Source organism: Sciurus vulgaris (genome assembly GCF_902686455.1).
Source record: "Sciurus vulgaris genome assembly, chromosome: 17".
Taxonomy (NCBI): Eukaryota; Metazoa; Chordata; class Mammalia; order Rodentia; family Sciuridae; genus Sciurus; species Sciurus vulgaris.
This window is the reverse complement of record NC_136478.1, coordinates 74,790,931-74,919,636: the sequence shown is the minus strand read 5'-3', so window position 1 is coordinate 74,919,636 and position 128,706 is coordinate 74,790,931. Positions and strand designations below refer to the sequence as shown.

General features: G+C 50.3%; 5 protein-coding genes, 1 long non-coding RNA gene and 1 pseudogene across 10 annotated transcripts; 4 read left to right on the top strand and 3 right to left on the bottom strand.

Moving 5' to 3' along the window:
• Window positions 1-17,184: 17,184 nt before the first annotated feature.
• On the top strand, window positions 17,185-24,093 carry ZBTB45 (zinc finger and BTB domain containing 45). 3 transcript variants are annotated; one of them, XM_079117541.1, is made up of 3 exons: window positions 17,185-17,787; window positions 20,111-21,374; window positions 23,170-24,093. In XM_079117541.1, the coding sequence occupies exons 2-3, from the start codon at window positions 20,111-20,113 to the stop codon at window positions 23,424-23,426; spliced, it is 1,521 nt and encodes a 506-aa protein (XP_078973667.1). In that variant the 5' UTR covers window positions 17,185-17,787; the 3' UTR covers window positions 23,427-24,093. The 3 variants fall into 3 exon arrangements, with proteins under 3 accessions (XP_078973667.1, XP_078973668.1, XP_078973669.1); XM_079117542.1 differs by having other exon boundaries at window positions 17,613-17,748; XM_079117543.1 differs by lacking the exon at window positions 17,185-17,787 and adding an exon at window positions 17,844-18,011.
• Window positions 24,094-25,194: 1,101 nt separating this feature from the next.
• On the top strand, window positions 25,195-32,721 carry SLC27A5 (solute carrier family 27 member 5). Its single transcript, XM_079117518.1, has 10 exons — window positions 25,195-25,982; window positions 26,327-26,536; window positions 26,910-27,068; window positions 29,245-29,369; window positions 30,533-30,727; window positions 30,819-30,909; window positions 31,533-31,731; window positions 31,916-32,013; window positions 32,189-32,319; window positions 32,410-32,721. Exons 1-10 carry the CDS (start codon window positions 25,295-25,297, stop codon window positions 32,584-32,586), a joined length of 2,073 nt encoding a protein of 690 aa, XP_078973644.1. The 5' UTR covers window positions 25,195-25,294; the 3' UTR covers window positions 32,587-32,721.
• A 4,696-nt stretch (window positions 32,722-37,417) lies between these two features.
• ZNF446 (zinc finger protein 446) lies at window positions 37,418-44,484 on the bottom strand. Of its 2 annotated transcripts, XM_079117548.1 has the most exons (7): window positions 44,153-44,244; window positions 43,402-43,559; window positions 42,829-43,210; window positions 42,561-42,756; window positions 41,948-42,042; window positions 40,276-40,360; window positions 37,418-40,103 (listed from the first exon to the last, which is right to left on the bottom strand). In XM_079117548.1, exons 3-7 carry the CDS (start codon window positions 43,168-43,170, stop codon window positions 39,544-39,546), a joined length of 1,278 nt encoding a protein of 425 aa, XP_078973674.1. In that variant the 5' UTR covers window positions 43,171-43,210; window positions 43,402-43,559; window positions 44,153-44,244; the 3' UTR covers window positions 37,418-39,543. The 2 variants fall into 2 exon arrangements, with proteins under 2 accessions (XP_078973674.1, XP_078973673.1); XM_079117547.1 differs by lacking the exon at window positions 43,402-43,559 and having other exon boundaries at window positions 44,153-44,484.
• A 2,105-nt stretch (window positions 44,485-46,589) lies between these two features.
• Window positions 46,590-53,850, bottom strand: LOC306647922 (uncharacterized protein). The gene is made up of 4 exons (XM_079117537.1): window positions 52,263-53,850; window positions 50,817-50,943; window positions 50,311-50,427; window positions 46,590-49,519 (listed from the first exon to the last, which is right to left on the bottom strand). Exons 1-4 carry the CDS (start codon window positions 52,293-52,295, stop codon window positions 48,108-48,110), a joined length of 1,689 nt encoding a protein of 562 aa, XP_078973663.1. The 5' UTR covers window positions 52,296-53,850; the 3' UTR covers window positions 46,590-48,107.
• A 15,201-nt stretch (window positions 53,851-69,051) lies between these two features.
• LOC306647939 lies at window positions 69,052-75,212 on the top strand. The gene is made up of 3 exons (XR_013760219.1): window positions 69,052-69,466; window positions 71,170-71,295; window positions 71,788-75,212. It is a non-coding gene; the product is annotated as an uncharacterized lncRNA (long non-coding RNA).
• Window positions 75,213-101,748: 26,536 nt separating this feature from the next.
• LOC306648603 (large ribosomal subunit protein eL36-like) lies at window positions 101,749-102,222 on the top strand (annotated as a pseudogene). Its single transcript has one exon. The product of its transcript is annotated as a large ribosomal subunit protein eL36-like (transcript).
• A 206-nt stretch (window positions 102,223-102,428) lies between these two features.
• Window positions 102,429-110,614, bottom strand: ZNF584 (zinc finger protein 584). Its single transcript, XM_079117553.1, has 3 exons — window positions 110,461-110,614; window positions 110,011-110,137; window positions 102,429-104,392 (listed from the first exon to the last, which is right to left on the bottom strand). The coding sequence occupies exons 1-3, from the start codon at window positions 110,476-110,478 to the stop codon at window positions 103,356-103,358; spliced, it is 1,182 nt and encodes a 393-aa protein (XP_078973679.1). The 5' UTR covers window positions 110,479-110,614; the 3' UTR covers window positions 102,429-103,355.
• Window positions 110,615-128,706: the final 18,092 nt, after the last annotated feature.

The window sequence follows — 128,706 nt, the reverse complement described above, 5'->3', positions numbered from 1 at the left end:
ACACGAAACTCGCAGAAGTCAAACGCAGGCCACCAGAAACCACGGAGCAGCCACTTCGTCAAGTCCCGCCCAACCCCCAGGGACTCCCCATGTTTTAACTGGCCAGCTGTCCTTTTTTTTCCAGGTGGGCAAACTGAACCCCTCAAGTGGGGAGAGGGCCGGGCGCGGTGGCGCAGAATGTAATCCCAGCGGCTCGGGAGGCTTAGGCAGGAGGATCGTGGGTTCAAAGCCAGCCTCAACAATTTAGGGCGGCCCTAAGCAACTCAGGAAGACCCTGTCTAAAGAATAAAATGTAAAAAAGGATTGGGGATGTGGCTCAGCCTTAACAGAACCAAAAAAAAAAAAAAAAAAAAAAAGGCGGAGAGAGAATCAGGTTCTGTGTGGAGAATCTGTCTTGAGAGAAAAGGGATCGGGGAGAGGAACCCCTGCAGCGGGAGCAGGGTCTGGGGAGGACTCCGGGCCAAGGCGCGAGCGTGCAGCGAAAGCTATCTGGGGAGAAGCAGGACCCCAGGAGAGGGGACCCCTGCGGGGACGCAGCACGAAAAAAAACGGCTAGCGTGGGCCGCGGCGCTCTGCGTAGCGCTGGGCCGAGGTCTCCCGGCCGGCCGCCCAGCGGGCGTGGCCTTTGTCGCAGCGGGGTTGGGGGCCGCGGGCTTGTCCCCGCCCCTGCCTTTGTTCCGGCCCTCCTGGGCTGCCCGACCGCCCCTGCTGCGTCCTGGCCTGGACCCTGGCTGGCGACTTGGACCCTCCAGACACTCGGGCGGCTGAGGCAGGAGCATCCTAAGTTCCAGGCCAACCTGAGCAACTCAGCCAAACACTGTAGCAAAAAAAAAAAAAAAAGAGGGGGGTGCGGTTGATGGTAGTGGCTGACCTAGGAGCTGGAATGCACAGGCGTTGAGGCGGAATCGCTTATAAGCAACTGGTGAAGTTTAAAGCAGTGAAGTGAGGTGGTAGGAGTTGCCCAGAGTAGGCTGTGCCAGCAGGTCCTAGAGGGAGGTTGGGTTCCCTGGCACCCTATGTTGACCGTATGTTTACAGGCCTTCCACTGAACCCTGGTAGAGCCCCCCATTCCTCTGCTTAGGTCCAAAATCTTCGTCCCCAGTGTGGGGCAACCACATAAGCTGGTGACATACAGCGTCAGTAGCAGGCGTCCCCTCACCACCAGGCACCAGGCTGCTGTCTCCCTATCTTACAGGTGGGAAAAGTGAGGCTTTGAAAGTGCCAGGAGGAAAGGAGAGCAGGCAGACCCAGGAATAGCCCAGGGGATATCCAAACAAGGCTAGACCTTCATGCGGGTTCTCTCTGAGGAGGTAGCCAGTCAGAAGTCCAGAAGCACGTGACGGGACACGAGTATGCCTTGGCTCTGTCCCCAGGGAACCAAGGCCTAGTCCTTCATTACTCCTTGACAACCCTCTAGGACTCACTTCTCCATCCACTAGGAACAACCTGGTAGACAGGACTTGGAGGGGAAAACAGTGTGCAGGGACTGCTCAGACTGCACCCAAGGCAGCTGATGACTGCTCACCACCCCAGCGGGAAACCTGACCACCTCACCCTCTCTTCCTTCCCCTGACGCCACGCCTGTGTCTGGTTCTCCCTCCCACCCTTAGGTGGCACCCTCAAACCCATGCTAAGGAGGTCTTGTGACTGCATCACTGAATGTGTCTTTTACACGGACACTCATCATTGGATTTGGGACTTAAGTGGATAAAGTGACCTCATTGTTGATATGTTTATCTACAAAGATCCTTTCTAAAGAAGTTTACAGTCACAGGCAGGCATATCATCTTGGGGCATATCATTTAACCCACTATGCCCCTATTGTGTGCTTACTTGTAACCCCCCAAAAGATATTTTAAAGTACCTGGGAGTATAAGTTTATTTAGAAATAGGACCATTGCAGTTTAATAGTTATGATGAGGTCATACTGGAGTAAACTAAATTTTTTTTTTTAAGTACCTGGAATTGAACACAGGCACTTAACACAGTGCCACATCCCCAGCCCTTTTTATGTTTTATTTAGAGACAAGGTTTCGCTGAGTTGCTGAAGCTGGCTTTGATTTTGCAATCCTCCTGCCTCAGCCTCCTGAGCGCTGGGATTACAGGTGTGCGCCACTATGCTTGGTGGAATACAGTAAAACTTAATCCAATATGGTTAGTGCCTTTATAAGAAGAGATGTGCAGGCACAGTGGCATAGGACTGTGATCCCAGCAGCTCAGAGGCTCAGGTAGGAGGATGGTGAGTTCAAAGCCAGCCTTGGCAACTTAGCAAGTACCTAAGCAACTCAGTGAGACCCTCTCTCAAAATAAAATACAAATAGGACTGGGGATGTGGCTCAGTGGTTAAGCACCCTGGGTTTAATCCCTGGTGCCAAAAAAAAAAAAAAAAGAAGAGATGTGTACACAGGGAAAACACATATAGAAAGAGAGAGGCAGGGCTTGGGATGTAGCTCAGTTGGTAAACTGCCTGCCTCACAAGCACAGGGTCCTGGGTTCAATCCCCAGCACTGGAAAGAAAAAAAGAAGAAGAGGAGGCAGAATCTTGGGCATGGTGGCCCATGCTTGTAATCATCCCAGCTACTTGGGAGGATGAGGCAGGAGGATGGCAAATTCAAGGCCAGCCTAAGCAATTTAGACCCTGTGTCAAAATAAAAAGGACAGGATGTAGTTCATCCTGGATTGAACCCAGGATGTACAAAAATAACTAATAATAAAGAGCTGGGGAGGGGCTGGGGAGATAGTCAGTAAAGTGCTTGCTTTGTAAGCACAAGGCCATGGGTTCAATCCCCAGCACCAAAAAAAAAAAAGAGCTGGGGATATAGCTCTGGTCGAGCAACCCTGTGTTCAATTCTCAGTACCCAGTACTGAAAAGAAAAGGTGGGAGGATAGAGGTTGGAATTAGGTATTTGTAGACAAAGAATTGCCAAGAGTGACCAGAAACCAGCGGATGGGCGTGGAACACAGTCTCCCTCGTAAATTCCAGAAGAAGCCAACTAACAAAAGCCATAGTTTGGATTTCTGGCCGGTGGAACTCAGAGAATAGATTTCTGTTGTTCTAAAAACTCAGTTTGCAGTACTTTGTTTTGGGAACTCTAGGAAACTCACACTCCTCTCCCGGTCACTGACACCCTTTAATCATCTTTCTGTCTCTGGATTTGCCTATTCTAGAGGTTCCCCTGTGAATTCTTCTCTTTCTTTTTTTCCTTTTCATTTTTTAAGGATTCACTGTTGTTGTTATTGCTGCTGTCCCTTGGTTTTTCTTTTTGTTTGGTTTCAGGTGGGGTTCTTGCTGTTTTGGTGCTAGGGACTGATCCCGGGCCTAGTGCTTTCTAAGCCTGTGCTCCACCTGTTCCTAAGTACCTCAGCCTGTACTTCATCATGCCATCTTCTTTCCTTAATTGCCTGTCCTGTCCCTACTGCCTTCTTTTCCTCATCCTTTCTTTCTGAACTTCTTAGAGTCCTCTAGCAGGACTGATGCCCGGAAACCTCTGAGTGGCCATCACTTAGACTCCCTCCTGCCACCTGCCAGGGAGGTTCCCTCACAGGCCTTCCTGGTGGACTCCTTGCCTGTGATGACCCCAGGCAGCCACTCCCTACACCTGCTTCTGTGATACTGTGACATGCAGCCCTACCCAGACAAGCACACCCTTGCAGGCACCTCTCTGGGTTTATACCTAGAAAGGGAATTTCCTTGTGATGGCTAATTGTATGTGTCAATTCGAGTAGGCCACAGTCCCCCAGTGTTTGGCCAATTATTATTCTAGATGTTTTTGATTTGGGGGTGGGTTTTTGTTTTGTTTGTTTGTTTGTTTGTTTTTTTCGAGGGGGGGTGTTTCTTTGGTGATTTTGTTTGTGCTACCTTGGTTTTGTTTGTTTGTTTCTGGTACTGGGATTGAACCCAAGGCTGCCTACTATTGAGCTATTGAGCCCTTTTTATTTTTTGAGACAGAGTCTTATTGCTGAAAGCTCAGCCTTGTCCCAGATGCCAATCCAGTGACGAGGACATGATTTTGAGAGAAAGGAAAAAGGTTTATTGCTTTGCTAGCAAAGGAGAAACACGGGACTCCTGTCCCAGAGGCTGTGATTCTGCCCATCATCAGGAACAGGGGCTTTTAAAGAGGGGATTCAAAGGCTACATTTCACATGTTCTCTGTCTGGAGTTGTAATTAACTTAATTTGGAAGACAGTCATTTCTGAGATGATCTAGTACCATCCCCAAAGTCTGGATTACTTTATTCCTATGGTGGGAGTGTACTCAGAGACAGATAAATCTGCCTAAAATGGGGAAGAAGGTAACTCTGTTTTCCCTAAAATTAGGGAGGGGGAGAGATTAGGGATTGGGGAAAAGAAAGAAACATGTCCATTTTAAAAATAAGTTGCTGTGGCAGAGCAGCAAAATAAGTACAAAGTGGACCCTGTTGGCCTCACAAAATTGCTGAAGCTGGCCTGAAACTAGCGATTCTCCCATCTCGACCTCTGGAATCACAGGGATTACAGGTATGTGCCACCATACCTAACTCATTTTAGTCATTTTAAAGTCTACATCTAGTATGACCCAGTGGCACATGCCTATAATCCCAGCAGTTCCAGAGGCTGAAGCAGTAGGATCACAAGTTCAAAGTCAGTCTCAACAATTCAGCAAGGTCTTAAGCAATTTAGTGAGATCCTGTCTCAAACAATAATAAGGGGCTGGGATATCGCTCAGTGGTTAAGCGTCCCTGGGTTTGATTCCTGGTACCAAAATAATTAAAGTATACAGCTAGTAGCATTTCATACATTCACAGTGTTGTGCTGGGCATGATGGCACACACCTGTAATCCCAGCAACTTGGGGCTGGAGGATCACAAGTTCAAGGCCAACCTCAGCAATTTAGCAAGGCCCTGTCTTAAAATAAAAAAAAATAAAAAAAAAAAAAAGGGCAGGGGATCTGGCTCAGTGGTTAAGTGCCCCTGAATGGGTTAAAAAATAAATAAATAAATAAATTCACAATATTTAGAGTGGTGCCACCACCAACTCTATCCAGTTTTAAAATAGTTTCATCATCCCAAAGGGAAACCCCAAGGGCTGGCGTTCAGTGGTGGAGCACTTGCCTAGCACAAGTAAATCACTGGGTTTGGTCCTCAGCACCATATAAAAATAAATAAAATAAAGGTATTGTTTCCATGTGAAACTAAAAAAAAAAAAAAAAAAGGAAACCCACATATCTGTCAGCACTTACTCCCCATTCCTCTCTCCCACTTACCCCTGGCAAATACTACTTTGCTCTGTGTCTCTGTTGGACTTTGGGGTCGGGTTGTTTTCTGGTCCTTTTGGAAAGGTTGATTTTGTTTCCTTCTTTGCAGTGCAGTGATCAACCCAGGGCACATGCTGAGCAAATGCTTTGCAGTGCTGGGGATTAAACCCAGGGCCCTGTGCTTGAACTATCTCCCCAGGCCATGCTAAGTAAATTCTGTCACTGAGCTACATTTCCACCCTGGGTCTATGAACTGTTTTCTTTCCTGTATTTATTATTTTTTCTCTGTACTGCAGGTAGGTGGCTTAGCCTTGAGCAGGTGGGGAGGGGAGGGGATGGACAATGAAGGGTGTCAGTACCAGACATACACATCAAAGAGGGTTCACAGGTCACAGGACGGAAATCACAGGGAACTTTATCAAAAAAGACGAACATCTGGAAAATGGGAACTGGTATGCCAAACCTCCCCCAGCAATAGTTAATCACAGCCCTTTAAGGAAACCATTGTTTCTGAGATCATGTCACACCCACCCACCCCTTGTGATCAGGTCCTCACAACCCTCCCGTTGTGACCAGGTCATCTGAACCCTTACAAAGGAAATTTTGCTGAGGGCTATACAAAGGGTAAGAAAAGCCAGCTGTGGTTCTCATGCCTGTAATCCCAACGACTCAGGAGGCTAAGGCGGGAGGATTACAAGTTCAAAATCAGCCTCAGCGACATGAGGCACTGAGCAACTCAGTGAGACCCTGTCTCTAAATAAGATACAAAATAGGGCTGGGGACATGGCTCAGTGGTCGAGTGCCCCTGAGCTCAACCCCCAATGCCCCCTAAAAAGGGTCAGAAAACACTTCGGGAGAGATGTGACACTAACCTAAGAAACCAAAGCCCTTGGAAACCCGGGCTCCGTGAGAAGCACTCCGTTCTCCCGGGAGGCGCTCTGTGCTGTGCCTGCACTGTACCTCGTCCTCATTCTCCCCTTTCTAACAAACCCCTGCCGGCACTGGGTACAGCTCTCCTGAATTCCTCCTGGGACCACAGGAACTGGTGTTTATGGTCCGCGCCCCAACACAGCTGCTTTGGCTCCACCCTCTGCAACAGGACCAGGGATTAGACCCCATGTGCTCTACCACTGAGCTACCTCCCTGGTTTTTGTTTGTTTGTTTGTTTGTTTTTTCCTTTTCTTTTCCTTTTTTTTTTTTTTTTTTCTTTTTCTTTTGGTACCACCAGGGATTGAACCCAGGGCATTTAACCCCTGAGTGCACATCTTTAGCCCTTTTTAATTTTGAGACAGTGTCTCACAGTTGCTTAGGGCCTTGTTAATTGCTGAGGCTGGCTCTGAACTTGTGATCCTCCTGCCTCAGCCTTCTGGGTCACCGGGGTTACAGGTGTGCACCACCAGGCCCGGCCATCACTCTTCTTCTTTTTTAAAGGAAGTTCAGCTTTTTTTTTTTAAACTATATTTTATTTAGTTTTATATGTGGTGCTGAGGATCGAACCCAGTGCCTCATGTATGCTAGGCAAGTGCTCCACCCCTGAGCCACAATCCCAGCCCTCTTCTTTATTTCTTATTTTGAGATAGGGTCTTGCTAAGTTGCCAAGACGGGACTCAAACTTGCAATCCTCAAGCCTCAGCCTTAAGAATTGCTTGGGGGGAGCTGTAGTTCAGTGGGAGAGCACCTGCCTAGCACGTGTGAGGCACTGGGTTCGATCTTTAGCACTGAATAAAAATAAATAAAGACATTCTACAAAAATAGATTTTTTTAAATTAAAAAAAATAAAAATAAATAAAGATTTGCTGGGATTCCAGGCATGGGCCACCACCCCTGGCAACTTTTTAACCTTTTGGTGAAGGTTTATGATGTGTAGAGATATGTACAGTGGGTATCCCAGAAAACTAGCTGATACAAAAACATCACTTGCTCCTGTGAGCCCTCAGGCCCCTGTGGGGGCTGTCATCCTGACTCCACAGAAAAATCTGCCTGCCTATTCATGGAAACATGTGGGGTCTTCACCTTGCTGCCCGGCTTCTATCCCTGAGCCCCCATCCATGTGGCCACACGTGGCCCTAGTTCCTTCCCTGCTCCGGTTGTATATGGTCTCATTATACGAATACCCTACAGTTTACACTTTAATAAAAAAAATAAAAAAAAATTTATAAAAACATTTTTTTAAAACTGTCTCTCAGTGCATTGCCCAGGCTGGCCCTGAACTTTTGAGCTCAAGCAGTCCTCTGGCTTCAGCTTCCCAAATAGCTAGGGCTACAAGCATGCCCCACCTGTACTTCCCTTGACTGTATTTGGGTCTCCTTCCTACTTGTATTGTTTTATAAATGCAGCTACCATGCATGGCTTTTTTTTTTTTTTTTTTTTTTTAATTGTAGATGGACACAATACCTTTATTTTCCTTGTTCATTTTTATGTGGTGCTGAGAATCGAACCCAGTGCCTCACACATGCCAGGTAAGCACTCCACCACTGAGCCACAAACCCAGCCCCCATGCACAGCTTTTGACTGAGTAGTTCTTAAGTTGTAATGAGGAGCTGGAAGGTTTTAGCAGAAGGTGGCATATCTGATCACCATTGCAAGGTTCCAGTTGGGAATGGGTGGGTGGGAGCAAGATGGAAAGCAAAAGATCATTGTCTATACAGGTTGCTGGAGAAGGCATTAGCTCTTTCCACTTGCTCTTTGGATCACTGTGGTTCCTCCACTTGTTTCCTGTGACTTCTCTAACACTACCACAAACTCGGTGGCTTAGAACAAAATATCATTCTCTGACACTCCTGGAAGCCCAAAGAAGTTCTTCCTGTCTCTCCCAGCTTCTGGTAGCTCCAGGCATTCCGGGGCTTGGGGTTGCATCCTCAAGACCAAGGTCTTCAAATCTGTGTCTGACTTGAAGGCATCTCCCTGTGGGTGTCAGAGCTATGGGCTAAATGCATCCTCAGTCATTCATATGGTAAAACCCGAATTCCTGAAGTAATGTTATTTAGAAATGCAGCCTTCGGTGATATTGGGTTAGATGAGGTCAAGAGGGTGGGGGCCCCCATGATGAGAGTAAAGTCTTTATGAGAGGAGACACCTGAAAGTTCTCACCACCCACTCCAATATGGAAAGAGAAGAATCCTCAGAATCAGACCTACCTTGACACCACCTTGGTTTTAGATTCCTCTTCCAGAACTGAGTCTGTTTTCTCAGCCTCATTTCAAGATACTTAATCACAATTACAAAGACCCTTATTTCTAATAAACTAATACTTAAACGTTCCAGGAATTAGGATGTGCACGTCTTTGAGGGCCACTTTCAGTTTAGTGTAGTTGCTTTATCACAGATGGAAAACCTAGTTCTAGAGAGGAAAAGTGGTCGATCAGAGCCCCTTAGCCTGTATGAGTACAACCCACTCCTGGACCAGGGGGTGTCCTCACCTCTTCTGTCTGCTGCTTTCCCAAAGAAGTTATGGCTTCCAGGGCTGGGGAGATAGCTCAGTCGGTAGAGTGCTTCCTTGTAAGCACAAGGCCCTGGGTTCAATCCCCAGCAGCCAAAAAAAAAAAAAAAAAAAAAAAAAAAAAAGAAGTTAAGGCTTCCACAAAGGGCCGGGATGGAAGGGGACAGTAGACACCCAGCGTCTCATACTTTGCCATGCTGAGAGGAAGCAGGGCTCCTGGGAGGAAAAGTGTATTCCAGGACTACCCAGGCAACCTCTGAGGTGAGTCTGAAACACCCTGATAAGCAGCTAAGTAAGATAACAACCAAGTAAGCAAGCCCAAAGAATGGTGAGGACATGTTCAAAGGACACAGAAGCAAAATCTGAGGTGCAATTCGAGCATCAGAAAGAAGTGTGACAGAGCTGGGAGCCATAGGGCACACCTGTAATCTCAGGTGCTTGGAGGCTGAGGCAGGAAAACTTCAAGTTCAAGGCCAGTCTAGGCAATTTAGCGAGACCCTGTCTCAAGATAAAAAATAAAAAGGTCTAGGGATGTGGCAGTGGTGTCTAGCATGTTCACACCCATCGGTTACCATATGACACTGCCTTTTAGCTACCCTCACTCTGAGAACTTGGCGTCACTCTCGCCTTTCCGAGGAGAACTCTATTTCAGGGGAACACATGGCCCGAGTTCTTGCTTACAGAAGAATGCACCCTGATAATTAGATGCTAAAATGTGAAACATCATTTCCCAGGCCAAATTCCCCAGAGTAGGCCTGAATTATCCATTTATGTTTACACCAGGAGGCTCCTGGTGTTCATGTGGCTGCCTGGGGGCACCTGAAGAGGCAGAGCACAGTCAGAAGTAAGGGTCCACAACACAGATCCTACATGGGATGCAGTAGGTCTCAACCAACACCCACTGTGAGGGGTTCTCACCAGCAGAGTTTGGCCTGAAGCCTGGCAGGTATTTAGACCTGATTTCCTATTCACAGACCCTATGGGGAATGTAGGAGGGAAGGAGAGAGAATACCACTAGGTAACCAACATAGCAGCCCAGAAGGGGGGATGCCCTGCAGATCCAGGATTCACTGTCCTTATCAGCCCCTCACAGAAGGGACTGCATATCTCTACAGCCAAGGGCCAGGTCAGTGACTTCTAGGGCTACACTGGAGCAGAAACGGACACAGACCACACACAGGGGAAGTTTTAAAGTGGAAGGAAATGTTCTAGAATTGGATTGTGGTGATGACTGCACAATGCTGAATGTAAATTCACTAAAAATTATTGAAGGTGCTGTGCACAGTGGCACATTCCATAATCCAGCAATTCAGGAGGCTGAGGCAGGAGGATCACAAGTTCAAAGTCAGCCTCAGCAATTTAGCAAGTCACTCATTGAGATCTTGTCTCAAAATAAAATATAAAAAAGGGCTGGGGACGTGGCTCAGTGTTTAAGTGCACCTGGGTTTAATTCCCAGTACCAAAAAAAAAAAAAAAAAAAAAAAAAATATATATATATATATATATATATATATATATATATGGCTGGGGAGATAGCTCAGTCGGTAGAGTGCTTGCCTTGCAAGCACAAAGCCCTGGGTTCGATCCCCAGCACTGCAAAAAAAAAAAAAAAAAAAAAAAATCTATATCTATATATATATATATATATGGGGATACCTATAAATGGGAGTGCTTTATGCTTTATGGTATATAAATTGTAGTTCAGGGGCAGAGGGTATAGTTAAGTGGTAGAACATGTGTTTAGCAAGTGTGAGGTCCTGTGGTTTCATCCCAGCACCCAAAAAAATTTTTTTTTGAAATTTTTAAAATTTTATTTGTTCTAATTAGTTGCGCATGACAGTAGAATGCATTTATACATTTTTGATAGATTATACATAAGTGAAGTGTAATCTCTCATTTTTCTGTTTATACATATTGCCAAAAAAAATTTTTTTTTAAGTTGTGTATAGGACTGGGGTTGTGGCTCAGTGGTAGAGCACTCACCTAGTATCTCTGAGGCACTGGGTTCGATCCTCAGCACCGCATATAAAAAAAATAAAGGTCCATCAACAGATAAAAATTTTTTTTAAGTTTTGTATATATCTCTATATACACATAAGTATATGCTATATACTTCACATATATAGCATATATGTGTGCTTCATATATAGTATATGTACTTCACATATACACACATATATGTATGTATATGCACACACACGCACATACATATATATATATATACATACATACACACACACATCAGTACAACTATTTAAAAAGAAGAGAGGATCCAAAGACAATATACGAATGGCTAGTGCTTGAAAAGATGTTCATCATTAGTTACCAGTGAAATGCAAGTTGAACAAGGAAATACTGTTTCACGTCCACTAGGAAAGCCATAAAAGAACACAGTGGAAGATAAAAATCTTGGTGAGGGTATGAAGAAATTAGAAATCTTACGCATTGCTGGTGGGAATGTGAAAGGTGCGGTCAGCAACAGAGAACAAGTCAGGCAGTTCCTCCATTGGTCCATATCCAAAAGAATTGAAAACAGGTGTTAAATATCCTGGGCTAAGAATGTTCGTACCAGCATGATTCACAGTAGTTAAAAGGTGGGAACAACCCAGATGTCTATGGAAAGATAAATGTGGTCCCTGATGATGCCCAGGGGATGTGTTTCAGGATTCCGAGGAGGTACCTGAAACCGTGGACAGTGTCAGTTTATACATTATATCTTTATTATGTCTTTTCCTATACTATACATACATATGTATAATAAAATTTAATTTATGGATTGGGCAGAAATTAATAAAATAGAACAATTGTAATAATAGTCTATAATAAAACTATCAGCATTACTGTTTTTTTTTTTTCTGTACTGAGAATTGAACCCAGGGGCACTTAACCTCTGAGTCACATCCCCAGCCCTTTATTTTTAATTTTTTACTTATTTTTTGTTTGTTTTAGCTGTAGATGGACACAATTCCCGTATTTTGTTTTATTTATCATTGAACCCAGTGCCTTGCACATGCTAGGCATCCATTCTACACAGAGCTACAACCCCAGCCCCTACTTTTATGTTTTTTCAGACAGAGTCTCACTAAGTTGCTTAGGGCCTCACTAAGTTGCTCAGGCTGGCCTCAAACCTGGAATCCTCCTGCCTTAGTCTCCCAAGATGCTGGGATTACAGGTCTACACTATTGTCCCCAGCATCAGCACCACTGATCTTGGGCAATTTTTACACAAAACAAAATTATGTGAACACAAGTACAGTGATATTGCCACCGATAATTAAAATGGCTATGGGTAACTAAGGGGTGGGATGTGTACATAACTAAATGTCAGACAAAGGGACAATTCATGTCCCAAGCAGGACAGCTGAATATTTCATCTCACTATTCAGAATGACATTCAATTTAAAATTTACAAATTGTTGCAGCTGAGCATGATGGGGGAAGACTGTAATCCCAGGGGCTTGGGAGGCTGATGCAGGAGGATTGTGAGTTCAAAGCCAGCCTCAGCAACTTAGCAAAGTCTTAAGCAACTCAGTGAGACTCTTTCCCAAAATAAAATATAAAAATGTCTGGGGATGTGGCTCAGTGCTTAAGCATCCCTGGGTTCAATTCCTGGCAAATAAATAAATAAATAAATAAATAAATATAAAATGGTACAAGCAATAATAAGCGTTGGCATGATGTGGGGAAAAAGGCACACTTATACATTGCTGGTGGAGTTGCTAACTGCTGCAGCCACTCTGGAAGGCAGTATGGTGATTCCTCAGAAAGCTTGGATTGGACCCACCATTTGACCTAGCTATCCCACTCCTTGGTTTATACCCAAAGGACTTAAAATCAGCATACTGCAGTGATGCAGCCACATCAATGTTCATAGCAGCTCAATTCACAATAGCTAGATTGTGGAACCAACCTAGATGCCCTTCAATTGATGAACGGCTAAAGAAACTGTGGTATATATACACAATGGAATATTACTCAGCCATAAAGAAGTATGAAATTATGGCATTTGCTGGTAAATGGACGAAGTTGGAAAATATCATGCTAAGTGAAATAGGCCAAGCCCAAAAAACCAAAGGCCGAATGTTTTCTCTGGTAAGTGCATGACAATATGTAATGAGGGGGGCGGTGACTGGGGGAAGAGAAGAATAAAGGAACTTTGGATGGTGTAGAGGAAAACGGGGTGGGAGGGGTAGGGGAAGGAAACATAGTAGAATGAAACAGACAGTATTACCCTATGTATATGTGTGATTACACGAATGGTGTGAATCTACATCGTGCACAACCATTGAAATGAAAAGTTGCACCCCATTCGTGTACAATGAATCAAAATGCAGTCTGTAAAAAATAAAAAATATAAAAAAATAAAATAAAAAATAGAAAAGAAGTGGTTCCTTTCCCCAGTCACTCTGGAGGCTGGGGCAGGAGGATCATAAGTTCAAGGCCAGTCTCAGCAATTTAGTGAGATCCTGCTTCAAAATAAAAATACAGGACAGAGAATGTGGTTCAATGGTAGAGCACTTGCCTGCATGCACAAGGTCCTGGGTTCAATACCCACTACTGAAAAAATCAATAAGAACTAGGGTGGTAGGATGCAACTTACTTAAATCCCTAGCACAGCAAAAACAAAAAACAACAACAACACAAAAAAAAAAAAAAAAAAAAAAAAAGGAAGAAGGAAAAAAAAGAAAGGGAGGGAGGGAGGGGGGCAGGGCCCGTGGGTCCACCCGGGGCAAGGACCTAAGCAGCTTAGGAGGGGGCCGGGCAGGGCCCGTGGGTCCACCCGGGGCAAGGACCTAAGCAGCTTGGGAGGGGCCGGCAGGGCCAGCCCCCTGGTGTCAGGGTCCCAGGGGATTGTACCAGGCATGCTAAGCAGTGAAGACATTCCTGAAGGTGGGCCACTAGGAACCTGTCCTTGTTTGTAGCAGATGCTTTCTGGTTGAAAGAGGAGAGTTAACCAACAGCTTCAGCACAATGGGCAAGGAGTAGTCCTCACCAGAGGGAGTGATGAGGTCAGGTGTGGTGCACAGGTGGCTTTCCTGCTGTGCTGGCTGTGGCTGCTCAGCTGCCCACCTTGGCAGCAAACCACTTCTTAGTCCAACGCCCCCTGAATGGCACAGTGTGAGCAGACAGAATCAGCAATGTCTAGGTGGCACAGGAGCCCAAGGAAAGTGACAGAGCCAGCAAGGGCAGGGGTCAGGACTGCATTGTGTGGTTGATGCAACTGCCCAGAACATGCAAAGCGGTAGTGAAGTTATGTTAGTGGGGAACAGGAGTTGGAACAGGGTCTCACAGCAAATGGGTCGAGGGAGCCCACCAGGAGGTTGGAAATGGAGGGCGGTGAGGTTACAACACATGGTAAATTCACCAAGGATGGTTGAATTGTTCATTTGAACTGGGGAAACTGAAACAGCTGTCTAGAGGCAGAAAAGGCAGCTTCTAAGGGTTGTGAAAGTGTGTGAAGGTGCCAGGCCCACATCTAACGGGCAGGGAATTCCCAGGTCCTGGGCATCCAGTGGAGGGGCAGAGGCCAGAGGATAAAATCAAGGAAAGTCTTTCCTGAGTTGCTTCTTTTACATATGAAAGCTCTTTAAACATTTTCTGACTTGCAGACATTCCTTGCCTCCACCCACCTCTGTAGACCCTTAATCTCTGGATGCCTTTACTTTTCTGGTAAATGCTAAAGGCACTAAGCCTGGTCCCACCCATTGCTTTTACCACCTCTGTAGATTTCTCTGGGCCCTAGATTTGGCCCCTTCTCTGGTCTCCTCCCTAAACTACCTGAGGCCATGAAGGACTGTCTACTCCAAGTAAGGAGGCTCTTGGCTCAACCCTCCTCTGCTGCTACTTGCCTTGCCAGAGACCTCTCAGACTACCTGCATCTGCCTCACATGGGGAGAGGTTTCCACGGAGTGTACTTAGCATGGGCACCCTGGGCCAGGCGGAAGCTCCTGGCAGACAGGAGTGTTCCTGAATCCTGGGACCTGCATGCCACATCTGGCTCAGTCCAGGTTCACCAGATGGGACCTCGTTTGTGGACAGAGGCTTGGGTATTAGGCTTTTCTGCTAGATAGTAGCAGCCAGAGAGGTGGCCCTGGATGATGAGCTGGCCTGGAAGTGATGCAGGATGGAAGAGGCGTGAGCAAGCACAGCGAGGGATCTGGGAGATGCCACTGTCCACTGATCCATGCCTCTGCCAGTGAAGAAGCCCAGCCATGCTGGAGCTCAATTTCTTCTACTCCTTTCAGATCTGTCTGTACCTACTGCTCCCATCATGGACCTGGCCTCAGATTTTCAGTGTCTGAAGGCTACACAGCCCTTCCTTGGTTCCTTACGTGGCATCCTCTGCTACACTCACTTATTCCTCACGACACTCCCATGAGCTGGGTTCAATGGCACATGCCTGTGATCCCAGTAACTAGAGAGACTGAGGCACAAGGATCACACTTTTGAGGCCAGCCTCAACGAATTAGTGAGACTCTGTCTCAAAAAAATAAAAAGGACTGGCAATGTGGTTTAGTGGTTGAGCACCCCTAAATCCAATGCCCACTACCTAGCGCAAAGCAAAAAAGCATGACCACTACAATAAGGTCTTTGGAAAAAGAAGCAAGATAAATGTTTTCTTAAGGTTCGTGACCCTGGAGGCCACAGTCTTGATGTCCTTGACCGCCTGAGAGGGCCACGGCTCGTGACCCTGGAGGCCGCAGTCTTGATGCCCTTGACCGCCTGAGAGGGCCATGGCTCGTGACCCTGGAGGCCGCAGTCTTGATGCCCTTGACCGCCTGAGAGGGCCACGGCTCGTGACCCTGGAGGCCGCAGTCTTGATGCCCTTGACTGCCTGAGCGGGTCGCGGTTTGGCTCCTCCCCCACAGACCCATCCTGACTTCCAGGGCCAGAGCCTCCATGTTCACCTCTTCCTCATTCACCAGACCTCTTCCCTCAGGGCCAGAGACCTTTGCTGAAGCCACCTGGGCTCTTTCCTTACCTTGAGTCTATTGGGCTGGGCCTCCTGAGTGTGCCACCCAGTGAGGTCCTTTGTCTTCCCTGAAGCCCCTTTACATGCCAATGGGACACTCCTCTCTCCACACTGCCATTCTGCAACTGCCTGGCCGAGAAAGGGCGACCTCCCTCCGCGCACCTTCCCCACGCCCTTCCCAAACTCAGCAAGGCCTCTTCCAGCCCCTCACTTTTACCCCTGAGGCCCCTGCGTGTAGTGACCCTGCTCTGAGAGAATGAGGTCACAAAGGTGCTGATGACAGTTGGAAAGGCAGAAATGAAGCAAGAGGGAGGGGAGGGTCTGGCTTCATCAGAGAACAAACAGGCATTTATTAGGTTCTCCTGTGGGGGGGCCTGGGTCTCCCCAGGGTGCTTCTTTTCTGTGGCTACTGTTATAGTACCATGAACTCAGGGGCTGAAGACATTGTCCCCTTCAGCTCACTGTTTCTCAGGCGCTCTGCTCTGGGTCTCGCAAGCCTGCAACGGAGGTGTGTGTAAGCTTGGGGGCACGGTTAGTGGCCAAATAGAATCGGACAGAAAGCGGCTGAAGCAAGCTTTATTGGAATTTGGCTCTTGGGAGAAATTCCCAGACCCCGGTGGTACAGATCAAGTAGGGACCCCAAGAAAATCTCGGGTGACCCCGGCTGTCCAGGGTCTTTATAGGCCGGAATGGGAGGGGGTCCTGCTGATGACAGGTGGATGTTCAGGGTCAGTGGAATTTTCCAGCCCGCTTGACCGTCACCGTTTGGCAGGCTGGCCTTTGTCTCTGCTGCTCTGCTCTGCCCCCTACAGTCGCCTGAATTCCGGCCTAACAGTGTGGGCCAGGTCGGCTCTTACTTGGAGGCTCTGGGGAAGAGTCTGCTTACTCCAGCTCATTCAGGTGGTTGGCAGAATCCAGTTCCACGAGGCTGCAGGACTGAGGGCCCTGTTTTCCTGCTGGCTGTTGTCCAGGGCTCTTCTCAGACTCCCCAATCCCACCTTCCTCATCTGGCTCTCTCCACCTTCAAAAGCTCTGCTTTCTTTTCTGACTTTCAGGACCCCTGCAATTACCTTGGAACTACCAAAATAATTAAGGATTCTCTATTTTAAGATCAGCTGATTAATAACCTTAATCACAACTGCAAAGCCCCTTTCACCATGTAGTGCAACTACTCAGATAATATGATCATATTTATAGTTTCTGGGTATTTGGGTACAAATTCTCGGAGAATCCTGCAGGGTCAAGTTCATGAAAGCCAGGACCAGGTGAAGCAGCTGCCTGTTCCTGCATTTCGGCAGCAGGCAGCAAGATGAACGACAGATGATCTTCCGCCCTGGGGAACCCCAGGGACAAAAGATGGGGCTTGGCTTGAAGTCAGGGAGGACTCTGAGGGCGTCTGAGCTGTGTGAGAGCGTGCTGCGGATGCAGGAATGCCTTGAGCCAGCCTCCAGGTGGGCTCCAGCAAGGGGCCCGTGAGGTTGGAGAGCAATGGCCTGAGATGAGGGGGTTTGTCAAGGTAATGGGAAGAGATCGGTGGGCGGGGAGGCCACAGGGGAGGGCTGCGAGTCCGGACCAGGAGACCAGGCCTAGGCCTGTGTGTTCTTGTTCCTGGGGTTGCGTGCAGCTCCTCGAGCGCGGAGCGCGTGGTACCACTGACTGACATCCCCAACGCTTTTTACTTTTATTCTGAGACAGGATCTCGGTACATTGCCCGGGCTGGCCTCGAACTTGCAACCCACGAGGCTGGGGTTACAGGCGTGCACCGAAGCGCTGGGCCCCACCTTCCACTCTCGCGCGCCCTCGCCCGCTCGGCGGACTGCGGGCTGAGTGACAGCTCTGGCCCCGCCCCCGCCCCGTCACCGGGGCGACGCCGGAAGCTTGCACGGGCCCTTAGATTGCTCGCGCCGCAGCCGTCCTGTCTTCTGCGATATTTTTGTTTCTTTCTTTCCAACTCGACGAGAGCCGGAAGTGCGGCCTGGCGGCGGCGGTCAATCTCCATAGAAACTCGGGAAACGTGCTGCGACCTAGCGCTCCGCCTGCGCCGCAGAGGCCGCGGCCTTGGGTTCCGCAGGTGTCCCGGCCCGGAAGTGCGGCCTTCGAGTTGGTGAGCAGGAGGCGGCCACTGCAGGGCCAGAAGTCGGAGGTGGGGTCGGGCGGGCATCCCTCTGCCGCAGGGCCGGCGGGGAGGCCGGGGCGTGCTAGGGGAGGGGCACCTGCCCTGGGCTCGGAGCGCACGCTGCGAACGCGAGAGGGCGCTGCAGGATCGGGGCTCCGCGCGGGCGAGGGTGCAGAGGCGGGAAACCTAGGCTGGCGGGGGCTGCAGCGCGTGCGGTCGCAGCGGGTCAGAGAGGCGGCTTGGCGCGCAGGGTAGGGCGCGAGCAGTGGTGCCGAGTGTGGGACGGGGCGCTCGGAGTAAAGCGTGAGGGCGAAGGCTGGCAGCGAGTGTGCTGCGCCAGTCCCGGGAGGGTGGGCCTTTGTTCGGAGGCATCCAGGACCGCCCTGCTACCTCTGGGCTGAGGAATCGAGCAGGGCGGGGGCGGGTTGGAAGAAGAAAGGGTTCAAGCCCTGCGGGTTGGTGCACAGGTTTGTGCCCCGCCCTCCCTTCCCATACAATGGAGAATGATGCTGCTAACCGAGACAAGCCTTTGTAGATGCAAAGGCTTGGCTCTTTTGAGGAATTAATTCTACGCCATAGAAGCTTCTGAGCTAAGAAGGGTCCAGGTCTGTTAGGTCTGAACAAGCTCCCTCTGGCTGATGCGTTGGGGAATAGACCTGGAGGTGGTGTAGGGGGAACTAGCAATGTTACTTCATCAGTCCAGACCAGCGGTACCTGGTGCATAAGTGGTCTGGGGGTCTGGCTGGAAGATGATTTTTTGCAAATGGGGAGGGAAGGGTTGAGTCTGAGACACCCCCCCCCCAAATAGATCCTTAGGATATAGGATCTGTGATTGTGACCCTGGAGAGACAGGTTGGTGGAATGTAGACGGTCTTAGGGTGTGTCTTGTGTCTCGAGTCTCCTTAGACCAGACATCTGTACATTCTGGGTGCAAGATGAGCAGAGTATATCATCACTGTTCCATGGACAGAAAAACATGTCCAGTGAGCTCTGGTCACCTGCTTGATGGGTGGAGTTTCTCAGAGTCCTCGGGGGGTTCCCCCCCTTCTGGTGCCTGAGGCTGGGAAGTGCCTGGATCATAGGACCACAGGTTCACAAGAAGCATGAGGATTGCTCAGCCGTGCTTCCTGCATGGCTTCACGCAGGCTGTGGCCTGCTGGTGCTTTACCCTCACCCATCCAGTCACACAGTCCATATGTACCCCCTCTCTATGTCACACCTACATCCTGGGCCCCTTAAACCCCATGGAGATGCCATAAAGAGTGAGGGCCTTGGGTTCATGCCATGGACCATGTTCTTGCCTCTCCTGGGGCACCTGCCCAACTACCCTCTGTCCTCTGTGACCAGGCATGCTCCAAATGGCTCTGTCCAGGAGGCAGATGTGCCATTCCATCCCCTGGGAAGACCTGCATACACTGGTTAGTGTAACCCCATCCTGACGAAGCAGTCCTGGGTCAGCATAGGGCATTAGCTGCAGCAAGGTGCAAGGGAAGACCAAAAAGAAAGAAAGAAAGAAAGAGAGAAAGAGAGAGAGAGAGAGAGAGAGAGAGAGAGAGAGAGAGAGAGAGAGAGAGAGAGAGAGAAAGAAAAAAGAAAGAAAGAAAGAAAGAAAAAAGCCAGAGGAGTGAGGGCCACAACCAGCTAAATGAAGACTGGCTTGTGTTTCTGCAGGAAGTCTACTGTGTGAGGCAGGGCAATGGGTCCTGAATGGGGATTCCTGGCTCCTTCTACATAGGATTACACATTGGGAGGAGAGTGGAGGCTACTTAAGAAGATATATATATATATATTTGAACTGAGGATTGAACCACCCAGGGGCACTTAACTACTGAACCACATCCCAACCCTTTTGATGTTTTTGGTTTTTTTTTTTTAGAGACAGGATCTCACTGAGTTGCTTAGGGCATCACTAAGTTGCTGAGGCTGACTTTGAATTCCAGGTCTTCCTGCCTCAGTCTAATCTCAGTGGCCGGGATTATAGATGTGCATCACTGCACCTGGCTACTTAAGGGTATTTGAATTGGGGTGAAGTGGGCCAAGAAGAGAATGTAAGCCCTGCTCCTTCGGGTGGGGAGGGAAGTGAGCAGAGCTGGGAACTCTAACCTTTTCCAGAGATGTGCTGGGGGCCACGGAGGCAGAGGGCATTGCAGAGGACTTAAGGTGGGGCTGTCCTGAGTGTTGTGAACAGGGACTGTGAGGGGCTCCTGGGGAGAGGTGGGGTGGGTAAGACCTGGACTGCAGTGCACCCTTGGTCCTGTCCTGCTGTAAGTTAAGGGCTGAGGAGGCCTGAATGCTGGGGAGAGGAGAGTCCTTGGCTGACCTCCTGTCCTGGTCCTGTTGTCCCACGTAGATGGCGGCTGCGGAGGCAGTGCACCACATCCACCTGCAGAACTTTTCACGCTCACTGCTTGAGACCCTCAATGGGCAGAGGCTGGGTGGGCACTTCTGTGATGTGACTGTGCGCATCCGTGAGGCTTCATTGCGTGCACACCGCTGCGTGCTGGCTGCAGGCTCGCCCTTCTTTCAGGACAAGCTGCTACTCGGCCACTCGGAGATCCGTGTGCCACCAGTGGTGCCTGCACAGACTGTGCGCCAACTGGTCGAGTTCCTCTATAGCGGCTCCCTTGTGGTGGCACAGGGCGAAGCTCTGCAGGTGCTCACAGCCGCATCGGTGCTTCGCATCCAGACAGTCATAGACGAGTGCACGCAGATCATCGCTCGCGCTCGTGCCGCAGGCACCCCTGCACCCACACCCCTGCCAACGCCGGTGCCCCCACCGTTGGCACCTGCGCAGCTGCGCCATCGTCTGCGCCACCTGCTGGCTGCACGGCCCCTGGGGCACCCGGGTGCAGCACACAGCCGCAAGCAGCGCCAGCCCGCGCGTCTGCAGCTGCCCGCACTCCCGGCCAAGGTAGAGGGTCCTGATGCGGACCGGGCACTGCCGGCCCCTGAGGACAGAGGTGAAGATGAGGAGGACACCGAGGGTGAGACCGATGGCGAGGACGGTGAAGGTGGTGGCCCAGGTGAGGGCCAGGCACCCCCTTCTTTCCCTGACTGCGCAACTGGCTTCCTCACTGCGGCGGCTGACGGCGCTCGAGAGGACCCGCCTGCGCCTGCGGGCCTGGCTGACTACGGCGCGGGCAGAGACTTCCTTCGCGGGGCTGCGGTGGCCGAGGACGTGTTTCCAGAAAGCTATGTATCTGCTTGGCACGAGGAGGGCGGCTCTGCCGCAGAAGGCTGTCCTGCTGAGACCCCTACCCCACCCGACTGCGCCCTGGCGGGACCCCGTGTGCCCGGCGTGAAAACCTCAGGGATGCCTGTTGCACTTTTCCCCTTTCACCTGGGCGCCCAGGGGCCACCTCCGCCAACCCCTCCCGCACCCTCGGGGCCAGCTCCTGCACCCCCGCCCACCTTCTACCCCGCACTCCAGCCAGAGGCGGCCCCCAGCGCTCAGCTCGGGGAAGCCCTGGCCCCGGCCGGGGTGCCTGCCACGGCCCCTGCGGGCACCCCTGTGCGCGCTACCGGAGCAGAGCAGCCCGCCTACGAGTGCAGTCACTGCCGTAAGACGTTCAGCTCTCGGAAAAACTACACCAAGCACATGTTCATCCACTCGGGTGAGCTAAGGGGATGGGGAGGACCACCTTTCTGAGCTCCTTGGTCATTGGAAGGTCAAGCCCGAGGTGCAGTTGGCTGGTGTGGTTTTGTCGCTTTTGGTTACCCCAGGGGGGCTGGAAATTGAACCCTCAAAATGTGAGGCATGTGGAGGAGAAGTCTCAAGTGAGCGATAGGTACTCTTGCCTATGTCTCCTCGTGTTTTGGGGGAGAGGGGCTCCTGAGGCTGGATTAGGGAGCAGGCCCCTTGAAGAGTAGATGGTGGAGCCTGGGGGGCAGCATGGATGGAGCAGGGATTGGGGGCTGGGGTGGGGCTCCAGGTAGTCTCCTGCATCTCTCCAGATGTTCGCTAGGTGATTGGGGCTTGAGGTGAAGTAGGGTGGGTTTTCTGACCTAGGAAGAGTGGGGGAAGCTGGCAGAGAGGTGGCTGAATGAGGGCCTGAGGAGCCCTCTGGGCTGGAGTTGTAGGTGGAAGAGTGTGGGGAACCTCACAGGCCCCTCAGAGGGAACAGGGTCCCCAAAACCATGGGGAACTTCTTTCTTATCTTGGTCAGGGAGGTCTCCTCAGGGCCAGGGAGGAGTAGAGTGGAAGGATGGCCTGGGGTGGTGGTGGGTAGGTCCTGGGTAAGTTTGCTCCTTGGGCACTAGGTTCTGACAGGAGTATGAAAAGCAGAAGCTGGCCAGCCGGCAGAGCTGACTGTTAGTAGGAAAACCAAAAGCATCGTTGGAAGGCCACAGCGAGAGTGAAGTCAGGCTCTTCAGGGGCCAGAACTTGGGGTTCGACTGTGAGGGGTGGGAATGCTCTCTGTGTTGTCTGAACTGGGGAGTAACTGAGATGTCACAGTTTAAAATCTCTTTCTGGCTGCCCAGGAGTATAGGGAAGAGCCTGGCACAAGGGGAGCTGGGTGATTGGCATGCAGAAGGCTGCCAGGACCCCAAGGTAGTGCCAACCTTGCAAGACATGCGTAACCTAACTTAAGTGCCCAGCCTGGTTGGTCTGGGGGACCAAACCTACCCCCACCCCAGCAGGCACTGCCTTGCAGTCCCTTGCTGCTTAGAGACTTTGTCACCACATGATGACTGGAGAGGCAGTCTGCCTCCCCTGTAGTCCAGGGTGATGAGGGCAGTCTCTTACTCTGGGGACATTATAGTAGCAAAAGTCAGGAGTTCTAGGCAACTGGGGCTTCCAGCAGGAAGGGGCAGATGTGTCTTGATCTCCCCTTGTTTAGGCATGCTGGGCCTTGCCAGACTGTGTCTAGAATAGTAACTGCAAAGCTGGGTGCAGTGGCACACCCCTTTAATCTCAGCGACTCAGGAGGCTGAGGCAGGAAAATCACAAATTCAAGGCCACTCTGTGCAATCTAGTGAGGCACTATCTCAAATTAAACAGGCTGGAGATGCAGCTCTGCGGTAAAGCACCCCTGGGCTCAATCCCCAATACCAAAAAAAAAAGCAATTGGCTATCAGTGTTCAGAAAACTCTACCTGCATGGGCATATTGGAGGCTGCACCCAGACCCAGTGTCTCCGGTTACCGGGCCCCGTATGAGTTGGGGAGGAAGGTCACTGAAAGTCCTGGGAGTTCCTAGTGGGGAGTCCAGAAAGGCAGTGGTTGTTCCAGATGGGCGGGGTTCCCTGCTGGGGGGTACCTGTTGGATTTGGGGGTCCCTGCCAGACAGTGGCACCCTTGGATGACGGTATGGGTTCTGGGGAGGTTTCCCTGACAGCATCAGGCACGTAGATCTCGGGGGAGGGAGAGGAAAAGGTCTGACGCACATGTGCTGCCCCCTTGTCCGCAGGTGAGAAGCCACACCAGTGCGCAGTGTGTTGGCGATCCTTCTCGCTGCGCGACTACCTGCTCAAGCATATGGTCACACACACTGGTGTGCGCGCCTTCCAGTGTGCAGTTTGCGCCAAGCGCTTCACACAGAAGAGCTCCCTCAATGTGCACATGCGCACTCACCGGCCTGAGCGTGCACCCTGCCCCGCCTGTGGCAAGGTCTTCTCGCACCGAGCGCTGCTGGAGCGCCACCTGGCTGCGCACCCTGCGACCTGACGCGGGATCTGGCTGCATCCACCGTGGGGTCAACCACGCCCCTATGCCGGTTGGCTGCTGCTGCCTTGACCTCCACTCCACTCCTCTCCCAGTCCTGTCCCCTTCTCCAGACTGAACCTGGGGCCAGCCCCTTACTCCTCTCTTCCGCATCCTTGAACCCTCCAGGTGGGTCCAAGGCCCAGACGGGACAGAGATCTGGCCGCTAAGAACTGGACCATTTCCAGGCTGAAGTAGGCTCGCAGGCCCTTGGAACTGGGTCCAGGGTTCATATCTCTGGCATTGATTTGCACCCGCCTCCCATTTGCTGTAGGGTGTGGCTGCGGCTCTGTTTGAGGGTTGGTGGAGTGATGTCTCTGGGCCCCCACCTGGCACTACCCCTCCCTCATCCAGGGCCTGAGGAGGCCCAGATGGACCCATCATGGAATGGGTCATACCTTGGGACTCTCACTTCAAATAAAAGACTCTAGCCAGTGCATACTGCCATCATAGACTGGCTGGGCTAGGAACATCAGGCCTCAGCATCCAATTTCTGGGTAGCACCCTGCCAGCCCCTGGAATTCTGGTCTGGGATCTGGGGTGGGTTGCATATATGACTGAAGGTCAGTTCACGTGGAGCTGTATGCCAGGCCCCCATCTGAAGTCAGGGCACTACAACACTCACCTAGCAGTCACAGTGATTTCAAGCCCCGCACCTCCCAGCCAGAGTCAGGGCCTTTGAAATCTCCCTCCCCTCGCCCCTGTTCTGACTGGCATGTTTGAACACCTTACTTTTGAGGAATCTGGGGGGGTGTCCTTTGGGACCAGGCTGCTGTGAGGCTATGTGAGCCCCAGGACACCTGCCCTTGTTGCTGGGTGCCAAGTACTGGAGTGCACAGCATGAATTAGCTGGCCCTGTGGGGAGGGGGCAACAGCAGCCAGGGACCCTAGGGTTGGGTGGATGGAGATGGATACCCAAGGCAAGATGATGTTACAGGACCTGCATCAGACCTCTGCCGACCTAGAGGGGTCATAATCCCCCTTCTCCCACCTCCGGTGCACTGACAGCTCCTGGACTGGGTAACCTGCTTTAAGGATTTGGATCCAGTGGAGCAGGTTACAGTCAGGAAGGCCATGCCCCAGGCTACCTGGGTGTGTGGCAGCTCCTGTCACTGCCTCCATAGGCAAGGGGCAACCACACATCAGAGGAAGAGTTCAACTTCTCAACTCCAAGCTCAATCCCCATTGACAAGGTGAGACAGAGTCCCTGTGCAGGCCTGTGGTGGACAGCTAGGTTTGAATTCAGGCAGTGCAAGTGTTTAAGTATTTTCTGAGCTGTTGCTGTGCACCTGGCAGGAGGTTAGGGTCCCCTGATCACTGGCAAGTGGCTTAACCCAGCAGAGTCTCATCTCCCCAAGAGTTTAATGAATGCTGCAGGAGGACCACCAGTGAGGTTGGCAGAGCATCTGATGCTTTTCCATTTGACTCGAGTTAAACACTCCCCAGGGCAGGGATTTCTGCCTGTCTCCCAAATGCCTGGAATATAGGTATGGAGGGAAGGGGAGGGAGGCAAGTGCCAGCCCTGGAAAGGGAACTGGGCAAGCAGGTCAAGCAGAAAGGAGGCTGGTGTTCATGCTTAAGGAGAGAGACCTGGGGACCCTGAGGCCTGCAGCACAGGAGAGGCCTGTAAGCAGGCAAGAGGGGCTGGGACTTCCCAGGAGACCAGCAGAGAAAACAAACAGGAGGAAAAGAGCTGAGGGTGGAGCAGTCACTGTCAGTGCCTGGGCCATCACCTGGGAGTGGGGTGGACAGGCTGCTCTGAGGGCGCAAGGCCAAGGGACAGAGGTTAGAGTGCATTCCAAAGCCACTTCTCCCAGGACAGAGCTGGTGCCATGGGTCCTGGGCAGTGGCTAGTCTCTCTGCTGCTCTTGCTGCTACTGCTGCGGGCTCTGGGGCAGCCCATGTTTCTACCTGCTGTGGCCCTGGCCCTGCGCTGGCTCCTGGGAGACCCTACGTGCTTCCTGGTGCTTGGTTTGGTGGTATTGGCACAGCCCTGGATCAGCTCCTGGATGCCCCACTGGCTGAGCCTGGTGGCTGTGTTCCTGACACTGATTCTGTCACCTGCACGGCCACCCCCAGGGCTTCGCTGGCTGCTGGTGGATGTGGCCTACTTGGTCAAGATCCTCTACCTAGGCCTGAACATCAAGCTACAGCTGCGCCGACGGCCTCCTGACACTTTTGTGGATGCCTTTGAGCGACAAGCGGGAGCACAACCTGACCAGGTGTCCTTGGTGTGGACGGGGCCCAGAACCTGCTCAGTCACAGCTGGTGAGCTGGATGCCCGGGCCTGCCAGGCAGCGTGGGCCCTGAAGGCTGAGCTGGGCAGCCCCACAGGCCTGGGTGCCAGGAAGCCAGCTGCCCTCCTGGTGCTGACCTCTCAGGCCATTCCTGCTCTGACTGTGTGGCTGGGGCTGGCCAAGCTGGGCTGTCCGGTGGCTTGGATCAACCCACATGCCCGGGGGGCGCCCCTGGTGCACTCTGTGCTGAGCTCTGGAACACAACTGCTGGTAGTGGACCCAGGTGAGGGCCTCAGGGCCAGTGGAGGAGGGAAGCGGATGGGGTAAGGGTTGGACTGGAGGTTAGTTCTGTTAGGGGCTGGGAAGAGAGCCCTTTGATCCCATCTACTCATGTCACAGATAATTAGGGCCAAAATAGCATAACTGGAAAGTCATCCTGCAGTCAATGGTTATAATTTTTCCAAAATGACTGTTTCAGTCCTTCTTGACTAAAAAGAAATAAAAGTACTATTTATGGCACTGTTTGCCCAAGAATGCTAGCTGCTCGTCTGCCTGTGGGTCTCAGGTACCCCTCCTGGACCTCACAGTTAAGCCTTGCCTCAGTTTTTCCTCTGGCTACTCCTGCAGATCTCCAGGAGAACCTGGAGGAAGTCCTTCCTGAGCTACAGGCTGAGAACATCCGCTGCTTCTACCTCAGTCATGCCTCCCCTACGCCAGGCGTGGGGGCTCTGGGGGCTGCCCTGGAGGCTGCTCCCTCTGACCCAGTGCCAGCTGACCTGCGTGCTGACATCACGTGGCAAAGCCCTGCCCTGTTCATCTACACCTCAGGGACCACTGGTGAGGGTGTCTGGCAGCCCTAGCCCTAACCTCTGAACTCACTGAACAACCCAGCTTTCCTATGCCTGACTCCTGTCTTCTGACACTTGCCTCCCTTCTGGCGCAGACATCTAGTCCTAACTGATTCCCAGTGTGATCTGGTGGTCAGTGCAGAAACCCTGCCTCCGTCCAGTAGATAGAACTGAAACCCCACTATCTTTAATCTGGACCTATTGCTCCCTGTTGGAATTCAGCCTCAGAATGCAGCCCAAATTCCCACACTGCACCCTTCTGAGGCCCTAAGCCCAGTGCCTGCCTGGAGAGCCGCCGCTCTGTGCTGGTCTCCTGTGCTATCCTTTCACCACCCCACCCTTCGCACTCCTGCCTTCCCCAGGGCTCCCGAAGCCAGCCATCCTCTCTCATGAGCGTGTGCTACAGATGACCAAGATGCTGCCCTTGTGTGGGGCCACAGCTGCTGATGTGGTCTACAGCGTCCTGCCTTTATACCATGCGATGGGGCTTGTTGTTGGGGTTCTCAGCTGCTTAGAGCTCGGTAAGCCCTGCTCTGAAAATCCCTCCAATCAGTGGAACCACTGGAGTGGGTGTCAAGGTAGGGTGGCCAAGGTAGCCCCCAGGTTACCCAGTATTGCAGGTTCTCGTGCGTGTGTGTGTGTGTGTGTTACTTGGGATTGAACCCACTGAGTTATACCCCAGCCCTTTTTGGTTTTGAGACAGGTTCTCACTAAGTTTTGCTGAGGCAGGCCTCAAACTCAAAATCCCCCTGACTTAGCCTCCCCAGTTGCTGGGACTATACACATGCTCCCCTGTGCCCAGCTTATATTCAAAACAATGTTATCACAGAAATATATGTATTTTTGAGATGGGGTCTTGCTAAGTCGCCCAGGCTGGTCTTGAACTCCTGGATTCAAGTGAATCTCCTTCCATCTCCTGAGCCGCTGGGACTACAGGTGTGCACCATAGTGCCCAGCTTCTGGTGGAAAATCTCAAACAGATAGTTTGCTGGTGTCTTGTATGCCTTACCCAACCTCATCAGTTGTCAGCATGTTGCCAGTTTTATTTCATGTGTATTCTTTCTGGATTATTTTATTTTGTTTGTTTGGTTTGTGGTACCAGGGCTCAGCAACTTAGCCAGCCTGAGCAACTTAGTGAGGCCTCAAGTAACTGAGACCCTGTCTCTAAATTAAACAAACAAACAAAAAAAAACCCAAACCAGTAACCCTTTAGTACTACCTGATGCCTAGTTCATATTCAATTTCCCCAATTACCTTTTTTTTTAGCTGTCGATGGACACAATGCCTTTACTTATTTTTATGTGGTGCTGAGGATGGAACCCAGTGCCTCATAGGTGCCAGGCAAGCACTCCACCACTGAGCCACAGCCCAGCTCTCCCCAGTTACCTCTTTGCAGTTAAAGTCTCCATGTTATGGTTACTTGCTACGTGTCCATTCCTCTTTCCTTGAACATTTCCTGTTAGATTGAAAGGCCTTCCAGAGGCTCTTTAGATTCCATTTCTGCTTTGTTTTGGCATTTGTTTACAGTGCTGGGTGGGGTTGAGCCCAGGAACTGATATGTAGGCAGATTCTCTACCACTGAGCTACAGTCCCAGCACTCATTTCCATTTCTGGCAGCAATCTTGGTGGGAGGTGCCTTGTGATTCCTCAGTTCACTCTGGCAGCAGCTCATGCCTGTTACCTGTCTTAGGGAGGTTGGGATGCACTGGGACACCTCCCCATCAACCTTCCCCTGTTGCTGCTTTTGCGATTTAGATGTTTCCTTAGGGATTGGAAACAGCTGCTAATTTGAAGAAGCTGGGATGTATTTTCAGAGGGTATTATGTTACTTTCTCCCCTAAAACAGTCTCAGAGAAGACACATTTGTCACCTCACCAGGCACACAAGCAGTCACCCCTTCAGGTGCAGGAATGATGAATGAGATTCCTTGTGTGGATCAGGAGGGAAGGATCACTTTTCTGGAGTGAATACAGTGGCCCCTGAATCTTATTACTGACCCTTGTGTCCATCTGCCAATACTACATTCCCTCCCACCAACCCTCCCATCCAGTTACTCATCTTCCTCCTCACCCATCTGCCCACCTACCCGTCCATTCATTCATCCTCACACCTATCCATCCATCCATTTTTCTTAATATATATTTTTTTAGTTGCAGGTGGACACAATACTTTTTTATTTTTATGTGGTGCTGAGATCGAACCTGGTGCCTCAAGTGTTCTAGGCCAGTGCTCTGCCACTGAGCCACACTCCACGCCCTATCCGTCCATCTTTCTACTCACCTATCTCCCCATGTACCCACCCACTCCTGCCACCACCCACCCATCCATCCACTCATTCCCCATCCAATTCATCTATCCACCAAGTCACCTTTCAACCCACTCACCATACCCATCCTGCCACTCACCCATCTGCTTCACTGGTCATTCATTTATCAAATTTGAGAATAATTAATCCCCAGCCCTTATTTGGCAGTTTTCACCTTGTACCAGGTACTGGGCTTTGCAGACTTCTGAAAACAAGAGTTGAATCCAGGTCTCCCTATACTCTTCTCATGAGAGTAGTCCTGCTGGGCCAGGGACACAGACGTTAGTTTGATATTGTCCTGTGTTCCAACATGCCACAATCAGGTAATCAAAGTAGCTTCTTACAGCTACTTGGAAGCATGATTTGAAACCCACTCCTTCTTTTCCTCCCAGGAGCTACCTGTGTCCTGGCCCCAAAATTTTCTGCTTCCTGCTTCTGGGATGACTGCCGGCAGCATGGTGTGACAGTGATCCTGTATGTAGGCGAGATCCTTCGTTACCTGTGTAATGTCCCCCAGGTGAGGCTCCAAGATTATGCTTCATGTTGAATATTCCAGGGATGAAATCCCAGATAATATCCCAAGTGAAGGTCCTAGATAGAGACTCAGGTACTGGTAGGGGTTGGTGGTGGGAACTGGGGGTGTGGCTCAAAGGTAGGGCAGGGGTGTAGCAGGTGTGATGCCCTGGGTTCAATCTCCGGACCTGAAAAAATTCAAGTGTTATACTCAGCAAAGTCCATCAGGTAAAACACCCAAGGCAAATGCCCAGATAATGAATTCCACACAAAGTTTCCTAAGGGCTCCTTTGTTGATTATCTGTGCTACCTTGGGCAGGTGACTTTACCTTTCTCAGCCTGTGTCCTCATTTGAAATGTAGGGATAAGAATAGCCCCTACCTGAAGGGGGTACTGTGAAAACAAGATGAATTAAGAATATGTAAAGTGCCCAGACAGGATGTAGCTCAAGGGTAAACTCACAGCATCCTTACAGAGCAATGAGATAAGGACCCCATGTAACTTCTCCCAGGTAAGGCCCTCAAGATGAGGCTTTGTCACCTCCCTGGTTATCTTCAGGAAAAGATTCCCAAGTAACCCTTCTAGGTGAGGCCTCTAGGTAACCCCTGCCAGGTCAGAGTTCCAGGTAACTACCCCCAGGTGAGACCCTGCATATTCCCCCCAAGTAAGACCCCAGATAGATGTGGCCTCCTGTCACTCCTAGGTAAGCCTCCAGGTAAGGCCTCAGGTTAACTTTCCCCAGGCAAACATCTCAGGTAACTGCTGCAGGTAATGCTACAGTAACTATTCTTAAGAACCCCAGGCTGGGGAGATAGCTCAGTGGGTAGAGTGCTTGCCTTGCAAGCACAAGACCCTGGGTTTAATCCCCAACACTGCAAAAAAAAAAAAAAAGAAACCCAGGTAGGGCCTGGGGTAGTTGCATAGTGGTCGAGAGCTTGCTTAGCTCTTCTGAGGCACTGGGTTCGATTCTCACCACCACATATAAATAAAATAAAGGTCCATTGATGACTTAAAAATATTTAAAAAAAGAAGAACCTCAAGTAGATCGTGTAGCCATAGGCCATCCCCTGGGTAACTCCCAAGATAACACCCATCCCCTGGGGGGAAAGGTTCCTGGACATGCCCCAAGGGTGTCTCCTCCTCACCCTTCTTGGGATGTCTTTGCAGCGACCAGAGGACCAAACACATACAGTCCGTTTTGCAATGGGCAATGGACTACGGGCAGATGTGTGGGGAACTTTCCAGCAGCGCTTCGGTCCCATCCGGATCTGGGAATTGTACGGCTCCACGGAGGGCAACATGGGCTTTGTGAACTATCCCGGGCACTGTGGGGCTGTGGGCAAGACCAACTGCCTTCTTCGAGTGAGTGAGTGGGTGGGGCACCCAGTCACAGTGGCCTTGATTGAGGCTGACCACACAGGACTGTGCCAACGCTCCCTACCCTCCGCCCCAGGTGCTATCTCCCTTTGAGCTTGTTCAGTTTGACATGGAGACCGCAGAACCTGTAAGGGACAAGCAGGGCTTCTGCATCCCTGTGGGGCCAGGTACGGAGCAGCTTTCTCTAGTGCCGGAGGGGTGGACACCTTAGACTCCTCCTCCTCTGCTGGACAAGCCGCCCAGAGCCAGTTCCCCTGCCTCCATCTCTTGCTCTCACCACGAGTCTTTAGACTCTGTCCGAGCCGTTCTTTTGAGCCTTCTGCCGGGCCCCATCCTCCTGGGCATCGGTTCTCATCCTGCACTTTCCGTCTTCTCCTGGGCCGTAAAGGCCCTGGCCACGTTTCTTCCCACCGCCGTTTTCTTTCTTTCCTTTCTAATATATATTTTAGTTGTAGATGGACACAATACCTTTACTTTACTTATTCATTCTACGCGGTGCTGAGGATGGAACCCAGTGCCCCACATGCGAGGCAAGCGTCTACCACCGAGCACGTCCCGCGCCCCCACCGCCATCTGCCTCTCGTCCTTTCTTTGTCACGCCCTTGCCTCTTCGGTCTGCTGCCCCGTCCCTCAGGTCCTTCCCTCTCCCATCTCTGGATCTCCCTGTTTCTCTCCCTGGTGGCTCTTGGCAGGGTGCTCGGTGGAGAGTCCGCCACCGCTGGAAAGCTGGGGCAGGGGCTGGGCGGGCGGGTTCCTGGTCCCGGTTTAAACCTTAACCTCCTCCCCGCAGGGGAGGCCGGGCTCCTGTTGACCCGGGTTCTAGGTCGCCACCCTTTCCTGGGCTACCGCGGGCACCAGGAGCAGTCGAAGCGGAAGCTGGTGTCGGACGTGCGGCGCGCGGGCGACCTGTATTACAACACCGGCGACGTCCTGGCCCTGGACCGCGCGGGCTTCCTCTACTTCCGCGACCGCCTGGGGGACACCTTCCGGTCCCGGCGGGGAGCGGGCGGAGCGGGGCCTCGGGGCTGGGGGCGGGGCCTCGGGGCTGGGGGCGGGGCCTCGGGGCCGGGAGGCGGGGCACGGGTCGGCCGGACCCAGGGGAGGCGGGGCTTGTGGCGGGCGGGGCTTCCCTCTCCGGGGGCGCGGCCCCAAGCCCTAACTCCGACCCCGCAGATGGAAGGGCGAGAACGTTTCCACCAGGGAGGTGGAGGGCGTGCTGTCGCAGGTGGACTTCCTGCAGGAAGTGAACGTCTATGGCGTGTCTGTGCCAGGTGCGGGGGTTCGCCTATTTTAAACCTCCAACAGCTTTGTGGGTGGAGGGTTGTTATTGCGATTCTGTGTGTGGGAACTGCTGGGACACCGTGGTTTAGTGTCCAGTCTCTCAGCCAACGTGCAGAACTGGGCCAGGTAGGAGGGCCTACCGAGAGTGACAGGTGTGCTTCCCAGGGTGCGAGGGGAAGGTGGGCATGGCTGCTGTGCAGCTGGCTCCCGGCCAGACTTTCGATGGGCAGAAGCTGTACCAGCACGTCCGTGCTTGGCTTCCTGCATACGCTGTCCCTCATTTCATCCGTATCCAGGTGAGCCTGTGTGGGCGGCAGGGAGTAGTGGGTGATCAGGGCCCAGGGTTGAAGAGTTCCACAGTCCAAGTCACGGTCACCGCCCTGTAGGACGTACTGGAGATCACCAGCACGTTCAAGTTGGTGAAGTCCCGCTTGGTGCGTGAGAGCTTTGATCTGAGTGTCGTCGTTGACCCCCTGTTCATACTGGACAACCGGGTCCAGGCCTTCCGGCCCCTGACAGCAGACATATACCAGGCTGTGTGTGAAGGAACCTGGAAGCTCTGACAACCTGGCCAGCCCACGGGACACACGAGGGGGCAGAGACCATTACCCACCCCATCCCTCTGTCATCTCCATCCCGGACCTGCGAAAGGCTGTGGGCACCCAAGCCGGGAAGACAGTGACCTTGGGCTCCCTAGCTTGGCGAGAATAAATTCCACTTGTAACAGTGGTCTGCTTCACCTTTTGAATATAGCTCGGAGGCTTATTTTAAAAGGGACTGTTTTCCTTTGCCTCTTCTTCCCCCGCACCTCCTCCCCAACCTGGGGGCAGGGAACAAGTGTCCTGAACTACCTGCTCCACAGGATCCTCTGCTGAGGATCTAGGAAGTGAGTCTCTCTCAAATTGACAAGTGAATGTTAACACATCAGGGCACCGAGACCCCCTTTCAGGGCACACCTGGAATATGGCCTTTGAAGAGCTCCTTTTAAATCCCCCTGTTCTCCTGATGGGCAGAACCACAGCTTCTGGGACTGGAGTCCCTTGTGATTCTCTTCTGCTAGCAAGGCAATAAAACTTCTTTTTCCCTTTTCTCAAAACCGCGTCCTCGTTATTGAATTGGCATTGGGGACAAAGACCGAGCTTCAGTTACAGAATGTGTACATGGAAGTCTGTGTCCAGCTGGCATAAGAAATAGAGAAGTGCAGGGTCGAGCATCCCCAGGACCTTACTAGAGTCTTCTGCCGGGGACCTCGGATACCCCAGGTGATGGCCAAAGTCGTGAGAAAAGTCGGCCAGCTTAGCCGCTACCCCAGGTGGAGACGAAGCTTCGCCCCGTCTGGGTCTTCCGTGACCTCTGAGGCCTCAGGGCCGGGTCGGGATGGTGTAGTAGATGTGGACGGACCCCCTGTGACCTGTGGTCTGCAGGATGTGGGGGGAAACGTGGATGGGCGATCAGACAAAAAGTGGAGGGCTCTGGCCTGCGGCAAAGACTGGGTCGATCCTGGCGGAAAGCAGCAACACGTGCGAAAACCCGGGAGCTTCGGAGGCGGGGCGGTGGCGGCCGAAGCCTCTAGAAAAAGGGGGAGAGCTTCAGGGCGTTGCGGGTACTGCAGCCGGGCTGGGGCCAAGGCTCCTGGGAAATGGGGTCCGCGCTGTCTAGCGTTGGAGCGGCGCGCCGCCTTTGGCAGGTGCCGGAACCGCAGGAGTCGGTCGGCGCCACGGGCAGGACCAGGAGCTGTCAGGGCCGAAAGCCCCTCCGGCTCGCGGCCACGTGCCTGGCCCTTCGTCGGCGGCGCGCTGTGAGGCCGGGTGAGGCGGCCTTCGGGCTGGCCGTCAGGGGTGAGGTCCGGGCGCACCTCTGGGCGCGGGCGGCGAGAACCACCCGGCAGCACACCGCATCGAGAGGTCCCCGGGCGGTACCCCTGCGGAGCCTTGGCCTCCGGATCCACGGGCCCATGGGAGACTTGACCCGGCCCTTGGAGCGGGCAGCAGAGCCAGTAGTAGGTCCACCAACTTGGGCCTGGTAGAAATGGAAGCTCTGCGGGTCAGCTTGGGGAGAGGAACGACCGTGCCTCTGCGAGCTTCTGGTCGTGTCAGTGCGGTCTGGCTGAGAACCTGCTATCAGTGCCTGCTGCGCATTGTGACTGACTCCCACTGTTGTCGATGGCTGTTTCTCTGCCTTCCCCGGCTAATAGTTACATGTGTTCCCCACAGAACCGCAGCTCCTTTACACAACTGGTCTTGGATCCCTGTCCACTGGGATCCAGCCCTCCTCCCTTGCAGAGTTAGTAGGCCACTGGATTTTTTCACACTCCTGTTTGCTCCAGGCATTGCTCCCTGGCAATGACTGAAGTTATAGTCGTGTGAATATAATAGTAGAGGCCCAGGGTTGTCTCCTGTTGCAAATTAGGTCCTCGAGTTTGATCACATTTCTTTTCCTTTAGGAGAGACTATGGTCAAAGAGGGAGCTAGAAGTTGTATGAACATAGCAGCAGGAGCTGCTTCCCCTTGGTACACAGTAGGTCTGATCTCCTTTGACAGTGGGTGCCTAGCAACAGAGGCTAGGCTGGTCCCTCTGGATGATCCAGCTCTCCTGCCATGAACTCAGTCGATCATTGTTACGTTAAGGTCTTTGTACCCTCTGAAAGCAGAGAGCAGCCCAGAGGGAGACTGGATGCATGCATGAAACAGCAGAGGTTGGTGCTGGCCACCTCCAGTGCAGTCCTGCGCCTGTCATGGCTTGTGACCATCCCTTGAGATCTGATGTGCCCTGCTCTCCAGGCTTTCCTGAGTTCCTGCACAAGTTGCCCTTGATCTGGTGCCAGCCATTGTCCAGGTGTCAGTACTTTGCCTGCACCACAGTGTGATGGGTGTAAGCTTGCACCAGCAACATGAGTCATGAACTGCATTCATCTTTACGCTCCCGTTTCATGACTTTAGGCTTCTGCCTAAACAGTGTCTCTCAAACCCTGGAATTGACTTGGTTAAGGGGCCCCATGTGCTTTTTTTTTGGGGGGGGGGGTTCTGTGAATGGAACCCAGGGCCTCAAGCATGCTAGGCAAGTGTTGAGCTACACCCGCAGTCTGCTCCTATGCATTTCACAACAAATCCTACAGCCCCCAAAAGACTTTTCTGATTGATCAACTGGTTGATTTACAGGATCTTGCCAAGTTGCCCAGGCTGGACTTGAACTTGCAATCCTCTTGCCTCAGCCTCCCAAGTAGCTGGAATTATAAACATGTGCGGGCTGGGGAGATAGCTCATTCGGTAGAGTGCTTGCTGGGGTTCAATCCCCAGCACTGCAAAATAAATAAATAAATAAATAAATAAATAAATAAATAAATAAATAAAATAAACATGTGCCACTGTACCCCCTTGTAAGCAAAAATAACCAACATGGTTTTGGCACCATGATTAAAATACAAATAACTGGGACAGAATTAGACCTCAAAGGGATCAGCAAGCTTTTTAAAAATTCCACAGCGGAGTCAATCAATCAAGCACGGAGGGCTCATTTTCTGGGTACGGAAATGGCCCGCAGGTTACAGGAGCCTTGAATTTCATAGTTTACAATGAGGGTGAATTAATCATTGGAGACTGGCAAGATGCGTTGACTTGGGTAGTCAGTAAAGAATGCTAAGTCCGAAATGCATTGTCACTTCTGGGACCTATTGTTACCTAGAGCTTCATGATTTTCTCCTTCCAGGACTCATCTGCAATGGGAAAGGATAAAAGCCCAGTTTAGTATCTGCCTCCTCCCTTCAGGACCCATTGTGGTTGGGAAGGGGTGAATGTGTGCTTTTGGTGGAGATGATGGGGATCAACCCAGGAAGGGATGAAAGTTTGCTTTTTCCCTTGGGCCCACTGTTACTGGGAAAGAATGTACTGGGAGAGGTTTAAGGTTTGGCTGATTTCCCCTTCTTCCTCCCAAGCTGCACATTGTCGTTCTGTTTTTTCCCTGGGGGCTGTCTTGTAGGAATATTGTTTTCCATAACCCTTCACCTGTCTCTTTTTACAGTCAGGAACCTGGAAAACAGCAAGTAGATTCTACTGCAAGACACAGTCTGAGAATTTTATTATTGGCCTGCTAAGTTAAGCAGAGAACAATTTGCAGAGAAGTATCAGTTCTTTTTTCAGAGTTCTTTTCAGAATATTTGAATTGTTAAATAATTTATTTTTTGTAATTTCTAAATTTATTAGATAATGACTAGAAAGACCATCAGAAGGTTAAAGAGAGTTACTATATGTTTCACTTTTTGGTAAATTTTCCAAAGCACCTGCACCATTTTACATTCCCATGGGTAGTATGATTGTTTGTTTCTCCACATCCTCTCCAACACTTGTTATTGTCTTTTTTATTATACTTACGTTAGTGGTGGATGTGAAGCGATTTGAAGACTTTATATAGGATCCAGACCCATTCCCTCTACCCCACATAGCGGGGATTGAACCTAGCCATGACCCACTTTTCCAATCATAATCCAATAAATTTACAAATAGGAAGATACTAAAAAAGTTAACTATTTGACAAGATATTTTCCTCAAAAGTGCTCTGGGAATAGAGTGAATGATCAAGAGCTGCAGGAGGCAGTCTTTGTAGTAATAAAAGGCTGGAGGTGGCCTGGTTCTTGCTGGAGAACGTGACTGGTTTGTTTGAATAACTGCAGGATGGAGGGAACTGAGTTCTCCTACTCAGGCATAAGCAGGAAATGTGCCATTTACCCAGTTGCTTGCTTAGGCCCTGTCAATGGGAGCACAGTGGGGAAGGAATGTGCCAATTGTCATTGAAGGACTGCCCTTCCCGTCAAGGCAAAACATAATTGTTATGCTTTAGATGTAGTGTCCCCCAAGGGCTCACTTGCAAGACAAGGCAAGGTTTGTAAGAGAAATGACTGGGCTATATCCTTAACCTAATCAGTGAATTGATCCTGGTGGAATTAACTGAGTCAGAACTGAACTGGGTGTGGCTTTGGGGTAGATATTTTGTATCTGGAGAGTGAAGTCTCTTTCTCTGCTTTCTCATCATGTGAGCTGTTCCCCTCTGCCACACTTTTCCGCCATAATGTTCTGCCTCAGCTTCAGTCCCGAGGAATGGAGCCTGCTGTCTATGGACTAAGACCTCTGAAACCAGGAGCCCTCAAATAAACCTTTCCTCCCATAAAATTGTTCTGGTGGGGTCCTTCAGTCACAGCAGCAAAATAGCTAACTAAAACAATTATACTGGGCCTTAATTTTAGCCCTGACACCATAACCACAGATGCTTCCAGAATCAGACAGATCCAGGCCAAATCCCAGACTGGATCAGCTCTGGCAGCAGAGGGTGGTGAGGTATTTCTGGACCCCAACAAGGCTTAACCAGAAGCAGTGGCCCAAGAAGTGAAGGGTCCTGGAGGGAAAAGCTCAAGGACTCATCATGAAGATGAGATGAATCACAGGGGGGCCGGCAGAGAACTAGCAGCCAAGATGGTATGGAAAAACACCTTCCCCACAGGGGCACTCAGGGAACAGAAGAGATGAGTGGGCACCACCTCAGACATAGCCTGGCCTAGTTTCTCATGAGATGAGATAGATTCTGCAATCTACCCTGGAGGCTGGCAGTACTGCTGAGTTGGCTAAGGCCCATGCAGTGGACAAATGATTGAAGAAAGGTAATGAAGACAAGTGGATCAACTGCATGGAAATCAAACTAATAACCAAGTATACAGAGAGACACACAGGGTGGCACATGGGAGTCACTGTGGAAGGCTGGGTCTGACTGTGCTAATTACTTTCTATCCACAGAACTAAAAAGAAGAGGAAAGAATGAGAGTCCACAGTGTTGGTGTGCTGGGAACCCCGGTGGGTGGAAGGCACTGACCCCAAGCAGGTCTCTGGAACACACTTTTTTTTTTTTTTTGAGGAGGAAAAGTTTATTTGAGGGCTCAGAGTTTCAGAGGTCTTAGTCCATAGAAGGCCAGCTCCATTCCTCAGGGTAGAGGTGAGGCAGGACAACATGGAGGAAGAGTGTGGCAGAGGGAAGCAGCTCACCTGGTGATTGAAGCAGAGAGCTGGAACACTCTGATGTACCCATCAAGAATTTAAAGACCCTGGGGCTGGGCTGTAGCTCAGTGATAGAATGCTTACCTAACACGTGTGAGGAACTGGGTTCAATCCTCAGCACCACATAAAAATTAATAAATTAGAGTATTTAAAAAAAATCCCAGCCAGGTGGTGGTGCACAACTGTAATCCCAGCAGCTGGGGAGGCTGAGGCACAAGGATCGCAGGTTCAAAGCCAGTCTCAGCAACTTGATGAGGCCCTAAGCAACCCAGTGAGACCCTGCCTCATGAAAATGGGCTGGGGATGTTGCTCAGTGGTTAAGTGCCCCTGGGTTCAATCCCCAGTACACCCCGCCCCCCCAAAAAAAGAAAAAAAAAAAAACCCATGTTCCATCATATGACCTTGAATTGGGAGATTAAAGTATCTGGGTGAGCCCAAAGTCATCACAAAGGTCCTCCTTATAAGTGGAAGATGGGCACAAGAGTGTCGGTGCTGCAGTGTGAAAAGACTTGACTGGTCATTGCTGGCACCGAGAATGGAGGAGCGGGCCATGACCAAAGGAATTCAGGTGGTCTCTAGAAGCTGGATCCTCTCCTAGATTCTACAGGAGGGACAGCAGCCCTCTTGATACCTTGATTTAGTCCACTGAGGCATGATTCAGAGTTACGACCTTAAAAGCCATAAGGTAAGTCTATGTTGTTTCAAATCTCTTAAGTTCACAGGAGCAGGGGCTGGGAAACTGATGCTGCAAGTCCTGGGTGCCAGACAGATCTCCCTGGCAGCTTTGCCCTTCCGCTGCATGACCCACTAAGCATGTAGGGATGCAGCCCTGGCTTGGGGCTTTGCATGGCCTCAGAGATCACCCTTGTCCATCTATACTTTGAAAAGACGTCCTCTGTCTACCCAAGCTTATTCTCAAGAGCTCAAAGGCTGGTGAGTGACATGGGTGGCCAAGGACGAAAGCAGGCTGGGGGACCTGGGACTGTGACTGTAGGGTTGGCAATTCTGGGATCAGTGCCCTGGCCTTCAGCTGCCAGGCAAATTGTGATTCTCTGACCAGTAGAAGTGAGAAGTCCGGATTCTTATTCAGAAACTTACCCATTAAAAAAGCATAATTTGTGCTGAAGATGTAACGTGCACATGGAGGTCCAAGGGTCTCACATGCAGGACAGAAGCCCACTGCTTTTCTGGGCTTCCTGCCACCTTCCACAGAGACTTCTAGTTCAGCCACTGCAAGGAGGGGCAGCAAGGCAGGTTTTGAGCAAGAGGTTCCTGAAGTAGGGAGTGACCTGAGCTTGCCCATCACAGGTGCAGAGACCCACTCAGGTTGGATTTCAACCCAGGTCTCCTAGAAAAGGCAGGGCAGGAGGGACAGAGCAGCTTCTCCTTACTCCTAGGTGGCCTTGTGGGCCAGAGTTTCGCCAGGGTGCTGTATCCAGGCCTAAAGACCCTCAGGCCCCCCAAGGAGGACAGTCCTCCTGTTCAAGGGGCCTCAGGTCGGTGGCTCTTTCTGTGGATGACCAGCTGGGACTTCCAGTCAAAGCTGCGGCCACAGTCACTACAAAAGTGGCGCCGCTGGCCAGCGTGGCTTTTCCGGTGAATGACCAGCTGGGACTTCCAGCTGAAGCTGCGCCCACACTCCTCGCAGGTGTAACTCCGCGGACCGAGCAGGCGCCGCGGGGGACGTGCAACCGGCTCCCGGGGCGCCTGTGGCGGCCTCTCAGGACAGGGGCCTCCCGTGTGTGAGCGGTGGTGGATGACGAACACGGACTTCCAGTCGAAGCCTCGGCCACACTGCTGGCACACGTAGGGCTTGGGCTGTGCTGGGGCGCACGGCAGTCCTGGTGGCGGCGACGTACAGACCTGGCTGCGCCCAGGTGCAGCAACCTCAGCTCCTACTCCTGGGAGACTCAGGCTGTGCTCACCTGGGCTGCGACTCTCACCAACCTCGGGTCCGGAGTGTGGTGTCCCCAGCTCTGGCTCCAGGCTGGGCTCCGACTTGGATTCAGCCCGCTCTTCAGCCCGTGGGGGTGGCAGCCCTGCTGGGGTGGGCGACGGTCAGGCAGGGGCTCGACTCAAGGTCGGGAAGGGTGCCCCTGGAAGGGGGAAGGCTGCTACCCAGCCCTGGGAGGCTTGTGCTAGAGCCAGCTGGGCCCTGCGTAGGGCGAGGAGCCCGCACCCGAGCCGGAGTGGGAAGGGGCCGGTGGTCCTCACCCAGCGAGACCACCGTCCCGTACTTCTCCAGCATCGCGTCCCAGTACAGCTCCTTCTGCGACGGGTGCAGCAGCCCCCACTCCTCCTGCAGGTGAGGATGCAACCTGTCATCATGGTCACCCTGCCCTGCCAGTGTCACCCTTACCCATCACCCAGGGATGCGAGGTGACCCGAGCTTCATCTACGGGCAGGGCAAGGCACAAGTGACATGGGGCTTGGGATCCTGTCGGTCAGCCTGGCAGCATCCATCCCACTCCGCTGCCCGCACATGGTCTGGCCAGAGATTCGGACTGGCTCACCCTTCCTGCTTCCCAGTACCTCCACAGGGTCCTAAAGGGAGCGAGAGGCCAGGGGGCTGCTGGGGACTAAGTCACCTCCTGCCAAGCCTCTGACACAAGAGCTGCCACAGGCTGAGAGCATGTCAGCACATGGTGACGTGGCTGTGGGAAGCAAGGAGAACCCAAGCTAGGAGGTGCAGCCAGGGACCGTGGGACGTGAACAGGGGAGGCTGGAGCAGCAGCGTAGCAAGTTCAGAGTGCCGGTGCCGGCTGGCTCCTGTGCGCCGCTGCTACTGGCAAGGCCCTGAGAGGGTGAAGCTGGTGGTGTGGCAGGGCCTTACTGAGGAATGCACTCCCTGCCAAAGGATCTGCCTTCCTCCCTGCCCCGAGTCCTACCATCTGGGGCTTTGCTGGGTTGGGGAAAATAATCCTGAAGGACAAGCCAAAGTGAGTCTGGGAGCAGGGAGGTGGCCACTGAGCCTGCAACCTTCCCACTCAGCCTGATTTTTGACTGTGCCATCAGGCTGTGGAAGGAACCCGGAGTCTGAGCCTAGTACATCTCAGCCAGCAATTCTGCTGAGGAAGCTTCCAAGTGGAGGGGCTTAGAAGCAGAAGAACTGGCAGGAAACAAGACCCCCACAGTATATACTTGGGACCCTGGTGCTCAAGATGGCAAGGGCTTTGAATCAAGCTTCTGGGCCCAAACTGACTGCCTTTTGAGAAAAACCCTATAAGAGAAGGGACTTAAGGAATCTCCCAGGAAGAGTGTTTGCTCTGACCTCAGGTGCTAAAGTCCTGCTGGTTTGTCATCTGTTCCCTCCCGACCTGCACAAACAAGTTGAAATCTCCAAATGCTGACCCTGGGCCTCTAGGTGCTGCAACTCTCCCAGTGACTTCTCTGGAGTTGAGGAAGGCAAGCCCACCAGTTCTAGTCACTCCAGACCAGGTTTCCATGGTCTGAGGCTCAAATCCTTTGCAAGAATAGAGACCAACAGTCTGTTCTTCTACCTTTGGGACTTTAGGGCACCCTTGCTACTTTCTCCACTTCTGTGCAGTAAAGAGCACAAGAAATGAGTGTGGCAGCACATGCCTGTAATCCCAACAGCTCAGGAGGCTGAGGGAGGAGGAACATGAGGTCAAAGTGAGACTCAGCCACTTAGTGAGACCCTAAGCAACTCTGAGACCCCGTCTCAAAATAAAATATTTAAAAGGGCTGGGGATTGTAGCTCAGCGGTAAAGCACCCCTGGGTTCAATCCCTGGTATGAAAAATAAAAATAAAAAAACAAAACACAAGAGTCACTAGTCAAGAAACCTGGAAAAAACCACAGTGCAGAAGGCATGCAATAGGGACATTCCTTCCCCACACTTGGGACCTTTACTTCCCACTACTCACCTGAGTCCTGGGTGGGTGGAAGGAAGTGGAGGCTGTTTCCTGGTGTCTAAGATGCCCCTTGGGAGACTGGGTTGGAAGCAGTGGGCTGGGAGGTGCTGAAAAGTGAGGCAGATGGGAAGAGGCATCAGAAGTTACCCGCTTGAGCCAGGCTGGAGGAGGCTCTGGTGTTACTGCCGAAGCCTTGGCCCACCTCTGCCCTATCACATGCTGGATGCCAGTCTTTTGCTTCCCAGATCTCCAGGGCTTCCATCCCAGCCAAGGACATCCACGCTCATTTCAGGAGTTCACGCCCTGGCATAAAAGTCTCCTGGGGAGCCAGGTGTGGGGTACACCTGTAATCCCAGCGGCTCTGGAGGCCAAGGTAGGAGGACAGCAAGTTGAAAGTCAGCCCCAGCAATTTAGTGAGGTCCTAAGCAACTTAGCAAGACCCTGTCTCAAAATATAAAAATTTATAAAAGGGGCTAGGGATGTGGCCCAGTGGTTAAGCACCCCGGGTTCAATCCCCAGTACCAAAAACAAAAGAAAAAAAAAAAAAGCCTCCTGGGACTCCCCTCAGGGATGTGCCCCTCCAGGAGCTCCACAGCCTTGGTGTGGCGCTCTCCCTCACCCATACCCTGCCCATCAGCACTCGGCTCCTCCTTCACACTGCAGCTGAGCAGGGTAGACCCTTCCGTCCTGGCATCATGTGGACCCTCTCCAAGTGCTGCCCCGGAAAACTCCACTGTTCCTGAGGGGTGGGGGGTCACTGAGGACTCCTTTGTCTTCTGGGCTGCAGGAAGCACCTCTGGCTTCAGGATGTGGGCTGTGATCTGAGGAAAAGAGGTAAGTCACAGGGGCTCTATATTTGATCTGTCCTAAGAAGTTAATGCCACCATACTTACCCAGCCCAACAGCTGTCCAGGGTCATGCTGTAGCCCTTCAACCAGAGCTGCAGCTTCCTCAGGGCTGCCTGGCCGCTGCCCCTGCACCCAGGCCTGGATCTCAGCGGGCAGTGTGCCCACAAACTGCTCCAGCACCAGCAGCTCTAGCATCTGCTCCTTAGAACATGACTCAGGCCGTAGCCACTGGCGACACAGCTCTCTCAGGCGGGTCAGGGCCTCTCGGGGCCCTGCCACCTCCTTGTAGCAGAATCCCCGGAATCGCAGCCGTGCAGCCTCAAGCTCCTCAAGGGTGGTCTCAGGGTTACTGAGGGGCTGGTGTGGGGACCCCAGTGGGGATGGCATTCTTGTTTTGGAGGGTCTTTTTGGAACAACCAAGGGGGACCTGCAGAAAAAGAGAAGTCAGAGTGTTATTCAAGAGGGCCTGGCTAGGGAAAGACAAATACCAGGTCCAGCCCAGGAGCCAAGGCCAGGACAGAGAAGACTGAGGCCACGGGTGGGTGAGGGGTGGGGGGTTCCAGAAAAGCTGCATGAAGGGAGAGGGTTACAGAAGCTGAGACCAGGAGGCATAAATGCCTGGATGCAAGGAGTCCAGAGAGCTTCCGAGAAAGTGCAAACAGTTCAATCAAATACAGGTGCGCCAGGAACCGTGGTCCATGCCTGTAATCCCAGCAACTCGGGAGGCTGAGGCAGGACTGCAAGTTGGAGACCAGCCTTGGCGACTTATTGAGATCCTGTCTCAAAACAAACAACACACACTTGGATGTGACAGACAGGAAGTGGCTCCTCCAGCCCAGGAAGGAAGGGTTAACGCAGAGGTGGTCCAGGGGGACTGGGATCCCTGAGGGTGCAAGGCCGGGCTTGGATGGGCTGTCTGTCCTAACGGTCTGGGCCGCTGGCTGAAGAGGGGCTCTGGGGGCCGAGCCTGTCCTCGCCGAGAGGAAGCAGGGCTGCACGACTAGGTGCGCTCCCGGCGCCGAGGCGCTGAGACCTGGGCCTGCCGCCCACTGCGGACTGCGCGGCCTCGTACCGCCTGGGCCGAGCCGGAAAACCCCGCAGCAGACGCCAGGGGAAAGGGCGCCACGCGTCGCGTGCAAACGTGGGCCCACCGGAAGAGATCCTGGAGTGAAGCGCGCCCACCGGGGGGCCGGTCAGGCCCGTCCTACCGAGACCCTCGGACGTCGGGGTCTGTGCCCCATAACGGGAAGGGAAGGAGCAGATCTTTCGGGAGAACCAGGCTCCGGTCTGGGCGGGAACAAAGGCGGCGGGAGCTCCACGGCGCGGGGAGCAGGGCAGGCGCCGCCCGCGCGACCAGAAACGCGCTCACCTCAGCCGCCGCTCCGGGGCCGGAGGTCACTTCCCGGAAGTGGCGGCGCGCGCACCCAGTCCCCGCCGGCGCGTTGCCCTGGCGACGCCGGCCTCAGGCGCCACCTGCTCCCCCAGGACTACGTCTCCCGTGAGCCTCGGAAGCACAGGAGCGCACCTGCAGACTGCTCGCGACTGGCCAGCCCTCCGTGGCTCCCGCGGACGCCGCTCTGCCGCAGCAGAGGACCCCAGCCCTGTCGGCCTCCGCCCCGACCCGGGACGCGGCCACCGCGTCCCCGACTGCCCGTAGGGGCTTTGCGCATGTGCGCGGCGGACCCGGTGCCCATTGGGTGGTGATGGTGGGCTCTCGGCCAATCAGAGACGCTCTCCGCCAGGTCCCCCGCGGGGCCGGCTACGCTCTGGCCATCCCGCGGTGCGGATGGAGCACGTCCACGCACCTCGATTTCTCCCCCGCGACGACCCCAGCTGGCCCCGTTTCCGCGAGAGGTCCGGAGTGCGCTCCGTGGCAACCTACGTGGATTCGCAGGCTCCTCCGCTAACATTTCCCCCTCGCAGAGGATGCTGGAGACCCTCATTCTACCTGTTCAGGGCCCTGCGGACTTTTGGGGGCAACCGGAGCCTCAAGGGGGCGTACGTTTACTGAGAAGGTAACGCGTACCACCCTTAGGTTATCTGACGTCTTCATGTAAACTGCTGCAGATGAAGGATGTCCAAGTTTGTGGGATGTGCTCAACCTTCTGTTTACTTTCCAGAACAGAACTAGACAAAGTGACCCCCCCCCTTTTTTTTTCTCACAATAGGGAATATTATTTAACTGTGGGATAGGGTTCGTTTGGTTCCACATATTAAGTGGCTGAACTGTGACTTACCTCAATATTAACCTTTATCTGCGTGTGTTTGGTTTCTGCAGATACCTGCCAACAACTCAGGATGAAGAGCAGCAGTCCTGAACACTGACTGGAACCTTGGAGCTGTGTGTGGGTACAGACTGTCAACTCTCAGCTCACCAGTGGCTTCATCAGGGTGTGTTTTGTTTTGTTTTTTGGAGGGCTTCAATCTTTTCTGTGGGACTGCAGATTTCTCTGGGAACAGCTTCTCACAGGTGGGGAGCTCTTCTGCAGGCACCTTTACAGGAGGGCACTTCTCCCTTGGATTGCTGGTTACCGAGCCTTCTGCTGTGTTGCAGGGTAGCCTACTTGGACCTTCCCTAATGCCAACTCAGCATCTGGCTTCCGTCAGTAACAGCGCCCACATCTGGCTGCAGAATGCCATTGCTCTCAACACCCTTCCCAATGCTGACACGTGTGGATTTCTTTTCCTCTTTTCTTTTCTCTTTTTCTTTCGGTGCTGAGCATTGAACCCAGGGCTTCAGGCATGCTAAGTGGCACTCTGCCAGTGAGCTGCCGTCAGCCTCCTGGATTTGTGTTTTGAACACTCCCTTCTCTGGGGTCTTAGGGATTTGAGCTGGTTGTGATGCCAGTGTTTGACCCGATCTTTGTCCCAGAAAGTTCAGGTACACTTTCACAGCTGCAGTTTGTCCCAGATGAAAAGGGACCATCCCAGCATGACTACAGAGGTCAGGGAAAGGCAAGACAGAGGGAGGAGGCAGCCCAGGTTGGGGTCCCCAGCCAGTTCTGGGTAGCAGAAGAGGTAGGTTCAAGGAAATTGGAGCTGAGGAACAAGAGTACAAGTCCAAAGGTGAGAAAGGGCTCGAGGAGAGGCTAGTGGGGAGACAGATCGGGACACTGAGTCCAGCCTGAGGGGTCAGGATGGCTTATGACAGGCCACTCCAGGAACTTCTGCCCAAGGCACAGGACAGGTCTCACTTGAGGGGACACCCGCTTGTTCAGCGGATTTCTTTGGTCCTGAATCTCCTGAGTTCCTAGAAGTACCTCTGTGGCAAGCTGAGGTTTGTCTGTATTTCACAGCTTTGCAGTTTGAGTCCATCCAGGAAGGGTGGACAACAGTAAAGGGGCCTATAGATTATCAGGAGGCTTGAAGGGCAGAAGGTGGATGTGGCCCAAGTGGTGGGTAAGCAGGACAGCTATGCCTGTGTTTTCTGAGCAGGGGGATGGCCACAAGGTCTTAGGGTGATGGGACTGGTGTACCTACTGGGCTGGCGTCAGCCTTGCCGGGATGCCACATATCACCACGCCTCCTGTGCCTTAGCAGCAGGAGTACATACCCTGTCTTAGTTTCTCCACCTCTCCCCCTCCCATTGCCTGGATCCCCCAAGGCTCATCTCCCAGGAGAGCTGCTGCTCAGGGGCAGCCCGACCCCACCCAGGTCTCCTGACCTCCTCCACTCAACTGCAACCACTAAGGGACACAGGTGTCCCAGTCCCACACTGGGCTGCAGAAAGGCCACATCTTTACTCTGTACTCTGTCTAAGGGACCCAGGTTGAAGCTCTGTGCTGATGACACCCTGTTGGCACATCTGTGTTATGTCTGTTTAATACCATCTGCATTGCATTAGGGTGAAACAAGCACCAGGCTACTATTGTTCACAATGTTTAAAAAGAAACCTTTACTAGGAAGCCTCTTTAGACTCTTGTTAAAATCCGAACCACTCCCTGGAGCCAAGAGAAGAGGCCGAGGCTGTAGACTTCCACACTCCTGTACACAAAATTACAATTTACATCCATTTCAAGCTGTAAATGCTACTGATTTTTTTTTTTTTTCTCTCTCTCCCCGCTGTTTTTAAATAGACCATGGCCTTCCCTACCAGTGAGGCCCAGGTCAGGAGGTGGCCTGGTTTGCTTAACAACATAGGAGTCAAATGGCCCCACTCCACCCATTTGTCCTCAGCATTCAGGGTTATTACACTGGGAAAGGGGGTTTCAGAAGGGCACCACACAGGCTTAGGTAATAACAAGTCCTTCATATTTAGCTGTCTGTCTACTTTCCAACCAGGTCATGTAGCCACCAAACCCAGAAAAATGAGCAGCCTCATCTTGTTTCCTATGCAGTTCTTACCATTGCTTTGGATATGAAGATTCCTCATTAAAAAAAAAAAAAAAAATCCTCGTAACATTGACTTTGGTAACAGGAGCTGATGACAGAGTGTAGATGAGAACGTGAATGAGTGCTGCAGGGAAGCCAGCATCCTTGATCTGTCTTTCCAGTGCTGACAGTCATATTGCCTCCCTTGGGCTTCCAGTTCCGTCGAGTCTGTTGTGTGGGAAGCCAGGTCAGACCCTCAGTTCTGGCAGACTAGACTGAGGTATGTGAAGCCGAGCCATCCCCCTGGATTCCAGTATCAGCTCCGTCCTAGGCAACTTGCTTTCCTTCTCTGTGTCTCAATTTCTGCATCTTTAAAGTGGGCATACCAGCACAAGGCTCATAGGGCTGACAGGAGGAATTTCCCTGCATCTAGAAGGCTGGCGCTGCACATATATTGGACCTCATCAGGTTCCCACCAGAAGAGGACCCTCTATGGGCCCAAATCTTTTCCCCTTTCTTTTCCCCTTTCTTTTCCCCAGAGAAGGCAGTTGAGGCTCAGAACCCAACCACTTGCCCAAGTACTACACACCCTAACCCCCATTCCCCTATAGATCCTTTTTGCTGGGTTAGACCCCAAGAAGCTTGGATGAACTTAGGCTTGGGGGGCAGAGGGAAACTGGTCACCAGCTGCCAGTTTCTGTGCAGATAGATTTCTCCACACCTGCACTTCCCCTCCTCACCTTAGCATCCAGTCGTGAACAGTGGAAGGGCATCACCATGCAGGGCTGCCTTTTCTGGCCTGGCACCAGCTCCATCCTCTTGGTGTGTCTGTGTGTGACCTCTTTGAGGACACAGGTGTGTGCCAAAGCTGAACTGGCATATCTTGTCACTGTGTACAAATGTAAGTGCAGCCACAGGATCTTCCTATGCCTGGTTCGCTTCTCACAATGTGGTCTGCAGTGGACACAGGCCTTTAGCTGTGAAAGGGATTCACAGAAGGCCAGGAAAGGGCCTTAGGACTCAGCTGGCTTTGGAGCTGTGGGTGAAACTGAGGAAGGAGTGGCCTTGGCTTCCTTCCCCAGTGCTACTTCTGCTGAGGTCTCCAAAGGCCTGGCCTGGGGACGCATGTTAGCCCTGGGTCGCCGCAAGGCCTTCTCGCCAGTGTGGACCCTCTGGTGGTGGAAGAGGGCTGGCCGCTCACGGAAGGCGCGGCCGCACTGTGTGCACACGAAGGGTTTCTCTCCCGTGTGGATGCGCCGGTGGCTAAGCAGCACTGCTCCCTTGGCGAAGGCTTTGCCGCAGTCTCCGCAACGGAAGGGCCGCTCACCTGTGTGCAGCAGCTGATGCTGTGTGAGGTTGGAGCTATGGCTGAAGGCACGGCCACACTGTGCGCAGGTGAAAGGCTTCTCACCTGTGTGCACGCGCTGGTGCTTGAAGAGCGAAGAGCCCTGGCTGAAGGCGGCGCCGCAGAGCGCACAGGCATAGGGCTTCTCGCCCGTGTGCGTGCGCTCGTGCTGGATCAGATGCGAGTTGCGGCAGAATCGGCGGCCGCACTGGGCACAGGCATAGGGCCGCCCGCCTGCATGGATCTTGCGGTGTTGGCTGAGGTTGGATCCGTGGCTGAAGGCCTTGCCACATTCGCTGCAGCGGAAAGACTTCTCTGCCGTGTGGATGCGCTGGTGCCGCACCAGTGAGGAGCTGTGCCGAAAGGCTTTGCCGCAGGCCGGGCATGCATAGGGCGTCTCGCCGCTGTGGATGCGCTGGTGCTGCGTCAGATGCGAAGTCTGACTGAAGGCCTTACCACATTGTGCACACTCATAAGGCCGCTCGCCAGTGTGAGTGCGCAGGTGCTTGAGAAGGTCTGAACTCTTCACGAACACCTTGCTGCATGCTCTGCATTCAAAGGGCTTCTCCCCAGTGAGCAGACCAGGGCCAGCATGCAGGGCCTCTCCCAGCTCTTTCCAGGTTGGGGCCTCCTGGGTACCCAGGAGTCTCTGAGGCTCATGCCAGTTTGTGTTCATTCCACGTTCTGCCCCACTGCAAATGGCTCTGAGGTCCGGGTTGCTTGGGAAGGCTCTTGGGGGTGCTTGCTGCACACGTGGCTTCTGTAGTTCTGCTGGCCGTGGCGACTTCCCTGGAGCCAGGCAGTCCGTAAGGATTTTCTCTCTAGACTGGCTCTCCTCAGAAGTCCTCAGCGGGGGTGTCAGTCGCAGGCTGATGCTGGCTTTCCCACTGCCTGAGCCTAGCAGGAGCCTCTCCCAGTAGATCACCGACACACCTGTGGGTTTTCTCTCCTCAGGCGGGAAGGCACCCCGTTTTCCCTCCAGGCTTGGACTAGTAGGTGTCCCAAGGGAGCTATGCAGGAAGGTCCCTGGTAGTGTCGTTTCTCCAGAAACATCTCTGTCCTCTGCCAGGCAGCAGGAACCTGAAGGCAGAGGAATGATGGCTGCCTAGAGCATCTAGCCAGGAGGTGACCAGAGCAGGCTGCTAGGAAGGCGGGGGAAACCCAGGGGCTGGACGAAGAAGCCTAGGGAGAAAAGCAGAAGCCTATGCTGGCCCTGCAGGAAGGGGACGCAGGAAGCATCTGCCCTGACAGGTGTGGCACTCACTGTATTTGCACCCCCATGGACAAAATGAAAGCCCCCAGACAACCAGACACTGGAGTGTGGAGAACCTAGCAGTTACCAGCTAAGACTCTGCTGGCTGTCCCCACCACAGATCCCTCCCCACAGCTCACTCCCCAACCTGCTTTTTCTCCTGCTCTGGTTTGCTTTTGAGGCTACAGACTATTCATGAACTGTTTACTGACTGTCTCCTCTGGCATCAGCCCCAAAGAGCAGGACAAGGAGTATCCTGGTGAAGGCTGTATCCCCAGGGCCTGGAACAGGCCTGGCCATAGCAGGCACTCAAGCAACACCTGGACACATGAATGAAGAGAGGAAGGATACACAATAGATGTGACAACTAGATGTGGAGGTCTGAAGCCGCACCACCCAGCAAGGAGGGACTCTGAACAGGTCTCACCAGTCAGGTGACTTCCTGTGTGAAAGCAGGTCCTGTGCTGTTAGACCCAGGCCATAGCCTCCAGAAGAGGATGAAGAAAAGGGAAGAAAGGCAGGTAGGAGGCAGGAGAAGAGAATATGTCTATAGATGGGGAGACAGGGGCGTGGCCACAGGTTGGTCCCAAGTTCACCCCCACCTTGAGCCTCAACTCACCAAGGCTGGGCCTTCTGTGGGCATTCCTGCCCAGGGCTGTATCTGTCCACCTGGGAACCCAGGGCTCCTCACCACGCTCCAGCTGGATGACTACATGAGGTCGGGAGGCAGAGAGTCCTATGAAGGAGGGATTCAGGGGAGAAGCCGCCTCAGCTCAGGACAACCCATCCCCCAGAAGATGGCAGGAGTCAGGGCTTCATAGAAATAGTGCCATCTGTGCAACCATGGAAACCAGGGGTCACAACAGGGCAGGGGCTCACAGGGACAGCTCAAGGATCCCTGCAAGCAGCATGTGCTGGGGCACCTCAAGAAGGAGACAGCTTAGGCACAGGAGACTCAGTCAGACAGGGCCATAGAGTAAGGTGGAGCAGGTAGCCTGCACATCTCCAGGGCCTGATCCCGCCTCATATGGCCTCTGCCAGAAGGTTCTGCTCTTAGGAAGGTGAAAAGATAGTCCTGAAAACCCATCCAGGCACCCACTTCCCATGGAGGACCCAGGGCTTTACCCAGCGAGGCCACAAGTGCGTAGTTCCCCAGCATCACATGGCGGTACAGGGCCCTTTGGGCTGTGTCCAGAAGCATCCACTCTTCCCGGGAGAAGTACACGGCTATGTCCTCAAAGGCAATCAGACCCTACAACAGCAAGCAGTCTAAGGTATGGCTGTGCCCAGAATCCAGATCCCTGTCCCAATGGTCACCCTGCTTGGTGCTTTCTGAACACTTACTATGTTCCTGAGGTTCTACTCCAGAGCTCTCTTCAGGTGGCACTTCCTCCACTTATCTGGGCTCCCTTCCCTCCACCCTCCCTGTCCAGGCTACAGAAGCTCTCTCAGTCTCTCTACTGGCTATTCCATGTAAGCAAGCAAGAACAATTCTTAGGGTTCTTGGTTGGCATCCACCCCACCCAGCAAGACCACTTTTGACCCTCCCCAAACATGCCCTTCCTGTGCCTGCAACAAGCAACTGTGTAAGTCCCACCTGTGGACCCACCAGGGTGTGCCCACTCTAGGATCCTCCCCTGCTGTGCCCCTGACATTTCAAGACTGGTCCTTGAAATCAGTTGCCACAGGAGGGTGGCCCCAAGGGCTGTTGGACAACAGGACGTCAATACCCTACTTCTCCTGAGTAGTGTCCCTTCTATTTCTTTTCCAATCTTCTTCCACCCTCCGCTCCTTCAGCTACCTGCCAGACTCTTGCCCTGACAACTCATTACTCCCATTTTTCCTCCCTCTAGAGTCCTAACTGAAACTGACCATCCCTTCCTGAGTCTGTGAGATCACCCCCTCCTCAGTCTAATTCCCAAACTCTGCTTTGGCTCAGGACACCTTCAATGTCAACTTCCCTCTGAGACATGGCAAACTTCTGATCTTTCCTGTGAAAGAAACCTCTTTTCCCTTCAAGTTACCATTTCTGAGTGTCTTCCAGGCACTCGGGCCGAAGAGCTTCTGACTGTGCTGCTCGCACTTGCTCATAACCCACACAGTTGAACGCAGTTCTACTGAACTTCCCCCCGCAGACTTCCCCATCCAGTCCAGGAGCCATCTTCTGCTCACCCTGGCGGTGACAGAAGCCTTCACCCTCCATACGGACACACCCTCCACATCTGTTCTCCATCAGCGAAAGGTGAGACGCTTTCAAGATCCTAACGGGGAGGATGTCCAGTCTCTGTTCAAAACATCCCCTGACTCCCACGTCCGGATAAAGTCCACTCCTCTCCCTGCCATCTCAGTCCCAAGACTCCGTCCCCGTATCGCACAAGCACGCTGAGCCCCAGAACCAAGGCGTCTCGGCTCCCAGGCGCTGCACGTGTGGGGCCTTCCCGTTGGAACTTCGTGCACGCCTCGCCGACCTGGGCTACCGGGTCCCACCCCAGGGCAGCAGGAGGACACAAGTCCTCTAGGTAAAGCCCTTCCCTCGATGGGGCTCGGTCCTTGGAAGGGGTCCCCACTCACCCGCGTCGGGTCTGCAAGCCTCGCCGCCGCCATCGGAACCCGCGGCCCAGGAGGGGCAGGGAGGGTGCACGACAAGGCCCCGCCGATCGCCCGCCGCCTTGCGCGGCCCTCCGGGGCCTCGGTCTCGCGGTCGGCAAAGGACGCCGGAGGCCCGGGAGGCGCTGCGGCGCTGCGGCGCCGGCTGAGGAGCGCGCGGCTCGGGCACCGCCCGACAGCAGCGCCGGGCCGCCCACGCGCCCCGGGAAGCCGCGGCTCGGGGCCAGGCAGCAGCCGCGGCGACGCGCGGGCGGCACGAGGCGGGCCCTCCGCCAGGGCCTTCCTCACTTTCCTCCCCTGGGGACCTCGGGGCTCCCGCAGAGCCAGCCCGGCCTCCCGTGTCCCGGCCCGAGCACCGCAGTGGCCTGACGCGGGCGACCGATGACAGTCCGGAGCGCCGGAAGTCCAGCCCCGCCCTCGGGGCGGTCGCGCGCGGCGGACGCAGGCGCAGAGCCCTCTGGGAGTTGTAGTTCGCACCGCCCGGCCGCGCACGCTCCCGGGCCCGAAGCCCGCGTTGTCGCAAGTGCTTCGCCAGTTTCCGCGGGCGGGGCCGCGGGATGGGCCGCCCCCGCCGAGGGCCCTCGGGTGCCAGAGCGAAGCTAAGCAGCCCCCAAGGCTAAACCCTGGAGGTTCCAAGGTGGAAACTTCCGGGGCTCCTGGGAGCGACACTAGCAAGGAGCGCAAAGGAGAGAACGTAACGCGAAGTGTGCCTTAGGAGTCAGAAGAGCTTCTGCCTGGAGCTCCGGGTTCAAATCCCGGCGCTGACCATTTTCTGTTGTGCGCCGAGGAGGGGTTTGGAATTCTTTGTGCGTGAGTGTGGTAGAGTCGGTATCAGTTTCCCAGTCTCTACACCAAGAATTGTAGATCCCTAGCCTACATTTTTTTAAACTCTGGAATTGTTTCTAGGCGCTTGCCCAAACCATCCATTTTAATTGTAGACCTGGATTTCAAAAGTACTTCGGCTGGGGAGATAGCTTAGTTGGTAGAGTGTTTGCCTCTCATGCACAAGGCCCTGAGTTCAATGCACGGCAAAAAAAAAAAAAAAAAAAAAAAAAAGTTCTCTCCCAGTCTTGTCTGTAGAGGCCCTTTAGTTCTTGCCTTGCCCACACATCACAGTGTTGATTCTTTGTTCCTTTTCTCTCAGGACCAATCTAAGTGCCTCACTGAATACCAAAGGCAGAATACCCTTACCCTATTTCTGGCAGAGCATAAAAAGGTTTGTCTTTTAAAAGAGCTCCACAGGGGGCTGGGGTCGTGACTCAATGGTGGAGCACTTGCCTAGCACCTGTGAGGCACCAGTTCGACCCTCAGCACTACATTAAGGGGGAAAAAAAAGAAAAGAGCTCCACAATCTGGGTATGGTGGCTTATGCCTATAATCCCAATGACTCAGGAGGCTGAGGCAAGGAACCCTAAAGTCCAAGGCCAGCCTCAGCAACTTGGTGAGACTCCATCTCAAGATTGAAAATAAAAAGTGCTGTAGCTGTAGCTCAGTGGCAAAGCACCCATGGGTTCAGTCTTCAATACCAGAAAACAAAACAAAACAGTAGTTGCAAGCCCTGGCACCATGCTGAAAAGACTCTATGTCCTTTATATGTCACATGCCATTACTGTTGGACTGGAAAATGACAAACCCCCAAATAGTGTGACCCATGGAAAGGGAATAAGGGAGAAGGCAATACATTGATCCTTTCCCAGTGGCAAGACAAATCCTGGGGAGGAAATATCCATCTAACCTAGAAAGACAGTCTCCAGGAAGAGGCCAAAGCATTGATCTTTCCCTAAACAAATCCTTTTCCAGATACCAACCACTGATCCCAGGCCCTCCATTGGGCCCAGTAAAGATAAATCCCAGAGACTGACCCCAGACTCCCTTCCATTTCACTCAGTAAAACAGACCCAAATTCCTGAGTGCCCATACTGACACGCTCATTAATTCACTTCTCAGTGTAACTAATATAAGCCCAGTCCCCTCCTTTGTTCAGGGCTCATATTAACCAGGAAAGTGGGTCCATCAGAGGCACGAAACTCTGTTCCTGAATGAACAGATGAGATGATCTGTGAAGTTTGGGTCCGGCCTGGTCCTTTTGTGCTAACAATTACTACACCCATTTTAACACTGGAGAACATGAGCCACATGTCTCAGTATGAGCTGACTATAGGCTTGGGGGACATGTGAACCTACACTGTGGAGAGTCCTTGGTGACTCCTATGAGAACCCTGCAAAGTTGGAGCCATTAACCAGGAATGCCTGGCCTCAGGAACTCACATCAGATATCCGCCGTTCTGGAATGCCTGAGTCCTGTGGTATCCTGTGTTAGCTCACCACTCAGGTTCAAATACAAGTAATGGAGATGGGAGTGACCCTGCTAGAGCCAAATGGCCTGCTTACCTCCGCCTACTATCCTTTTTCCTGAAGAAGCACCTACTGGTTCCCTTTGATCTGTACTGATGTAAATAAAGCAAGCACGGGCTCCTTCCTTTGTTAGAGCCAGACCTTGCGGGACGGTTCAACTCCTAAGATATTTTTGCCTTCTGTCTTTATTTCTGATAAATAAGTTCCATGGCTTTTATTTCACAGCCAGCCCATCCCTCCTATAGGAACCCTTTCCCTTGCCCACGTAGGACATACACAGTGCGTGCCTTTATCCACTTCCCCATCTTCAGGACTTACTTGAAAGTCAGCTTTAAGTAAAATAAAAGGTTATGTGCAAGCTGAGGTGTCAAGGATTTAATAAGCTCTCAATACATCTTAGCTCTCACTTCACTACTGTTCAAGACAGGTATAACTGAAGGGCAAGTAGGGCTTCTTGTGCACTGGCAAGGGAAGGTGTTCCCGGCACAGGGCACTGCACCCACAAGGTCTTGGTGGGCGTACAGCCTGGGTTTTTAAAGTGGGAGGAAGGTTGGGTCTGGTTCACGAATGGAAGGGGAGCCTGGGCAGGTGTGAGGTGCTGGAGTCTGCAGACCCCTTAGGAGTTTGAATTCCATCCTAGGAGAGGGGAAATAAAGCGTGCAGGAGTTGTGAGAAATAGTAAGTTCAGTCTTCTATTTTCAGAATATAGTATTTAGGCCAGGCATGGTGGGGCACACCTGATATCCCAGGGACTTGGGAGGCTGAGGAAGAGGAGCATGAGGTCAAAGCCAACCTCAGCAACATATTGAGGCACTTAGCAACTCAGCAAAAATCTGTCTCTAAGTAAAATATAAGAAAGGGCTGGGTATGGGGCTGGGACTGGGGCTGTAGCTCAGTAGCAGTGTTTGCTAGCATGTATGAGGCACTGCGTTTGATCCCTAGCACTACATAAAAAAATAAAGGCATGATGTCCATCTACAACTAAAAAAATTTTTTTTAAAAGAGAAAGAACTGGAAATGTGGCTCAGTGGTTAATTACCCCTGTCTTTCTAACAATTTTGGCACCCACGGTGGGGATCCTTCATCACCTAGGGAGTTGTAGGGACTCCCTCTTTAGAGGAGATGTGCCCCACTGCCTTGTGGCCTCAGAGTGGGGGAGGAAACCTGAGATCCCTGAGGCCAACAGAGGACCCAGAATTGAAAGTGGATCAGCAACACAGGGAAAGGGCCCTACCAAGCCTCACATCAACCAGGTAACTGTGCACGGAACAAGGTGAGGTAGGAAAATTTATTCTCAAGAAAGAAGCACTGGGGCTGGGGTTGTAACTCAGTGGTACAGCACCTGCCTCGCATGTGTGAGGCACTGGGTTCAATCCTCAGCACCACATAGAAATAAAGATATTGTGTCCATCTACAACTAAAAAAAAATTCAAGAAAGAAGCACCACCTTGGTGGTCAGGACATCCTGGAGTTTGTGTGAGTGTTACTGAGCTGTGAATGCAAGAAACCCCCCAAAAGGGAGGGGGTGACTGCAGAACACACCCAGGAAGCGGGATGGGATGTGGTGGGCTAGAGACCCCCCGGTAAAGGGGATTGAGCAAATGGGGGGTGGGGTGTACAGGAAACCTCCAGTAAAGGGCGTTGTTACAGGAACCTACAGAAAACGAGGAATAAACATTGTAGGTCTAGGGACAGGGAAGGTTAATGGAAAGGTCCCACGTACACGGATCTTCTCTTCCTTTGAAGAATCCTAAGCAGGGAAAATAGCAGTGGTGACGCTGGTGACAGCAGGAGTAAGTCTGCCCCATGGAGGACGGGTGGCCCCTGAGCCTTTGACTTCCGAGTCCCTCGTGGCTGGCAGACTATCCCTAATGTCCCCACTGCCCTCGTCATGTGTCGGTCATGCTGTGGAAATCTGTGACGGGCTCTATTTTGTTTTCTGAGGGGTCATTTTTTGCCTTCTGCCTGTAGGGATTTAGCACCTGTGAAGAGCCAGCCAGTCTTCGTGCACCACCTGTGTTGTGTGCCACGTCTGCATGCCCGCTTCTGTCAAAACCGGCTTACAGACAAAGGAGCGCTGAAGTGTGACGAATGGGTCCAAGTGCCTCTCAGCTGACGTGACTTAAGACTTTAATGAAAAGGGTCGATCTAAGTTGGTAAGAGTAAAGATGGCTGTGATGGGCTGGGGCCGTATCTCGGTGGTGGAGCACTTGCCTCCCACGTAGGAGGCACTGGGTTTGATCCTCAGCACCACATAAAAACAAAGAAAGGTATTGTGTCTATCTATAACTAAAAAAAAATTTTAAAGATGTCTTTGAAGTTACTAACCTACATGTTTTTCTAGGTGGCTGGCCAATCAAGAAAACATTAGTTTCTATAAAATGTTTAAAGTGCAATGTCCATCGCTTTTATAGATTTTTTTCTGGCAGAAACAACTAATTTGAAGTGTCAACTAGACTTGCCTGATACTTTGGTTTTCATGGGTAACCAAAGTTAAACATAGATAAATTAGATTTAATATAAATGGATAAACATTTCTAAATGTGTTGGTTAGAGGAGATGTCTGATTAATTTGTAAAGTTAAAACATCAACTAAATATAAATTCAAGTACTTTGGCATCTTGAATTCCATAAGGTAACATATTTGGGTTTATTAAATGTGTTTTTATAAATTAGTAAATTTTTAAAAGTGGCTTGATATTGCTTGTTTCTGAATCTTAACCCAAAAGTAAGGTTACTATGAATTAATTACACTTGTAAGAATTAACAAAAATTTTCAGCTGTGTTTTGACTAAAGTACTGTAAAAAAGTACATCCTTATTAATAAGGAAGGCAGGTTCCGTGACACATGTGTGTAATCCCAGAACTTGGGAGGCTGAGGCAGTGTGATGGGCTGACAGATCTGGCACCATGAGAATGTTATAGGCCAGACTCTAAGGGAAATGACTAAGCAGACTCCATGTTGCTCTGAGACTCCATGTTATGTAGGAAACAAGCTTCTCCCATGGGAACACCCGCCTCTGTACCCATCATCAGTTACTTAGTGTGACATGTTTAACAATACAGAATGACAATTCCTATGAGAAGAAAAATTGCTCTCTTTTGATTCTTATTGCTCCTAAACAATGTACCATGTGAACAGTTGTTATGGGATGCAACTTAAGAACAGACCGATCACCACTGAGGAGTCCAAATCTGAGAGTCTTTATTAAGCCGGCCGGCTGACTGTCTCACACGATGCCCCAAAAAATTGCTATTGGGAGAACAGCCCCAACCACAGGGTTGTAGGGGTTCTTATACCAAAAACCACATCAATCATAAGTGTCTCTTGCTATGATTCGAAATTACACATTAACATCGTGAGATCATCAACTGAGGGGGAAGTGGGTCAAAACGACCCTCACCTAGGTACAAACTAAAGAATGGCTGCTAACATCCACACAGTCACTGTTCACATGGTACATTGTTTAGGAGTAAAAGAAATCAAAAGAGAGCAATTCTTACTACATAGGAGCTGCCATTGTATATTATTAAACATGTCACACCAAGTAACTGATGATGGGCACAGAGGCGGGTGTTCCCATGGGAGAAGCTTATTTCCTACATAACATGGAGTCTCAGAGCAACATGGAGTCTGCTTAGTCATTTCCCTTAGAGTCTGGCCATAACATTCTCATGGAGTCAGATCTGTCAGCCCATCACACAGTGATTGGATGTTAGTAACCATTCTTTAGTTTGTAAGGGTCATTTTGACCCACTTCTCCCTCTGTTGATGATCTCATGATATTAGTTTCTAATTTCGAATCATAGCAACAGACACTTATGATTGATGTGATTTTTGGTATAAGAACCCCTACAACCCTATGTTCAGGGCTGTTCTTCCAATAGCCATTTTTGGAGGCATTGTGTGAGACAGTCAGCCAACCAGCTTAATAAAGACTCTCATTTTTGGACTTCTCAGTGGTGATTGGTCTGTACTTAAGTTGCGCCCCATAACAGCAGGAGGATAGTAGGTTCAAAGACAGCCTCAGCAACTTATCAAGACCCTGTCTCTAAATAAAATATTTTTTAAAAATGGCTAGGGATGTGGGTAGTGTTTGTGTGCGTCTGGGTTCAGTCCCTAGTACCAAAAAAAAAAAAAAAAAAAAAAATTTGAGTAATTTGTGTCTAAATTCAGAAACAAGGATTGTTTCAGAAAGAAGAAAGGGTCTAAAAAAAAAAAAAAAAAAAAAAAAGAGATAGGAAAGTTATAGGTACAAGTTGTAGAAGACCTAAGTAAGTTGCACAATGTTTGTGGAAGGTAAATCTTAAAAGCTATATGTATGATTAAGTTGGCTATAATCAGCACAGTTAAATTTATTTGAGGTTTATTCTCCCTAAGGTTAACCTTTAACATGCTATGCTAATTCTCTGTGTTTAGAAACAAGGGCTCCTTAAAACATTGATCTGCTCTTACCTATCAACATATTTTTTTTTTCTTGTGCCAGGGATTGAACCTGGGGGTATTTAACCACTGAGTCACATTCTCAGACTTTTCTTTTTTTTTAAACAGGTTCTCACAAAGTTGTTTAGGGCCTTGCTAAATTGCTGAGGTTGATTTTGAATTTGTGACCCTCCTGTCTCAGCTTCCTAAGTTGGTGGGATTATAGGCATGCACCACCATGTCTGCCCAAGATAATTTCTTGTGTGTGTTAGATTTGATTACTTAGGGAAACTAACTCTTAAAGGGATGAGGATTTGTACCTGCTTTTAAAAATTTTTTAGTTGTAGGTGGAAACAATACCTTTATTTTATTTAATTATTTTTATGTGGTGCTGAGGATTGAACCCAGTGCCTCACACATGCTAGGCAAGCTCTCTACCACTGAGCCACAATCCCAGTCCCCTAAAGTCTTTTAAATGATTACTTCATAACTGGTTAAACAACTACTATGTATACATTGGAGAATTGTTTGAGACTTGTTTAAGTTTTATTATAAAAGTTAAATTTAGTTAATAAGGACATCTGCGCAGTTGTGACCCTAACCATTACTGCTTTTTCTGTATATCTGATGTATTCATGTTCTTCATGTTTACAAGTCTTTTAAAATGTAGAGCTTAGGAGAACACTTTACCACGCTGGTGTTCTCTAAACCAGTGTTGTCTATAGTGGCAATCTCTTGTAGATTAAAATAAAATAAAAGTAAAAATAGCAAATTTACTTGGGGATTTATGTCATTTAATGTTTTATAATTGAATAAAGGTAAGCTTTTGTCAACAAGATATGTATGAAAATTTGTGTTACTTTTTTACACTGGGATGGAAACAAATGTATTCTTTGAAGAGAATAAGGAGAGCCTAATTTGTTTAAAAGCTGACAATGTGGAAGTATTTTGCCATTTTTCCCCACAAAGTTAGGAGGTCTCTTAGCTTTTGTTTGATACATGTTTCAGATGTAATATGTGTTAACTGATATTTGTATAGTCTCTGGAAGCAATAAACGAAAACTTGGTAAAGTTTTAAGAAAGAGGCAAAGATCGGCTTCAGAAATAAAGCACTTTACCTAAGATTTGTCAAGAGCCCCACCTCACCTGAGGTAAGGTTCTGCATCTCACCCTATTCCATGTTAGGATGGCTCCCAAGGAGGCCAGAATTAAGCAAATTTAAATTTATGTTCAAAAAATAGATTTTTTTTGGTTGTAAGGATTATTGCAATCTCAAAAATAAACAAGGGATATGATACAAAACTAAGTAAGGGTTTGGGAAAATTATAAAAGGTATTAAAGGGGCTGGGGCTGTATCTCAGTGGCAAAGCACTTGCCTAGCATGTGTGAAACATTGGTTTCAATGTTATTGGTTTCACCACATAAAAATAAAATAAGCATTTTTTAAAAAAAAGGTATTTAAGGTTATAAAAGAGTTTCAAATGAAAGCAAAAAAATTAAAGAATTTTATATATAATTGAGTTGATAAATTTATGGATCTTTGTGGAGGCAAAGTATATCCCAAAGATATGTTAGTGTTATGATAAAAATTACATTTCTTGGTTCAAAGTTATTATACAAACTAAATATGTTTTTGGTTTTATTAATTTCATTTTTAATTTTCCTTATAGAACTATGTGTTTCCTGTTAATGCTTTATAGAAGTGCTCCTTCTAATAGAACAACCTGAGTTAATTTCAGACAATAAGCCATCACCTACAGGAGAGAAAAACTGAAGCTGACTTCCAGTACTAATACTGATCACTGTTAAATAGAAGGGGTAACTATAAAATTATAGACATTGAAGTTAAAACTCAGTACTCCTATTTTTTTAAAAAAATTTTTAGTCATAGATGGACACACTTCCTTTATTTATTTATGTGGTGCTGAGGTTTGAATCCAGTGCCTCACACGCACTAGGCAAGTGCTTTATCACTGAGCTACAACTCCAGCCCTCAGTACTCCTATTTCAAGACTGGTAAAATTGACCTGATGGATTTTTACAACCAAAACTTGGAAACCAAAGTCAAGGAATTGAAAGCCAGGGAAAAAGCAGCCAATATTTGGCTCTTGCCCTCTAAGGTCAGCCAGGATCCAGGGAATAATTGGACTCCCCTAAGGGCCCTGCAATTCCAGCGAGTCACCTGACCTCCCAATCAGGAGGATTGAGAGTACCCTAGAGACTAGGAAGCCAAAAGGTGCACATTTTGCAAAGAGAAGGTTCAATGGAGAGGGAAATGTCCCCCTGATGCTTCCAAGGGAAGCCACATGTGGTCAGCAAGACCCCAACCCAACATGGCAGATGGCACAACTTGTAGAGGAAATGCTAAAGGAGCCAAGAAGCTTCTCACAGGTTTCTAAGAGTGAACTCGGAAAAATCTCAGCTGACTCTAATGGTAGATAGGAAAAAGGTCAATTTTGACCAACTTGGTGAAACATTTGGCATGAGAGTAAAACCTAAACAAACCAAACATGCACATTTTTTTTGTACTGTGGATTGAACCAAGGGCTGCTTAATAACTGAGCTACACCACCAGTACTTTTTTATTTTTTTATTTTGAGACAGGATCTTGCTAATGTGCTTAGTGCCTTGCCAAGTTGCTGAAGTTGGCTTTGAACTTTCGGTCCTCCTGCCTCAACCTCCCAAGCTGGTAGGATTGCAGGCATGCACCACTGCACCTAGCCATACATGGACATTTGAAAGATAAGACAATGGTTCTGTTATTGTTACCTGAGATGCATATTTGTATCAGTCCTCCTGAAAATAAGTAAAACTGCAAGGTTATAAAGGAAGGGTTTTTCTACAGGAGTGCCTGATAAATATCACAAAATGCTCTGAGTCACAAGTTTGTTCTGAGTCAATTTGAGACCTACAAATCTTCCTAACCTCTTCTAAGGCAAATTTGATATGTGGCTCTGGTTTGGTTTGGTTTTGGTTTTGGTGTTTTTGCTAGCATGATTATTATGAGCTTCTGTTCAGACTCCTCTTCTGCAGTTCTCAATTCATCACTTCAAGCCTGGCAACTTGATTTTAATCAAGACCTGAAAAGAAAATAAGCTTCAACCAAGCTAAAAGCACTAAGCTTACCAAGTGCTTCTGATCACCAGGATGGCCATCACAACTGCTAAAAAGTAGAGAACTCATCATCATGGCCAGTTTCTACCTCAAAAAGTTGACATGGCTAGAACAGATGGCAATACCAAAGTGCACAAGAACAAAAATGAAAATGAGACAAATAGTATAAAAAGGGGGGGGGGGGAAGGAGACTTGTGAGAAATAGAACGTGTGGAGGTCCGTTTCTCAGAATGTAGTGTTTAGCCATAACTGGGATGTGACATCCGATTGGAGCCAGTTTGACTTCAGCCTTCCCTTCACTTGCCTCAATTAAAAAAATCAGCTAATCATGTGGATTGTGACTCTGAGCTCCTTCTATAGGGCAAGGGGGATAAAAGCAGGCTGAGTACCCACTGAAGTGTGCCTGCTTGCCAGACTGTGGTAACACACCCTTCTGCAGAAGTGAATTTTGCCTGCTGAACTACTTCCAAGCACGTTTGATTGCTTGTGGCACCCCATCTTTCTAACAGAGCCACTGTGGGGCATCTGATGCACCTCAGCTGGAGCAGAGTCTCCCTGCACTGCTCAAGGGGTATGGAGTAGCAGGAGGAAAGAAGAAAAGGGAAACAAGAAAAAAATTTAAAAGTACCTCTTGGGAGGATCAGGCCCTTCTCTCTGCCTCAAGATCACGGTGGTATAACCTATTTTGCATCTGGTAACTTCCACTCGCCATGTGCTATTTATTGTTGAGTAGTATTCCACTGTGTGGATGCAGCACAGCTGATTTTTCCATTCAGTGTACTGAGTGCACACACTGCTACCGTTGTGCAGTCATCTATTCCAGAGCCCTTTCATCGTACAGTGCTGAAACGCTATTCAATTAAACATTATTTTCCTATTGGTCCTTCCCGCAACCCTGGGCATCCGCCCTTCCATTTTTTGTCTATGAATTTAACTACTTAAGCTACATCCTATTAGTAAAATCAATTGCCAATAGCTTTTTAGAAAAAACTTGTTGTGATTGAAGATGGACAACATGACTTTGTTTCTTTTTATGTGGTGCTAAGAATCAAAGCCAGTGCCTCACATGTGCTAGGCAAGCTCTCTGTCACTGAGCTACAGCCCCAGCCTGCCAATACTTTTTTTTTTTTTTTTTTTTTTTTTGGTACTAGGGATTGAACTCCAGGACATTCAACCACTGAGCCATGTCCCCAGCCCTATTTTGTACTTTATTTAGAGATAGGGTCTCACTGAGTGGCTTAGTGCCTCACTGTTGCTGTGGTTGGCTTTGAACTTGCCATTCTCCTGCCTCAGCCTCTTGAGCTGCTGGGATTACAAGCAAGTGTCACCACACCTGGCTCCGCCAAAACCTTTTGATACTATCCTGAATCTGTTGTTAACATGCCATCAATTTTGGAAAATTATTTGTCATAATTGCTAAAAATATTTATTTGGCTCCATTCTTTCTTTAAGGTATTCCAAATAGGAATACATTTCAGCTTTTGGGATTGTTTCAGTTCTTGAATATCTGGATTTGTTTCTTTTCTTTTTTAAAAATTCTTTTTGGTAGTTCTAGATGGACAGCATGCCTTTATTTTGTTTGTTTATTTTTATGTGGTGCTGAGAATCGAACCCAGTGCCTCACACGCACCAGACAAACACTCTGCCACTGAGCTATGGCCCCAGCCCACTTTCAATTCTTTGTGCATTTCAGCATGGGAAGTTTGTTGCCATCTTATTTGTGGGGCACAAATCCAGGACTTGTGCATGTTAGGCACCCCACCATTGAGCTGTATCTCCATGCAAACTTCAGAAGTTTCTTGTTGTTGCCATTGTTACTGGGCCTTAACCACTGATCCACATTCCAGCCCCTTTTTACATTTTATTTAGAGACAGGGTCTCACTGTATTGCTTAGGGCCTCGCTAAATTGCTGAGGCTGGCTTTGAACTCATGATCCTCCTGCTTTAGCCTCCCAAACCACTGGGATTACAGGCGTGTGCAGTGGCTCCACTTGGGAAGTTGGCAGCATCAAGTCTGCTGATGGAAGATGTTATATGGTTTGGATTTGGTCTGAATGTATCCTGAGGGTTCAATTGTTAGAGGCTTGGTCCTCAGTGTGGTAAGATTGAGAGCTAATGGAAACCTTAAGAGGTGGGGCCTAGTGGGAGGTAGTTAGGTCTCTGTGGACATCGGTCTCAAGGGGTCTAAGGGGTGTCTAACACCCAGCCACATCCCAGTTGGGAAAACTCCTTAGTGTCGCTGGCTCTTTGCGGTACAAAATCCATGGATATTTGTCACTGCTTGCAGCAACAATTTGCACGAGTCTTATGGGTGGTGGACTGGAAACTGAGCTACTTCTATCTTTCTCTTTAGTGCGCTGCTTACTTGTTTGTTTATAGAGGATAGAGGAAATGAGGCTCACTTGCTTTGAGAGGAGAGAGAGAGAGAGAGAGAGAGAGAGAGAGAGAGAGAGAGAGAGAAGAGAAGAGAGAGACTTTGAGAGAAGGATAGAGCTTAGAGGAAAAGAGACTTGCTACGCCTCACTTAAGGTCTACTGCTTCTTACTGGTGCGTCCTGCACCCTGTGAACTAAGAGTGCGTCTACCTAAGGTGCTTTAGTGATGTGTCTCAGTTCTCCGCTCTGTGATCTGCCTTCCGCCGCTGCCCCTACTCGCTGCTTCTATCGGCTAGCCGCTTCTTCTTTCTAGCTGCTGTTCCGCTGTCTTTTCTTTCTTCTTACCCTATTCCTGCTAGCTGCTGTGTCTGCTAGCTGCCGCCGCTTTTCCCTACTAGCTGCTGCGTGTCTTCTGTTTGCCACTTCTTCTGCTCGCTGCTGCTGTGTTGTTCCCTCTAGCTGCTGCCACGCGTTTCCTACTAGCTGCTGCTCTGTGTGTCCCTACTATCTGCTGCCGTGTGTTTCCTTTCTTCTGGCTGCGTGTGTCTCTGTCCCGCTCCACCTACGCTTATATCACCTCCAGGAGGCGGAGAGCAGGGCCACGCCTCTTACGCAAAGATTAGGCCAGACGCTAAAAGTCCGCACAGGCACAATTAGGAGTGCTTGAGAACACACGCGCATACACTGTGTGCGTGGACGATAAGTCACCTGAGTGTGCTTATGTCAATTAACCTCCTCGCTGCCGATGTGATCAGGCACCGCCCTGGCGCGGTCAACATGGCACAGCCCCCAACAGCTTAGGATCTCACTAAGTTGCTGAGACTGGCTCAGCCTCCCAAGTTGCTGGGATTACAGGCGAATTCCACCACGCCTGACCTGATTATTTCAACATCTGTATCATATTTGTGTCTGGTCACGATGATTGCTTTGTATTCAGATTGTTTTTCTTTCCTTTTGGCATGCCTGTTGTCACTGCTGCTTCTGTTCAGAGTCAGACATATGGTGTTGGATAACAGGAGCTAAGATAATTAGACTTTGTGTGAGGAGTATATGGAAGTATAGCTAGGAGATGGGTTGTATTTTAATTTAATTAAAAAAATTTTTTCACTACAGGGGATTGGACGGGGGACAGGGATGGCTCTACCTCTGAGTGAGATCTCTATCCTTTACTTTATAATTTCTGGTCAGGGTCTTACTAATCGCCCAGACTGTTCTTGAACTTGTGATTCTCCAAGTCACTGTGATTAGAGGTGTGCAACACCATGCCCAGCAAATCTGTTCTTGGTTTGCTTTTTTAATTATTTTTTTAACGTGGTGCTGAGGATTGAACTTAGTGCATCACATGTGCTAGGCAAGCGCTCTATCACTGAGCCACAACCCCAGGCCAAATCTGTTTATTCAAGGCCTGGGTCACCAGAGTTTCTCTCATGAAAGGGCTTGCCCCTAAATGCCAGGGACTAAGTAAGCGCTCTGCCACTGAGCTACGTCCTCAGCTCTTTTAATTTTTGAGACAGGATCTCACCAACTTGCCCAGGCTGGCCTCCAACTTGTTCTGCTCCTGCCCCAGCCTCCCAAGTGGCTGGGATTACAGGCATGCAGTACCATGCCCAGCCCAGCTTCATCTTCTTTATGTTGACTTTTGAAAATGTATGATTTATCAGCCTTTCGATTTATAATATTTGCAAGAATTTTCCTCATTGGTTTAGTGGGGATGTGAGATGACCTTTGAAAAAAGTGATCTTTTTAAGACCCTACCACATGAAGATTTCAGACCAAGTTCCTTAAGGCAAGCACGAGGAAGCTCTGGGCCTTGCAAGCTCTTGGCTTACAGTTTGTCCTTGCATTTGGGCAAAGAGTACTGTGCCCTGAACTGGGTCATTTCCATGTTTAACCCAATGGTGGCACAGGGGAGCCATCTCTCCTGAATTTCTGGGGGGATACTACTTGAGGGCACAGTCGGGAAGGTGGAAGGACAAGTTTGCTACAGGTGCCATTAGTGAGGCAGCACTTTCCAGGTTTCTAAGTAGGTCAGAAAGTCCAGTGGGAAGCTGGTGTGGTGGTTCCCACCTGTAATCCAGTGAATCAGGAGGCTAAGGCAGGAGAATTTAGAATTCAGCCTCAGCAATTTAGCGATACATTGTCTCGAAATAAAAAGGGCAGGGAATGTAGTTTAGTGGTGGTGCACTCCTGGGTTCTATTCCCAGTATGGGGGGGGGGGCTACTTATTTTGGGTTTTTCATTCTTTTGATTCTTTTTATACTTGACGATGTTAGAGACAACTACAGCCTTTCCCACTGACCGCATTGAAAATTCCTTCCTCCTGTCAACTTTGTGATGCCAAATGAGTTGTGTACTTTGACTAGACATTATTTCACATTCACTGTACTCAAGATCTTTCAGTGTGAGTGAAGTGGAGTGAGGCAGAAGCAGCTGTTGAAGCCTTCCTAAGTTCATTCAGTGCATGAACACGGAATTTCTCAAACATGAGCATTCTTGTGCTGAGTTAGATTTTAGGCTGAAAGCTTCCCACATTTGCTGCATTTCTCCAGTATGAACTCTCTGGTGTCCAGCAAGCATTGGCTTTCGCCACAATCACTGCACTCAAGGCCTTTTCATGGTGTGAACCTTTTATTTTTGGCGGTGCTGGGGATTGAACCCACAGCCTTAGTGCTTGTGAGGCAAGCACTCTACCAGCTGAGCTCATCCCCAGTCCAGTGGGAACTTTCTTCTGCTTAACAAGGACGGAATTATGCCTGAAGGCTTTTCCATATCTGTAAGTAATATCCCACAGGCATACTTGGAGCAGTCACTGAGTCAATGGTGTGAGCAAAGGTCCACCCCTCAGGCTGGACTGCAACCATCCAGTGGACTTGTGATGCTTGCCTGGGAACATCCGCTATAAGCAGAGTTAATGACCTTTTCATTGGTTGATGTGAAGGCTTTTCCATATCTGTAAGTAATATCCCACAGGCATACTTGGAGCAGTCACTGAGTCAATGGTGTGAGCAAAGGTCCACCCCTCAGGCTGGACTGCAACCATCCAGTGGACTTGTGATGCTTGCCTGGGAACATCCGCTATAAGCAGAGTTAATGACCTTTTCATTGGTTGATGCAGAAGGAGCCTCTCCTCCCGTAAGCAGCTGCATAGTCTACATAACCAAAAGCTTGGTGCATGATAAATGGATTTGCTTCACCACCACCTCCAGCGAGTCCCCGGGCGTCTGTGTGTAGGTGACTCCGTCGCCCTCACCCCTCCGAGGCAGAAACCCGTTTCAATAAGTATCTTCTGGTACAAACTCTAGTGCTTAACAAGATTAGAGCTTTGCGAAAACGTTCTGTGTAATTGCTGAATTTCCATGACCTTTCTCCAGTATGAATATATATATTTTTTGATGGTACTGAGGATTGAACCCAGGGCCTTGTACATGCGAGGCAAGCACTCTACCAACTGAGTTACATCCCCAGCCTGCAGTATGAATTTAATAGGCCAAAATAACTTAGTGCTATAGCTGAACATCCCTGATTGAAGCTGCCTAAGGTGTTAAAATTTTTCTCCAGCAAAAGCTGCTTTTTGCTTTCCTCCCATTGTTTCTTAAACTGCGAGGTCATTTATTTAAGAGGGGGGGAGGGAGAGAGAGAGAGAGAGAGAGAGAGAGAGAGAGAGAGAGAGAGAGAGAAAGGAGGAGGGGAAAAGAAACTCACTTGCCTATCCAGTGTGAGTCCTGGGTTCCTTCTCAAGCACCACAAAAACAAAAACCTCCTAATCAGGGACTGCTCTGAAGAGTTACAGACCCAGACCATTTGGCGACTTCTAGTGCCCCCTGGAAGATTTCCAACCGCAGCTATCCAAGACTGAAAGCATACCTTCCCGCAATCCTAAGCCTTGCCCTGCAACCACTGAGCCAGATGGCGTCCGACCTGTAGGCTGGCCTTATCTAGGGCAGCGGGTCTGACCTTTCCCCACCCAGCGAGAGTAAGAGACTACGGAGAGGGAAGATGATAAAAACAGCCGTAGTCCCCGGCCCGGGTGTGGCTCGGCGATGTGGCACTCGCCAAGCATCGGAGAGGCCCAGGGTTCAGGCCCGGTGCTGCAGAAAACAAGCCGAGAGGGGCTCTCGTACGTTCCACGCGCCGAGCGGGCCCTCACTCAAGTTCTGAAGGCTGCAATCTCATCGACGTGCACCCTGGGCTTCGAACTGCAGCCGGTTCCGGGTGCGCATCCGAATCCCGGAGGCCCGTGGAAGGGGGCTCGGCGCGCCCACAGCTCCGGATCCGGGCGGCCGCCAGGAATCTGACGGCCGGCTGGACGCTCAGTGCCACTGACCAAAGGCACCCGGGACCCAGGTCCGACCCGCCGGCGTCCGCGGAGGCAGCAGAGCCGCGGGCCACACCCCGGCCACGCGGGACTCCGGGGCTCCAGGCCCCGGCCGCCCGCTCCGCTGCCTGGGGTCCCAAGGAGAATGAGCAGCACGCGGCTGTCGGCCCGACGCAGCGCGCCCGACGCAGCGCGTCCGGGACCCCGAGCGGAAGTGCCCGCGGGACTCGGGGCCAATCACGGCCCCGGAGGACCTCTTCCGGCGGCGCGCGCCCGCGGAGGCGGGACTTCCGGTGTGGTCGCGGCGGCGCTCTTCTAGCTCTGGCAGGACGTTGCGTGCTGCCCTTGGGGCCGGGGCGCTGGGTCGGTGGTCCCCCAGGCGCGTCCTCTGGGCCCTGGGACGGGACAGCGAGGAGGGTGGCACAGACCTCCGCGCCTTCGTACGCGCCGCGATCCTTGCCCTCTGTACCCGCTCCCGGAGGCGGCGCTCGGGTCGGCTCGGGCCACCCCGCCCGGTGCAGCGCGGCGTCGCTGGGCCCTCGGCGCCCGCCTGTCGGAGGGCGGCGGAGCCGGCAGACCCCGCGCGGGTGCGTGGAGGGTGCCGGCGGCTCTTCCTCGCTCTGTGCACTTGTTCCCCTTCGCCCGCTGGCCTTGCGCTGGGGAGCCCGGGCCACGCGCGCTGCGTGCAGTCCAGTGTGTGGGCAGCAGCTGGGCGCAGGACCAGGGCGTGCGCGTGCGCGGACGGAGACCGCCTGCGGCGGTCGCGGTCGCTCCGTCCGGGGGTCCGCGCGTGTGGGCCGAGTGGCAGCCCAGAGCTTGGCCTGTGTGGGGCAGCGAGGATGCGGAAGGTTGGTGCTGTAGTAGGAAGGGGATCCGACTTGTTCCCAAGCCCCTGCGGCTACAGCGGGGAGAAGAGATGGCTGGGGTGAGGGCGGAATTCTAAATGGACCGTGTGAGTGGTAATGGCCGCTTGACAAAGCGGTGACTGGAGGTCGCAGAAGTGGTTTCATTTGGAACTGTGTTAGAGTTGGCCTGACGGGTTTTACGATGTATCAGGTGAGAGAAAGGAAGGCAGTCAGGAATGTCTTCATGGATTTTGGCCTCAGGAACTGGACGATGGAAGTGCCATCCACTGAGATGGAAAAGTCGGTGGGTTTCAAGGAATGTCAGGAGGTGAATTTTTAACTGTGTTAAGCATGAGACTCCTGGGTGAATGTGTTAAGTGAACAGCTGGGCACATAGGGCTGAGTTCTGCAGAGGGATTCTGCCTAGAGGTGCCTGGTCAGTAGCAGCCAGCCTATTAACTGAGGTGGAACTTTGGTCACATTCGGGAGCAGCGATCCCTGGTGTGATCCCACACACGGAAAGTGTGTGGAATAGCAGAGTCCCGAAGGTGACTAGGTCCCTGGGACCTAGGCTGAGGCAAATTTAGATGGAAGTGGGATGACAATGGGACCAGGACTAGTATTTATTCACCTGCTTTTCTCCGGCTTTTGGGTCCACCTGCTTTTCTTGGCCACCTGTTGGTTTCAACCAGGTTGGTGGTACAGCTCAGTGGCAGACAGAATCAACTGGGAGAGTTCCAGACCTGAGATGGGAAATCTGTGGGCTGGGCTTTGAATTTGTGTAAGGAGGAGAGAGAGATGCTGCTGCTGGCAAGGGGATGACATGCAGAAAGGCAGAGAGGCTTGGAGAGCTGAGTGGCTCTGAGTGGCTGCGGGTTGAAGGCAGGAACAGGGAAACCCTGAAGTAAAGGCTGGGTCTGCCCATCTCTTACAGGTGGCCCTTGTGGAGGTCTGGGGCAGGGTAGGATCCTGGTTGTCATCCCCAAGTAGCCTCTGGACACCATTTGTAGAAGCATGTGAGGAGGAGGGCAAGTGCTGGTTGTGTGGGCCATGGGGGCCTGGAGGGTGTTATCCAAGGAATGATGTTCATTTGCAGAAGTGTGAGGCAGTGGACCAAGACCTAAGGGGGAAGGTGAACCCCATCCTCCTGTTTCTGGGAGGGAGCGTCTGGGGACCCATTTCACCTACCTGTCCGCCTGCTTGTTGTTTTAGGAAAGACACAGGGATCAATGGGTCATGAAGTGAGTGGCACCTTCCCCTGGGGATTGTGGCAGAGGGCTACTTGGGAGTGTGTTTGTAGAGGGGATCTAGGAGTCATGGAAAAAGAGCTTGGATCTAGAGAAGTGGTCAGATGTGGGGCTGAGACCCAGATGGGTTCATCTATATTTTCCCCCCATTTTTCTGACATCTTTGGTCTGGTTGACTTAGCTGTTACTGTCATGCAGGACCAGGTGACCTTTGAGGACGTGGCTGTGCACTTCTCCCGGGAGGAGTGGGGGCTCCTTGGTGAGACTCAGAGGCGCTGTACCGTGATGTGATGCTGGAGAACGTTGCACTTGTGGCCTCACTTGGTGAGGCCCGCACGTCCATTTCAGCATCCTGCTCTGTGTTCTCCTTGTCTCCAGAACTCTGGAGCATGGGAGCTGCTTCCTCACCTGGCCTAACTGCTGTGTGTGCAGTGCTGGGCTGTAGGCATGATTTGCTTCTTTCCCTGAGGAACCCTGGCCCTGTCTGAAGCCCTCCTGCGATGGGATCAGGGTTTGGAGGCTTAGACTGGCTGTTTGAGATTTTCCAGGTTGACGATACCTCTGGTAGAGAAAGGAAGCAGAATCTGGGCACAGACATTCTCAGGATCCTGACTGTAGTGGGGACTGCAGGCACTGACTTGGTTGCCGCTTCTGGGAACCATTAAGCTATTCTCTATGACGCTTCTCAGAGGCTTATTTTCTAACATTGAATTTTCTTCTGGGTTGCACAGGTGAGATGAGCTCCCATTGGTATGTCGTGTGGGGGATTGCTCTGAGCTGTAGGCAGCCAACTCACCTGACCTGTCTTTCTCCCAGGACTTATATCTTCAAGTCCTGTGTGGTTGCCCACCTGAAGCAGTGTAAAGAGCCCGGGGTACCCAACAGGGTAGGTGTATCTCCAGCCACAAGAGAGATCTAGAGAGAACCCAGCCCTGGTGAGTGGGAGCTGGGGTAAGGGTGACACTAGAATTAGCATTGTGTTGGGCACCTACCCTGTACCTTCTAGTGTTAAGTTATTAGAGCCAGTAGCCACAATTTACTTCTATCTTTCCTTCCTCATTCTGTCCTCTTAAACTTCTTGCTATTTCTACCCTGACTTCTGGCCCCTGGATAAGGGATGACCCCACTGCTTTGACTTCCATCCTTTCCCCATTTCTCTCCTCTGCTCCCTTTTCAGGTTGGCTCTGAATTACCCTACACTCAGTACACACATCCTCGTATAGATTGGCCACAAGATGTCTAGGTGCAGCTAGATTTCCCTGGGTTTATGCCCACCATTTTGTGTCTCCTTTTCCTATTGGATATCTGGGACCTGCCTGTGTTGGGCCTGCTGGGAGCTGAGGTATGAGTTGGAGTCCTTGCCTCTTCTCCCAGCCTCGCCCCACCCTTGTGCTGTGGCACTTGATGAGGCATCTCCTTCTGTGGCCTTCTCAGGCCCAGCCCTGCACTCCTGGCTTTCATCCTGACTTAATTCCTGTCTTTGTTAAACATGGACATATAAAGAGTCTGCCCACCCAAAAAAGCCCACCAGCATTTCTCTACTCTCAGGTTGCTGGCACGGAGAGGAAGAAACCTCTCTGGAGCACAGTGTTTCTGTAGGGGTGTTTTGGTTTAGAACCCCTGAGTCAAGTCCTTCTCCCCAGAAGGCCAATGCCTGTGACATGTGTGGCCTGGTCTTGAAAGACATTTTACATCTTGCTGAATGTGAGGGAACATACCCTGGGCAGAACCATACATGTGTAAGGCATGTGGGAGAGGCTTCTGGGCAGGCGTAAACCTTCACGAGCCTCAGGAAGACAATGGTGCTGAGAAGCCCTTCACATACCCAGAGGGTGGGAGTGACATCCTGCAGGCCTTACTCTCCACCAGGCTACCCCGTCAAGGGGAAGCTGTGTAAGAGCACCAAGCATGGTGCAGCCTTTCCACTGAGCTCCAGCTGTGGGCAGCATCAGGAGGCCCATGCCGCTCAGAAACCCTTCAAGTGCAGTGATTGTGGGAAAAGTTTCTTGAAGACCTTTGCTGTCCTTGATCACCTAATAATTCATTCTGAAGAGAGACCAACAGATCTCAAGAGGAACTCAATCCATGTTAATCACCAAAAGTTTCATACTGGAAAAACATCTCATGTGCAAGGAATGTGGGAAGGCCTTTACCCGCACACACTCACTTGTTCAGCACCAAAGAGTTTACGGTGGAGATAGGCCTTATAAATGTGGCCAGTGTGGGAAAGCCTTCACTCGGAGCTTCCATGTTCGTCACCAGAAAGTTCACAACACAGAAAGGCCTTATGAATGTAGACAGTGTCGGCGAGTCTTTAATTGTGTCTCCAACTTTGTTGAGCACCAGAAAATACATACTGGAAAAAGGCCTTATGTGTGCAATGAATGCAAGAAAATCCTTCATTAATAGCTTCCATCTTGTTTGTCATCAGAAAGTTCATGACACAGAAAGGACTTTTGAGTGCAATGAATGTGGGAAAGCCTTCTGGTAGATTTCCAAACTTGTTCTGCATCAAGGAGTCACACTGGAGAAAGACCTTATAAGTGTAGCCAGTGTGGAAAAGCTTTCAGTGCCTCTCCAATCTTGTTCCACACCAGTGAATTCACACTGGAGAAAAGCCTTACAAATGTTCAGAGTGTGGGAAAGCCCTCAGCCAGACCTCTGCCCTCATTCAGCACCAGAAAGTTCACACTAGAGAAAGACTTTATGAGTGCAGTGAGTGTGGGAAAGCCTTCAGCTATAACTCTAACCTTGTTAAGCACCTGAAAGTTCACATTGGAAAGAGGCCTTACGAGTGCAGCCAGTGTGGAAAAGCCTTCAGTGAAAACTCAGTCCTCAATCAGCACCAAAGAGTTCACACTGGGGAAAAGCCTTAGTGCAACAAATGTGGAAAAGGTTTCTGCCATAGCTCTGACCTTTCTCTAAGCACCAGAAAGGTCATGCTGGAGAAAAGCCTTCCAAGTGCAGTGTACATGGGAATACCTTTAACCAAAGCTGCAGTTTCTTTCAGCATCAGAAAGGTCACACTAGAAAAAGGCCTTAGGAGTCTGGTCAGTGTGGGAGAGCACTTAGCTGGGGCTTTCTTTTTCGATATAAATGGTCTCACAAAAAATTTCTGTGACACTGGGTGTGGTGGTACTCACCTGTGATCCCAGCTACTTAGAAGACTGAAGTAGAAGAATCACAAGTCTGAAGCTGGTGTGGACAACTTAATGAGATCTTATCTCAAAATTAAGCAAACAAACAATAACAGTGATAACAGCAAAACTTACGAGAAGAATTTCTGTGATGAAGCCATCAGTCGAAAACTGAAACATACATCCCAATGCCTCTTACTGAGAAATTACTTATGAATGTCAGCTATTTGGGAAACTTTAAGGAGCTGTAATATTTAATACTTTGTAACCTGTCCAGGTCCTTCATCAGGTTATGTCTAGTCAGATACCATCTCACTTCTACTGTGGCAGGCCTCCACAGCACGTGCCTGCCATACTCAGGGGAGGTAGACTTCTCTGCTCCCATCCCTGAAGAGCATGATGGGAGCTCTTTGGGGTCACTACAGTTCCCATTTCTCCCTTGTCTCCAGTGGTTTGGGCATCACCCTGACTTAATTCTCTCTAAGAGGATCTGAGCTGAGGTCTAATTAGGACCAGAGAAAATTCCTTTGCTGGTTCATGTCAACAATCTGTTTTTTCAGCCTCCAAATCATCCATCCCTGCAACCGCCTGCCTTCACAGTGTGGTGATAAAGTCTTATTGTTGAAACCATTTTTTAATCTGTGGGGGGGCTCCACACTCTTTGGGTAGAGACTGGGAAGATACTTGGGCTCCAGCAGTGCAAAGGGGAAGGTTTTTGTTAGGGGTGTGTGGCTTCATTTACCTTAGAGAGGTAAGCCTCAGCTCTCAGTGCAATCTAACTCCTTCAGGCCTGAGGCCTTCTGGGACAAACTAATGGTCTCTGTAGTCCAGTTCTGTGTCTTACTGACTGGATTTCCTGTGGGGCCCAGAGCTTTGGAAATTTGGTGTGTAGTGTGCCAATCTTCAGTACATCTGGGGCACCAGGAGTCAGGCCTCTTGCTTCCAGGGATGTCCCCAGCATTGTGGAGGGGCCTGGGTCTCCTGGGACCTACCCATGAACAAAGTAAGCAGGTGTCACTGGTTGTAAGACTTGCAATGGCCAGGTGTTTTTTGCGTGCAGAAACACTGGCTCTGTGGTGAGGGAGTGAAGGAGACTGTGGTGTTCCCGAGCCAGATCATAGCTGCTCAGAGTTAGTTATGTTCAGCTTCACAGTCAGTGACATCACGTGGGTAGGTTGAAATTGACCACAGTGGAGGAATTTATACCACAAAAATCAGCAAGCAGCAGTTCTTTGAAAAAAAAAAAAAGAAGACCTGATTTTCAGTGTTTGTCAAGTGTGTTATGACAATGACAATGAGAGATGACTCAGCAGATTTTAAGAAGTCCTACACACATTTATCTTGCACCACTATGGTCTCTAGAGCAAATACAGATGCCTCTTTAGTGTGAGTGTGACCAGCAGCATGCTGGTCATTGGTAGAGCTAAGGATCTAAAGTTTTGTAGATTTCAGTAGTGCCTCGAGTTATTCATTTCAAAGCCATCCCTCCATGGGAAGAAAGCCCAGGACTCAAGAAGGGAGGGCCTAAATTTAAGGGTGTGACATGGTCCCAGCCAGTATTCCTAGTTAGTGTTGAATAGCAATGGCCTTCATGTGGGTTTTGCTGTCACTGAGGTAGGACCTCCCTTGGAGTAGTGAGTTTGTTCCACAAGTTCCTAGCCTACTCATAATAAAATACAAGTTGTACCCTAGCATACAGTGTCTGTATATAACCTGGTTTCTCAAAACACCAGCTTATTCCTGCCAGGGCATCTATACCATGGTTCCTTCTGTGTGGGGCACTATGCCTCCTTGGAGAGATTTTCTGATCCCTAAACTGAAATGAATCTGTTACTTTCATTTCCTTCAAAGGTCTTTTGGAAATAGCAGGATCTGGAGTTATCTTGTCCTTTTCTCTGCTTGATTTGTTTGTTTTTGCGGTGCTGGGGATTGAACCCAGGGCCTTAGTGCTTGCAAGGCAATCACTCTACCAACTGAGCTGTCTCCCCAGCCCTCTCTGCTTGTGTTAGATCCCTGTATTCCCCATCTCATGAAGGTAACCTGTAGTGAAGAACACATCCATCCTATTGCACGTGGCTCTGTTTACTACAGGCCCCAGCCAAGGAAGGGCTTCCAGAGGGTTTTGGGAAGCATCTGCTAACGAGCCACCTCCACACCTACAATCATAGGTGTTGCTTTTTGTGGAGAGTGGGAGAAGGAGCATCATGACAGGAAAAGCAAGAGTGAGTACCTTCACTATTGGAAGCTTCCTTCATACCTGATCATGTCCCATGCTGTCTCCCTCTGCACTTAAATAAGGAAACTGAGTATTTAACCAGTGCCCTTTAAGTAGCCACTGTCTGCTGGGGACTGCACTAGTGCAGCAGTAAACACACAGGTGCCCTCTCATCAAGCTGACATTCTAAGAAATAAACAAGCATTCCTTTCAAAAAATAAAAATACAAATTGCTTTCAGTCCAGGGGGAGTGCGAAGGACAGGATTTACCCTTCCACTTGAAACGAAATAACTAGACAAAATTTAAGAAAAAATGTTTTTCATACACTGTACAGTAGACAGCATAGACCAGTGATCCCTCACAAAAGAGGTGAGTGCTGGCTGGACATGGGGGCCACACCGGAACCCCATCTACATAGGAGACTGAGGGAGGAGATTGCCAGTTAAGAGGCTAGCCTCAGCAACTAAGTGAGACCCTGTCTCAAAGTGCTGGGGGTTTATCTCTGTGGTAGAGCACCACTGGGTTTTATTTCCAGTACCATTAAAAAAAAAAAAAAAGTGAAGTGAGGTCTGTGAGTGCTTCTGGTTTCTTCCTGGAGAGAGCTTTCAGGCCCCAGTATAAAGAAGAAGGTCCAGATAGAAACCCAAGGTGCTGCTGAGTTGAAGAGATTGGCTGATAGTCCAGGAAAGCCAATGCGGACACTAGAGAGAAGAGAGCAGCATAGCTCAGAATGGGCAGTCTTCTCTGAGTTTCTATCAGCTGATCAGCAAATGAATGTGAGGTAACGGCTGGGGAAAGAACCACCCAAGAGTAACAGAGAGGAAAATCTCCAGACTGTAAACTGTTGATTTTTCATTTTCTCACCAGCCGGGGAAGAAAAGCTTGAGATTCACAGGTCCTAATGTTCAGATGAATACTGCCTTAGTAGTGGAGAAAATCAGCCCTCAGGTGCCTACCAACAGCTTGAAAGCAAACCTCAAAATGACCTAACTACTACCAATAAACAATTAGAAATTTACATTTGAAAATAAATATACCATTTAAAGTAGCATGAAATAAAGCCAGGCATAGTGGTGGATGCCTGTAATCCCAGCAACTCAGGAGGCTGAGGCAGGAGGATCACAAGGTTAGTCTCAACAATTTTGCAAGACCAGGTCTCAAAATTTTTAAAAAAGGGCAGAGTATGTTGTTCAGTATTAGAGCACCACTGGGTTAAATCCCCAGTAACACAAAAATAAAGTAGTATGAAATTTGAATATTTATTATTTTATAATATTTATTAACATTATTAAATTTATCTATCCCAAAATGACCCGGAGATATACCATGATCCTAATAAAATTTCCAGTTTTGTGGATTTGGGAAATTACAAATTGACAAGTTAAACCTTAAAATTCATATGGAACTTCAGAGGTCCAAGAATAATGAAAACAAATTTTAAAACTGAAGAACAAAGTTGAAGGACCTCTGCCACCTGATTCCAATAATTTATTTTCATTTTTTGGGCACTGGGGATTCAACCCAGGGATGCTCTACTACTGAACTACATCCTGCCCTTTTTGTTTTCTATTTTGAGAGAGTCTTGCTAAGTTAGGAAGAAAGAAATAAAACTGTCTTTGTTTGCAAATGACATGATCATTTATGTAGAAAATCAAATAACAAAATACTGGATTTAATAAGCAATCATGACAAGGTTGTAGGATACAAATATACAAAAGTCTGCTTTCCTGTGTATCCAACAATGAACAGGTACAAATAGAAACTAAAAAACAATGTCACTTGCATTAGTATCTCCAAAATGAAATAGGCATAAATCTAATAAAATATACCATATATATATATATATATATATATATATATATATATATATATGTACCAGATATATATGAGGAAAACTACAAAATTCTGGTGAACAAAGTCAACAAAGAACTGAATAAAAAGAGACATTCCATGTTTATGTATGGACAGTAAGATTTGTTAATATATAGATATCGTTATTCCCAGCTTGATGTATAGAGATGATGCATTCCCAATCAAAATCTGTATTAGGTTCTCTAGAGGAACAGAATCAACAGGAAGTATGATTATAAGAAGGGATTTATTAGATTGTCCTACATGACCAGAAGTTGGATAGTCCACAATGGCCATCTGCAGGCTGGAGAGCTGGAGGAACCAGCAGCTGTGCAGTCCAAGAGGCGGAAGCCCAGAACAAGAAGGATCAACAGTGCTACCCTAGTCCAAGACCAAGGCTTCTGGAAACTACCTGGAGAACCACTGGCAGGGTCCTCCTTGGAAGAGTGAAGAAGAGAGTCCAATATCTTCAGACAATCAAAGCAGCAATCGAGAACCCGTTCAAGAAGAGCTGAGTCTGAGCCTGCATCTGCTTCCTTGTTCTTCCAACTTTTATTCCATCCAAGCCACCATCCTATTGGGCAGTGCTGCCCACACTTAAGGAGGGTCTCCACTGCAGTTCACTATCCCACATTCCAGGCATTCCCATCCACACCCTTGTTGATACACCCAGAAGCCTCTTAATCATGGGCATCTCAATCCAATCAAGTTGACAATTCAAATTAACCATTACAAAATCTCATCGTTTTTTTTTTTTTTAATGGGGGAGGGATTACTGTGGATTGATCCCAGGAACACATCACTGAGTTACATTACAAGCCCTTTTTATCTCTTGAGACAGGGTTTTGCTAAGTTGCTAAGGTTGGCCTGGAACTTGTGATCCTCCCGCCTCATCCTCTAAATTGCTAGGGTTACAGGTGTGCACCACCATGCCTGGCCTCAGCAAGTTATCTTGTGGGTATTAGTGTACTGGTCTAAAGTTTATATGGAGAGAGAAAATAGCCAACTCAAAGTCTGTATTATGTCTGACTTAAAGATTTAATACAAACAGGGTGCATTGGTGTGCACCTGTAATCTTACCTGCTTAGATTCTGAGGCAGGAGGATCACAAGTTCGAGGCCAGCTTGGGCAACTTAGTGAGACTCTGTCTCAAAATTAAAAGGGCTGGGGATGTAACTCAAAGGTATAGTACTCGACTAGCATGCATGAGGCCCTGGGTTGGGCCCCCAGCACTGCAAAATAAAAGGCTTAAATCTACAGTAATCAAGGAAGTACAATATTGTCAAAGATCCACAAATTAGATTAATGGAACAGAGCAGAGAGCTCCAAAACAGATTCACCTGAATAGAGCCAACTAATCTTTGGCAAAGGAACAAAAGCAATATCAGGGTACACATATAATTGTTTCAATAAATGTATGTTCTTCTGGATGTGGCCAAGTCTCTTGGACACCCCTGTGATGTGTTCGGTGAGCCCACAAGTCTTTGTGTTAGGTGGTAAAAAAGGGGGGCAGTTATGGTTCGTCACTAGCTCCCAGAAACGCTCCACAGTACAGGTCTCATACAAGGAACCCTTTATTTTGGGCAGACGAAGTCTGCATGGGGGAAGGGGAAAAAGAAAAGGAGAAAGATGGTGCACGGTTTCTCTCAGACATAGGAATTTCGCGGGCTGAGAGGAACCAATCGCGGAGAAGAATTCTTACAGACGGACTGATGGACCAATGACATATTAGGACGCAATGCTGGAGGCAGGAAGATCACAGCAACCTAAGCTGGAAATTCCTGCAACGTGAAGGCGGGGAGAATGTAGATTGACAGGTGGTGGGGAGGCCGGGAATTCCTGTAACCGAAGAGGCGAGCAAGCGCAGATTGACAGGTCGTTGGGAAGTGGGAAATTCCTGTCACGGGAGAGAAAGGTGGCTTTATATCTTACATTTTGTCCCTGGAAACACCTGCTTTCTATACTGTATGATAATGAAAACCTTACTGATCAATTCACCTTTAATCTTAGAAGTTTCCTCAGGGTAAACTGAGAAAAGGAATGGGTAGAATAAGGAACGGCTTTTGAGGGCAACAGCAGCCTTGGCCTCAGGGCTCAGGAGGGCAGAGAGTTGTTGTCTAGTTGTGGCCTGCTTTGCACTCCTGTCTAAAGAACTGGGAAAGGGCTGGGGTTGTAACTCGGTGGGAGAGCACCTGCCTAGCATGTGTGCAGTACTGGGTTCAATCCTCAGCACCACATAAAATTTTTTTAAAAATTAAGGTATTGTGTCCATCTACATCTAAAATCTAAAAAAAAAAAAAAAAAAAAACAAAAAAAAAAAAAAAAAAAAATGAGAGAGACTAAAATCTCTGTGGAATAAACGTAGTGGCTATGAGTATCATGGTTACCTGAGGGTATAGAGCTCACCCTGAGTAAAAGAAAGTTACTCTGCAACACTAGAATGATTTATTGCATCAGGAGGCAAGTCCCTAATTATGTAGGAGAAGTCAGGGTCTCCCCAGATGTCTGAAGGTAATCTGGCTTCTGGTTCCTAATAAGGAGGCCAGGTCAAAGACCTAGAGGGGCCCAGTGGGTAATATACACAGACAGAAAAACACTGGGTGTGGGGTAATAAAAAAGGGTGTTGGGGAGATTGGGAAACTATATGCCATCCTAGAAAAAGAATCAGCTACAGCTCTCCACCAAGATGAGGGTGTGAGGAGCAACTCAAGAGCAGAGACCTGTGTTATTTTCCATGGCAGAAGCCCAAGTTGAAGCACATAAATGCAGCTTGTGTGCATTCATCTTACCTCTCCAGCTGTATCTTGGCATCCAGCACCCTCCAGCAAGAATTCAGGCTGAGAGAAGTGATGACCTGCAGTCCAGTAGCTTTAAGTGGAGTCTGTGATCTGAGCAGGCTTTCTGAGTCCCTAAGATGCTGCTTTCATGGCTTTGCGATCTTGTGTCCAGCAGAAGAGTGGGCACAGGGAGATGGGGAATTGAATACACAGTTGCCAGACCTGTTATTTCAGAAGTAGCTTGAGCCAGGCACTGAGGCTCATGCCTGTAATCACAGCAACTTGGGAGGCTGTGGAAGGAGGGTCACAAGCTCAAGGCCAGCCTGAGCAACTTATCAAGGACCTATGCAAATTAGTGACATCCTGTCTCAAAAAATAAAAAGGGCTGGGAACGTGGCTCAGTGATGACGTGTCTATAAGTGGTAAATTGTTAAAATCACCAGTACCAAAAGAAAAAGGAGTTTGAGATCCAGAATACTGTAGAAACTGATGTTTAAAGTTTGTTGCCTATTAAAAATTTTTTCATGATCCTGTTATTTCAGCAGAATCTAAATGATGTGAGCTGTTGATGGTTCTTTGTGCTATGGATTCTGACCCTCAAACTGTGGAGCACTCTTCATGGGAGAACTGGCTGGTATGTGAACAGAGACTCCATAAAAGGGCTGGGCTCACATCACTGAATGGTGGTATCAGCAGTCACTGCTTCCACCTGTCCCAGGTGCCTTTGCTCTCCCCACCTTTGTGTCACCCAGCTGGCTCAATAGTGGGGTGACTGCCCTTCCTCTCACTCTGACCATGGCCCTCTGGCCCTATCAAAGACACTAGGGACTCTCATGATTGAATGGTAGGCAACGAAACCTACCCAGAGTGGATTGAGCCACCACCCCAGGACTATTCACAGTGGAGACAGCCTTTCCATATGGACATGGTGCAGAACTCATTGGTAAAGAACACTCTTCTGTTCATACATGGCAGAGTTCAGTGGAGAGAGGACCCTGTTCAGGACTGCTGTTTGTGAAGCTGTTCCAAGGTGACCACCCTCTTCCAGCACTGGAACATCCAGAGCAGTGAGAATCCCCAAAGAGAACGGCAATATTGGAAGTCCTTTCCTTCCCCATCACCAGAGCACCCACAGTACAGGGGAGCCACACAGACAAACTAAGAAGGGAAGACCTTCCCACATAACTCCAATTGGAGACAGGCACCCATGCCAGACAGAAACCCTCCAAGACAGTGGCTGTGGTGACACCCCACAGCTTCGGCCCCCTTCGGCCACCTGAGGACACACTGAAGAGACTTTAAATATTGGTGTGCAGAAAGGCCCTGAGGAGGAAACCAGCCCCAAAAAATGACAAAAAAAAAAAAAAAAATTCACACTGGAGAACCATTCTCTGTGTATAAGGAATGGAGGAAGCTCCTCAGTAACCTCTCCATTTAAGAAGACTATAGAAAGTTCCCATGGGAAAGAGGCACCACCCACTCATCACCAGAGGATTGGCCACGGAGCATACAGAAGCAAACCCGAGGCACCCCGGCCGAAGATCCTGCCTTCTGGCTGCATGTCACCACCACTGCTAATGCAGAAGTGCCAATCCATCTGTTCACTGCCTTAAGGGTGGACACAGGAACCCCCATTCATCTGTTCACTGCCTTAGTGGGTGGACACAGGAACCCCCACCCATCTGTTCACTGCCTTAGTGGGTGGACACATGAACCCCCATTCATCTGTTCACTGCCTTAGTGGGTGGACACAGGAACCCCCATTCATCTGTTAACTGATCTGGGTGGACTATGAGCTCCCATTCATCTGTTCACTGCCTTAGTGGGTGGACACATGGACCCCCTTTCATCTGGTCACTGACTTAATGCGTGGTCAAATGAACCCCCATTCATCTCTTCACTGCCTTAGTGGGTGGGCACATGAACCCCATTCATCTGTTCACTGACTTAATGGGTGGACACAGGAACCCTCATTCATCTGTTCACTGACTTAAAGGGTGGACACATGAACTCCCATTCATCTCTTCACTGAATTAATTGGTGGACACACGAACCGCCATTCATCTGTTCACTTCCTTAGTGGGTGGACACATGAACCCCCATTCATCTGTTCACTGAATTAATGGGTGGACACATGAACCCCAATCATCTGTTTACTGCCTTGGTGTGTGGACACATGGACCCTCATTCATCTGATCACTGCCTAAGTGGTGGACACATGAACCCCCATTCATCTGTTCACTGACTTGGTGTGTGGTCACGTAAATCCCCATTCATCTGTTCACTTACTTTGGGTGGCCATATGAACCCCCATTCATCTGAAAACTGACTTACTGGGGGGACACATGAACCCTTATTCATCTGTTCACTGACATAATGGGTGAACACATGAACCCTCATTCATCTGTTAACTGACCTGGGTGGACTCATGATCTCCCATTTATCTATTCACTGGCTTAGTGGGTGGACACATTGAAACCCAATTCATCTGTTCACTGAATTAATGGGTGGACACATGAACCCCCATTCATCTGTTCACTGACTTAATAGGTGGACACATGAACCCCTATTCTTCTGTTCACTCCTAGTGGACGGACACATGAACCCCCATTCTTGTGTTCACTAACATAGTGGGTAGATTTATGAACCCTATTCATCTGTTCACTGACTTAGTGGGTGGACACATGAATCCCTATTCATCTGTTCAGTGACGTAGTGTGTGGACACATGAAGCCCCATTCATCTATTAACCTACTTAATGGGTGGACACATGAACCCCTATTCATATGTTCACTGCCTTAGTGGTGGAAAAATGGACCCCTATTCATTGTTCACTCACTTAGTGGGTGTAGCCCCATACATCTGTTCACTGACGTAGTGTGTGGACATATGAACCCCCATTAATCTGTTCACTGAGAGAATGGGTGGACACATGAACCCATATTCATCTGTTTACTGACTAAGTGTGTGGACACATGAATCCCCAATCATCTGTTTACTGGCAAAGTGGGTGGACACATGGACCCCCCTTCATCTGTTCACTGCCTTAGTGGGTGGACACATGAACCCCCATTCATCTGTTCTGTGAATTAATGGGTGGACACATGAACACCCATCCATCCATCTGTTCACTGCCTTAGTGGGTAGACACATGAACCACAATTAATCTGTTCACTGACTTAGTGGATGGACACAGGAACCGCCATTCATCTGTTCACTGACTAAATGGGTGGACCCATGAACTCCCATTCTTCTACTCACTGCCTTAGTGGTGGACCCATGGACTCCCATTCATCTGTTCACAGCCTTAGTGGGAGAACACCAGATACCCCATTCATCTGTTCACTGACTTAATGGGTGGACACATGAACCCCTATTCATCTCTTCACTTCCTTAGTGGTGGACACATGGACCCCCATTCGTCTGTTCACTGACCTAATTGGTGGACACATGATCCCCTATTCATATGTTCACTGCCTTAGTGGTGGACAAATGGACCCCTATTCATTGTTCACTTACTTAGTGGGTGGAGACATGAAGCCCCATTCATCTGTTCACTGACAAAGTGTGTGGACATAAGAACCCCCAGTAATCTGTTCACTGACATAATGGGTGGACACATGAACCCCTATTTATCTGATCACTGACTTAGTGTGTGGACACATGAACCCCCATTCATCTATTTACTGACTTAGAGGGTGGACACATGAACCCAGTTCATATGTTCAATGAGTTTTGGATGGACATATGAAGCCCAATTCATCTGTTCACTCCTTAGTGGGCGGACACATGAACCCCCAAACATCAGTTTACTGCCTTAGTGTGTGGACACATGGATGCCCATTCATCTGATCACTGCCTTAGTGGTGGTACAAGAACCCACATTCATTTGTTCACTGCCATAGTGGGTGGACACATGAATCCCCATTCATCTCTTCACTGACTTTGTGTGTGCACACATGAACCCCAATTCATCTGTTCACTGACTTAGTGGGTGGACACATGAAACCCCATTCATCTGTTCACTGACTTAGTGGGGGGATACATGAACCCCCATTCATCTGTTCACTGACTTAGTGGGGGGATACATGAACCCCTATTCATCTGTTCACTGACAATGGGTGGACTCATGAACCCCCATTCATCTGTTCACTGACCTGGGTGGACACATTAACTCCCATTTATCTGTTCACTGAATTGATGGGTGACACATGAACCCCCGTTCATCTGTTTATTGCCTTAGTGGGCGGACACATGAACCCCTATTCATCTGTACACTGACTTACTGGGTGGACACATGAACCCCCATTCATCTGTTCACTGAATTAATGGGTGGACACATGAAACCCATTCATCTGTTCCCTGTTTAGTGGGTGGACACATGAATCCCCATTCTTCTGTTCACTGACTTAGTAGGTGGACTCATGAACACCCATTCATCTGTTCACTGACCTGGGTGGACACATTAACTCCCATTCATCTATTCACTGAATTGATGGGTGACACATGAACCCCCATTCATCTGTTTACTGCCTTAGTGGGTGGACACATGAACACCCATTCATCTGTTCATTGCCTTAGTGGGTGGACACATGAACCCCCATTCATCTGTTCACTGCCTTAGTGGGTGGACACATGAACCGCCATTCATCTGTTCACTGATGTAATGGTGGACACACGAACCCCCATTCATCTGTTCACTGCCTTATTGGGTGGGCATATGAAACCCCATTCATCTGTGCACTGACTTAGTGGGTGGACACATGAACCCCCATTCATCTGTTCACTGATGTAATGGTGGACATACGAACCCCCATTCATCTGTTCACTGCCTTATTGGGTGGGCATATGAAACCCCATTCATCTGTGCACTGACTTAGTGGGTGGACACATGAACCCCCATTCATCTGTTCACTGAAGTAATGGGTGGACACATGAACCCCCATTCATCTGCTCACTGCCTTAGTAGGTGGACACATGAAACCCATTCATCTGTTCACTGCCTTAGTGGATGGACACATGAACCCCTATTCATCTGTGCACTGCCTTAGTGTGAGGAAACATGTACCCCCATTCATCTTCTCACTGAGTTAATGGGTGGAAACATGAACCCCCATTCATCTGTTCACTGAGGTACTGTGTTGACACGTGAATTTCCATTCATCTGTTCACTGACTTACTGGGTGGACACATGAACCCCTATTCATCTGTTCACTGACTTAATGGGAGGACACATGAACCCCCATTCATCTGTTAACTGACCTTGGTGGTCACATGAACCCCCATTCATCGGTTCACTCACTTAGTCAGTGGACAGATGAACCCCCATTCATCTGTTTACTGAATTAATGGGAGGACCCATGAACCCCCATTCATCTGTTCACTGACTCAATGGGTGGACACATGAACCCCTAATTTTCTGTTCATTGCTTTAGTGGGTGGACACATGAACCCCCGTTCTAATGTTTACTAAAATACTGAGTAGACTCATGATCCCCCCTTCATCTGTTCACTGACTTAGTAGGTGGATACATGAACCCCCATTCATATGTTCACTGCCTTAGTGTTTGGACATATGAACCCCCATTAATGTGTTCACTGACTTTGTGGGTGAACACATGAGTCCCCGTTCATCTGTTCACTGACTTAGTACGTGGACACATGAACCCCCATCCATCTGTTCACTGACTTTGTGGGTGGACACATGAACCCCCATTCATCTGTTCACTACCTGAGTGGATGGACACATAAACACTCATTCATCTGAACACCGACTTAGTGGGTGGACACATCAACTCCCATCTTATGTTCTCTGAATTAATGGGTGGACACATGAACCCCCATCCATCTGTTCACTGCCTTAGTTGGTGGACACATGAATCCCAATAATCTGTTTCCTGCCTTAGTGGGTGGACACACGGACCTCCATTCATCTGTTCATTGACTTAATGCGTGGCCAAATGAACCCCCATTCATCTGTTCACTGCCTTAGTGGATGGACATATGAACCCCCATGCATCTGTTCACTGCCTTGGTGGGTTGACATATGAACCCCAATCATCTGTTCACTAACCTAATGGGTGGACACATGAACCCCTATTCATCTGTTCACTGCTTTAGTGGTGGACACATGGACCACCATTCATTTGTTCACTGACTTAATGGGTGGACACATGAATCCCCATTCGTCTGCTCACTGCCTTAGTGGGTGCACACATGAACCACCATTCGTCTGTTCACTGCCGTAGTGGGTGGACACATGAACCCCCATACATCTGTTCACTGCTTTAGTGGACGGACACATGAATCCCTATTTATCTGTACACGGCCTAAGTGGGTGGACACATGCACCCCCATTCATCTGTTCACTGACTTAATGGGTGGCCACATGTACCCACACTCATCTGTTCATTGACTTAATGGGTGAACACATGAACCCCTATTTTTCTGTTCACTGCCTTAGTGGGTGGACACATGAGCCCCCATTCATCTGTTCACTGCCTTAGTGGGTGGGCATATGAACCCTCATGCATCTGTTCACTGCCTTGGTGGGTGGACACATGAGACCCCATTCATCTGTTCACTGCCTTCGTGGGTGGACATTTAAACCCCCATGCTTCTGTTCACTGCCTTAGTGGGTGGACACATGAAGCCCCATTCAACTGTTCACTGACTTGTGTGTGCACCCATGAACCCCCATTAATCTGTTCACTAACTTAATGGGTGGACACATGAACCCCTATACATCTGTTCACTTACTTATTGGGTGGACACATAAACCCCCATTCATCTGTTCACTGACGTAGTGTGTGGACATATGAACCCCCATTAATCTGTTCACTGACAGAATTGGTGTACACATGAACCTGTATTCATCTGTTCACTGACTAAGTGTTTGGACACATGAATCCCCAATCATCTGATTACTGGCAAAGTGGGTGGACACATGGACCCCATTCATCTGTTCACTGTCTTAGTGGGTGGACACATGAACCCCGATTCATCTGTTCACTGCCTTAGTGGGTGGATACATGAACCCCGATTCATCTGTTCACTGCCTTAGTGGGTGCACACATGAACCCACATTAATCTGTTCACTGACTTAGTGGGTGGACACAGGAACCCCCATTCATCTGTTCACAGCCTTAGTGGGTGGACACATGAATCCCCATTCATCTGTTCACTGACTTAAAGGGTGGACACATGAACCCCTATTCATCTGTTCACTTCCTAGTGGTGAACACATGGACCCCCATTCAGCTGTTCACTGACTTAAAGGGTGGACACATGAACCCCTATTCATATGTTCACTGCCTTAGTGGTGGACAAATGGACCCCTATTCATTGTTCACTTTATTAGTGGGTGAAGACATGAAGCCTCATTCATCTGTTCCCTGATTTAGTGTGTGGACACATGAACCCCCATTCATCTATTTACTGACTTAGTGGGTGGACACATGAACCCCGTTCATCTGTTCAATGAGTTAGTGGGTGGACATATGAACCCCAATTCATCTGTTCACTGCCTTAGTGGGTGGACACATGAACCCCCAAACATCTGTTTACTGCATTAGTGTATGGACGCATGGACCCCCATTCATCTGATCACTGCCTTAGTGGTGGACATATGAACCCACATTCATCTGTTCAATGAATAAAAGGGTGGACACAGGAACCCCCATTTTTCTGTTCAGTGACTTAATTGGTGGACACATGAACCTGCACTTATCTATTCACTGACTTAGTGGTGGACGCATGGACCCCCATTCATCTGTTCACTGTGTTAGTGGGTGAACACAGGATCCCACATTCATGTGTTCACTGACTTAATGGGTGGACACATGATCCCCCATTCATCTGTTCACTGACTTGGGTGGACATATGAACTCCATTCATCTCTTCACTGAATTAATGGGTGGACACATGTACCCCCATTCATCTGTTCACTGACTTAATGGGTGGACACATGAACCCCCATTCATCTGTTCACTACCTTAGTGGGTTGACACATGAACCCCCATTCATCTGTTCATGGACTTTGTGGGGGGACACATGAACCTCATTCATCTGTTCACTGAATTAATCGGTGGACACCTGAACCCCTAATCCTCTGTTCACTGCTTTAGTAGGTGGACACATGAACCCCCATTCTTCCGTTCCCTGACTTAGTGCATGGACACATGAACCCCCATCCATCTGTTCACTGACTTTGTAGGTGGACACATGAACCCCCATTCCTCTGTTCACTGCCTGAGTGGGTGGACACATAAACACCCATTCATCTGTTCAGCGACTTATTGGGTGGACACATCAACCCCCATTCTCCTGTTCTCTGAATTAATGAGTGGACACATGAACCTCCTTTCATCTCTTCACTGCCATAGTGGGTGACACATGAACCCCCATCCATCTTTTCAGTGCCTTAGTGGGTGGACACATGGACCTCCATTTATCTGTTCACTGACTTAATGCGTTGCCAAATGAACCCCCATTCATCTGTTCACTGCCTTATTGGGTGGACACAAAATCAACATTCAAATGTTCACTGATTTTGGTGGACACGTGAATCCCCATTCATCTGTTCACTAAATTAATGGTTGGACATGTGAACCCCCATTCATCTGTTCACTGCCTTATTGGGTGGACACATGAACCCCCGTTGATCTGTTCACTAAATTAGTGCGTTGACACATGAATCCCCATTCATCTGTTCAATGCCTTAGTGGATGGACACATGAACCTTTATTCATCTGTATACTGCCTAAGTGAGTGGACTCATGTACACCCATTCATCTGTTCAGTGACTTAATGGTTGGCCACGTGAACCCTCATTAATCTGTTAACTGACATGGATGGACACATGAACCCCCATTAATCTGTTCATTGCCTTAGTTGGTGGACAAATGAACCCCCATTCATCTCTCACTGCCTTAGTGGGTGGGCACATGAACCCCTATTGTTCTGTTCACTGCTTTAGTGGGTGGACACATGAATCCCCACTCTTGTGTTAACTGACTTAGTGTGTGGACATATGAACCCCCAATATTCTGTTCACTGCCTTAGTGTTTGGACATATGAACCTCCATTAATCTGTTCACTGCCTTAGTGGGTGGAAACATGAATCCTCATTCATCTGTTCACTCCCTTAGTGGTGGACACATGAACCCATATTCATCTGTTCATTGACTTAGTGGGTGGACATGTGAACCCATATTCATGTGTTCACTGATTTAGTGGGTGGACACATGAACCCCATTCATCTGTCACTGGCATAGTGGGTGGACACATGAACCTACATTCATCTGCTCACTGACGTAATGGGTAGACACATGAACCCCCATTCATCTGTTCACTGCCTTAGTGGGTGGACATATGAACCCAAATCATCTGTTTACTGCCTTATAGGGTGGACACATGGACCCCCATTCATGTGTTCACTGACTTAATGCGTGGCCAAATGAACCCCCATTCCTCTGTTCACTGCCTTCGTGGGTGGACACATGAACCCCCATTCTTCTATTCACTGAATTAATGGGTGGACACATGAACCCTCATTCATCTCTTCACTGACTTTGTGTGTGCACAAATGAACCCCCATTCATCTGTTAACTGACATAGTGGGTGGACACATGAACCTCCATTCATCAGTTTACTGCCATAGGGTGTGTACATATGAACCCCCATTCATCAGTTCACTGACTTAATCGGTTGACACATGAACCCCTATTTATCTGTTCACTGCCTTAGTGCAGTGGGTGGACACATAAACCCCCATTCATCTGTTCACTGACTTGGGTGGACACATGAACTCCATTCATCTCTTCACTGAATTAATGGGTGGACACATGAACACCCAATCATCTGTTTACTGCATTAGTGGGTGAACACATGGACCCCATTCCTCTGTTGACTGCCTTAGTGGGTGCACACATGAACGCCCATTCATCTTTTGACTGCCTTAGTTGGTGGACACATGAACCCCCATTCATCTCTTCACTGCCTTAGTGGGTGGACACATGAACCTCGATTCTTCTGTTCATTGACTTAGTTGTTGGACACATGAACCCCCATTCATCTTTTCCCTGCTTTACTGGGTGGACACATGAACCCCTATTCATCAGTTCACTACTTAGTGGGTGGACACATGAACCTCCATTCATCTGTTCACTCACTTGGTGGGTGGACACATGAACCCCCATTCTTCTGTTCACTCACTTAGTGGGTGGACACATGAACGCCACTTAATCTGTTCACTGACGTAATGGGTGGACACATGAACCCCCATTCATGTGTTCACTGACATAATGGGTGGACACATGATCCCCTACTGATCTGTTCACTTACTTAGTGGGTGGACACATGAACCCCCATTCATCTGTTCACTGACGTAGTGTGTGGACATATGAGCCCCCAGTAATCTGATCACTGACTTAATTGGTGGACACATGAACCCCTATTCATTTGTTCACTGATTTAGTGTGTGTACACATGAACCCCCATTCATCTCACTGACTGAATGGGTGGACCTATGAACCCCCGTTCATCTGTTCAATGACATAGTGGGTTGACAAATGACACATGAATCCCCATTCATTGTTTACTGCCTTAGTGGGTGGACACATGAACCCCATTTATCTGTTCATCTACTTAAGAGGTGGACACATGAACCCCCATTGACCTTTTGACTGCTTTAATGGGTGGACACATGAACCCCCATTCATCTGTTCACTGCCTTAGTGGGTGGATACAGGAACCCCCATTCATCTGTTCACTGACGTAGTGTGTGGACATATGAAACCCCGTTCATCTGTTCACTGACTTAATCAGTGAACACATGAATGCCTATTCATCTGTTCACTGCCTTCGTGGGTGGACACTTGAACCCCCATTTATCTGTTCACTGCCATACTGTGTGGACATATGAACCACAATTCATCTATTCACTACCTTAGTGGGTGGACACATGAACCCCTACATATCTGTTTACTGAATTACTGGGTGCCCACATGAACCCCATTCATCTGTTCACTGCCTTAGTCGGTGGACAGATGAACCCCCATTCATCTGTCCATGCCATAGTGGGTGGACATATGAAACTCCATTCATCTGATCACTGACTTAATGGGTGGACACATGAACCCCCATTATTCTTTTCACTGCCTTAGTGGGTGGACACATGAACCTCTATTCATCTGTTCTCTGACTTAGTGGGGGACACATGAACCCCCATTCATCTGTTCACTGAATTAATGGGTTGACACATGAACCCCCATTCTTGACTTCACTGACTTAGTTGGTGGACACATGAACCCCCATTCATGTGTTCACTTACTTAGTGGGTGGACACATGAACCCCCGTTCATCTGTTCACTGAATAAGTGCGTTGATACATGAATCACCATTCATCTGTTCCCTGCCTTAGTGGATGGACACATGAACCCCTGTTCGTCTGTTCACTGACTTATTGGGTGGAAACATGAACCCCTCTTCATCTGTTCACTGATTTACTGTGTGGACACACGAACCCCTATTCATCTGTTCACTGACTTAATGGATGGACACATGAACCCCCATTCATCTGTTCACTGAATTAATGGGTGGATACATGATCCCCCATTCATCTGTTAGCTGACCTGGGTGGACACATGAATTCCCATTGATCTGTTCACTGACTTAATGGGTGGACAAATGAACCCCCATTCATTTGTCCACTGCTTGAATTGGTGGACACATGAAACCCATTCATCTGTTCACTGCCTTAGTGGGTGGACACATGGACCCCCATTCATCTGTTGATTGCTTTAGTGGGTGGACACATGAACCCCTATTCATCTGTTCACTGCCTTATTGGGTGGACCCATGAACCCCCATTCATCTGTTCTCTGAATTAATGTGTGGACACATAAACCACCATTCATCTGTTCACTGCCTTAGTGGGTGGACACATGATCCCCCATCCATGTGTTCACTGCTTTAATGGGTGGACACATGATCCCCTATTCTTCTGTTCAATTCTTTAGTGGGTGGACACATTAACCCCCATTCTTGTGTTCACTAAGATATTGGAGAGACTCATGAACCACCATTCATCTGTTCACTGCATTAGGGTTTGGACATATGAACCCCCATTAATCTGTTCACTAACTTAATGGGTTGACATATGAACCCCCATTCATCTGTTCACTGCCTTAGTGGGTGGACATATGAACCCCTATTCATCTGTTCAATGAATTAGTGGGTGCCCACATGAACCCCCATTCAGCTGTTCACTGTTAATAGGTGGACACAGAAACCCCATTCATCTGTTCACTGCCTTAGTGGGTGGACACATGAACCCTGATTCATCTGTTCTCTGAATTAATATATGGACACATGATCCCCCATCCATCTGTTCACTGCATTAGTGGGTGGACACTTGAACCCCAATCATCTGTTTTCTGCCTTCGTGTGTGGACACACGGACCCCCATTTATCTGTTGACTGACATAGTGTGTGGACATTTGACCCCCATTAATCTATTCACTGACATAATGGGTGGACACATGAACCCCTAGTCATTTGTTCACTGACATAGTGTGTGGTCAAATGAACCCCTATTCATCTATTAACTGACTTAATGGGTGGACACATGAACCCTGTTCATCTGTTCACTGAATTAATGGGTGGACACATGAACCCCTATTCTTCTGTTCACTGCTTTAGTGGTGCACACAGGAACCCCCATTCTTCTGTTCACTAAGATAGTGGGTAGACTCATGAACCCCCATTCATCTGTTCGCTGCTTTAGTCGGTGGACAGATGAACCCCCATTCATCTGTCCCTGCCATAGTGGGTGGACACATGAACCTCCATCGACTGTTCACTGACTTAATGGGTGGACACGTGAACCCCCATTCATCTGTTCACTGCCTTAGTGGGTGGACACATGATCCTCCACCATTCATATGTTCTCTGAATTAATGTGTGGACACATGAACCCCCATTCATCTGTTCACTGCCATAGTGGGGGGACACATGAACCCCTAGTCATTTGTTTACTGACATAGTGTGTGGACACATGAACCCCTATTCATCTGTTCAGTGACTTACTGGGTGGACACATGAACCCCTATTCATCTGTTCAGTGACTTACTGGGTGGACACATGATCCCCCATTCATCTGTTAACTGACCTGGGTGGACACATGAACTTCCATTCTTCTGTTCACTGACTTATTGGGTGGACACATGAACCCCCATTCGTCTGTTCACTGCCTGATTCGGTGGACACATGAATCCCCATTTATCTGTCACTGCCTTTGTGGGTGGACACATGAACCCCCATTCATCTGTTCACTGATTTAATGGGTAGACACATGAACCCCTATTCTTCTGTTCACCGCTTTAGTGGTGGATACAGGAACCCCCATTCTTGTGTTCACTAACATAGTGGGTGTACTCATGAACCCCCATTCATCTGTTCGCTGCCTTAGATGGTGGGGACATGCACCCCTATTCATCTGTTCGCTGCCTTAGTGTTTGGACATATGAACCCCCATTATTCTGTTCACTAACCTAATGGGTGAACACATGAACCACCATCCATCTGTTCACTGCCTTAGTGGGTGGACACACGAACCCCCAACCATCTGTTTACTGCCTTAGAGGGTGGACACATGGACCCCCATTGATCATTGACTGCCTTAGTAGGTGGACACATGGGCCCGCATTCTTCTGTTCACTGCCTTAGTGGGTGGACACATGAACCCCCATTCATCTTTTCACTGCCTTAGTGGGTGGACACATGAACCCCCATTCATCTGTTCACTGCCTTCGTGTGTGGACACATGGACCCCCATTTATCTGTTCACTGACGTAGCGTGTGGACATTTGAACCCCCATTATTCTGTTCACTGACATAATGGGTGGACACAGGAACTCCCAGTCATTTGTTCCGTGACTTAGTGTGTGGACAAATGAACCCCTATTCATCTATTAGCTGACTCAATGGGTGGACACATGAACCCCGTTCATCTGTTCACTGAGTTAGTGGGTGGACACATGAACTCCAATTCATCTGTTCTCTGACTTAGTGCGTGGATACAGGAACCCCATTCTTCTGTTCACTGAATTAATGGGTTGACACATGTACCCCTATTCTTTTGTTCACTGACTTATTGGGTGGACACCTGGACCCCCATTCATCAGTTCACTGACTTAGTGGGTGGACACATTGAAACCCCATTCATCTGTTCACTGCCTTAGTGGGTGGACACATGAACCCCCATTCATCTGTTCACTGCCTTAGTGGGTGGACACATGAAACCCCATTCATCTGTTCTCTGAATTAATGTGTGGACACATGAACCCGCATTCATCTGTTCACTGCCTTAGTGGGTGGACACATGAACCCACATACTTCTGTTTACTGCCTTAGTGGGTGGACACATGAACCCCAATAATCTGTTTACTGCCTTATTGGGTAGACACCTGGACCCCGATTCATGTGTTCACTGACTTAATGTGTGGCCAAATGAACCCCCATTCATCTGTTCCCTGCCTTCGTGGGTGGACACATGAACCCCCATTCATCTGTTCACTGACTTAATGGGTGTACCCATGAACCCCCATTAATCTCTTCACTGACTTAGTCGGTGGACGTATGAACCCCTATTCATCTGTTCACTTACTTTGTGGGTGGACACATGAATCCTCATTCATCTGTTCACTACCTTTGGGTGGACACATAAACCCCCATTCATCTGTCACTGCCTCAGTGGGTGGACACATAAACCCCCATTCATCTGTTCCCTGACTTAGTGGGTGGACACATAAACCCCCATTAATTTGTTCACTGACTTAGTGGGTGGACACATGAACCCCCATTCATCTGTCACTGCCTTAGTGGGTGGACACATGAACCCCCATTCATCTGTTCCCTGACTTAGTGGGTGGACACATAAACCCCCATTCATCTGTTCCCTGACTTAGTGGGTGGACACATAAACCCCCATTCATCTGTTCCCTGACTTAGTGGGTGGACACATGAACCCCCATTCTTCTGTTCACGGACTTAGTGGGTGGACACATGTACCATCTCATAGTCCCCATGGCTCCGAACTCTGGGCACCCTCGAGGTAGTTCTCTGTCCCAGAGCCTCTGGGTAAGCTGACATCCAGGGGTCCCTGGGTAGTGTCTGCTCCCAAGCGTTCATGTGGTGTGTGCAGTGTTTGTCTCTTCGAGGGCTTCTGAATTTGGGACCTGTCTGCTTCCGGTTCCTTGTCATGTAGGCCATCACAGCTTCCTTCCCCAAAGCCTGCAAGCTCAAGCAGCCATGGGCAGTCCCAACAGGACAAAGGGAGTCATTGGTGAGCTCATCACAGATGCTCCACCCTTGCTTCTGCTGTATTTTGTCAGAAGTAAGTCTCTTTGTTCAGCTCATAGTCAAGAAGGTGGGTGAATTCCACCGGGCAGAAATGCCAGACGGCAAGGACCATTAGGAAACCAGGCCTCGTGGCATGTGCCAGTCTCCCCACAGTGCCAGGAAAGGCAGGCTGGTCCACCTCTCCCATGGAGATGGAGTCGTGTTGAGTCTGGACTCTTTGGACGACCCTCAGACTCCCACTCATGGCTTTCAATGTGGGCATCACCCAGGTGCAGTCAAGACCTGAGTCCATGCCTTGCAGAAAAGATTTCCTTTCATACACTTGCAGGTAATTATTCCATCCGACTCACCCAAATCTGGACCTGCCTGCCTCTTGCTGTGTAGCAATGTTTATCACAGGTGGTTTGCTGGTTGAAACTGCCCATTCTAATATGAGAGGGGAAGGGGTTTGTGGGGGACACCAACTTTAAGTCCCTCAGACAACAGAGTGGTTGGAAGAGCTCAGTCCAGGGAAAGACTGGGACTCAGTGAACTGACTCCTATGGTCTGGATAGTGGAGGTTCCTGGTGGGCCCATAGCTGGTCCTGAAGAATGGGGTAGTTTCTTCAAGGACCTCCACAGCGAGAGCTGGGCCCTGCCAGGAGACGTCTCACTTTACTAGCTGTCTCCAGGCCCTGCCCAGGCCTCATGACTCATGGAATCTAGAACCCAGCAGGCAGGTATCACTGACTCAGACCTCCTGGGGCCACTGGTGGCTCTGATGGCCACAGAGACCCTGGTGTGAAGACTGATGAACTAGGGAACGTGACCATCCATTCTGAAGGCTCCTCGAGATCTGTTCCAGCAAGGACCAGGGGGATAGGGTGTGTAGAACTCAGGACCTGCAGACCTGTGTGTCGCCCAGACCTGAAGTCTACATCGCTGTGTGTGGTTCCTAAGGGGCTCACCTCACAGTGCCGCTGCACAGACAGCCACCTGAGGTAGCAGGTAGAGCTTCTGGTCTGCAGAGCAGCTCGTGCGAATGGGGAGGTCACAGCCATGACTTCCAGCATCATACTGTGGTTCTTACCCAGCAGATCTGTTACCTTTTTTGGGGCAGGGGGCAGTACTAGGGATTGAACTCAGGGGCACTTGACCACTAAGCCACATCCCCAGCCCTATTTTGCATTTTATTTAGAGACAGAATCTCACTGAGTTGCTCAGTGCCTCACTGTTGCTGAGGCTGGCTTTGAACTTGTGATCCTCCTGCACTTGTGATCCTTCAGTGGCCTCCAGAGCCACTGAAATATGTTACTTTTTTTTTTTAACCTGTTATTTAGCAGGATTTATTACATCTCTCTTCCAAAAGGGATTTGTGATAGACATTACCCCTAGAACCTAAGTATCACAAATAAAATAGTAATGTGTATACTAGGGAAGATTTTCAACCCTAAACTTCATAAAGAACACTTCCATTCCCACAGCAAAAGCACAGGCAGAGACTGTTCAGGCTCAGCCTGAGACAGGTTCTTCAAAAGGGCTGTGGCTGGAGAAGAGGCCTGAAATGGGAACCCCGTGACATGAAGCCCAGGGACAGCAGTCCAGTCCAGGGCACCACTGCCCCATCTCCTCTGATAACCATGACTCTTCCTCCCATGATTGCTTTCCTAGAGGACCTGCTGCTCCCCTTCTCCTCCTACCCCCACAACAAACAGCTGTGGGGCTTTTGGGATAGTGCTAAGGGCAAAAGATGACCCTCTTTTATTCCCACCTGTACCACTGGAAGAAACGGCAGTAACTAGCGAACTTCTCTGGCTTACTCTCATGATTCACCTTAATAACTACATGGAGGCCAGAGCCTGCGGTAAAAGTTTCAGCAAGAAGATAAAACTGGAACGAGGTTTCAAGTAGTGCCCCCAGCAGCATGAGCAGGACTGGATGAGGAGAGGCGGGCGTCCAGCTCCGCCTGCACGGCTTGTCCACACCATCTCCCCCGCCCAGTGCACTACTCTAGGCAAGGCAGAGGAAGACCGAGGAAGGGCACACAGCCCCTCCGTGACTGCAAGGTCACATGGCAGGCGTGATGAGGGAGGAGCAAGCAAGCTAAACCTGTCCTGAACGGGGTGGGATGTAGCTCACGGTCAGGAGCTTGCCTCGCAGGGGGCTGCCCTGGGCTTGATTCCAGTTAGAAAAACAGACCTGGCAGAGTGACCTCAGTTTTTGATTGCTTGCTGTGAGAAAGGGCCTTATTATCTCACCTGTGCGACGGCAGGTGCGTCTTCACCTTCCTCTGCCCACAGATCCTGCTCGAATGATACAAGCTGCCATTGGTCACCTTCTGACGTCACGTTCACCTGAGTCGGGTGGCTGCCTGCTGGATCTCCTCCGCGGTGTTTCCTCATGTGTGGGGGCGCCTGAGTCAACAATCAAAATCTTGGTCATCAATTTCATAAGCCGAATCATTACCAGACCAATCAGTAATCGTGCTTTTCCATCCTTCTGCTCGTGCCATCTCCTCGTCAGGAAAGAAATCCAGCTCTTCTGGTTCTCCTGGAAGACAGTGGATCTGCGGCCTCCGCAGGTGTGGATTCCTTTAATTTCACTGGGCGATGCCCCTTTTTCACCTCTACCCCAGGTCCTGAGTCCACCTCAGGCAAGTTGGTAGACAGACCTTCAGACACTGTCCGAAGGTGATTTGTTTTGGTGTTTTTCTTTGGGTTCTGTGGACTTCAACTCTTGGAGAATTGGGGCAGACTCCATGTGAGCCAAAGGCTTGGTCCGGCACCAACTCCCGACCATCGGTCAGCTGAGAGAAGTCTGTCTGGGGCACGCTTCTGGACCAGGGCGGAGTGGCCATTTTCTGGTTCTGTCTTTCTCCTCATTTTCTCATCCACAGCTCCTCCTTGTGTGCGGTCCTTCAGGGCCTCTAACATGAGGTCAAGGTTTGTGGCGAGAGCCTGACTGTGCTGTACACTGCCTCGGGGAGAGGGCAGAGGCCTTGCGCCTCCGCGTTCTGGGAAGACACAAGTCAGGTCCAGTTTTTACACCGAATAGTGTTCAATTCTGTAAGCAATGCTTCTTGACAGGGTGCACCGCCCACCTACCGTCCTCTAGGAGGCCATCACCCTGGGTTCACTTCTGTCCGAATGGCTGATGCCTCTGTTCACCGAGTTCTCGGCGATCACAGGATGAGCAAAGTTCCGCGAGGCTGCCTCACCGGGCCTCCGAAGGAGCCTTGGGTATCCCCTCACCCCTCACGCTCACACTCCTTGCTGATCACTTCTCTGTCTCCCCTCCAGCCTCTTTCGTTGACCGCTGGGCTGGCCTCATCCTCAACGGGCACTTTCAACAGGACCGGCTCATTTTGTGCCTGGTTTTCTTTGCTCTCCCTGCTACTCCTCTTTTCAACCTCCTCGTCTCTTTTCTAGTTTGTGGCTTCTTATTTCCCTGGCTGATGACACTGAGGTCCAGTGCTGGAGACACCATCATGCTGGGGACACTGGGGGATGCGCTGGGGAGGCTTTGGAGGCCCGGGGTTCTCGACCTGCGGGCAGGTCCTCCCGAGAGCCCGCCGCCTCCTGGTCTGTTCCTTTTTTTTTTTTTTTTTTTTTTTTTTTTGCGGTACTGGGGATGAACTTGGGGCCTTGTGCTTGCGAGGCAGACACTCTACCAGCTGAGCCAACTCCCCAGCCCCTACGGTCTGTTCCTTTTTAAGGGTGTAGTTAGTATGGGTTTCCCTGATCTCCTGCTTTTGAAAGAGCCAATTATGTGGATTGAACTCAAGGGCACTCGACCATTGAGCCACATCCCCAGCCCCGTTTTGTACTTTATTTAGAGACGGTCTCTCTGAGATGCTTAGCGCCACTGCATTGGGAGGCTGGCTTTGAACTTGTGATCCTCCTGTCTCAGTCTCGCAAGCCACTGGGATTACAGCTGTGCCCCACCACACCAGGGAAATATTTGTATTTTTATGTGAATTTTGATTTTACAAATGTGGGAAACTATTTCCAGAAACGTTTCAATATGAACTCAGTTCACTAAAATCTGTAAGTTGGCTGTATGGGTATACCTCAACTCAGGATGGGACTCTGTCCTGATAAACCCACTGAAACTATATTTCCCATGTGCTGCTTCTCTGTGGGGCCAGCTCAGGCTCCAGCACGTAGCTATAATGCACAGTGTGAGATAAGATGTAAGACGACTCAGGCCTGCGCTCAGAGACAGGCATCTACTGCTTCCTTTCCATATGGTGCCCTTCTCTCTCCCTCTGCAGGGTCCAGCTAATGGTGGAGCACTGGGCTGGGCCTGCTCAGATCTGGCAGAATAACCATACATTGACAGATGTCCCTAAGGCCCAACTGTGTGCCAGTCCCTTGCCTGCTGACTGGAGTAGAATATTCATTCCAATCTGATGTGCAAAACAGATTTAGCATGCACACCAAAGAACAGGGAAATCACAGAAGCTACGGCTCTGAAGAGCCTTAAAGGGAGGTGACGGAGAGCAGTGAACATCACTTCACACTGACGGCTGGGAGGCCTCTCTGAGGAGGGAATCAGGAAGTGACCTGAGCACTCGGGAGCAACGAGACAGGGAGCAAGGCAGGGCTTGAGGTCAGGAACTGGGTCGTACTGGCCCTGCAAGCTGTGGTGAGAGGACACCATGAGATGAGCTCACTGTACCGTAAGTTCAGGCTGGGAGGGCCCACACGGGGTAGGCCGATGTCCTGTGCAGGTGCTGTGCTGTGGGGAGCTTCCTGGGATGGAGAAGGGCAATTCAGATTAGTAAGGCGGGATGGACATGGTCAGCCTTCATGCTGGGAGAACATGAGCTTCATCTGTGGTGTGGAGGAGACCACGCTGGACTCCAAGAGGCTCTGCTGTGGACCACCTTTGGCAGGAGAGGATGACTCATGTGGTGACCACTGCAGGGAGGACGACAGGCAAGACTTCCAGGGCATGTGCATCTCACGCTAAGCCCTGCATGCCGGTAACTGCAGCTACCCCGGGGGCTGGGGGACTGTCATGCTGTTTTGGTCTCTTCAGTTGCTGTAACAGAAGATCTACATCTAGGTACTTTTTAATTTTTTAATGGGCAGGACTATGAATGGAACCTAGGGCCTCATGCATGCTAGGCAAGCACTCTGCCTCTAAGCTGCATCCTCAGCCCTTTTGGAGATATGGTCCCACTAAGGTGCCCTGGCTGGCCTCAAACCTGTGCTCCTCCTGCCTCAGCCTCCTAAATACTGTGCTCAGTACTTTTTAAGGAAGAGGTTGATTTAGCTCCATTCTGAGGGTGAAAGTCCAAGATCAGGTGGCCCCATCTGGCCCCTGGTAAGGGCCTCATGATGGATGGCAGAGGAAATCACATGGTAAGGCAGGAAGCCAGAGACCAGGTGGGCAGTGTGGTGTGGTAGCATGGTATGTGTAGCACATGGTCCTGGATGCTTCCTCTCTCCCCTTCCAACCAAGCAGAGCTACAAACACACAAGTTTGGCTGAACTAACATTTTATTTACCTTTTGGGGAAACAGTTTCCAAATTTTTTTAAATCAAAAGGTCCCAGAGATTGCCAAGCTGCAGCCATGGCTTTGTGCTACCCCATGGCCGTGGACCTCAACAAGGGCCACAAGATGACAAGAACATGGCAAGCCGAGAACAGCCGCCACTGCGGGCGGCTCACCAAGCACATCAAGTTCGTGTGGGACATGATCAGGGAGGTGTGTGGCTTTGCCCCTATGAGCGTCATGCCATGGAGCTGCTCAAGGTCTCCAAGGACAAACGGGCTCTAAAGTCCATCCAGACGAGGGTCAGGCACATCCGTGCCAAGAGGAAGCAAGGGGAACTGAGCAACATCCTGGCCACCATGAGGAAGGCAGCTGCCAGAAGGACTGAGCCCGTTTCCTCAATGAACCATCCCAGAGAGTCATGACAGGAAAAAAAAAAAGCCCAGGATCTAGAAGACCTGGATCCATATGTTGATCCTACCTCGGCTCTTCCTGAGCCCTGGAGGGAAACCCTGCCACCAGGCAGCAAAAGCTGCACCATGACAAGGCCACATGTCTGGAGAGATCGGAGCACTAGCCGCAGCTCAGAAGCCATCTCCCGGGAGCACAGGACCTTCCTTCTCAGTCCTGGGACAACTGCCCAAGGAGGCTGAGAATCAAAACCCTGACAGCGTTCCTGGCTATGGAACACAGGACTGAAATTCCTGGGCGCTCTGGAACCCTCCTCCCAGGAAACATGGCTGCTGAAGCCCTGTGGGCGTGCCGTGTACTTGAGCCCACTCAAATCACTTTACCCTTGTTTTTATTTTCTTTTTGAGGTGCTGGGGATCGAACCCAGGGCCTCGTGCTTTCGAGACAAGCACTCTACCAACTGAGCTGTATGCCCGGCTCCTGACTTTACTACTTCTGTGCTCACTCGATCTACCCAACAGACCCCTGTCAGTGTCCTCTGGAACTTACCTGCCTCTTCTAGATTTGAGAGATCTGACTTCCGAGCTGATTCTGGAAATGGCTTCTTCTGAACAAAGCTGGAGGATGTGGACCAATGCCTAGGAATAAGAGGCCTTTTGCTGTCCTAGACACACTGAGGCCCGCACACCAGACACTTCCTTCTTCAGGCTGAGCTGGACAGACTGTAAGTCTTTTCCTGGAGGACTTGGGAAACTGGCGATGATAACCATGTCAACAGCCCGGGAGAGGTCAGAGCGTGCAACGTAGTCCGAGAGCTTCCCACGCACCTGGTATGCATGGGCCATCTTCCCAGGGTACTGTTGGGATGATGGCTTCCTTCAGTCAGCACACTCATAAAGGTCATTTTTTTTTTCCCCATACTAGGGTTTGAACCCGGAGCATATAACTGCTGAGCCGCATCCCACGCCCTTTCATATTTTTTATTTTGAGACAGCGTCTTGCTAAGTTGCTGAGGCTGGCCTTGAACTTGTGATCCTCCTGTTTCATCCTCCCTGGTTGCTGGGATTACAGGTGCGCACACCACATGCAGCATAAAGGCCATCTTGATCTCCTTTCTGGAATCAATCTTCTTGTGCTGGGTAAGGCCCTAGTGACTGAAGGCTTTCCCACATGCCCTGACTTCCGAAGGCCTTTTTCCAGCATGGATTTTCTCATGCTGCAGGAGGGTAGAACTGTGTTTGAAGGCTCTTCCACACTGTGTGCATTCATAGGAGCGCTCTTCTGTGTGGAACTGCTGGTGCCGGTTGCGGTAGGACCTGGTGGTGAAGGCCTTCCCACACAGGCTGCACTCATAGGGCCGCTCGCCAGTGTGAACTTTCCAGTGCTGATACAGGCCAGACCGGGTCACATACGTCTTCCCACACTGCTTGCACTCAAAAGGCCTTTCTCCAGTGTGAACTCGCTGGTGAAGAATGAAGCTGCTGTTGTATTTGAAGAACTTCCCACATTCCCTGCACTCATAGGGCCTTTCTCCAACGTGAACTTTCTGGTGCCGGATGAGGGTGGAGAGAACGCTGAAGGCCTTCCCACATCTGCTGCATCTGTGCGGCCTCTCTCCAGTGTGAGTCCTCTGGTGCAGAGCAAGTGCGTCTTTGCGGCTGAACGTTCTACCACATTCGCTGCATTTGAAAGGTTTTATGCCTGTGTGAACCTTCTGGTGCTTCCTCAGTTTAGAAGGGTAACGGAAGGCCTTCCCACACTCATCACACACGTGGGATGTTTCTCCAGTGTGAGCTTTTCGGTGATTAGTATGAGCTGATTTCTCCTCAAAGGCAGCTCTGCCTGTTGGGTACCTGAAAGGCTTCTCTTCAGAGTGAGTTATCAGGTGGTCAAGGAGAGCAAAGGCCTTCAGGAAGCTTCTCCCGCAGCTGCTGCACTTGAAGGGTTTCTGAGTGGCGCGGACGCCCTGCTGCTGTCCACAGCTGGAGCTGGGTGGGAAGACTGACCTGTGTATAGTGCTCCTGCACAGCCTCCCAGGGGAGGCCTGCTGCTGGGGGAGGCCTGTGATGGCTGCACCATCCTTCACAACCTTTCCACGCACAGAAGGCTTCTCTGACCGGTGAGCTCTGCAGCTCTTCGCTTGCTTGGGAGGGGCTTCCTCGTCCTTCACTCTACACAGACAACCTGAAATCAGGAAAGCCAATTGCTGGAGCTGGGCTGAGGGAGGAGGTGCCGCCATCACCAGTGCATGTCACACATGCCCAGGAGGGACTCCAGAGAACGCTGTGAGGTCGCTGGGAAAGGCCTAGAGGAGGGCAGGATGGACCAGCAGAACTGGCTCTACTGACCGCAGAATCAGGAAGACCTGGGTGGAGGTGAGGACAGAAAATGGTGCAGTGCAGGGAGGAGAGCTGGGGTCACCACGACACCGTCTCCAAAGGTTGTCAGCAGGAGCTTGGATGCTGGTGACAGCTGAGCATTGTGAAGGGGCAGGTGTCTGTCCCAGCAAAACTGACCACAAAACAGCAGCTGGCAGGAGGACATACCCCATTTAACCAGATCAATTTCAAGCAATGAAATAGAAGCCATCAAAAGCCAACCAACCAAGAAAAGCCCAGGACCAGACGGATTCTCAGCCGAGTTCTACAAGACCTTCAAAGAAGAACTCATTCCAATACTTCTCAAAGTATTCCAGGAAATAGAAAAGGAGGGTACCCTACCGAACTCATTCTATGAAGCTAATATCACCCTCATACCCAAACCAGGAAAAGACACATCAAGGAAAGAAAATGTTAGACCAATATCCTTGATGAATATAGATGCAAAGATCCTTAACAAAAACCTGGCAAATTGCATACAAAAACATATTAAGAAGATAGAGCACCACGATTAAGTGGGTTTCATCCTGGGAATGCAAGGTTGGTTCAACATCCAGAAATCAATAAATGTAAGACTTAACCTTAAAAATCATATGATTATTTCAATTGATGCAGAGAAAGCATTTGACAAAATACAACACCCCTTCATGCTCAAAACACTAGAAAAAATAGGGATAGTAGGAACATACCTCAACATTGTAAAGGCTATTTATGCTAAGCCCATGGCCAACATCATTCTTAATGGAGAAAAACTGAAACCATTCCCTTTAAAAACAGGAACAAGACAGGGATGCCCTCTTTCACCACTTCTATTCAGCATCATCCTTGAAATACTAGCCAGAGCAATTAGACAGACCAAAGAAATTAAAGGGATACGAATAGGAAAAGAGGAACTCAAACTGTCACTATTTGCTGATGACATGAATCTATATTTAGAGGATCCATAAAACTCCACCACAAAACTTCTAGACCTCATAAATGAATTCAGGAATTTATAGCAGGATATATAATCAACACGCATAAATATAAAGCCTTTTATTCATAAGCGATAAAACATCTGAAAGGGAAATGAGCAAAACACTCCATTCACAATAGTCTCAAAACAAAACAAAACAAAAAAATTGGGAATCGGTCTAACCAAAGAGGTGAAAGATCTCTACAATGAAAACTATAGAACATTAAAGAAAGAAATTGAAGAAGACCTTAGAAGATGGAAAGATCTCCCATGTTCTTAGATAGGCAGAATTAATATTATCAAAATGGCCATACTCCCAAAGGCACTATACAGATTTAATGCAATTCCAATTAAAATCCCAATGACATTTCTCATAGTAATAGAAAAGGCAATCATGAAATTCAACTGGAAGAACAAAAGACCCAGAATAGCCAAAGCAATCCTGGGCAGGAAGAGTGATGCAGGAAGTATCACAATACCAGACCTTAAACTCCATTATAGAGCAATAGAAACAAAAACTACATGGTATTGGCACCAAAATAGACAGGTAGACCAATGGTACAGGATGGAAGACACAGAGACATACCCACATAAGTACAGTAATCTCATACTAGACAAAGGTGCCAAAAACTTACAATGGAGAAAAGATAGCCTCTTCAACAAATGGTGCTGGGGAAACTGGAAATCCATATGCAGTAAAATTAAATTAAAACCCTATCTCTCACCCTGTACAAAACTTAACTCAAAATGGATTGAGGATCTAGGAATTAGGCCTGAGACCCTGCACCAAATAGGAAAAAAAGTAGGCCCGAATCTCCATCACGTTGGCTTAGGACCAGACTTCCTTAACAAGACCCCCATAGCGCAAGAAATAAAAGCAAGAATCAATAAATGGGATAGATTCAAACTAAAAATGTTTTTCTCAGCACAGGAAACAATAAATAATGTGAAAAGAGAGCCTACAGAGTGGGAGAAAATCTTTTCCACACACACTTCAGACAGAGCACTCATCTCCAAAGTTTATAAAGAACTTAATAAACTTTACACCTAAAATACAAAGAACCCAATCAATAAATGGGCTAAGGAACTGGGCGGACACTTCACAGAAGATATACAGGTGATCAACAAATATATGAAAAAGTGCTCATCATCCCTAGTAATTAGAGAAATGCAAATTAAAACCACCCTAAGATTTCATCTAACTCCAATTAGAATGGCTGTTATCAAGAATATAAGCAATAATAAGTGTTGGCGTGGATGTGGGGAAAAAGGCACACTCATACATTGCTGGTGGAGTTGCAAACTGACTGGTGCAGCCACTCTGGAAAGCAGTGTGGAGATTCCTCAGAAAACTTGGAATGGAACCACCATTTGACCCAGCTATCTCACTCCTTGGTTTATACCCAAAGGTATAAAATCAGCAAACTACAGTGATGCAGCGACATCAATGTTCATAGCAGCTCAATTCACAATAGCTAGATTGTGGAACCAACCTAGATGCCCCTCAATTGATGAATGGAAAAAAAATTGTGGTATATATACACAATGAATATTACTCAGCCATAAAGAAGAATAAAATGATGGCATTTCCTGGTAAATGGATGAAGTTGGAAAATATCATGCTAAGTGAAATAGGCCAAGCCCAAAAAACCAAAGGCTGAATGTTTTCTCTGATAAGTGCATGACGATAAATAACCAGGGGGTGTGGCAGGGGGAAGAGAAGAGTGAAGGAACTTCGGATGGCGTAGAGGAAAACGGGGTGGGAGGGGTGGGGGAGGAAAGACAGTAGAATGAGACAGACAGTATTGCCCTATGTAGATGTGTGATTACACGAATGGTGTGAATCTGCATCGTGTACAACCATAGAAATGAAAAGTTGCACCCCATTTGTGTACAATGAATCAAATGCAGTCTATAAAAATAAAAAAATTAATAAAAAAACAGCAGCAGGTGTTCAAGAACTACTTAACAGCATATACATATCTCAAGTCACATGCAGAGAGGTCACTAATGGACAGCTTTGCGCAGGTGAAGTTATCTAAAGCCTGAGAGTCATGGTAGGAGAAGGCCAGGCTGCACAGTTCCAGAAGGGAGAAGGAAGGGGGAATAAGGTTCAGGTGCCCAGCAGGCCACGAGTCCACCAACGAAACCAGGCATCCCCAGCTGCACTCACCAAAACCAGGACCCCTTTCAGCCTCTGCCGTGCTAACTGAAGGCGTGTCCACCCTTCTGGGCACCGAGGGATCCATATTACCACAGCTGTATAAACACATGGGATTCTGAAGGTGCAAGTCCTGGAGGTAGCAGGAAGAAGCCAGTCTAAGCCATGGCTGATCCATCCTCCTACCCACTACATGCCACAGAAGCCAAGTTGTCATGGCAACAGGAAGGAAATGTCGGTATTACAGACATAAGAACCACAGGGCACAGTGGTGCATGTCTAGAATCGCAGAGACTCGTGAGGCTGAGGTAGGAGGACTGCAAGTTCTAGGCCAGCCTCAGCAACTTAGCAAGACCCTGTCCCAAAATTTAAAAAAATTCAAAAAATGAGGCTAGGGGTGTGGCTCAATGGTGAAGTGCCCCTGGGTTCAATTCCTGGTACCATCAGCATCATCAGCATCAATAATAATAATAAATAAATAATCAAAGATCTCAAACAATAACATGACTCAACAGCTCAAAGAACAAAAAGAAAAAAGCAACTAAGCCCAAAGCTTACAGAAGCGAAATAATGAAGATCGGAACAGAAATAAACAAAATAGAGATTAGAAACAAAACTGACAAAGCCAAAATTTAGTTGTATAAAAAGATCAACAAATGACAAACTTGTACGCAGACCTACCGAGAGAACTTAATCTGCTACAAATAGAATTGTTTCATGCGCCAAACCTAAGGCTAGATTCACCCCAAAAGAGGTGGCAGATGAGTTCATGCAAGGGAATATCTCAAACTGTCCCCAGACTGGGTTGGTTGGGAATTCAAAGAATCACTAACTCAGGGTGATCAGTCCAAAGTATTCATCAGGGAACTTAACCTACAGAAGTATACACTGGGTGGAGAGCAGAGAGTGAGTGTGTGCAGCTTGTAGGAGGGCTTAGAAATCTGGCCAAGGGCCAGGCCTTGTCTCTTTCAGTGATTTGGGAAACACCTTACACACCTTTACCAGTTAAGCTTGTGCTCAAACCTGCTAAGCAAAACCCGCAGCTGGCTGGGCCGCAGAATGGTCAAGGTTCTCTGGGTTTACTGTCAGGACACCAAAAGAAAGCAGAGGGACAGGACCCTACAGGAATGAAAAGGGGGACATCATTAACAACCTTACAAAAATAAAATGGCTTGAAATACTAGGGCTGGGACTGTAGCTTAGTGGTGGAGTGCTTGCCTAGCACATGTGAGGCATTGGGTTTGATCCTCAGCACCACATAAAAATACATAAATAAAATAAAGGCATTGCATCCATCTACAACTAAAAAAATTTCAAAAAGAAATAAACAACTATATGCCAACAAATTAGATAACTTAGATGAAATGGACAGATTCCAAAATAGACACAAACTATCCAAAATGACTGAAGAACAGAAAATACAAAAACTTGTAACAACAAGATTTTGTGGTTTAAAAAATAAATTTTGTCAATACACATAAAAGGTCAGATCTAGAGGGTTTCAAAGGTGAATACTAGCACTATTGAATAAGAGTACCAGTAATTCATAAGCTCTTCCAGAAAATAGAAAAGGAGGGAACATTTCCACCTCCTTCACTGAGGATGAAATTACCCTGTGATTTCTGGGTTGTTGGTGCATGCCCATAATCCCAGCAGCTCAGCAGGCTGAGGCAGGAGGGCGGAAAGTTTGAGGCCAGCCTCAGTAACTCAGCAAAGCCCTAGGCAACTCAGTGAGACCCTATCTCAAAAAAAAAAAAAAAAAAAAAAAAATGGGCTGGGGATGTGGGTCGGGGGTTGAATGCTCCCGAGGCCAGTCCCCAGTAACCCCCAAAAGTCAAGTTCTGTACACTGAAAATTTAAGATGTTGAAAAAAACTAAAAAACTATATAAATGGGAAGACACCCCATATTCACTGACCTAGAAGACTTATGATGGCAATATTCCCCAGAACGATCTGATTCAAATTCATGCTCCAGCCTGGTCCAGGGAGGGCCCTGTCCTCAGCAGTAAAAGGGCCAGAGAGCCAGAGCTGTGTGGGATTTGGGGCTCAAACAGCGAAACAGTTGACACCCCAAACCCTGCTCCACCAGGCCCTGCAGGACGGGTGTTCGCAGGCTGCCAACACGGCTGCTCAGGGAGAGGAGGTAGAGAAAGGGCAAACAGCCCAGGCTCTGCACCCACAACACCTAAATCAGGGTCAGGGTGAGGGGTGCTGGGAAGAAAGCAGCCGGGTGGTCCGGCCGTGGTACGCACGGAACTCCAGGGGGAAAGGGCAGAGGGGTCCGTGCTGGGGGCGGGGCAGACTTACCCAGGGAGGTGATGAGTGCGAAGTTCTCCAGCATCACGTCGCGGTACAGGCTTCTCTGGGTCACATCAAGGAGACCCCACTCCTCCCAGGAGAAATGCACAGCCACGTCCTCAAACACCACCAGGTCCTACAATGATGGGTTCACTGAGCCTCGCGGGCGACAGTGGCGGCCGACGGACACACCCGGGCGCTGCCCGGTACCTCGGATCACTCCCGACGCGCCCGCCTCTTCCGCGCCGCACACATACCTAACCCTCCCCTCTGCCGAGGCCCCTCCGAGGACGCGGGCCCGGGTCGCGGATGCTCTGGGCACCGCATCCTAACCCACCGCTGCCACCGCTGGCCTCGCACCGGCCTCTGCACAGCAGCCACGGGCCCGTCCTGCCCGCACTGGGGCCCTCGCCGCCCGCCGCCGTCTGCGTCCGCCCGCAAACCTGTCCCTGCGCTCACCTGCGCCCCGTCGGCCATGGGAACCAGTGCACCCAGCGGAGGCCTCCCTTTACCTGCCCACCAAAGGCCCGCCTCCCGCGCCCGCGCACCAGCGCGCCGACCCGCGGGGTCCGGGCGGTCACTCGCGGCGCTCGGACCCGCTCGCCCGGGCAGAGCCAGTTCGGTCCGCCATGCCGGAAGTCCCGCCCCGCCCACGTCACTCGGCGCCCCAAGCGCGGCGCTCGGGCGTTGCCAAGGCGACAGAGGAGGCGCGGCCAGGTGCGGAGGGGCGCGCGAACTACATTTCCCACAAGCCACCGCGCCGCGCGCCCGGAGCGACGGGCCGCTGACGGCCAGGAGTGGGAGCCCGGGCGGCGCGTCCCGCGCGGCGGGCGTGTCCCGGAGGCTCCGCGCCTCGGAAGCCCGGGCGGGCAGGCGCTAGGGTCGGGGAATCTCCGCCTTCGTGCCTGACGCGGCGAGCGCACCCCCGAACCGGGTCCCGGGTCCTGGAGGCCGCGCCGCGGGCCGCGGCCGGGTCGCCCCCTCAGCGTAGCGTCCGCTGTTGGGAACCGGAGCCCGAGGCCCCGAGCGCCCTGTAGCCCGGTGGCGGCGCGCGCGGAGCCGGGGCCAGCCTCGGGCCTGGGCAGCCAGCGCCGCGGAAGGTGGTGGCCGGGGGCGAGGAGGGTGCCGCCCGCGCTCGCCCCGGGTCGGGAGGCTGCGGCCTCGCCACTTGCAGGCATCGGAAGGCACCGGGCTTGTCGGAGCGGGCGGCTCCCGGCGCCGCCGCTGACGTGGAAGGGCCACCTCCAGGAGCCGCGCACTCCCGCCCCAGCGGGGTCCCTCTACTTCTCTGCTGCCGCCCCTCTGCCCGCGCATTCTGCCCTGGGGCCCTGGGTGGTCAAGAGGGGGCAGAGGCCATCTTCTCAGCAGGTCGGGTCAGCTCATCCCGAGCGCAAACCTCAGGCACGGCTGTCCGCGTGGTCAGCGCTGGGCCACTGCTGCTCCCCGGGACCGTCCCTCTGTGAGGTTCAGTTCCTTAGCGTGCAGCTTATTCTCACCTCGCCTCCGCCGGGCTGGGTGGCCTCCGCCGGGCGGGATTCCTAGACTGTCATCCCCGAGGTCTGGCCGCTTCCTCATTCCACGGCCGTTCCCGACGATGGGAACGCGGTCAGCCTGGCCGACGGCCCGGAGACCTCTCCACGGCCGTTCCCGACGATGGGAACGCGGTCAGCCTGGCCGACGGCCCGGAGACCTCTCCACCGCCGTTCCTGAGGATGGGAACGCGGTCAGCCTGGCCGACGGCCCTGAGACCTCTCCACCGCCGTTCCCGACGATGGGAACGCGGTCAGCCTGGCCGTCGGCCCTGAGACCTCTCCACTGCCGTTCCCGACGATGGGAACGCGGTCAGCCTGGCCGACGGCCCGGAGACCTCTCCACCGCCGTTCCTGAGGATGGGAACGCGGTCAGCCTGGCCGACGGCCCTGAGACCTCTCCACCGCCGTTCCTGAGGATGGGAACGCGGTCAGCCTGGCCGTCGGCCCTGAGACCTCTCCACTGCCGTTCCCGACGATGGGAACGCGGTCAGCCTGGCCGACGGCCCGGAGACCTCTCCACCGCCGTTCCTGAGGATGGGAACGCGGTCAGCCTGGCCGACGGCCCGGAGACCTCTCCACGGCCGTTCCCGAGGATGGGAACGCGGTCAGCCTGGCCGACGGCCCGGAGACCTCTCCACCGCCGTTCCCGAGGATGGGAACGCGGTCAGCCTGGCCGACGGCCCGGAGACCTCTCCACCGCCGTTCCCGACGATGGGAACGCGGTCAGCCTGGCCGACGGCCCGGAGACCTCTCCACCGCCGTTCCCGACGATGGGAACGCGGTCAGCCTGGCCGACGGCCCGGAGACCTCTTCCACGGCCGTTCCTGAGGATGGGGGGAACGCGGTCAGCCTGGCCCGACGGCCCGGAGAACCTCTCCACGGCCGTTCCCGAGGATGGGAACGCGGTCAGCCTGGCCGACGGCCCTGAGACCTCTCCACCGCCGTTCCCGAGGATGGGAACGCGGTCAGCCTGGCCGTCGGCCCTGAGACCTCTCCACCGCCGTTCCCGAGGATGGGAACGCGGTCAGCCTGGCCGACGGCCCGGAGACCTCTCCACCGCCGTTCCCGAGGATGGGAACGCGGTCAGCCTGGCCGACGGGCCGGAGACCTCTCCACGGCCGTTCCCGAGGATGGGAACGCGGTCAGCCTGGCCGACGGGCCGGAGACCTCTCCACGGCCGTTCCCGACGATGGGAACGCAACGCGGTCAGCCTGGCCCACGGCCCGGAGACCTCTCCACCGCCGTTCCTGACGATGGGAACGCGGTCAGCCTGGCCGACGGCCCTGAGACCTCTCCACCGCCGTTCCCGACGATGGGAACGCGGTCAGCCTGGCCGACGGCCCGGAGACCTCTCCACCGCCGTTCCCGACGATGGGAACGCGGTCAGCCTGGCCGACGGCCCGGAGACCTCTCCACGGCCGTTCCTGAGGATGGGAACGCGGTCAGCCTGGCCGACGGCCCGGAGACCTCTCCACCGCCGTTCCCGACGATGGGAACGCGGTCAGCCTGGCCGACGGCCCTGAGACCTCTCCACCGCCGTTCCCGAGGATGGGAACGCGGTCAGCCTGGCCGTCGGCCCTGAGACCTCTCCACTGCCGTTCCCGACGATGGGAACGCGGTCAGCCTGGCCGACGGCCCGGAGACCTCTCCACCGCCGTTCCCGAGGATGGGAACGCGGTCAGCCTGGCCGACGGCCCGGAGACCTCTCCACCGCCGTTCCCGACGATGGGAACGCGGTCAGCCTGGCCGACGGCCCGGAGACCTCTCCACCGCCGTTCCCGAGGATGGGAACGCGGTCAGCCTGGCCGACGGCCCGGAGACCTCTCCACCGCCGTTCCCGAGGATGGGAACGCGGTCAGCCTGGCCGACGGCCCGGAGACCTCTCCACCGCCGTTCCCGACGATGGGAACGCGGTCAGCCTGGCCGACGGCCCGGAGACCTCTCCACCGCCGTTCCCGACGATGGGAACGCGGTCAGCCTGGCCGACGGCCCGGAGACCTCTCCACGGCCGTTCCTGAGGATGGGAACGCGGTCAGCCTGGCCGACGGCCCGGAGACCTCTCCACCGCCGTTCCCGACGATGGGAACGCGGTCAGCCTGGCCGACGGCCCTGAGACCTCTCCACCGCCGTTCCTGAGGATGGGAACGCGGTCAGCCTGGCCGACGGCCCGGAGACCTCTCCACCGCCGTTCCCGACGATGGGAACGCGGTCAGCCTGGCCGACGGCCCGGAGACCTCTCCACCGCCGTTCCCGAGGATGGGAACGCGGTCAGCCTGGCCGACGGCCCGGAGACCTCTCCACCGCCGTTCCCGACGATGGGAACGCGGTCAGCCTGGCCGACGGCCCGGAGACCTCTCCACCGCCGTTCCCGAGGATGGGAACGCGGTCAGCCTGGCCGACGGCCCGGAGGACCTCTCCACCGCCGTTCCCGACGATGGGAACGCGGTCAGCCTGGCCGACGGCCCGGAGACCTCTCCACCGCCGTTCCCGACGATGGGAACGCGGTCAGCCTGGCCGACGGCCCGGAGACCTCTCCACCGCCGTTCCCGACGATGGGAACGCGGTCAGCCTGGCCGACGGGCCCGGAGACCTCTCCACCGCCGTTCCTGAGGATGGGAACGCGGTCAGCCTGGCCGACCGGCCGGAGACCTCTCCACGGCCGTTCCCGAGGATGGGAACGCGGTCAGCCTGGCCGACGGCCCTGAGACCTCTCCACGGCCGTTCCCGACGATGGGAACGCGGTCAGCCTGGCCGACGGCCCTGAGACCTCTCCACCGCCGTTCCTGAGGATGGGAACGCGGTCAGCCTGGCCGACGGCCCGGAGACCTCTCCACCGCCGTTCCTGAGGATGGGAACGCGGTCAGCCTGGCCGTCGGCCCGGAGACCTCTCCACCGCCGTTCCTGACGATGGGAACGCGGTCAGCCTGGCCGACGGCCCAGAGACCTCTCCACCGCCGTTCCCGAGGATGGGAACGCGGTCAGCCGTGGCTGAGAGGCCCGGAGACTTGGCCCCGGTGAGAGCTCCTCAGGAAGCGCGGATCTCACACCCGCTGCTTGGTCCGTGGTGTCCCGGACCCATGGTTGGTCTGTCTGTCCTCTTGACGGCTCCCTGGGTCTAGTCCCCCGACTCGCCCTGTTTTCTTAGAGCTCAGCTGTGCAGCCTTCGCCTCTCCCCCGCGTGTCCTGAGCTGATCACACACCCGCTGATCGTCCTGCAGCCCTGTTCCTCAGTGACAGCTGCTTGTCTACAGTGGAGGAGGTGCAGGTGAAACTGCCCAGTCATGGTCCCTAGCCACGGGACGTATGGGCACGTTGTCCCACCTGGACTGCACTCTCACCAGCTTATCCACACCCACAGGATTGTCACCTTTAGCCTCATGAGTTCACCAACTGGAGTCCAGTCACAGGCTCTCACTGATGGGCTAGGGAGACTTAAAGCAGCACACGAGGTACAGCAGTGGAGATTGCAAGTGGTGGGGAGGAGTCTCCCTGGGGTCTCCGCGTGCCTGGCACCTCTCGTGTCTGAATGCCGAGGTCACTAGCCTTGCCGCCTGTCTGTCTTCCCGATCTGCTGGACAGTCTGGTTTCACACGTGCTTGCTGACTGCTGTGACTGTCCTCTGACTTGTTTTGGCACTGGGGTTGAACCCAGGCACACTTTGCCACTGAGCTACATCCCCAGTCCTTTTTCATGACAGGATCTTGCCACGTTGCTGAGGCTGGCATCAAACTCGTGATCCTGTCAGCACCTCCTGCGTCGCTGGGGTTACAGGTGTGCACCACTGCACCTGGTCTCGCTGCCTCTCGCTGCTTGGTTCTGAGATGCTGGCCACTCCTTAACACGTCATGGGCTAATAGGTATCCCCAAACAGTTACTGGAAACGGGCAGTTCTGTGAGATGAGCTTGCTTCTTCCTGTGGAGGGGAAGGTCTGGGGTGCACAGCCGGTGGGAGGCGCCACCACAGCGTGGTCCTCAGCAGCATCAGTGGGTTCCCGCCCTCAGCCACACTCCTCTTTTGAGCCTGCATTCATGGCTCTTGTCCTGGCCTTGCTTCCTTGTTCCTCATTTTGGCTTCACGTTAACCACGTCACATTTCAGGCTCAGGGCTTCCCTTGAGCCCATAGAGTTCTTTTTTTCTTTTTATTGTAAACAAATGGGATACATGTTGTTTCTCTGTTTGTACATGGCATAAAGGCATACCATCTGTGTAATCATACATTTTCGTAGGGTAATGTTGTTTGATTCATTGTTATTTTTTCCCTTCCCCCCACCTCTCCAATCCCTCTTTTCCCTCTATACAGTTGTTCCTTCCTCCATTCTTGCCCCCCTCCCTAACCCTAACTCTAACCTTAACACTAACCCCTCCCACCCCCCCATTATGTGTTATCATCCACTTATCAGTGAGATAATTCATCCTTTGGTTTTTTGAGATTGGCTTATCTCACTTAGCATGATATTCTCCAATTTCATCCATTTGCCTGCAAATGCCATAATTTTATCATTCTTTATGGCTGAGTATTATTCCAATATGTATGTGTGTGTGTGTGTGTGTGTGTGTGTGTGTGTGTATATATATATATATATATATATATATATATATATATATATATATCACAGTTTCTTCATCCATTCATCAATTGAAGGGCATCTAGGTTGGTTCCACAATCTGGCTATTGTGAATTAGGCAGCTATGAACATTGGTGTGGCTGTATCTCTGTAGTATGCTGATTTTAAGTCCTTTGGGTATAGGCCGAGGAGTGGGATAGCTGGGTCAAATGGTGGGTCCATTCCAAGTTTTCTAAGGAATCTCCACACTGCTTTCCAGAGTGGCTGCACTAATTTGCAGCCCCACCAGCAATGTATGAGTGTACCTTTTTCCCCACATCCTCGCCAACACCTGTTGTTGCTTGTGTTCTTGATAATCGCCATTCTAATTGGGGTGAGATGGAATCTTAGAGTGGTTTTGATTTGCATTTCTCTTATTACTAGAGATGTTGAACATTTTTCCATATGTTTGTTGATTGCTTGTAGATCTTTTTCTGTGAAGTGTCTGTTCATTTCCTTAGCCCATTTGTCGAACTGGGTTATTTGCATTCTTGGTGTAGAGTTTTTTGAGTTCTTTATAGATTCTGGAGATTAGTGCTCTATCTGAAGTATGATTGGCAAAGATTTTCTGCCACTCTGTAGGCTCTTTCTTTGCATTGCTAATAGTTTCCTTTGCTGAGAGAAAACTTTTTAGTTTGAATCTATCCCAGTTATTGATTCTTGCTTTTATTTCTTGTGCTATGAGAGTCCTGTTGAGGAAGTCTGGTCCTAAGCCGACATGTTGAAGATCTGGACCTACTTTTTCTTCTATAATCTGCAGGGTCTCTGGTCTGATTCCGAGGTCCTTAATCCATTTTGAGTTTAGTTCGTGCACAGTGAGAGATATGGGTTTAGTTTCATTGTGTTGCATATGGATTTCCAATTCTCCCAGCACCATTTGTTGAAGAGGCTATCTTTTCTCCATTGCATATTTTTGGCACCTTTGTCTAGTATGAGAAAATTGTATTTATTTGGGTTTGTGTCCGTGTCCTCTATTATGTACCATTGGTCTACCTTTCTATTTTGGTACCAATACCATGCCGTTTTTGTTACTATTGCTTTGTAGTAGAGTTGAAGATCTGGTATTGCGATACCCCCTGCTTCGCTCTTTCTGCTGAGGATTGCTTTAGCTATTCTGGGTTTCTTATTCTTCTAGATGAATTTCAGAATTGCTTGCTCTATTTCTGTAAGGTACATCATTGGGATTTTAATTGGAATTGCATTGAATCTGTATAGCACTTTTGGTAGTATGGCCATTTTGACAATATTAATTCTTCCTGTCCAAGAACATGGGAGATCTTTCCATCTTCTAAGGTTTTCTTTAATTTCTTTCTTTAGTGCTCTGTAGTTCTCATTGTAGAGGTCTTTCACCTCTTTTGTGAGATTGATTCCCAAGTAGTTTATTTTTTTCGAGGCTATTGTGAATGGGGTAGTTTTCCTAATTATTCTTTCCAAAGATTCATCACTTATGTATAAAAATGCATTAGATTTATGTGCATTGATCTTATATCCCGTTACTTTACTGAATTCACTTATGAGTTCTAAAAGTTTTCTGGTGGAATTTCCTGATTCCTCTAAATATATAATCATGTCATCAGCAAATAGGGATAGTTTGAGTTCTTTTCCTATTCATATCCCTTTAATTTCTTTGGTCTGTCTAATTGCTCTGGCTAGAGTTTCAAGGACGATATTGAATAGAAGTGGTGAAAGAGGGCATCCCTGTCTTGTTCCAGTTTTTAGGGGGAATGCTTTCAGTTTTTCTCCATTTAGAATGATATTAGCCATGGGCTTAGCATAGATGGCCTTCACAATGTTAAGGAATGTTCCCACTATCCCTATTTTTTCTAGTGTTTTGAGCATGAAGGGGTGCTGTATTTTATCAAATGCTTTTTCTGCATCTACTGAAATAATCATGTGATTCTTGACTTTAAGTCTATTAATATGGTGAATGACATTTATTGATTTCCTGATGTTGAACCAACCTTGCATCCCTGGGATGAAACCTACTTGATCATGGTGCACTATCTTTTTAATATGTTTTTGTATGCGATTTGCTAAAATTTTTTTGAGAATTTTTGCATTGATGTTCATTAAGAATATTAGTCTGAAATTTTCTTTCCTCGATGTGTCTCTGTCTGGTTTAGGTATCAGTGTGATATTGGCTTCATAGAATGAGTTTGGGAGGGTTCCCTCCTCTTCTATTTTATGGAATACTTTGAGGAGTATTGGAATGAGTTCTTCTTTAAAGGTTTTGTAGAACTCAGCTGAGAACCCATCTGGTCCCGGACTTTTCTTTGTTGGTAGGCTTTTGATGACTTCTATTTTATTAATTGAAATTGGTCTATTTAAATTGTGTATGTCCTCCTCGTTCAGTTTAGGCAACTCATATGTCTCTAGAAACCTGTTGATGTCTTCGAATTTTTCTATTTTGTTGGAATATAGATTTTCAAAATAGCTTCTAATTATGTTTTGTATTTCAATCGTGTCTGTTGTGATATTTCCTTGTTCATTCCGAATTTTAGTGATTTGGGTTTTCTCTCATCTTCTCTTTGTTAGTGTGGCTAAAGGTTTATCAATTTTGTTTATTTTTTTGAAGAACCAAGTATTTATTTTGTCAATTTTTTGTATTGTTTCTTTTGTTTCACTTCTGTTGATTTCAGCTCTGAGTTTAACTATTTCCTGTCTTCTACTACTTTTGGTGCTGTTCTGTTCTTCTTTTTCTAGGGCTTTGAGCTGTAGTGTTAGGTCGTTTATTTGTTGAGTTTTACTTCTTTTATTGAATGCGCTCCATGAAATAAATTCTCCTCTAAGTACTGCTTTCATAGTGTCCCAGAGATTTTGATATGATGTTTCTTTGTTCTCATTTACCTCTAAGAATTTTTTAATTTCCTTCCTAATGTCTTCTGTTATCCATTCATCATATAATAGCATATTGTTTAATCTCCAGGTGTTGGAGTAGTTTCTGTTTTTTACCCTTTCATTTATTTCTAATTTTAATCCATTATTATCTGATAGAATACAAGGTAGTGTCTCTATCTTCTTGTATTTGCTAACATTAGCTTTGTGGCATAATATATGGTCTATTTTAGAGAAGGGTCCATGTGCTGCTGAGAAGAAAGTGTATTCGCTCTTGGTTGGATGGTATATTCTATAAATGTCCATTAAGTCTAAATTATTGATTGTGTTATTGAGATCTATGGTTTCTTTGCTCAATTTTTGTCTGGAAGATCTGTCCAGTGGTGAGAGAGGCGTGTTAAAATCACCTAGTATTATTGTGTTATGGTCTATTTGGTTTCTGAAGTTGAGAAGGATTTGTTTGACATACATGGATGAGCCACTGTTTGGGGCATAGATGTTTATGATTGTTATATCTTGCTGATTTATGCTTCCCTTAAGCAGTATGAAATGTCCTTCTTTATCCCTTCTGACTAACTTTGGCTTGAAGCCCACATTATCGGAAATGAGGATGGATACTCCAGCTTTTTTGCTGAGTCCATGTGCATGGTATGTTTTTCCCTATCCTTTCACCTTTAGTCTATGGGTATCTTTTTCTATGAGGTGAGTCTCTTGCAGGCAACGTATTGTTGGATCTTTCTTTTTAATCCAGTCTGCCAGTCTATGTCTTTTGATTGATGAATTCAGGCCATTAACATTCAGGGTTATTATAGAGAAATGATTTGGTTTCCCGGTCATTTGGTTCATTTTTTAAATTTTATTTATTTATTTGTTTGACACAACTTGTTTCCTCCTTTATTTGACAATTCCTTTAGGATAATTCCTCCCTCTGCTGATTTGCTTCTTTGTTTTTCATCTCTTCCTCATGGAATATTTTGCTGAGAATGTTCTGTAATGCTGGCTTTCTTTTTGTACATTCTTTTAGCTTTTGTTTATCATGGAAGGATTTTATTTCATTGTCAAATTTGAAGGTAAGTGTTGCTGGGTACAAGATTCTTCGTTGGAATCCATTTTCTTTCAGGGCTTGAAAAATGTTGTTCCAGGCCCTTCTAGCTTTTAGGGTCTGGATTGAAAAATCTGCTGATATCCATATTGGTTTCCTCCTGAATGTAATTTGGTTCTTTTCTCTCACAGCCTTTAAAATTCTGTCTTTATTTTGTATGTTATGCATTTTCATTATAATGTGCCTTGGTGTGGGTCTGTTGTAATTTTGTGTATTTGGAGTCCTATAAGCCTCTTGAACTTGATTTTCCATTTCATTCTTCAGAATTGGGAAATTTTCTGATATTATTTCATTGAATAGATCATTCATTCCTTTGGTTTGTTTCTCTAAGCCTTCGTCAATCCCAATAATTCTTAAATTTGGCCTTTCCATGATGTCCCATAGTTCTTGGAGATTCTATTCATGATTTCTTACCATCTTCTCTGTTTGGTCAACTTTGTTTTCAAGGTTAAATATTTTGTCTTCAATATCTGAGGTTTTGTCTTCCAGGTGTTCTAGCCTATTGGATATGCTTTCTATGGAGTTCTTAATTTGGTTTATTGTTTCCTTCATTTCAAGGATTTCTGTTTTTTTTTTTTTAATATCTCTAACTCTTTATTGAAATGATCTTTTGCTTCCTGTATGTGCTCTTTTAACTGTTGATTGGTGCGATCATTCAATGCCTGCATTTGCTCTTTCATCATTCAATGTCTGCATTTGCTCTTTCATTTCATCGTTTGCTTCTCTGATCATTTTAATTATGTACATTCTGAACTCCCTTTCTGTCATTTCTTCTGCCATGCTGTCATTGGGTTTTATTGATGTAACATCTAGATTTGTTTGGGGCATTTTCTTTCCTTGTTTTCTCATATTGTTCAGGTATCAGTGGACCGCTGAGATATTGCAGATTTCCTCTATTGACTTACAATGTCCCTGAAGATTTCTATATATATCCCCTCTTAGCCTTCAGTAGGCTGAAGTCTTAGAGGAAGTTGATAATGCGGTGCTCCACAAGGAAGCTGCCTCTCTAGGGGTGGTGGCCTTCAGGTGGGTTATATTCCCTGCTAGTGGGCAGAGGTGCCTCCACTTGTTGACCAATGGTCATCCGAAGGGGAACTAGGCTGCGGGCTGAGGCAAGGCCTGTTTGGGCCTGTGTCTCTGGTTTTACAGTCCTTGTGGGAAAACCTCACCCGGCAGGGAAGACTCATGCAGTGGGGAGGTCTCACTGGTCAGTTCCCCTCCTGGAGGTTCCCCTCAATCCACAACTGCTGCCTGGGCTGGGCTGCCTTCCTCTGCAATGTTCCCAGGGGCCCGGACCTACCTCCTGGGCCTGGGAGCCTCACCCTGTGCAGAAGAGTCTCCTTAGGCTGCCTCTCCTCAGAGAATCTGCCCGCAGTCCTGGAGCCTTCACTCTGCCCCTCAGCTTGTCTCTGTGCGGCTCTTCCACCAAGAAGCAGCCTAGGTCCTGGGACCCTGCTCTGCACCTAATCGCCTGGCTATGCGGCCCCTCCTCTGAGCAGCCACCTAAGCCCCATACAGTCGCTCCAAGTCCCAGTGACCCGCTGCATGCCTCTTCCTCCGGGCAGCCACCTGGTATTCTGGTGCGGTTGCTAGGACTCCAAGCAACTCACTGCGCACGTCCTCCTCCCGACAACTGCCTGTAGCCCTGGTGCATCACTCCGAGTCCAAGTGATCTGCTGTGCTCCTCCTTCTCCTCTGGGCAGCCCCCCGGATGTTCAGGAGTGGTTGCTCTGAGTCCAAGTGACCCGCCGCACGCCTCCTCCTCCAGGCAGCCGCCCAGAGCTCTGGTGGGGCCGCTCTGAGATGAAGCAACCCGCTGCGCTCCTCCTCCTCTGGGCAGCCCCCCGGTGTTCAGCAGCGGTTGCTCTGCGTCCAAACAGCTTGCTGCGTGCTGCCTCCTCTGGGCAGCTGCCCGGAGCCCCAGTGGGTTGCTCCGAGTTCAAGTGCTGTGCTGAGGGGCCTCTTCTACAGTGCTCCCAGCTGTCTGAGTTCACTGCTTCAGCGCAGGGAGGGGTGTCTCGTTGGGTAACTCTACTTCACAAAGTTCCCTGCATTCTGGGACTACCACCCCATCCGGGAGGCCTCCCCACCGGGAGAGACTCACCAGGCGGCTTTGAGTTGGTCCCAAGTCTCTCAATATCTCCTCTTCTTGAATCCTGAGTCCTGGAGCAACATGAAATGCAGCCACCCTCTAGTCCGCCATCTTGAAAACCCCTCCATAGAGTCTTACTGAAGAGGGGAGAAGGTGACCCTATGCTACAGGACATCTCTTTGGGCTGGCTGCTTGAAGGACAGGACTAAGGACTGAAGTTCATGTTTAAGTCCTAACCCACCAGTGGCTGTATGTGGAGTAAGGAAGTAACTAAGGTTAAATGAAGTCATAGGTGGAGCTGTAATCCAGTGGGATTCGTGTCCTTGTGAGAGGAGGTGGCACTGATCTCACCCTCCATCCCCCCAGTGATCACACAGCAAGGAGGCACCATACGCAAGCCAAGAAGAGAGCCCTTGCCAGGAACCAGAGTGGCTGGTCATGGCCTACCAGCCTCCAGAACCGTGAGACAGTGTTTTTGTTGTTTAAGCCACCTAGCCTGTGGAGCTTTGTTATGGCAGCCAAGCAGATTAAGATGGGTGGTAAAGGAGAGTGCAGTTTGGTTTACTGTGCAGATGCGTGCCTGGAACTTGGACTCTGTCCTGCATGGGAAGCTGCTGGCGTTTGGGAGGTGTTCTGAAAATTAGCCGTGAAGGACTGTGGAGTGGGACCAGAGGAGAGACCTGTCCACGTAGCCACAGAGGACCTTAGCGGTGATGCTGAGTCCTCATTCAACAGCTGGATGTTGATTCTCCTACCCACCCTGGATGAGAACAGTTTCCCTGTTTTTATATTAGGAAATGAACAGAAGTGAGGTTTTACCCAGGGTTACGCCAGAACCAGATGCCATCTCAGTCAGCCTTGCCCCTGAGACCTGACCCCTCTGCCTCTATATTGTACCCTGCATCCAGCAGGACATAACTGCTGCACTTTCCCAAGTCTGAAAGGCTGCTGCTTCTGGTAAGCCATGATTCTCTTTTACCTGTTTCACCCTGGTGGGCCTAAGAAGAGTTGCTGCTTTCCATTTTACCTCTTTTTTTGTGAGGATAGAGTGATGACTTCCTTGCCCTTCAAAGTAAAAACCGGAAGCCCCTGGTTTGTTTTTAAAAGTGGCTTTATTGAGCTGGGTGCAGTGGCACACACCTGTGATCCCAGCAGCTAGGGAGGCTGAGGCAGGAGAATTGCAAGTTCAAGGCCAGCCTCAGCAACTTAGGCCCTGTCTCTAAATAAAATATAAAAAGGGCAGGGGATGTAGCAGTGGTTGATTACCCCACTGAATTCAGTTTCCCGGTACCCCAAAAAAGTAGCTCAGTCCAGCTGGCTAATTTCAGTACTAGCTGAGAACTGAGCCAAGCTGTGCCAGACTTCTGACTTCAGAACTATGAGCTAGGAAAGGGGTGCTCTGGCAACTGTGGTCATTTGTCACCCAGCAATAGGACATGACTGCCTCACAAAAGCTGCAGCCCTAGTCTGCTCTTTACCACAAGTGGACAGGCCATGGCAAGGCTCAAGGCTTCCCACCTGCATTGTCCTCACAAGGACTTCTCTGAACTTCCTGGTGCTCACAGCAGGCAAAGTTCTATTTTGCAGGGGTGGGGGCATCGGGGATCAGACCCAGGGTGCTTAAGGACTGCAGCATACCCAGGCTTTCATTTTTATTGTGAGACAGGGTCTCAAGAAATTGTTAAGGTTGATGCCGAATTTATGATACTCTGTAGTGTAGATTTCCTGGTGTGCACTAAGGTTGGAACTGCAGCTGAAGTCTTGCCCATGTTGGATGCCTTTCTACAGTACGAAAGCTCGCACAAAGAACTTGTTTGGTGCTTCTGTGGAAAGGTTTCACATTTTCTGCATTGAGTCCTTTTTGGGTTGTGACGTTTGGGTGCTGAACAAGGTGGAGGTGTGATGGAAGGCTTTCCTACATTCATAACACTCGAGTCCTTTCTTCCAGTGTGAAATCGTTGGTGTTAAATAGCTTAGGGGTGCAGCTAAAGTCTCTCAGATGTGCTGCACATATGGACCTTTTTACATTGAGAAATTTCTTGTGCCAAACAAAGATGGATATCTCCATGAAGGCTTTTCCTATAGTGATGGCCCTCATGGCCTTTCCCGCACGTGAATGCTCTGGTGCTGACTGAGTCAGGAGATTCTGCTGTATGCCTTCCGACGTTCTGCACACTGGTAGGTGAGCTCTAGTACTGCATGAAGTGGAGTTTTGGCTAAGAATCTCCCTCATCTATTGCACTTAGAATGCTTTTCCCCAGTATGTCTTTCTATTTATTTATTTATTTATTTATTTATTTATGGCGGTGCTGGGGATTCAACCCAGGGCCTTGTACTTGCAAGGCAAGTACTCTACCAACTGAGCTATCTCCCCAGCCCACTTTTCCTCAGTATGAACTTTCAGTACTGAAGAAGGATAGATACTGGGCTGGAGACTTTCCCTGAGTAAAGGCCATGTCTGTACATGGGTTGTATGTCTTCCACCCTCCATGCACTTGAGATGACATTTCAGTGTGTACCTTCTGATTCTGTCCACTCTGGATGAGAGACTGAAGGCTTCCCACCTCCACTGATGGTGTCCACTCTGCATGGGAGACTGAAGGCTTCCCACACTCCTCTGATGGTGCCCACTCCAGATGGGAGACTGAAGGCTTCCCACACTCCTCTGGGGGTGCCCACTCTGGATGGGAGACTGCTTCCCACACTCCTGTGGTGGTGTCCACTCTGGATGGGAGACTGAAGGCTTCCCACCTCCTCTGATGGTGTCCACTCTGGATGGGAGACTGAAGTCTTCCCACACTCCTCTGGTGGTGTCCACTCTGCATGGGAGAGTGAAGGCCTCCCACACTCCTCTGATGCTGTCCACTCTGCATGGGAGACGGCTTCCCACACTCCTATGGTGCTGCCCACTCTGGATGGGAGACTGAAGTCTTCCCACACTCTTCTGATGGTGTCCACTCTGGATGGGCGACGGCTCCCACAATCCTCTGATGGTGTCCACTCTGGATGGGAGACTGAAGTCTTCCCACACTCCTCTGGTGGTGTCCACTCCAGATGGGAGATCGCTTCCAACACTCCTCTGATGGTGTCCAATCTGGATGGGAGACTGAAGTCTTCCCACACTCCTCTGATGGTGTCCACTCTGGATGGTAGAGTGAAGGCTTCCCACACTCCTCTGGGGGTGCCCACTCTGGATGGGAGACTGCTTCCCACACTCCTGTGGTGGTGTCCACTCTGGATGGGAGACTGAAGGCTTCCCACACCCTTCTGATGGTGTCCACTCTGGATGGGAGACTGAAGGCTTCCCACACTCCTGTGGTGCTGCCCACTCTGGATGGGAGACTGAAGTCTTCCCACACTCTTCTGATGGTGTCCACTCTGGATGGGCGACGGCTCCCACAATCCTCTGATGGTGTCCAATCTGGATGGGAGAGTGAAGGCCTCCCACACTCCTCTGATGGTGTCCACTCTGCATGGGAGACGGCTTCCCACACTCCTATGGTGGTGCCCACTCTGGATGGGAGACTCAAGTCTTCCCACACTCTTCTGATAGTGTCCACTCTGGATGGGCGACGGCTCCCACAATCCTCTGATGGTGTCCACTCTGGATGGAACACTTAAGTCTTCCCACACTCCTCTGGTGGTGTCCACTCCACATGGGAGATTGCTTCCAACACTCCTCTGATGGTGTCCAATCTGGATGGGAGACTGAAGTCTTCCCACACTCCTCTGATGGTGTCCACTCTGGATGGGAGAGTGAAGGCTTCCCACACTCCTCTGGGGGTGCCCACTCTGGATGGGAGACTGCTTCCCACACTCCTGTGGTGGTGTCCACTCTGGATGGGAGACAGCTTCCCACACTCCTCTGGTGGTGTCCACTCTGGATGGGAGAGTGAAGGCTTCCCACACTCCTCTGGTGGTGTCCACTCGGGATGGGAGAGTGAAGGCTTCCCACACTCCTGTGGTGGCATCTACTCTGGATGGGAGATGGCTTCCCACACTCCTCTGATGGTGTCCACTCTGGGTGGGAGAGTGAAGGCTTCCCACACTCCTGTGGTGGTGTCCACTCTGGATGGGAGACTGAAGGCTTCCAACACTCCTCTGGTGGTGTCCACTCTGGATCGGAGACGGCTTCCCACACTCCTCTGGTTGTGTCCACTCTGGATGGGAGACGGCTTCCCTCACTCCTCTGATTGTGTCCAGCCTCGATGGGAGACTGAAGGCTTCCCACACTCCTCTGGTGGTGTCCACTCTGGATGGGAGACGGCTTCCCACACTTCTGTGGTGGTGCCCACTCTGGATGGGAGACTGAAGGCTTCCCACACTCCTCTGGCGGTATCCACTCTGGATGGGAGACGGCTTCCCACACTCCTGTGGTGGTGCCCACTCTGGATGGGAGACTGAAGTCTTCCCACACTCCTCTGATGGTGTCCACTCTGGATGGGAGACTGAAGGCTTCCCACACTCCTCTGATGGTGTCCACTCTGGATGGGAGACTGAAGGCTTCCCACACTCCTGTGGTGGTGTCCACTCTGGATGGGAGACTGAAGGCTTCCCACACTCCTCTGGTGGTGTCCACTCTGGATGGGAGACGGCTTCCCACACTCCTCTGGTTGTGTCCACTCTGGATGGGAGACGGCTTCCCTCACTCCTCTGATTGTGTCCACCCTCGATGGGAGACTGAAGGCTTCCACACTCCTCTGGTGGTGTCCACTCTGGATGGGAGACTGAAGGCTTCCCACACTCCTGTGGTGGTGCCCACTCTGGATGGGAGACTGAAGGCTTCCCACACTCCTGTGGTGGTGTCCACTCTGGATGGGAGACTGAAGGCTTCCCACACTCCTGTGGTGGTGCCCACTCTGGATGGGAGACTGAAGTCTTCCCACACTCCTCTGATGGTGTCCACTGTGGATGGGAGACTGAAGGCTTCCCACACTCCTCTGGTGGTGCCCACTGTGGATGGGAGACTGAAGGCTTCCACACTCCTGTGGTGGTGTCCACTCTGGATGGGAGACTGAAGGCTTCCCACACTCCTCTGGGGGTGCCCACTCTGGATGGGAGACTGCTTCCCACACTCCTGTGGTGGTGTCCACTCTGGATGGGAGACTGAAGGCTTCCCACACCCTTCTGATGGTGTCCAATCTGGATGGGAGAGTGAAGGCTTCCCACACTCCTCTGGTGGTGTCCACTCTGAATGGGAGACTGAAGGCTTCCCACTCTCCTCTGGTGGTGTCCACTCTGGATGGGAGACTGAATGCTTCCCACACTCCTCTGGTGGTGCCCACTCTGGATGGGAGAGTGCTTCCCACACTCCTGTGGTGGTGTCCACTCTGGATGGGAGACTGAAGGCTTCCACACTCCTCTGGTGGTGCCCACTCTGGATGGGAGACTGAAGTCTTCCCACACTCTTCTGATGGTGTCCACTCTGGATGGGCGACGGCTCCCACAATCCTCTGATGGTGTCCACTCTGGATGGGAGAGTGAAGGCCTCCCACACTCCTCTGATGGTGTCCACTCTGCATGGGAGACGGCTTCCCACACTCCTATGGTGGTGCCCACTCTGGATGGGAGACTCAAGTCTTCCCACACTCTTCTGATAGTGTCCACTCTGGATGGGCGACGGCTCCCACAATCCTCTGATGGTGTCCACTCTGGATGGAACACTGAAGTCTTCACACACTCCTCTGGTGGTGTCCACTCCACATGGGAGATTGCTTCCAACACTCCTCTGATGGTGTCCAATCTGGATGGGAGACTGAAGTCTTCCCACACTCCTCTGATGGTGTCCACTCTGGATGGGAGAGTGAAGGCTTCCCACACTCCTCTGGGGGTGCCCACTCTAGATGGGAGACTGCTTCCCACACTCCTGTGGTGGTGTCCACTCTGGATGGGAGACAGCTTCCCTCACTCCTCTGGTGGTGTCCACTCTGGATGGGAGAGTGAAGGCTTCCCACACTCCTCTGGTGGTGTCCACTCGGGATGAGAGAGTGAAGGCTTCCCACACTCCTGTGGTGGCGTCTACTCTGGATGGGAGATGGCTTCCCACACTCCTCTGATGGTGTCCACGCTGGGTGGGAGAGTGAAGGCTTCTCCTGTGGTGGTGTCCACTCTGGATGGGAGACTGAAGGCTTCCAACACTCCTCTGGTGGTGTCCACTCTAGATCGGAGACGGCTTCCCACACTCCTCTGGTTGTGTCCAGTCTGGATGGGAGACGGCTTCCCTCACTCCTCTGATTGTGTCCACCCTCGATGGGAGACTGAAGGCTTCCCACACTCCTCTGGTGGTGTCCACTCTGGATGGGAGACGGCTTCCCACACTTCTGTGGTGGTGCCCACTCTGGATGGGAGACTGAAGGCTTCCCACACTCCTCTGGCGGTATCCACTCTGGATGGGAGACGGCTTCCCACACTCCTGTGGTGCTGCCCACTCTGGATGGGAGACTGAAGTCTTCCCACACTCTTCTGATGGTGTCCACTCTGGATGGGCGACGGCTCCCACAATCCTCTGATGGTGTCCACTCTGGATGGGAGACTGAAGT

Coding starts and splice junctions, on each gene's coding strand:
- SLC27A5 (XM_079117518.1), top strand. CDS start 25,295: ATGGGTCCTGGGCAGTGGCTAGTCTCTCTGCTGCTCTTGCTGCTACTG. Junction 29,370..30,532: donor ACCTGTGTAATGTCCCCCAG/GTGAGGCTCCAA, acceptor ATGTCTTTGCAG/CGACCAGAGGACCAAACACA. Junction 31,732..31,915: donor CGCCTGGGGGACACCTTCCG/GTCCCGGCGGGG, acceptor CCGACCCCGCAG/ATGGAAGGGCGAGAACGTTT.
- ZNF446 (XM_079117547.1), bottom strand. CDS start 43,170: ATGCCATCCCCACTGGGGTCCCCACACCAGCCCCTCAGTAACCCTGAG. Junction 42,757..42,828: donor CTGGACAGCTGTTGGGCTGG/GTAAGTATGGTG, acceptor TCTTTTCCTCAG/ATCACAGCCCACATCCTGAA. Junction 40,361..41,947: donor TCCACCCACCCAGGACTCAG/GTGAGTAGTGGG, acceptor CCTCACCTGCAG/GAGGAGTGGGGGCTGCTGCA.
- LOC306647922 (XM_079117537.1), bottom strand. CDS start 52,295: ATGGCGGCGGCGAGGCTTGCAGACCCGACGCGG. Junction 50,944..52,262: donor GGCTTGCAGACCCGACGCGG/GTGAGTGGGGAC, acceptor TTGCTGTTGTAG/GGTCTGATTGCCTTTGAGGA. Junction 49,520..50,310: donor CCACAGAAGGCCCAGCCTTG/GTGAGTTGAGGC, acceptor CTCTGCCTTCAG/GTTCCTGCTGCCTGGCAGAG.
- ZBTB45 (XM_079117541.1), top strand. CDS start 20,111: ATGGCGGCTGCGGAGGCAGTGCACCACATCCACCTGCAGAACTTTTCA. Junction 21,375..23,169: donor GCACATGTTCATCCACTCGG/GTGAGCTAAGGG, acceptor CCTTGTCCGCAG/GTGAGAAGCCACACCAGTGC.
- ZNF584 (XM_079117553.1), bottom strand. Junction 104,393..110,010: donor CGCACTCATCACCTCCCTGG/GTAAGTCTGCCC, acceptor TCCTGATTTCAG/GTTGTCTGTGTAGAGTGAAG.